The 144,179-nt window shown below is 39.0% G+C and overlaps 2 protein-coding genes across 3 annotated transcripts in view; one reads left to right on the top strand and one right to left on the bottom strand.

Moving 5' to 3' along the window:
• LOC114654703 (interleukin-6 receptor subunit beta-like) overlaps positions 1–45,895 on the top strand; it is a 54,385-nt gene extending 8,490 nt beyond the window's left edge. The window contains exons 2-16 of the mRNA XM_028805416.2: positions 11,916–11,996; positions 12,286–12,585; positions 15,646–15,781; positions 21,485–21,642; positions 21,841–21,995; positions 26,748–26,907; positions 27,006–27,088; positions 27,498–27,717; positions 31,391–31,573; positions 38,517–38,618; positions 40,664–40,810; positions 41,026–41,166; positions 42,034–42,130; positions 44,200–44,281; positions 44,473–45,895. Of these exons, the coding sequence (XP_028661249.1) occupies positions 11,930–11,996; positions 12,286–12,585; positions 15,646–15,781; positions 21,485–21,642; positions 21,841–21,995; positions 26,748–26,907; positions 27,006–27,088; positions 27,498–27,717; positions 31,391–31,573; positions 38,517–38,618; positions 40,664–40,810; positions 41,026–41,166; positions 42,034–42,130; positions 44,200–44,281; positions 44,473–45,171 (2,730 nt within the window). The 5' untranslated portion in view covers positions 11,916–11,929 and the 3' untranslated portion in view covers positions 45,172–45,895. The remainder of the gene's footprint in view (positions 1–11,915; positions 11,997–12,285; positions 12,586–15,645; positions 15,782–21,484; positions 21,643–21,840; positions 21,996–26,747; positions 26,908–27,005; positions 27,089–27,497; positions 27,718–31,390; positions 31,574–38,516; positions 38,619–40,663; positions 40,811–41,025; positions 41,167–42,033; positions 42,131–44,199; positions 44,282–44,472) is intronic.
• A 12,931-nt stretch (positions 45,896–58,826) lies between these two features.
• Positions 58,827–142,425, bottom strand: LOC114654702 (interleukin-6 receptor subunit beta-like). 2 transcript variants are annotated; one of them, XM_028805415.2, is made up of 14 exons: positions 142,333–142,425; positions 134,583–134,721; positions 121,889–122,034; positions 112,375–112,517; positions 105,063–105,216; positions 102,501–102,583; positions 101,709–101,919; positions 98,163–98,339; positions 92,469–92,570; positions 77,715–77,858; positions 74,903–75,040; positions 68,585–68,669; positions 68,058–68,139; positions 58,827–59,989 (listed from the first exon to the last, which is right to left on the bottom strand). In XM_028805415.2, the coding sequence occupies exons 1-14, from the start codon at positions 142,352–142,354 to the stop codon at positions 59,456–59,458; spliced, it is 2,160 nt and encodes a 719-aa protein (XP_028661248.2). In that variant the 5' UTR covers positions 142,355–142,425; the 3' UTR covers positions 58,827–59,455. The 2 variants fall into 2 exon arrangements, with proteins under 2 accessions (XP_028661248.2, XP_051785538.1); XM_051929578.1 differs by lacking the exons at positions 58,827–59,989; positions 68,585–68,669.
• Between the last annotated feature and the right edge of the window lie 1,754 nt (positions 142,426–144,179).

Genomic DNA, 144,179 nt, shown 5'->3' with positions numbered 1-144,179 from the left:
GCAGGCTCCTATCAATTATGGAGAATCCACTGCATCCACTTAATAGTATCATCTCCAGACAGAAGAGCAGCTTCAGCGACAGACTGCTGTCACTGTCCTGCTCCACTGACAGATTGAGGAGATCGTTCCTCCCCCAAACTATGTGACTCTTTAATTCCATCCGGGGGGTAAACGTTAACATTTAACATTATACATAGTTATTGTCTGTTTTTCACCTGCATTATTATCATTCTTTAATTTAATATTATTTATTGTATCAGTATGCTGCTGCTGAAGAATGTGAATTTCCCATTGGGATTAATAAAGTATCTATCTATCTAAAAAGATCAGAGAGAGGTAAAACTCCATCATTCATTGGCAGAGCACTTGGTTACAGTCTGTCAACAATAGCATTTATTAAAATAACGTACCTGTTACGACTTACATAAAAATTCAACTTAAGTACAAACCTTGTACTTAAGTACAAACCTTGTTTCTTGCTTGTATTTCTGAATGGATGAGCAGCAACTTTCTCAAACTAAATAAGTAGAAAACAGAAGTCTTAGCGATTAGCACGAAATAGATATAGTGGGGGTATTAGAAATGAACTTGATCCCTTAGGTTTAAAAGTCAAATCAGAGGTAAAGAATTTAGTGGTAACTGTTGACTGATCTAAATTTTAAATCACATGTTAATCAGATTACTAGGACTGCATTTTTTCACTTAAGGAAAATAGCTAAAGTTAGACTTCTTATAACTTTACAAGACACTGAAAAATTTGTTCACAATTTTGTTTTCAGTTGAATAGATTACTGTAATGCAATCTTTATAGGACTACCTAAGAAAGGCATCAGTTGGTTACAATTAGTGCAGAATGCAGCAATAAGAATCTTAACTGGAAAAAGAAAACCTGAACACATTTCACCACTTTTAGCAACATTACATTGATTACGTGTGTCAGTTAGAATTGACTGTAAAATACTACTAATGGTTTACAAAGCCTTAAACAATCTCGGCCTGTCCTATATGTTGGCATGTTTGTCCCCTTACACTCCAAATCATAAACCTCACATTTTGTTATTCCAAGAGCCAACCTGAAAAGAAGTGGTGAGGTGGCTTTTTGCTGTTATGCACCTAAAATTTGGAATACTTTTACCAATAGAAATTCTCTAGGCAAATACTATACAGTAGGACAATTTTTAAAATCTGCTAAAAAAACGTTTATTTTAAAATATCTTTTTCGTAGCTACACAACTTAATTGTATCCCTTTTAGTCTATATGGGCATTGAATTATCATTTTCCTGCGGTGGGTTGGCACCCTACCCGGGATTGTTTCCTGCCTTGTGCCCTGTGTTGGCTGGTATTGGCTCCAGCAGACCCCCCGTGACCCTGTGTTCGGATTCAGTGGTTTGGAAAATGGATGGATGGATTATCATTTTCCTCTAGGTTCTGCAGTTCCCTAATAATCTATACTACTCTCTGCCGTCTTTTCTGGTTCTTCTGTGGTGGCAATATGCGCCGCCACCACGTGATCAAGAGTACCATGCTGCTCCCTGTATTTGTGGATTAAATGGCAGGTGTCATCCTCAGTTTCTTCTATGTGAAGCCTGAAAACCTGATTTAGAACATCTACAAGGGGGCGGACCTGCTCGCTTCGCTCGCCTACCCCCGGCGTTTTGAACCCGTGCCCGCTGGGCAGCCACGTGTGAGGATGACGCACGTTTAATACGGAGCGTTCGCCCGTGTCACTCTGGGGCCCCCCACTGTTAATACGGAGCTCCGTCCGTACTATTATGCGGTGCATTGTGGAGCACTGCGGACTCTGTAGTGTTTCCCGTTTCACTTCGTATCTCGTTTAGTCGAGCTCTTTCTTTTTGGAGCAGTGCCTGCCTGGTCTGCGGCATTTCAGACGCACGTTGTAGGCGCCTGCGTTCATTAATTATATCCAGGCAGGCGCGTGTTTGTATCTCGGTCACTCGAGCTGTGTCGTGTTGAATCCGTGCCTGCTTTGCCTACGCAGTTTGAGACGCGCGTTGTAGACGTCCACGTTCATTAGATCTGTCCACGCGGGCTCGGTGTCGAAGCTGTGTTAGTTGTTGAGCTGTTTGGTTTTGGAGCCGAAGACAGTTTTGCTTCTGCGGTTTCAGACGCGTGTCCGTACCATCTCGGGTTTGATGTATGAACCTTTGTGGACTCCGTAGTGTGTCCCGTTTCACTCTGGGGCAGGGCGTTGACTCCTCTTGTTTTACTATGTCTCCTCCTGCGCCTTCACCATGCATTAGTGCCACTCACAATATGGCAGCGACGCCTGCGCCTTCCGTATTGTGTCGGTTTTTACCATGCTGTGTAGGCGCCTTTGCCTTTTGTACTTTACCGTGCCTTCCGACGCACGATGTAGGCGCCTGCACCTTCCGGGTCCGCCTCCGCTGTGTGGTGTGGACGTTTAACTGTCGTTGTTTCTGCCTTTATATTCTGTATCTCGGTGTGCATGTGTTTCGTGCCTAGGTTTTTTTGAAGCTGTTGCATTCCAGTTTTCATCATCTGTAACCCGCTCTCCATGTGTTCGTCCCTGTTCTTTAATCCCTTTATAATGTTTTATTTTGTTTCCTACTCTGTGTTTTATTTCTGATCTCGCTTTATCCTGCTTGCGGCATGTCAGACGGTTCGTAGTCTCTCTTGTTTTACTCTGGGCAGGGGGGCTTTGTTCTGTAACCTGCTCTGCATGTGTTTGCCCCTGTTCTTTAACCTCTTTATGACGTTTTACTTTGTTTCCTACTCTGACGGTTCGTAGTCTCTCCCGTTTTGCTCTGGTGGGGGGGGCTTTGTGTGGCGCCAGCGAACGTGTGTAATCTCTCCCGTTTCACTCGGGGGTTGGGGCACTATGTCTTTTGCGTCCACGGGCAGGTCCCTGCGTCCATATCCGGTTTACCATTCTCGTTTAGTAATATGGATGTTAGGTAGAATGCCCAGTGGAGGCTGGGCAGTCTTTTACCTTGGAATCCTTGCAGATTATGTTTTTTTTTTTCTCTAGCATAACTGGAGTTTTTTTTGTTTTTTTTTGTCCTCCTGGCCAGTCAACCTTACCTTTTTCTTTGTTTCATGTTGTATAATATTATTACATTATCTTGTTTGTTTATGTTTTATATTAATTTCTTTTATTTCATTTTGTAAAACACTTTGAGCTGCATTGTTTGTATGAAAAACGTGCTATATAAATAAATGTTGCTGATGTTGGTGATGAGCGAACATTGTGAAGTTCTTTTCAGCGTGAGTTTGGTGTAATCACAGAAATGTTCGCTGTATTAGCCAAACTTGGCGAAATGCTTTAAAGTCAACTGAACTAGTGTTTAGTGGATTGTAATAGTGTAGTGGTCTTTCGAGTGTCCCTAGTGGCTCGGGAAAAGTCTGTCAACTATGCTGCACCAATTATTGTGGCCAAATATGTGATATGAGCAGTGAGATGCAGAGTAAAGGAATACCACAAGCAAAAGATAACAGGTGGCCACAAACTAGCAATCAGTAAATAAAATATCTATCATTACGCTCAAACAGTTCTACTCTTGGTGTACACATTGGTCATGCCACAAAGCAGCAATGTGGGACTAGCTCATTCCATTGTTTGAAGATAGCAGTGGGTACTTCTTTTTTTGTTTCATATGTATCTGTGCAGATGCTTCACACTTTTTTCTTCCATCAGGAAGAAATGCCTTGTAAATTAATCTTTTGTTTTTATATTTTTTACAGCTTGTCCTGTGTTTTCAGTTGAGGGGAGGGGGTTAGGAAGGGCTCCTTTAGGGCTTGTTTTGTGTTGAGGCTACAACACATGGCTAATTAAATATGCAAAATAGCCACATGGAGCTGAGCTACCAGTGGGCACAGAAATCAGGGTTATCTATCTGGTTGTAGTATAGGTATCTATCGACATATGTCTTACCTAGTAACTTCTAATTGAACTTTTGCCAGTGGTCGGTAGCTGGTGTCTTATCTTATTTCTGTCCTAACGCATGACCTGTAAAAGGGTACAGTACAGTGTCTAACATATAATACATATGTGTATTATACAGTTATGATAAACAGATATGTTACAGATATATATGTGCACACTCTTTATTATTATGTTAATGTAGACTTTTTATATTTACTAAGAAAAAAGAATACTGTAGTGTATAACATTTTGCTGCTAGTCTCAGCGTACCAGATCCTTACATCCAATCTTGTTCACGTGCATCTCCTACATCCATTTTGTAGCTACTGCATATATGTAAAGGCAAGTGCATCATGGCTTTTAAACAACTCGGCAAAGGAAAGAATGCGGTGTGAAGATTTGTGAGGACACTGATACGGTATGAAAACAAAGAGGATGAGTAGTGTTTCTCGAGGTTAACAGCTTGTCAGGGTTCTTTCTTAATGAGACAATAAATGGTACTTTTAAGGATCATTACACAGCTGCTTATGTTGGTGTGTCAGTCCACCAGTCGTCCTCTCTGTCTTCAAGGGGAGTCGATGTCGTCACAAGTTTTCAGCACCACATGCGTTCCCCTGCAGAGACTCACATCTGCCACATGTCAAGTCGCTACAAAAACTTCAAACAGTATGAAAGTGGCAAAGCAGTGAATGTTATCACATACTACTTTGGCTAGTCCCACTCTACAATAATGACAGTTTTGAAAAACAAGGAGGTTTGTATCTCATGCTGTACAGCATATTTGACCTTTCTACCCTGTATTGACTCAGATATGTCCATATTGACTTGTTTCCCCGGTACTAGAATGTAACCAGTACCCAGGTCTATGGATACTTCTTGTTATGGTCGGCTAATGTACCCGTCAAATGAAAATACTACAAGGCTTTTTTTTTATTTTTTAATTTAAACACATGCTGTGTGCATGGCTGGAGTACTGATACTGAGCAAGTTGTGATATTACGCATGATCGAGTCAGAGAGCCAATGATCTTACAAGTGTGCACATGTGAAAGTTCTGTACATGGCTCATACAGCTCTGTGATGTTACACTGGCCTCGCAAAACATAATGAGGTGTTCTGAAAACACTGTTAGCCTAAGCTGGCCACACAACCGATTTCTAGGAAAATGTTCAGTAAACAAGGTTAACACCGAATTTTGCAGATCAACACTATTTATTACTTGGTAGACATGCATGTCAATGCATTGAATATGTAAAACTTATTTTGTACTTTTTATATCATACAAAGAAACATTGTATGATGTAAAGTGTAAGTAAGCGTGTAGAAGTCAAGTAAGTAGGAATATTTAAAAAATTAATCCTTCAATATGATGTCCACACCATAATTTAGAAAATGTCAGTCAGTCAGTCATTCTCTAACCCGCTATATCCTAACACAGGGTCACGGAGGTCTGCAGGAGCCAATCCCAGCCAACACAGGGCACAAGGCAGGAACCAATCCCGGGCAGGGCGCCAACCCACCGCATGACACACACACATGCCCACACACCAACAACACATACTAGGGACAATTGAGGATCGCCAATACACCTAACCAGCATGTCTTTGGACCATGGGAGGAAACCGGAGCACCCCAGAGGAAACCTATGCAGACATGGGGCGAACATGCAAACTCCCCCCAGGGAGGACCCAGGAAGTGAACCTGGTTCAGCAGCGCTACCACTACACCACCGTGCCGCCATTCAGAAAATGTAACCGTACTTATTTTTTCAGAATCGGTAGTATCGCGTGAAAGTCAATACCACAGCCATGTCTGACTGCAGTTAGAGAAAGTACTTGGGAACACCCACTAACATGTAAGGAAAAATGTCTCACATTACTGATGCTACAGCTAAAGCACTGCAGAACATTTGGGTTGATTGGTATTTGTTTTTGTAAGCTCTTCTGATGCTTACAAAGCCATACCCCACCCACATCTTGGTTTTTATGGTTGTGTTTTCAAGATGCTACTGCCTGCATGCAGAACACTGCTGAAACAGTCCAAAGCAACTTTCAAATAGATCAGGATGTGGTCAGATGGAGTTGTTTCAGCCATTCAAGATTGTTTTGATAACACATACTGGGCCTTGTTTAAAGCAGTTGTCATTTATGGCCAACAGATCAACTTAGAAGAGTATGCATCATCAGACACTGGCTACAATAACTAGTGTGTAGATAATGTGACTTTGTCAAAGACCATCAAAACATATGCAAATCAAAACCGTGGGAGGTATGCACACTCTCTTAAAAACTTGTAATGCTTCCTTTAAATCAAGTAACAAGGTATTCCTCAGGACAGCAAGGGCAAACCTATGCTGGGACATTAAAGCAGCTAAGAACACCAGAGACACACTGTGCATGTGGCACTGAGTTGAAGCCATCACAAACTATAAGACCACACCACCTGTCTGTAGTGATGATGCCTCCCTTTCAGATGTCCTAAACAACTACTATGCATGGTTTGATGTATTGAATGACATACCTGCTAGGAAGTCCATCCCTCCCCAAGAAGAATTGGTACTGTACTTGTCCACTGCTGACATGAGAAGAACTTACCTGGCTGACAGATATCAATAGCTGTCACCAGACACCAAAGAACATGGGTGCACAATGGTAACAGCAGCAGCAAACCGTATCTTTGCAAAGTATTCCAATACTTTTGCAAAATACCGCAATAATATATGTATAATATATATATATTTTTTTGAGTGGTAGGAATAAGCTTCAGTAATGTTCTCTTTAGACTTTTTAAGATTCTCATGTGCTCCATTCCAGTGCATTCAAATTAGTAAGCAAACACTGTGAGCCCGCTGCTTGTTCATGATAGTTATTGTGACTTTTCGTAAAATAATCGGCTAGCACTGGGGTATCGATACATTGCTACGCATTCTATGTGGGATGTAGTAAATTACTATATCATGCACATTGAGTACGAGTTGTCATGTAATTTTCTTTTTACTCTTTAAACCCAGCAGGCCAGTTTTTGGGCCAGCTACGTAGAGGCGTATAGATAGATAGACAGATAGATAGATAGATAGAGATAGATATATACTTTATTAATCCCAATGGGAAATTCACATTCTCCAGCAGCAGCATACTGATACAATAAATAATATTAAATTAAAGATTGATAATAATGCAGGTGAAAAACAGACAATAACTTTGTATAATGTTAAATGTTAACGTTTACCCCCCCGGGTGGAATTGAAGAGTCGCATAGTTTGGGGAAGGAACGATCTCCTCAATCTGTCAGTGGAGCAGGACAGTGACAGCAGTCTGTCGCTTAAACTGCTCTTCTGTCTGGAGATGATACTATTTAGTGGATGCAGTGGATTCTCCATAATTGATAGGAGCCTGCTGAGCGCCCTTCGCTCTGCCACAGATGTTCAACTGTCCAGCTCCATGCCAACAATAGAGCCTGCCTTCCTCACCAGTTTGTCCAGGCGTGAGGTGTCTTTCTTCTTAATGCTGCCTCCCCAGCACACCACCGCGTAGAAGAGGGCGCTCGCCACAACTGTCTGATAGAACATCTGCAGCATCTTATTGCAGATGTTGAAGGACGCCAGCCTTCTAAGGAAGTATAGTCGGCTCTGTCCTTTCTTGCACAGAGCATCAGTATTGGTAGTCCAGTCTAATTTATCATCCAGCTGCACTCCCAGATATTTATAGGTCTGCAATATATATCTGAAATATATTTCATACCTGAAAGGCCGATATCTCTATCGCAATAACACTGCTAGCCTGAATGACAGCCTGTGCATATCTGTTACACTGCGCTACGTTATTGTTATGCTACTCTCTAAATCTTGCAGTCTGCTACTGTAGAGGTGTATTTACAAAAGGTCGCTACACCTCTCTGATGTCATAACAACGCTGACTGGATTACTTGCCTTTGTTATATTAGCCTGCATACATAATATATTCTGTCAACGCTGTTAACACTATTTATGCAAGTTACAGTAATTTTTTTTTTTTTAGCTAAAGTTAACTTTGATTTTTCATTCAAGAAGAAAATGGAAAGGATTTCAGTTGTACTTTAGCATGCGATCAACACAAAACAGCAGAGGTTTCATGTGCACATACTGTAGAAGTTCAAGCATGCAAAGAGAGCATTTGCCCTCCTGCTCCATGGGAGGTTTCTTTCCTCTTTGAGCTCACCTTAGGACATCTGCGTCATGGTGTGACAGTTGTACTGCCTCAGTGAGACTCCTCACATGTCACTGTACCCAGTATGATTTGCACCATGCCTTAGGGAGTTCTGGCACTTGACGCCAGATGCGAGAGCCCTGTGTGGAAGGGGAGACGCGAAGCAATTGATCGGAAGGGGGTGAAAATCATGTGAAATTTCCTTGTGCATTTATTCTGGCCTAAAAACTGTGTTGAAGCATATCACTCAAAAGTGCAGTTTTGATGTTGGGTCCTTACAAGGAACGATAGAAAATGATGAAAACTATGAGACTGAAAGTAATGCAGCTTGTTCTATAGTATCAATCTGTTATAACTTTATGGCTTATCATCATATTACAATTAATGTAATGTGATGTGACTTTTATTGTTCTGCACAGTGGTTTGTCACAGTGAAATGACCTGTTGTCACAAACATTATACACAAAAAGTACACTTTAAGTTATGTTGTTTTGAAATTTTCTTGTTGTGTGCAGTTACCAGGTTTGAATAAAAACTATTTTGTGAAATTTAACATTGTTGCCATATTGCCTAACCCTAGTTATCATTTCCATCAGTTTACAAACATTCATTGTGAAAATTTGGTTACTTTTGAGTTATTATAGGTACATTTTCACTGTTATCTAAAGACATCTAAAATAATGTGAATGCTAATGAGTGACTTTGCATGTATATGGATCTCACTATTATCTCATACATGCTTTGGCAAAATATACAGCATTTAAATTGCTAAACTACTATTTAGTACATTTTTATCAAGTAAGAGTCCGGATGCCTTTACTTGGGCTATATGCCAGTACTGGACTTGGAAGTCAGTGTTCTTATTTTGATCTTTATGTTGCTTTATTTTTTTCTTGGCAATTCTAGAGGTTTGCCTGGAAGGTTTTGCAATAGAAAGTTTATTGTATTTTGACATTGATGAATGCTGTTACTAGTTTACTTAAATGATAGTTGGTTGGCTACTTGAAGAATATACCAACATTTTAAAATTGATGTTCCTGTTACTATTTGTGTATGTTGTAATACAGAATGAAAGCACAATATTGTTTACATGAATAATGGAGGTCCATTTAATACAAAACTACTGATAAGCTACATGACGGCTGCATGCCATTGTCTTATGTTTTGTTTGTTTATATTCTAACCCATTAGACCTACAGTATATTAAGGTAATGAAGCATGCTTGATCTTTTTTTTTTTTTAAACAATTTTTTATGTTACTTTCCCTGCATAGTTTGTAGTGGTGGCTGAGAAAAAAAATAATCTTATATTTTCATGGGGAACAGACATAGCAAATATTCGAATTGAATTTGACCTAACGATGACTAACTCTGGACAACAGCAAATAATGCGAAAAAGTCAATGGAAAAAAATTCTCAGGTAACTGGTATTGCATAATCCACATGTCCTTATCCATTTGTAGTCTCAGAATGTGCAAAATATATGTGTTTATTGTTAAAATACTAATACTACTTCTGGAAAATGCAACGTACATGATCAGTAGGTCCGAGCAGCTCAATCTGTGGCTGAGTATTTGATTTCCTGACAAATAGACCCCGGTCAGTGAGGATTGGCAAAAATAACTCCTCCTCGCTGTTCACCAACATTTCCATTACACAAGGCTGCTGCCTCAGGCACTGCTATACAGTCTGTTCACCTGTGACTGTGTAGCAAAGCGAAAACAGTATCATCAAGTTCACAGGCAACACCACTGTAATTGGCCTCATCAGTCACAATGATGAGGCTGCCTGCAGGAAGGAAGGTAAAGACCTGACTGTATAGTGCCATAACAACAACCTCTCCCTGAATTCAACAAAACTAAGGAGATCATTGTTGACCTCTGAAAGAACAAAGGCAGTCATTCTCCATTTCACATCAATGTCTTAATTGGTACTGACCTTCCACAGCTTCATACCATCTACTCAACCAGATGTCTAAGGAGCGCTGAATCCATCATTTTTAAGGGCAACCACCCAGCTGATGCTGTTTTCACTTCTACCTTCTGGAATGCTCTGTCATTGCCTCCCCACTCTCTCTTCCCCTGAAGACTAGGTTCTAGACCAGTGAATGAGGAAGAGAGGAGGATCTTCAACTCAAACGCACAATATTGAGGGAATATGAATAAGGAATCCTCATGCAGTTACTACTGTATCTAAAAAAGAAATTGACTTTTTATTCACCTTTTTGTCTAAGGGACTGTCTGTAGACATGTTAAATCATCTTCCTTTAAACCTCATTTTATTAAATGAAGTTCAGAAATCTAGCTGACCAACACTTAAAGGCATAAATAAGTAAAGCAATGATGATGAGAAGGTAACTTGCAATATGGCACTTTACAGCAACCCATGTTGGAACTACAAGTTAAAATGTTTGTGTCAGTATATAATTTTATAATAAACTATGCACGTATGTACAGTATATGTGTATAGTATACAATGTGTATATACAGTACGTACAGTACTGTGCAAAAGGCATAGGCACTTGTGTAAAGTGCTGTAAGGTGGGAATGTTTTCAAAATAATGCTATTGTAAATTTCCCCTTGGGATTAATAAAGTTTCTATCTGTTAAGAGCTTTTATATTTTTGTAATATATATAATATATTAGGGCTGGGCAGTATGACCAAAATTCTATATCCCGGTATTTTTCAAACTTATACCAGTTTCATGGTATTTAACGGTATTTTTTTCCCCATGCATGAGTGGATGTTAACCACATTTTCCACTGCAATTACTGCTGTAGACTGGCCAAGAATAACCTATTCCACTGTTATGAGATTTGTACATTGTACAAAAAAAATTTTAATGTGCACATAAGTATTTATACAGGTTTGCATGTCCCCATAAAGTGATATTTTTCAAGGGGGTGGCACTAATGAAGAGAAGGAATCACATTGCATGACAGTTGCAGTCAAAATATAGAACTTTTTATTGAACAAATTATGCAGACAACTTAAACTAAAATTTTGACAACATATTTTCAACCATCCAAAGAGGCATTTATACTTAGTAAAATATTCAGAGCTGTTTGTCAAAAGTTGTATTGCACTGATCATGTCTTAGAAAAGGAATAAATAGTAAATATTTTTTGTAAACCAACTACACTTTCTGTTAATGTTAACAATCTCTGTCCACTGACATGTTAGCTATATGGATTGTAATGGCGTTGGTTATCTTGATCCACCGCTTGCTTTTTTTGTCATAGGCAATCCTCTAGCAAATGCATCTACAAGTAACGTCTGACTTGAATGTCCTATAGCTTTTTCAGTTTTACCTGAGGACGTGGAGGGTGCCAATCTTAGTTCCATACATTCATGGTACTCCAAAGCATGTTTGCGGCTAAGGTGGTGCAGCAAATTGCTCATGTTACCACATCCAGCGACAACTTTAGCTCGACGGCATTTGCAGTAAATAGTTGTTTGATCCACATCCGACCTTTTAAAACCAAAATCTCCAGACAACAGACGCGGCTTCTTTTGTTTCATCATATTCAACTTTATCGTCTGCTACAGCTTCAGTTTTGGAATGTTCTCTGTCCATTTTCACCGCTCAATACCTCCACTAACGCATGTACTCCGTTGCATGCGTGTTTAGTGGTGTAGCAGTGAAAAAAAGTCCCCCCTTAAACAGTTTCCCACTGTGCCACATTCCAAACGTTGTTTGGGCTATTTAAACCGGTATTGCGGTATAAGAAAAATCCATATCATAACAAAAATAAAAAACGGTTTTTGGTATGAACCAGTATACCTCCCAGCACTAATTTATATATTTTTTAACTTTGTATTTTCAGGGTTCTGGAACAAGATGGACATGAGTTTGAAACAGCTGGTCCCAGTTATTCTCTTTTTATACCTGAAGAATTTATCCTCAGGTATGTTATTAATCTCTTTAAAAACTACTGTTCATTGAATGAATTGCAAAGCAGGAGTTCCAGAAAGAGATCAAGGTGGCAATGTAAATAAACTGTAGTTTTTGAAATGTAGATGCAAGCTGTGCCACACTGAAGAGTTTCATGCAAAATTTGGTGTAGATGAACACTTGCAGGCAGAAATTAAAAAGAAAGAAACAGAAGTGCTTAAAAATAACAAATAATTGTACTGGAGTATTTATATATTGCTAATTTGTCTTTTTTTTCCCTCCTAACCCCCCCACCCTTTTAGGACATAGCTGTGGTATAATTATTCCCGAATCCCCATCTGTGGAGCTGAACACAGAGTTCACAGCAACCTGCATTTTATTTGACCATTGCAAGTTGCAATTCAAAACAAGTTTTGCAAAAGATATATTCTGGAAATTCAAACAGCATCGTGTTCCAAGGGAGCAGTATAGAAGAATAAATGACTCCGCAGTCAGCGTTACAGTTAACTATACAAGTGAACTGGAAAATCCATTGACATGTAATGTTTTGTTGTATTCTCAATTAGAGCAAAACATCTATGGTATTTTCATTAAAAGTGGCTGTAAGTATCAATATACTACTGCGAGATGTGTTTCTTACTCCTTATCTAAAAAATGCCTGCATTCCAGATGAATTTTACATTGCTTAGTTTGTGCTTTTTGAGTAATAGCCTGGAACTGAGAAATAATTAAATACTTTAATTGTCCATCTATCCATTATCCAACCCGCTATATCCTAACTACAGGGTCACGGGGGTCTGCTGGAGCCAAACCCAGCCAACACAGGGCGCAAGGCAGGAAACAAACCCCGGGCAGGGCGCCAGCCCACCGCAGTACTTTAATTGTTAATGTTTTAAATTTCACAAAAAAGAAATATGCAGTCACTTATAAGTCCCACTTAACATACTTTATATATAGTTCATTAGGATAACCCTATCCTGGGTTCCATTACCATGCTGAAAGCACTCACAAAACAATAAGTAAATATTTGCACATACAGATTAACAATTTAATTGTGTAAAATGTAAGAAATGCTTGTCAAACTGTAAAAAGTTCTGTTTAGCTCCGACATAGAACTCCACTTAGATGGTCTAACAATATCAGCAATCAAGTAGCAGTGTAGATAAACCTCTAATTATAAAAGTTAAATAACTTAATATATTGTAAATGTAAAATTTATTAATCACTGAAAGATACTGAAGAACAAGTACAGTCCGGCATACCCATAAATTTAGAACTTAGAAATTACATACGATGCTTACCAAGGTTTAGTGTTTTTATCGTAAAAGGAAAAAATATTGGAACATTTTCCAAAATTCTGTATTATTTGTTACACACATTTGTTAAATGACTTTCTTTCAGTTGACTAATTTTCCTTTAAAGAAGTGTTGTAATTAAAACGTTAACTTTTAAAACTTAATAACTCCTTTTACACTTAGCATTTCAGTGATCCAATCCTCGTTTTACAGTATTTGTACACATTAAAAGCCAGGTATAAATATACATTTGATCCAGTTGTGGTCAATTCATGGTCAATTCAATCAGATCATATTCAGAGCGGGGCAAAAATGCATAGTGGACACATTTAATACAAATGTAAATGCAAATTTTGTTTCTGCGTGCAAAAAACGGCATACAGTGCATCCGGAAAGTATTCACAGCGCATCACTTTTTCCACATTTTGTTATGTTACAGCCTTATTCCAAAATGGATTAAATTCATTTTTTTCCTCAGAATTCTACACACAACACCCCATAATGACAACGTGAAAAAAGTTTACATGAGATTTTTGCAAATTTATTAAAAATTAAAAAATTGAGAAAGCACATGTACATAAGGATTCACAGCCTTTGCCATGAAGCTCAAAATTGAGCTCAGATGCATCCTGTTTCCCCTGATCATCCTTGAGATGTTTCTGCAGCTTAATTGGAGTCCACCTGTGGTAAATTCAGTTGATTGGACATGATTTGGAAAGGCACACACCTGTCTATATAAGGTCCCACAGTTGACAGTTCATGTCAGAGCACAAACCAAGCATGAAGTCAAAGGAATTGTGTGTAGACCTCTGAGACAGGATTGTCTCGAGGCACAAATCTGGGGAAGGTTACAGAAAAGTTTCTGCTGCTTTGAAGGTCCCAATGAGCACAGTTGCCTCCATCATCCGTAAGTGGAAGAAGTTTGAAAACACCAGGACTCTTCCTAGAGTTGGCCAGCCATCTAAACTGAGCGATCGGGGGAGAAGGGCCTTAGTCAGGGAGGTGACCAAGAACCCGATGGTCACTCTGTCAGAGCTCCAGAGGTCCTCTGTGGAGAGAGGAGAACCTTCCAGAAGAGCAACCATCTCTGCAGCAATCCACCAATCAGGCCTGTATGGTAGAGTGGCGAGACGGAAGCCACTCCTTAGTAAAAGGCACATGGCAGCCCGCCTGGAGTTTGCCAAAAGGCACCTGAAGGACTCTCAGACCATGAGGAAGAAAATTCTCTGGTCTGATGAGACAAAGATTGAAGTCTTTGGTGTGAATGCCAGGCGTCACGTTTGGAGGAAACCAGGCACCGCTCATCACCAGGCCAATACCATCCCTACAGTGAAGCATGGTGGTGACAGCATCATGCTGTGGGGATGTTTTTCAGTGGCAGGAACTGGGAGACTAGTCAGGATAAAGGGAAAGATGACTGCAGCAATGTACAGAGACATCCTGGATGAAAGCCTGCTCCAGAGCGCTCTTGACCTCAGACTGGGGCGACGGTTCATCTTTCAGCAGGACAACGACCCTAAGCACACAGCCAAGATATCAAAGGAGTGGCTTCAGGATAACTCTGTGAATGTCCTTGAGTGGCCCAGCCAGAGCCCAGACTTGAATCCGATTGAACATCTCTGGAAAGATCTTAAAATGGCTGTGCACCGACGCTTCCCATCCAACCTGATGGAGCCTGAGAGGTGCTGCAAAGAGGAATGGGTGAAACTGGCCAAGGATAGGTGTGCCAAGCTTGTGGCATCATATTCAAAAAGACTTGCGGCTCTAATTGCTGCCAAAGGTGCATCGACAAAGTATTGAGCAAAGGCTGTGAATACTTATATACATGTGCTTTCTCAGTTTTTTTTATTTTTAATAAATTTGCAAAAACCTCAAGTAAACTTTTTTCATGTTGTCATTATGGGGTGTTGTGTGTAGAATTCTGAGGAAAAAAATTAATTTAATCCATTTTGGAATAAGACTGTAACATAACAAAATGTGGAAAAAGTAATGCGCTGTGAATACTTTCCAGATGCATTGTAAGTGAAAGCTGATTTGAGGTTTGCTTGGGGAAGGTGACATTGGATTTTGTATCCAGATATGATACAAATATGGGAAAGGCATTTGAATGCCAGGTGTAAATATAATCCAGATAAATTATATCCATATATGTTCAAAACACATGTTAATGCCAGATGTACAGCAGGGAAGCAGTGTCAGAAAAGCAAACTATTGAATACTGAAACTAATCACATTAAAATTTGAAGAGACAAAAAGAAATTTCTTTTCCTTTTTTTTAATGTTTCATTGACATATTAAGGCCTGCTTTTTTTAAATAGCAGAAGAAAGTATATTGCAAGGTAACTATTTCATTCTTTTTATTTGTAGTTTCTCCAGAGAAACCAAGCAATTTGACATGCATTTTATATCAGGATAACATGGAACTCTCTGACAGTATTTCATGCTCTTGGACTTCAGGAAGACCTACACTCATGCCAACAGTGTATACACTTAAAGCAGAAACGTATGTATTTCCCTAAAGTTTAAACCGTATGTTAGGTCTGAGCATGAATTATCATTTACTTAGCTAAAAATAGACATTTTAAATTATGCATTTTTTTTAATTTTCATTTACTCATTTCACTCTTGCTTAATTGTGCTCTCATTTTTTTACATAGCTAATTTTGGATATTTTGGATTAGTGTACAATTTTTTTTTTTTTTTGCGCTTTCAAAATATAATACAATATATGCAATTTTAAGTCAGTAAGCTATGTGAACATGAATTTGATGGTAATGGAAAAGAAAGTCCAAAAAAAACCTAAAATAGAGTAATTGAGAAATTATTAAGATAAATGCTTGTTTTACAACAGTTACTAATGATGGATTGCTATATACTGAAAATATTTGAATTGCTCCATGTATTCTAAACTTTATCTAATTTTAAGTAATGCAAGACAAAATTTTCTCAATTTGCACTGTAGTAGGGTGGTCAGCATCCTTACAGTTGAGCATAATGAGATGAAGTTCAAGTGCTATAGTGTAATTTAGCACGATAGAGTTCTAAATACACAGTAGTTTTTATTAAAGTAGTTATTATCAGACAAGGGTTTTTGGTGGTCCTGATGTCTCTCCAATAAGAAGGTTAAAATTGTAATGGCCAAAAAGTGACTAATGGAGGAGAGTGTCTGAAAACATCTCTGGCAGACAGGGTTCTAGACAAAGATATATTTTTGACAGTTATGAGAAATGTATGCAATGTATAAATTTGAGGTTAAACTGATTTTCTGACAGCACACTTGTAACATATTTTGTGAAATGTTTGGTAGTTTCTCTGCCAGCTCCTCAACTGCAAAGGCAAATTTCCATGTTAAACAGTGGTTTTGCTGTTGCACATGAAATGTACACAGCCTGAGAGCAATTCCAGATTCAAAAACAGTAACTGTTGTAATTCATTTTTGACAGGTGAGGAAGTCACTCTAGTTGACACACAAGCATTCTAGTTTATATTTACATATTTGGCTGACACCTTTATCCAAGGTGACTTACAACATGTATGATACAATTGCTTACATTTCTTTTGGTTTTCCAGTTGATGCACAGGCAGATTTGAACCCACAATCTCACGGTTTGAAGTCCAAAGCCTTAACCACTACATCACACTGCCTTGTGTAGGGTTGGTTAAAAAAACTTAAATGAATGTTAGTATGCTTCAAATGAAGAAATGGAAAAAAACAATCAAAAACTACTTGCCAAAACAAAGTGAGGATTTTTTCTGTGAAGCCTTAACAATACATGTTCTCCTTGGAGTGTGGAGCTCTGTGATAATTATACAGTGTAGTAGAATATAAACGGAATCAAATAGCATATTCGTATTATAAGCATTATGTTAGTGTTTCTTAAATTAAAATATTCCTATTCAGTCACAAGAAGTACCCTAAGTTCTTGTCTATAAGCCGGACTCATGTATTAGCCGGAGACCAAAAATCATACGAATTTTTAAAATAAAATCGTATCATAGATAAGCCGGACTCATGGATAAGCCGAACGTACTATAACCTATAACTAATAGAAGGGAGGGAGGTCAGTGGTCTCACTCGCGCCCATTTAATTTCTTTAAGGGGGGAGAGAGTGTGAGATATTGCCGTCTCTCTCACTCCCCGCATGGCGCGGTTGGAGCGGCCGGAGCGTGTTCTTTCTGCTCTGGGCGTCGCCGAGTCAACACGAGCGCGTAGCGGTCATTTAAATTGTGATTTTATATGTAAGCATATTTAAATATATATCGCGGATTTCTGCGGACAATGGGTCTTTTAATTTCTGGTACATGCTTCCTCAGTTGGTTTGCCCAGTTGATTTCATACAAGGGACGCTATTGGCAGATGGCTGAGAAGCTAGATTGCTTACTTTTCTGTCAATCTTGCGCTGACTATCTGTGATCCTGACGTATGGGGATTGAGCAGGGGGGCTGTTTGCACACCTAGACGATACAGACGCTCGTCTAAAAATGCTGAAAGATTATCTTCACGTTGCTATCTTTTGTAAAGCTGATTCCTGAAAAGACATGCTGCACAGTGCTTCGCATACTTAAAAGCTCGAAGGGCACGTATTGATTTTTGACTGAAAAACAAACTCTCCCTCTCTCTATCTTTGTCTGCTCCTGACGGAGGGGGTGTGAGCTGCCGCCTTCAACAGCTTTGTGCCGCGGTGCTTCGCATACTTAAAAGCCAAACAGACATATTGATTTGTTTGCTTCACTCCTTTGAAGAGGAAGATATGTTTGCATTCTTTTAATTGTGAGACGGAACTGTCATCTCTGTCTTGTCATGGAGCACAGTTTAAACTTTTGAAAAAGAGACAAATGTTTGTTTGCAGTGTTTGAATAACGTTCCTGTCTCTCTACAACCTCCTGTGTTTCTGGGCAAATTTGTGACCCAAGCATGACAATATAAAAATAACCATATAAACATATGGTTTCTACTTCGCGGATATTCTTATTTCGCGGGTGGCTCTGGAACGCAACCCCCGCGATGGATGTATAAGCCGGACTTATGTATAAGCCGATATTCTATTTTTTCATTTTCACAACTTTTTTCCTTAGATAAGCCGCGGCTTATTGACAAGAACTTAGGGTAATAGAATTGTGACATATACAGTGTACAGAGAAGGCCTTACTTACATGTCCGACCAACATGCAACACATTGTCACTCTCTGAAGGCAGGATAAACAAGAATATATGAAAATAAATAGCTTCATTTTAATTAATGGAAAACACAAATCTGGTTACCTGCTATACGTCTTACTCCTGTTTTTATGCTAGAATTTCCTGAAATCCTGTGTAACAAACCCTGATAAACACTCCAGTATGTTTAGCTTATACAGGTAATTGTAATGGAAACATTAGCATTGTTTCTATGAAAGTTTAACACTAGAATTACAAGAGCCTACGAAAAAACTCATAAATCCGGCCCACCTTAAATCCCTTCACACCTCTCCGTCAGCGTCTTTTGTCTTGTAAATGAGTCAATAAGCCCAAGCAGCCTGCTACACCAACACCCCAAATCCCAACCCCATTCCCCAATGCCCCCACCGCCGCAGAACGGGCAAGAAGTTCCCAGTTCCTGCCTTGATTATCTGGAAGTGAGCTGCCTAGAGTTGTAAGGGGAAATAATTTCATGTGTGTTCTGTGTCTACAACAATCTATGTAAACACGTCGTCAAAACAGAAACTTTTTCATGTTTTAGTAATAAATGACAAATTGTAGACGTGAACTATATAATGTGTGAAGGCTGATGGCCACATATCAAATAAACACTTTCACAAAAGGTGCAAGTACAATACAACAGCTTCCGTGGTACATTGCCACAGGTACACATGTCCTAAATGTAGGAAAGACGGTCCTTGGGTGTATGGGAACTGTTAACCTTTGAATCTGATGATTGCATATAGCGTGGAACTGACCTCTCTGTGCTATCTACATTTTGTCATTTATTACTAAAACATGAAAAATGGTTCTGTTTTTAACAATGTTTTTACACATTACACAGCTCCCGTTCAAAAGGCCGTTTTTAAATAAATAATCACCGCACTCGTGGCTTAGCGAGGGGGCATAGTGGTTATGGCTGTAGCGTCTCAGGGCGATCTGCGGTGTGGGCGTTTCTCACCTAAGTGCACAAGTGAGAGACTGCCCATATCTGTGATTGTTCCTGGGGATGCTAATGGGCTGCAGCTGCTATGTCCTCTCGGCATATATAGAAGCGCTAGCCGGCTAGAAGGGGAGAACAAGAACAAAAGAAAAAGAAAGGAATGGACAGAGAAAAGATGGAGGTTGCTGGAGAGCGAGGAGCAGGAGAGAGAGAGAGAGATGGTGCGAGCGAGTGAATGTTCGCAGGCAGCTGAAGGGACGCCTGGGAGTTTTAGTAGTGGTCGCTCCCATTGAGTGAGCTTGTAGCGGGAGTGGCCAGTGAATAGAAGAAAGACTGTCCGCGTAAGGCCGTGATGGCAGCGGGAGTTGGGAGGCTTGGAGGAGAAGTTCTTGTCGTGAGCGTCCTGGTTGGCAAGGACTCCCAGTCTCAGGCCTGGGATGAGAGCATTACCGAAGCCAGGATCGGGAGGCCTCCAGACCTGTGAAAGAGCTAGACGGACAGCTGCAGACAGAGAGAGTGTCTCGCCTGCTGCAGGGCCCTAACGGGAGAAGCAGGTGAGACGCTAATGTAAAAGAAGCACCGGGTTTACTTGTTTGAAGGGACTGCCTCCAGCAACGTTTTAACCTCAGCTTTTAAAGGATTGTTTTTTTTCTATTTATTGTTTTACCTCCACTTTTGTTTTTATGGATTATTTATTTATACTTTGGAAGCACTGCACTATTGCATTTTGTGGACTTTGTTTTGTTGTTTTGATTTATTTAAATAAAAGCACTGTGCACATTTATACACCAACCCGTTGCTATTGTTGCCTCACTGTCTAGTTCATCTCGGTTATAACTATCGACTGTGTTGGGTTCAAGGGCTCCCGAACAGAAGATGGGAGCGTGGAGCAGAACGCGCATCGTCACAAGAACACACATGAAATTATTTACTCTATACAATTCTAGGTAGCTCACTCCCAGATCGTCAGCGCAGGAACTGGAAGAACTTCATGCCTGTTCTGCGGGTGGGGGTGGGGGGTTATAGCAGGTTGCTTGCTGCTTGGGCTTATCGACACATTTAAAAGACAAAAGATGCTGACTGAGAAGTGCGAGCGGATTTAAGGTGGGCTGGATTTACGAGTTTTTGCATAGGCTCTGGTAGTTCTAGTGTTAATGAAATGTGAAGTCTTAAGATATGTTTTATTAGTATAAATACTATATATTAAAGCCATTATGGTGAACATAAACCCTGAAAACTAAGAAAGTACTTCAAGTTTGTGATTTTGAGCACAATATGCAAAAAGTTTATCAATGCCGTTAAGTGTTCCCTATATTAAATATTGTGAATTCTGGAAGTGGAAAAAAATGGTTAGCATATAACAGTGCATTTCATAGTAACATTTTTACCTTCAGATATTTCCTGCATAAGCTGATACCAGCTTCTCGATGAGGTTTAGGTTTTTCACATTTATACTGTGTTTGCAACAGTATATAGTGTTTACACACAAATCCAAGTGTGCAATGGAGAAGGAAAGTAGAATCTTTCATTGATACCTAGTCATTCAGACTTGCCTTCAATGCTATCTAACAGTTGCTAGATGGCAGTTAAACTGAAAATAGGTATAATTAACTCTTTGTAAATAATTCATCTGCACACTAGCTGTGAGCTTTTTCTGTTATATTAAAAGGTATCACCAAATCCAGCATGTTCATTAATCAAACAAATTACAGTAATATATGTTTTAAATATGTTAAATCTCATAGCTATTGTAAAATGAAGATGAGAAGAACAGGTAAGATCATGTTAAATGCACTTCACATAAATATGTGAAGTGAGTTAAAAAAGATATTTTAATTAAAGTTGTCATTGTGACTTGTGGATATTTAACAGTTAAAGGGAAATTTTCAAAGTTTAAATTGGTGTGCTGAGACATTATTTGGGATTATTATATTCCTGCTAAGATTAATCTTGAATATTATGGAACTCAAACATCATGTTTAACACATACATGTCTTCAAAGATTAAGAAGAAGCAAATATTTGTTTGCTGTAGTGGTATAATTAGCAACATAATGAAATAGTTGTTTTTCTTTCTTAAACCAGGTCTTTTAATGCCTTTCGAAACCAAACAAACAGTAATAGTTGTGAATTGAAGATGGTAACTGTTCCTATTTTTGTTAACATGGTATTTTCGGTGGAAGCAAGCAATGTCCTTGGGATAGCTGTGTCGGATGTACTGGTGTCTGATCCTGTTTATTTAGGTAACAATTGTTAATTTGTTTTTAATTTGTAAATTGTTTTACAGTGTGTTTTTAAAATAATTGAACAATTTCACAGAAAAGATACTAGAAGTATATTACATTTTAGTAGTGTTGCAAGTGTCTGGTTATAATTTCTGGAAATGTAAGTACATTCTATCTAATTATGTTTTTTTTTTTGTTTTTTTTTGTATTTTGTAGTGAAACCAAGTCCACCAGTAATTAAAAAATTTATTGCAGAAAATGACTTTCCTAACTATTTGATGGTCCAGTGGGAGCACCCTTTACCTTCTTATATTATGCTTTTTAAATATAACATTCGTTATAGGCCAAAGGATACTGATGTTTGGACTGAGGTACTTTTAAAAATTACTTTATTATTTGTAGTTATAGTTACAATTAAACATCCAGGAACTCTTATTTGGACAGATTTGATCTGTGCACACAATAATTGAGGGTTCTTTAAACACATCACCATGCAGCTTGATTGGTATTCTCCAGAGAATACCACAATTGGTATACAGTCATTGGCGCCCTGTTCAGCAGGTTCACACTGAGTACATGTGACAGACATGAAAGAGTCTGGAGATGCTGTGGTGAACGTTATACAGCCTGCAACATCATCCATCATTAGCGGTTTGGCAGTGGGCAGTCATGGTCTGCAGAGGCGTATCCTTGGAGACCTCTATGTGCTAGGCAATGGTACTCTGGCTGCTGTTAGCTACTGAGATGAAATCCTCAGAGCCATTGTTAGACTTTCCGCTGGTGCACTGGGCCTTGGGTTCCTCCTGGTGCAGGACAATGTCTGGCCTCATGTGGCCAGAATGTTTAGGCAGTTCCTGGATAGTAAAGTCATTGGTGTCATTGACTGGTCTGCCCATTCCCTAGATCTGAATCCAATTGAGAACCTCTTGGATGTTATTTATTTATCTGTGTATCAGATGCTGCCAAGTAGTTCCACAGACTATCCAAGAGCTCACTGATATCCTGATCCAGGTCTGGAAGGAGATCCCCCAGGACAAAAAAATTAAAGGAACACTTTAAAAATACATCAGATCTCAATGGGGAAAAAAATCCTGCTGGATATCTATACTTATATGGACTGGGTAATGTGTTAGGAATGAAAGGATGTCACATTATTTGATGGAAATAAAAATTATCAACCTACAGAGGGCTGAATTAAAAGACACCCCGAAAATCAAAGTGAAAAAATGATGCCGCAGGCTAGTCCATTTTGCAGAAATTTCACTGCAGCAATTCAGAATCGTACTCAGTAGTTTGTATGGTCCCCACGTGCTTGTATGCCTGAAAATGTCCGGGCATGCTCCTAATGAGACAACAGAATCCTCCCAAATCTGGACCAGGGCATCACTGAGCTCCTGGACAGTCTGAGGTGCAACCTGGCGCCGTTGGATGGACCAAAACATAATGTCCCAGAGTTGTTCTATTGGATTTAGGTCAGGCGAGTATGGGGGCCAGTCAATAGTATCAAGTCTTTCATCCTCCAGGAGCTGCCTGCATATTTTCGTCAAGTGAGGTCGGGCATTGTCGTGCTCCAGGAGGAACCCAGTACCCACCGCACCAGCATAGGGTCTGGCAATGGGTTCAAGGATTTCATCCCGATACCTAATGGCAGTCAAGGTGCTGTTATCTAGCCTGTAGAGGTCTGTGCGTCCCTCCATGGATATGCCTCCCCAGACCATCACTGACCCACCACCAAACCGGTCATGCTGATCAATGTTACAGGCTTCTCCAGACCCTTTTATATCTGTCACATGTGCGCAGGGTGAACCTGCTCTCATCTGTGAAAAGCACAGGGCACCAATGGTGAACCTGCCAATTCTAGTATTCTACGGCAAATGCCAATCGAGCTCCATGGTGCCGGGCAGTGAGCACAGGGCCCGAGGACATTGGGCCCTCAGGGCACCTTCATGAAGTCTTGTTCTGATTGTTTGGTCAGAGACATTCTCACCAGTGGGCTGCCGGAGGTCATTTTGTAGGGCTCTGGCAGTGCTCATCCTGTTCCTTCTTGCCCAAGCGAGCTGATACCGGTCCTGCTGATGGGTTAAGGACCTTCTACATCCCTGTCCAGCTCTCCTAGAGTAATTGCCTGTCTCCTGGAATCTCCTCCATACCCTTGAGACTGTGCTGGGAGACACAGCAAACCTTCTGGCAATGACACGTATTGATGTGCCATTCTGGAGAAGTTGGACTACTTGTGCAACCTCTGTAGGGTCCAGGTATCGCCTCATGCTACCAGTAGTGACACTGACCTTAGCCAAATGCAAAACTAGTGAAAAAACAGTCAGAAAAGATGAGGAGGGAAAAATGTCAGTGGCCTCCACCTGTTAAACCATTCCTGTTTTAGGGGCCGTCTCATTGTTGTCCCTCTAGTGCACCTGTTGTTTATTTCACTAATATCAAAGCAGCTGAAACTGATTAACAATCCTCTCTGCTATTTAACTGACCAGATAAATATCCCAGAAGTTCCATTGACTTGATGCTAGGCTCTGATTAAAAAGTGTTCCTTTCAGTTTTTTGAGCAGTACAGTGGAACCTCGGTTCACGACCATAATTCGTTCCAAAACTCTGGTTGTAAACCAATTTGGTCGTGAACCGAATCAATTTCCCCCATAGGATTGTATGTAAATACAATTAATCCGTTCCAGACCATACAAACTGTATGTAAATATATATTTTTTATTTTATTTTTTAGTTTTTAAGCACAAATATAGTTAATTAAACCATAGAATGCACAGCGTAATAGTAAACTAAATGTAAAAACATTGAATAACACTGAGAAAATCTTGAACAACAGAGAAAACTCTATCTAAACACTTTTTTTTTTTTTTCGTTTTGAGTTTTAAGCACAGGGAAAAAAAGGAAGATTTAAACAAATCCGAATTTTATTTAAAAACCAACCACAAACCACCAAGAAAGTAACATTGCAGGAGTTCACGCTATAGCCTTACAACCCGATCGCTGTAAACACTTTTTTAAATGAGTTTTAAGCACAGGGAAAAAAATGAACATTTGAAAAATGAGAAAAGTAACATTGCAACAATTCACGCTATGAACCGAAAAATGAACATTTGAAAAATCCGTAATACAAAAACTAACCATAAACCACCAAGAAAACTAACCTTTCATGAGTCGAGTTCTGGCAAGAAGTGAGGAGGAACTGGGTGGAGAACAATCCGGTCTCGTCGCAGTTGAAGACTTGTTGCGGGATGTAGCCTTCGTCCTCCACTAATTTTGTGAAATTATTCACAAATTCTTTCGCAGCTTCAGTGTCGGAACTAGCAGCCTGTCCATGCCTTACCACACTATGAATGCCACTTCTCTTGCAAAACTTTTCAAACCATCCTTTACTGGCTTTAAATTCCTCACTTTCGCCACTCGTAGAAGGATAGTTTTGCAGCAAATCGCCATGAATCTTCCTGGCTTTCTCGCATAACATCGCCTCGCTTACGCTATCCCCTGCAAGTTTCTTCTTGTTCAGTCACACTAGCAACAGTTTTTCCACCTCTTCCAGCACTTGAGGCCTTTGCCTGGTTAACGCTGTAACTCCTTTTGCAACATCAGCTGCTTTAATAGATTCTTTCTGCTTTAGAATAGTCGAAAATCATAGATTTTGACTTCTTGTACTCGGCGGCAAGATCAGTAACACGAACGCCACGCTCATACTTTTCAATAATTTCTTTCTTTACTTCGATTTCAATTTTCTGCAAAACTTTCTTCTCAGCACTCTTCAGTTGCTTAGAAGCCATGGTTAACTGCAAAAGCACACAAAATACTGTAGAGCACAAAGAGTTCACAGGTAAAGCACACACGTCTGACTGAGAACAATGAACAGGGAGAGGCTGAATACGTGCTTAAATACAGTAATCGGCACGTACAACCAGAAGGGAAATGAAATAGAGCACAAAGAGTTCACAGCGAAAGCATGCATGCACGTGCAAGTACGCACATCTGACCGAGAACAATGCAACACGTGCGGAAATCATTGGCGCGCACAAACCGAAAGGGAAACTGGCTTGTTCGTATACTGAGTGTGTGGTCGTGAACCGAGGCAAAAGTTTGGCAGACTTTTTGGTTGTAAACCGATTTGTATGTGTACCGAGACGTTCATGAACCGAGGTTCCACTGTATATAATTAGTCGAAGGAAGCTACTAGCAAAGCATGATACAGTAGTGGATTTCCTGGCAGTTGGCTGTGTCCACTTTGAGAGTGTGGGAGGCATGGTTGGAGACATGGGCAGGAGCAATGTCTTCCTTCAGTCTTTTGGTGAGATTAAATATTTAGTGCAACTGCTAGAGCTTTTATACAGTACTTTTCTCACAGTCTGGTTCCAGACTAAGAACATGCCGTTGCTAAACATGGGATTCATTCTTCGCTAACACAGTTTGGTTTTAAATAGCATACAGTAACTGCTGGCTGTAAACTGACCATCATCAAACAAGGGGCACGAGAATAATCTTTTAATAGCCTTCCAGACCTTTGTATATATCTACATATACTATTTCATTATGTGTTAAAGTTAATGAGATTTAGAATTAAACCCAGTCCTGTTTACAAGAAAGTTCAGTTTTTGTGATATATGCAGTTTACTTTAACATTCGTTCATCTTTTGCCAGTCTGGAAGAAAATATTCCAGTATAAGTAGGCATTCTCCTTAGGATGCAGTTTTGTAGGTTTGCCATTTATGCACCCAATTTTGGACTTGTCAGTAATTTTTGAGTTTACTCCTGAATCTAGCAACCCACAGCACATTTCTATTATCACTATTATTAGACATTATTAAATGAAAAGACAAAAAAAAACCCAATGAAAACAGTGAATACATGACACTCAGGATTACAGCTAAAAGATCATGTCAAACATTTATATTCTTTATTAGAAAAAAATACCAAGTTTTATTTTATCTTTGTCCTTATTAATTTATTTTGTTTGTTGTAGTTGATTATACATATCAACATTTCCTCAAGTAATACACACGAAAAGTTGAATTTTTTTATATTTCTGCTGTTTCTGTATAATCAGTTGATGATATTTCACAGTTTCTTCAAATGTTTTTGTAATATAGATCATTAAATCTTAATTATAGATTCCAGAGAATGACACAAGCAGCTACATTCAGACATTCAGCCTTCAGGATCTTTCTGCTGATACAAAATATGGTGTTTCAGTACGTTGCATGAATTCAGAAGGCAAAGGATACTGGAGTGACTGGAGTAAAGAAGCCTTTCAAATTACACCTGAAGCAAGTATGTAATACTTATTTACCGGTTAAATTATGCTTTTGTAACATTTGTTTAACTTTATCAAGTGTGTGTAAACTGTAATGTTTTTTGTGCTTCTTAAGAACCATCTAAGAAACTGGATATTTGGAGAGTGATTGGGCCTGCTGATGCTTCAGGAAAAAGAATAATAGAGGCAGTATGGAAGGTAATCTAGACATATAACCATCCTTTCTGCAGTATATTTAGTCAAAGATAATATATTGACTATTATATTGTGCTCATGTTAGTAAAACACAGGTTTTTAGCAGTCATTTTAGATGATCAAAATTAGTTTAATATTTTTTATTATGGAAAAAATGTTTTTTCAAATTTATTTATACTGCAATTCTGACTACTCATTATTAAAAGCCTAAAATGGCTTGTTATGGAAGGCTTCTGAATTGCAATTTCACATCCTATTGATCTCACTAAGAAAACGTTCCACTGTGTGCATATGAATTATACAGTAGTATGTTGTAATAGCAGTGAATGATATCCCATGTTTGAAAACAAAGTAATTAATTTAGAAGAATTGTGATTATTTATTTGCCTCTTATTCTTTTTCAATTACACAGACTCTACCTCACTTTTCAGCAAATGGTGTAATCAAAGTATATAATGTTCAGGTTGAATCTCTGAAGACCAAGGACTTTTTCAGTTATAATGTTACAAACACAACTGAAAGATTGCATTTGTCAGAGAAAGAACCCTATCGTATAACTATTGTTGCCTATAATTCTAAAGGAAAATCTCCTGATGCAAGAATTGTTATTCCAGAGAGTAATAATAACACAGGTAAGATAAAGTACCATTTTCTTTATTTCAGTGATTGTGTTTTAATATTTATTTAATAATCTGACTATTATGCAAACACTCTTTTATGAGCTAATACATATCATGTTAAATGTATTCCTTGCAATTGTTCCAAAATATTTTTATATTCTCAATGGTATCATGAGCCTTCGTCTTTTATTATGGCAGTTTTTAACTGCATTGCCAAAACCTTTAATGTACAGAGCTGTTTGAAAGTATTTGTCCTATTCCTAATATCCTCTGTTTTGAATGTTTACATAATGAATAGTTAGTTATCCAGCACCCCATCACTTGTATGAAAAAGTAATTGCCACCATAGTCTTAATACTTGGTTGCAGCACCTTTTAGCAGCAATAATCTAAACTAAATGCTTCCTGTAGTTTGATATCAGTCTTTTACATCAGGAATTTTAGCCCACTCTTCTTTGGAGGATTATTTAATCCAGAGACATTGATAGGTTTTCAGACGTGAACTGCTTGTTTCAGGTCTTGCTGTAGTATCTATTGGATTCAAGTCAGCAATTTTACTAGGCACTTTCAAAAGTTTAATTTTTTTTTTTCTTTGAGCTATTCACTTGAAAACCAACTTTGTGTTTTGAGCTATTGTCCTGATACATAACCCAGTTACCCATATTTCTAAAGGATAATGATCTAGCATTATCCTTTAGAAATATTTTGGAAAAGTGCAGGAATTTTTTTTTTTTTTTTCTTTCAAAAATGGCAAGTCTTCCAAGTCCTGAGGCAGCAAAGCATCCCCACACTATCACACTACTGTCCCCACTGTAGTTATGATACTTTTACTGTCAAATGCTGTATTAGCTTTCTGCCAGACATAATGCAACCAGTGTTGTCCAAACGGTTATAAAGTCTTCTGACTTCTGTTTCCATAGAACGTTATTCCAAAAGACTTGGGGATCATCCAGGTGTTTTCTTTGCAAATGTGAGACGATGGCTCTGATTTTAATCTTGGATAGCAGAGGTTTCTGCCTTGCTACTCGACACAATGTTCGCAGCTGTAGAATATTTGAAAGTTGGAAACATTTTAAATATTTTCTAGTCATGTCATCAAAGAATTTATCGCAATTTGGTTTATTACATACTTTTGTATCAGGAGTCCTATTCAAAAATAGCACTAATAATAGTATGTAATTACATGTAGTAGTAAGTGTATGTATGTTTTTAATACCATTTTACAGTATCATGTAGCAGAAATTGCTTTCTTAGATAGTAAATTCCAACTCAATTGATGAAAAGTTCCACATTGCTATTGTTAGATGTTGTATGTGAAAGCTTTAATGGCTGATTTGTAGTTCAAATTCCCTAAATGTATAATTTTTCAAAGAGGTTCCCAAGTCTCAAGATGTAATTGTTGGCTGCATCCTAACATGATAGAGGATTATTATGGCACTTTGTTGACAAATTGTGGTGTCAGCTATTTTGAGTCATTATAATTTGATAATATAGCCATTACATTGTTTTTAGTGTAATGGAAGTACCGAGTATGCATTTACTGACTGCAGCATAAAGTATCAACAAGCGATCTTTCATATATTTCTACATAAATTAAGTTGCTATTTTTTACTTTTACGGACATGAATATCAAGTCGCTTACTCACTTCAGTTTCGAGGATCAGTAGAAGTGAGCTGCCGTGAATGATGTTGGAGCAAGATCCCGTGCAGCCACAGAGATGAGCATGGGATCGGTCAAGGCAGAAGCCATACTGTTAGCATATAACTATATTTAAATCTGCATTCAGGAACATTAACGGGATGGTACTTACCTTATACATCAATAAATAAATCCACAATATCATTACTACTGTAACCCTGACTCTCGCTATGAAAAGAGGATGGGAACGTGAGATGAAATTACTACAGTATTGAAAAATAAAGTATGACATTATTAGTGAATTAAATAAAGAAATGCACGTCTAACATGTCTAATGTGCATCATCCAACCCCACCCCATCCTGTTTCCCGCACAATAGAGAACGTATGACAGCAGGTGTCTTACTGTTTCACTGTCTGGGCTTTAAGATGAGTAAAAATATATATAATATATCTGCGTGCCCTGCGGTGGGCTGGCGCCCTGCCTGGGGTTTATTTCCTGCCTTGTGCCCTGTGTTGGCTGGGATTGGCTCCAGCAGACCCCCGTGACCCTGTAGTTAGGATATAGCGGGTTGGATGATGGATGGATGTATGGATATATCTGTGTGTTTGTACAAGTAGAAGTAACTGCTGTCATGGTAAAATTAAAACAGTAACCTAATTCATAGTTAGTCACATAAAATGTTTCTTTCTTTTAAGATAGACAAGCTAACAAATTTGCCAATGTCTGTCAATGAAAGATTCTGAAATTTCAAAAATGGGTACAGCGTAATTTATTTGAGATATCTCAATAAAAATTAAACTGCACAACCCATTTCTTGACAGAATAGTGTACCAAGTTTCAGCAAAGTCAGTCAATGGGGAGCCAAATCGTTTAATAATAACATATGGACAGACACACTGAGACAGACATGACCTTCTCAGTAGGTGCTTTTCACCTTATATGCAAACACTCATAAAAATGATAAGCAATATTTGATTACCTAATAAATTTTGTAAACTTGATTGTCCATACATTTTTTTTCTGGGGTCTATTAAAGGTACGTAAATTCTGTCACTTTAATTCTGGTTAGAAATATACAAATTCTATTAAAAGATCTTCATATTACTCTACTGCTCTACTTGATTTTTTTTTAATGATTTGCGCAGTTATCCCACTTTAAACATAGTAGTACCTTTTAAAGCGGGTCAAATTAATATAAAAAGTGTTTTGATACTTTGTTACCTGCTGAATATTTTTCAATAGTGATGTTTTTTCCTTTCTTTTTCAAATAAAATCTAGTAGGCATATACAGTGCTGCCTGGGGTGGAATAGCGTGCAGGTGTGGTCACTAAATAAATTCCCCCCGGCAAAAAAAACTTAACTGACAAAACCCACTGTGGGAAGCAACTTTGCATATCTGTATTAAGTTCCAGAAATACTTTCTGGGGGCACTTCCCTAATATGTGTTGTCACTACACAAAGTTCCCCAAGGGGACAAATTTCAGAATGAACCATAGCTTATGGTCTTCCCTTCACAAATGGGGAGTCTGTGCCAAGTAAGGCAGATATAGGTTCAATAGTGTGGATTTGTATATCAGACAAACACAAAGCCACACAAGCTACTTTATATATTACATAGTAAAAATAGTGGATGCATGGTACCACCTTTTGTCATTGATAAAATGTAAAATTATGTTAAAGCAGTAGCTCTGAATTAGTAGTCCTTAATCTGAATCTCTTTTTATATGTGTACTGTACATAGTAATTAAATGAGAGTCTCGATTTGTCTCCTTTTGATTTAGCCATAAATTAGAAACTATTAGAAAATGGCTAGATAAATGAATATTAAAAACTCTTGAAACACACTAGTAAAATATGAGTTGTTTATTCAGTTTTTAAGGGTGTGTATATTTGAAATCATCATTTACTTAGGTTTAAATTGATAACCAATTTATAATCTGGAATACCTCTTGAGATTTTTATTTTTTTATTACCTTTTTGGAAAATGTGTACATGATAGTTACTTAAATTTTCTCTTTGATTATATTTCTCACTGTTTCAATAGAATCTTCTCCTGTGGAAAGCATAGTACCCAATTCTCTTGATGGACAGATGCATGTCAAATGGAAGGCCAATACTGCTCGAGTAACTTACTTTGTTGTGGATTGGTGTGTTGTCTCTGAAAAGGGATGTTCCTTGGTATCTTGGCAGTATGAAAATAAATCTTCACTACAAACTATCCTGAAAGGTAAATGAGCACATTGCACATTTTAATGTATACTTTTGCTGCACACTAATGTATACTTTTGCTGCACACCTCATGAATAAGTCAGTAGCTTGCATAATATATCAGTGTTGTGTTCTGTCTTGTTTAAAAAGGAAATATTTTTAATGTTAATAAGTGTTTTTTTATGTCCTGGGTATGATGTTAAACTGCATCCAGCGCTGCAAGCAGTCCACCAACTTGCGGGGAAATCATGGAGTTTGGTGGCAGGATTGTCACTCCAGCCACCGTAAAAATAACATCACGCAGATCATAGACAACAGACAGGATCCATGATCACTTGCTCACCTCCTTTCTGCTCCCCATGAGAGTAACTCTACTGCAGCAGCCCATAGGGAGGCTGCTTGCATTATGAAGGGAATGAGGGAAAGCCCTGCGGAGGCCTATCCCCGAAAGAGTCAAAACTGTCAGAGAATAAATGAAGTCAGGACTGTTGGGGATCAGAACGGTTGTGGTGCTGAGGCGTCGCCCACTGCATAGCAGCACTCAGGTCTCAGTTTGAGGCGGCCTATCTGGGTAGGCGCTTGGAATGTCTTGTCTCTCTGGCATGATGATCATCTTCCTCTGTTGTCAGAGGAGCTTTGTAAACTTCAGTGGCGGCCCTCTCTGAGATGTGCAGACCTAGGACCGGCCAGATCTCCGTAGGTGGGTACACCTTTTATTGGTCTGGTCGCTCTGATAGCTGTCATACTCAAGGAATAGCTGTTGCTGTGGCGGATTTATTTTTTTACATTTTATTTTTATACATTTTATTCGCAACTTCATTCAGTGATTGATGGGTGCCTTTGAGGTGACACTCCTCTGGTCATGGGTGACTTCAGTGTGACCACTGACAGGGCTGGCTATGAGTTTGCAAAAGGTCAGGGGATGCAGATTGCTGAATCCTAGTTCCAGCGCCCTGAGCCACATCATTGGACTTGGTACTCCAATACTGGAGTGTGTTGAAGGAAATCGATCACATCCTTGTGGGCAGACATTGGAGGCTCTTACAAAACTGCAGGGTCTACAGAAGTGCCTTGTTTGTGAATTCTGACTACAGACTTTTAGTTGCTACTCTGAAGATCCAGCACAGGTCCAGTAGGCTACCACCTACTACGAAAATGAGGCTGGACCCAGCCAGACTACAAGATCAGGCTGTTTGTAACAAGTTTGCACGTAGTTGTGTGAGCAACTAGCAGACTTGGGTGCGACTGCTGATCCTAATGTGATGTGGGAGACCTTCTCTTGACAAGACACTGAAGGTTGCTGCGGGCTGTATTGGTGTTACCAGTGTTCACAGAAGGGAGGTGTTTCATCTTGCAGGACACTCTGGATATCATCGAGAGGAGTCGCAGTGCACGGCTTGATGGCAACTCCAGTCTGTACCGGGAACTGAGAAGGACAGTTGGAAGGGATCTGAGGGCAGATAAGGCGGCTTTTTGTTAGAGAAATCTGTGAGCAAGTGACACACCTTCTGTGGTCTAGTGACCCATGTCCTGCTTACAGAGGAATCAAAGCATTATGCGCATCCAGATCTGTTCCTTGGAGAGTCGCAGTCAGGGCGGCTGAAGGAGCGATCCTTGTGGATGACACTGCAGTTGTGACCCACTGGGCTGGCTACTTTGAGTAGCAGTTTAAAGCTGATCCTCCGACTATGATGATGGATATCTCTGAGTCTACGGTTCTTGAGGCTGATACTCAAATTAGCTATCCAATCACATTGATATTGCACAAGTAGTGAACCAACTAAGGGTAGGGAAGGCTGTCTGTGGTGGCCGTGTTGAACTTCTCCAGGCTGGTGGTAAGGCTGTGCTCCTGGTATTGCAAACAATCTTTGCTTCCATTTGGGAGACAGGCATCATCCCAACTGACTGGAAAACGGGACTTGTCGCCCTTATCTATAAAGGGAAGGGTGATTGCGGCAACTACAGGGGGATAACACTGCTCTTGGTACCAGGTAAGGTCCTTGCTTACGCCATCCTTAACACTAGAATTACCAGCGTCTATGAGAAATCCAGCTCACCTTAAATCGTTCGCACTTCTCCATCAGCGTCTTTTGTCCTGTAAATGTGCCGATTAAGACAAGCAGCAAGCAGCCTGCTATTCCATCCTCCCCATCGTCGCAGAACTTTCACAAAGTTCTCCTAGCTCATGCCTTGATTGATTATCTGGGAGTAAAGTGCTGGAGTTTTAGAGTGGAAATAATAGATTGTTATTTGGAACACATGCATTTTATGTGTGTTCCATTTCTACAATAATCTGTATACACATTGTTAAAACAGAAATTTTTTCATATTTTAGTAATAAATGTTACAAAATGTAGGCACAAACTATAGAATGTGTGAAGCCTGAAGTCCAAACATCAAATAAAAACTTTCACAAAAGGTTCAAGGACGATGCAACAGCTTCTGTGGCGTAGCGGTAAGATTTGCTGACTTGTAATCGAGAGTCCCCGGTTTGATCCCGACTGCCTCCTGTATTTGCCATTTTCAGTAGTGAGCTGCTCTTATTGTTAATATTATACAGTACACATATACATTTGGTTTGTGTCTGTAACAGCCGCTGTACTTTCATAGGACTTGTAAAAGTTACACTTTTTTTTTCCACTTTTATTCTCTCAGTCACGACCACGATGCATACTGCTGCCCAGCCCTCCCCCATACCCCCCAAAATCACACACACTCTGGGGATCTGACGCTGTTACTTTTTATTTGATACTGGGAATAACTGTAGATGTGAGTAGTGTATTGAGGCAGTGGAACTGGACATTCTCTGATCTGGATGGATAAAAGGCATAGATATATATTATATTTGGAATAACTCATTTTATGACCTGTATAGTACATTTCGGAAAACATCGTGGCATGGATGCAAAATTATTCATATTATTCATATTCATTCGCATATCATCTTGCAGTAGTAATCACTAACCGAGTGGTTTTTTTTTTCCCCCAATCTTGCCAGTCCCCACATGTTGCTGTATGGTGATGTTTCTTTTGTACTCCAGGACATGCAGAGGAAAGAATAGTACAGAGGTCAGTTTAGCGCTATATGCAATCATCAGATTCAAATGTTAACAGTTTACACACACGCAAGAACCGTCCTTCCTGCATTTACGACATGTGTACCTGTTGCAATGCGCACACTTCTCTCTGTGCTGTGGTTTCTATTACACACCTGAAAGAAAGAGACAATATATGTGACATTTTGAAGAAATCATTTTATGACCTGAATAGTACCAATCAGAAGACATCATTGCACTAATGCAATATTATTTGAAAATGAACAGCGTCAGATCGGGTGTGAATTTATGATGCGGTTGGGGTGGGGGGAAGGGGAGGTAGTATGCATCGTGGTCGTGACTGAGAGAATAAAAGTTAAAAAAAAAAAAAAAGGGTAACTTTTTTACAAGTCCTATAAATGTACAGCGGCTGTTACAGACGCAAACCAAATGTATGTGTTTTTTGTATAATATTAACAATAAGAGCAGCTCACTACTGAAAACGGCAAATATACTGTAGGAGGCAGTTGGGATTGAACCGGGGACTCTTGATTACAAGTCAGCAAATCTTACCGCTACGCCACGGAAGCTGTTGTATCGTCCTTGAACCTTTTGTGAAAGTGTTTATTTGATCTTTGGACTTCAGGCTTCACACATTCTATAGTTTATGCCTACATTTTGTAACATTTATTACTAAAATATGAAAAAATTTCTGTTTTAACAATGTGTTTACACAAATTACTGTAGAAACAGAACACACATGAAATACATGTGTTCCAAATAACAATCTATTATCCATCCATCCATCCATTTTCCAACCCGCTGAATCCGAACACAGCGTCACGGGGGTCTGCTGGAGCCAATCCCAGCCAACACAGGGCACAAGGCAGGAAACAATCCTGGGCAGGGTGCCAACCCACCGCAGGACACACACAAACACACCCACACACCATACACACACTAGGGCCAATTTAGAATCGCCAATCCACCTAACCGGCATGTCTTTGGACTGTGGGAGGAAACCGGAGTGCCCGGAGGAAACCCACGCAGACACGGGGAGAACATGCAAACTCCACGCAGGGAGGACCCGGGAAGCGAACCCAGGTCCCCAGATCTCCCAACTGCGAGGCAGCAGCGCTACCCACTGCGCCACCGTGCCGCCCACAATCTATTATTTCCACTCTAAAACTCCAGCACTTCACTCCCAGATAATCAATCAAGGAATGAGCTAGGAGAACTTTGTGAACATTCTGTGACAGTGGGGGGATGGAATAGCAGGCTGCTTTCTGCTTGTCTTAATCGTCACATTTACAGGACAAAAGACGCTGACGGAGAGGCGCGAACGGATTTAAGGTGAGCCGGATTTACGAGTTTTCTCGTAGGCTTTGGTAATTCTAGTGTTAATAGGATCCGTAATCACTTTCTTACCTACAAAGCAACCGGAGCTGTCTGGTTTTACGCCTTATAAGTCTACCATTGACCATATCCTGGCACTGAGGGTTCTCATGGAGCGAAAACACAAATACCAACAGAGTTTCTTTACAGCCTTTGTTGGTATTCGTAAAGCTTTCGACTTAGTTGATCGAGCTGCCCTGTGGCATCCCCTAAAAGTTGCTGGATATCATGGCTGGCCTGTACACAGGTACTGTGTGTGTTGTGCAAAGTGGAAGCAGAACCTCTTTGTTTTTCCCAGTTGATTCTGGGGTTCGTCAGGGGTGTGTTCTTGCTCCTACTCAGTTTAATGCATGCATGGACTGGGTGTTGGACAAGGTCGTGGGGTCCAGTGGCTGTGGGGCATCTGTTGATGAAGAAAGATTCAATGATCTTGACTTTGCTGATGATGCTGTGATGTTTATGGAGTCAATGGAGGTTCTGATCGGGGCTCTTGAGAGACTGAGTGAGGAGTCTTGAGTGTATGGGCTTGGGAGTGTCCTGGATAAAAACCAAGATCCAGGCATTTAATTACCTCTTGGGCACAGCCATCAGCAAGTGCATCTGTTTGCAAAAAGAGTTTCGACCTTGTTGAGAGGTTTACTTACCTCATCAGTGATAGTCATGTTTCTGGTTTTCTTCCTATGAAATCAGTAAATGGATTGGAAGTGGGGGGGGACGGGGGTCATGAGGTTGCTGGAAATGGTGTTTGTCACTCCTGATAGCTATGCAAAAGGACAAAGGTACAAGTCTTTAGAGTCCTGGTGCTTCCTTTTTTGCAATTTGGTTGCGAGGCATGGACAATATCCAGTGACCTGAGACTAAGACTGGACTCCTTCGGTACTGTGTTTCTTCGAAGAATCCTTGGGTACCACTGGTTTGACTTTGTGTTGAATAAACAGTTGCTCACAGAGTCCCATTACCTGCATGGTGAGGGAGTGTCAGTTATGGCACTAAAGCCATGTGGCGTGATTCTCCGAGGGTGATCCGGCTCGCAGGATTCTCATTATTCAGGACCCGAACGGCTGGACCATGCCAAGGGGACGGCCATGTAACACCTGGCTGCGACAGATAGACGGTCATTTCCAGAGGGTGGGACTGGACAGCGTGTCTGCCTGGGGGTTGCCAGTCAGGATCCCAAGCTGTTTTGCCGTTTGGTGGGTGTGGCAACGTGCAGTACCAGTGCATGCACCCCAACCTAAGTGTTTTACTTTAATTTAAACATAGGTTTTAATAAATCTCACGCTCATAGGGTTATTGGAAGATTTCTTCTGTATTTAAAAGTATTGCATCTTCAAATTTGTAATTAAACATTTTGATTCTTTTTCTTTTAATATTAGTTCAGGCCTTTTAATATCGTGTAATACTAAAGTACGTCTCTGTGAGCACCTAATTATAACTTCAGTAGCAGTCCTTCTTGGAATGATCTCTGTTTCCTAACTTTTTATGGAGGTTTGCATCTTCAAGAAATTCTGGTTAACACAGCATTTCAAAAGAAGAGATACAGAACTTGACAAAGATGTTCCTGTTCTGTACTGAAATAGAGAATTGAAAGTACTTGACCAGAAATTATTTAGAAAATTGTTTGCACATACAAAGTTAAAGTTGTGCTGGAGGAGACTTCAATTCTGAGGTTAGAGACATTTACTATAAGAGATGAGACATCCAAACTTCCAAAAGGAATCAGTTTAAAATTGTTGATGCTGTCTGCTTTTAAGCATCTTGTGGAGCTCAAAAGTGCTTCTTCAGCACTTATGGAGCACCTGATGTCACTGCTGTTTGTTTTTCCAGAAATAAGGGTTTGTGATGGAAGTAGACTTCATTATTACGGGGACAGATTTTTGCATCTGCAATAGACAGTCTTACACTATTCCCTTCCTGGTGTACTCTGGTTAGGGTTACCTGGAGCTAGGTTGAATCCACTTGTCATTGTTCACATCTGAGCAGCTATTACTAAGTAAAAAGATTAGGAGCCGAAGTGGCAAGGTGTATTTCTCAGAGGTTCTGCACACGTGGTGCACTAGTGTTGGTAAGAATAAGAAGGATACAAAGTTTTAACATGTCCCTCAAAACTTGGAGTAAGACAGTTGCACAGACTAATGGGACATTGCATTACATGTTGGTATGTGAAGCCTAGACTCTGTAACTGTGAAACAGGAAGATGACTGCGCAACCATGAACTTAATGAAAATTAAAAGCAATAAGAATTATGACATTTCACCTTAGTGAGTTTGATAGATGAGAAACTAATTACTGGGGAAAAGTAACAGTGCAGTGCAATAACTAATATACAATGTACTGGAAATTGTGCATTTTATTAATACATTCATGCAACAGTTAAAGTAGTTAGGACTGTGTATTTTGTGTTTATGCATAGTTTTATCTTCTAAATTATTTGACTTAATGTTCTTTAAATCAGTCTTTGTAATGAGCACTTTCTGCTTAACAGTTTGCAGCCTTTTAATCACCTTTTTACCAAGATATTTTTCCTTGCAGGAGATTTCAAACCAGGAATTCGTTACAGAATTTCAGTGTGCCCAGTTTATAAGGACATTTCCAAACCATGCTTCGCAGAGGAACAGTATTTTCAAGAAAATTGTAAGCAGTTTTATTTTAAGTTTACAATTTAAAACTAGTGCCTCAAAATACAAGTCACACACACATTTCCAAAATAATGCATTTTCTATCGTTTTATCCAGAGACACATAAAATGGACACTGTTGCCGGTTGCCTTTATCAATAGAAAAAATCTTTGTTGAAGCCATTTATTCAATTATTAAATTCACTAGTAGCAGCAGTCTTTCCCATCAAAAACAATCCATACAGAGTGCCAGACCATTTCAAGACACAATAATGCAAACATCCACTTTCGTTCATACCAGTCAATTTAGAGTCATCAAATAACCTAAAATGAATGTACATGAGATATGCAAACTCTTCTGGAGCTGCACAACACTAAATCACTGCAATTCACTCTAAATTATGCAAGCTGAGGGAATGACTGGCTTCCAGCAAATAAGGAATATGTGGAATATGGCAAAGTATAAGAGTGAAGCACAGTTTTGTTTCCCCTGGACTGGAGGAGGATATGGCAGGCAATATTGATGTCAGTTATCTCCCACAGCTTAAGGCTCCATCCCTTCCACCAGAACCCTATAATGTATAAAACATAGATAAAGCAGATGTCAGCATTTATTGTGCACCCTATTCCCATTGAGGACAATTCTTGCTTGGGAAAAAAAGTCTGATGTCAAGGGCTGGCTGTTCTATACTTTTTTTTTTGTGCATTTAACAAAAATGTCTTTGCTGCATTAAACAGAGCTTACACATTGCCACCTTAAAACCCTGATGCTTTCTAAGGTCTTTCAGTTACAGCACATAATATAAAAATATGTAATAGATTAAAATGTCATAATACTAAAATTACAGTTTTTTAGTAAATTCCAACCATATTACAATTGTAAAATTACAAGCATGGTTTTAGTAGTAATATTGCTAAGAATTAATGGCACTATTCCTTTGAAGTGAAAGGTGTTTGCAAAAATCCCTTTCTTTTGTGATTAAAAAGTTGTCGTATTCCATCAATCTTCTGTGCATTTTCTTAAATCAGTTTTTCTTTTTCTAATAATCTGTTTATACATTGAGTAATTGAATATGTTGCTTTTTGGCAACTAGGATATAACAGTACCAAAAAAATAAATCCATATTAAGAAACAACCTTTTAGTTTCCTTAGCACCAAATAGTTTTTTGTTTATGTATGTTATACCCAAACTTACAATAAAACAAAACCTTTGTTCAAGTGGGAAAATATACTAATTAAAGCCAAACAAAGAATAAAAAATATATGTGATCAGTATTGACATCCTAAAAAAATTACCAATATTTTTTATATACCTTTCAGATTTTATGTCCTTTGTTTGCCCTGTTTTGGTCTCATCTTTCATATTCTTTTCAGATTTGCTATTCACAAAGAATGACCTGTACAGTCTTAATATAAACAAGTGGCTAGATAAGAGCTAGTCAGCTTTATTATAAAGTATTGATTGTAGGTTTTGATGGTTTATTACTAACAGTTTCATCTAGCAACCGACCAAATCCATATAAACTTTTTCTTCAGAAGATGTAAAGAGATTTGATTCAGAAGATGTAACACCGACATGCATAATGTGTTAAATACAAGTTAAGATACAGGAGTGCTTTAGACCAAAGCTGAATATTTGATCCATTCATAAAACCCAAATTCCACTCTTAAGGAAACATGAAAGAATTTTTTTTTGTAAAAATAAATAAAGAGTATTTGTTAAAAGAAAAGGACAAATTTGTGATTCAGAATGACAACAAATGTGTTCTCTCCATTAGAAGGACAGTTTAATTACACAATTTAAGCATTTAATGCAAGCATAGGCTGATTTTAATTTTTGATGAAACAGACTAAAATGTTTTTTCACTGTGCTGTCTAGACATGTCTGACAACCAAACTACATCAGTCATAAAGTAAAGAGTGTATTTCATCCATAAATTTAACAGTAACTTTGACTTTGCAAGCAGTAGTAATGTATTCTCTACAAACATTTTCTGGTATACTTTCCACAGAATGCACTTGTATGTTTCACTCATTAATTTTTTTTTATCTTTGCTCTAGGTCCTAAAGTTGGTCCTTCAATTATTAAAAGTAAAAGGGAAAAGAACAGTGTGGAACTGGAATGGGAATTGATTTCTGTGGATAAATTGAATGGATTCATAAAAAACTATACTGTTTTTTACAAAGCTGCTGAAGAAAATGAAAACTGTAAGAGAATCATCTAGAATGTCTAATTCATTTGTGGAGATATAATTTCATACTAGAATGCAACACATAGCAGCTTTGTGGTAGAAGATATTTATATTTTCCAAATAAAGCCATAAATGTTATTTTCATAATCTGATTTCTATAATTACAGTCAATGAACATCTTGTTAGTGATTTTACTAGAGTATTTCTTTTTATTTCTTTTTTTATGTATAGCAATTACTGTTGAACCTCAAGACCGGAAAGTCACTTTAAATTCGTTGTCAAGTAATACTATGTATATTGTCCATGTAATGGCATCAACTTCTGCGGGGGGAACAAACGGCTCACAATTTACATTTACAACACTGAAATATGGTGAGTGTTATATGTATGTGTTTATCATGTGAAGTATTGGTTTTTAATCTGTATCAATATCCTTTGTTTGCTTATTTAATAATGTTTAGGTGACATCAGCATTTTTTAAACTTTTAAGTAACAATGTACACCAACTTTTCTCAGAAGTTTGTATTCCTTATCACTGAAGAATATTATCTAAACAGCTAAAGATGTGATGTATGCAAGCTTTACTTATAATATTTTATCCAAACTGACCTATTAGGTAAAAATCATAGTCAAGGTCTTATCACAGTCAAAACCACACTTAACCATTTTTTGTCCCTAATATTCATTTACCAAAACCAAACTTTTTTCTGAAGTTGTTGCCCAGATGCATATAAAATTAGTTGTCCAGCAGTTTTTTTGTGCCCCCTTGTTCAGAACAGCCTTTTCAATCATGTCTTACCTTTTAATTTCTATTTGCTTAAAATAAAAAGATTCAATCTTTCCTTGTAGTTCACTTTCAGCTGCTCTCTAATTTGTTGAGTAGTTCTCTGGACTTTTTTAAGCATTGACAGTGTTATTTTTTTGTAATCTTGTGACCAAACATCTACCCAGTATTTCAGATAAAGGCATCACAAGTGCATATATAAAGTGTAAGGTAGTTGATGAAGCATTTATACTTGGTATGCTTTTAGAGATTAAACAAATACCACGTTTTTATTACTATTTGCCTCTTTAAAAATCTTAATTGTTTTAATTGTAATGTAAACTAATACTCATGTTTTATTTTGAAATGTATTGAAATAATTTATTAAAAAAAATCATTTTTAAAGTAATGTGTTCAAAATATAGTACCAGAATATTCAAATTTTTAGTTACACGATTTATGTTTAATTCTTTCAGCTCCAGGGGAAATTGAAGCAATAGTTGTGCCTGTGTGCTTATGCTTTATTTTCATTGTTGTCATTGGAATGCTCTTCTGTTTTAACAAGCGTGAAATGTAAGTATTCTCTTTATTTAAATAACAATTGTACCTTCGTAATAAATACATTATTTTAAATGAATAAGGTATTTGTTTAGATGTTTCGGTACTCAGTGGATAAGCAGATCAGCTGAGTAATATTTGTAATTCAAATATGCTTTTCTGAATTAATACAGAAATTAAAATTATGAATGTGATACATATTACAAAATTCCCTTGAGTCTGTATGAAGAGAAAAACAAATGAAAGAAAATGTCTTACATGGCTGCCATCTGTGATAATTAAGGATACATGGCCCTTTCTTTAAGCACTTATTTTAATATTTTAATTTTAGCTAATGCTGGATTGGCTGACCGTATTACTGTAATCCCTCAAAATTAACAAGAAAGGTCTCTTACTAAATATTAAAATGAATGTTCAAGCATTCACTTTATTTTGTTAGCTTATTTACTTGTTGAAAGATGTCAGCTTTTTGAACATTACAGAAAAAGAAGGAAAATGTTTTTCAAAAGTGTATTACTTGAGTGTGACAGTGTGGGTCAGCTCCGCGCTACCGGTTTCCTTCAAGAGCCTCTTAAACCCGACACAGTCAATAACGTAACCAGAAGAGTTGGCAGAAGCAAGGGGTAGGTGCATAATAGTGCCAAGTGCTTTTATCATAAATAAACCAAAATGTTCAAAAGTGCAGTGCAAAATCTTCAAATAAATAAGTAATCCATAAAAACAGGTGAGGTGTGGGAGTTAAAAGCCAAATGACTAAATAGAAAATCCTTAAAACCGAGGTCAAAACCAATAGTACAGAAAAATGCCCCTTAAGACACATGCCCTAGTGCAGTCTATTAAAAACTGCTGTCTCCTCAGTTTATCCTTCCAGACCTTCCATCTGAGGAGCCGCCTACCCAACAGACTCAGCTTTCCTTCTTATACAGTCACCAGGTCCAGGTCCCTGTAACTTCCATGGCCCTGTAGTAGTGCTCCCAATCCGGACCTAGGCTCAGGGCCTTCCCTCCCATGGACAAAGGAAAGACGCAATGTCCAAGCCTCTGTCATTGACTCCCACTGCCTTCCAGGACTTAAGCAAAGCCACACTCCTCCTGGTTGCTCTAGCTCTTTTTAGTTCGCTCCCATCACGATCAACCCCAAGCGACAGCCACACACTGTCTTCCTGGTGCCCTCCTCCTCCTGGCTATGTGCCTTGTCACTTCTGCACCAGCTCTTTCTCATTTCCTGCCTGCTGCACTCGCTACTTCAACCTCTTTTCCTTCATTTTTGTTTTGTCTCCCTTTTTGACGTCCTGGCTCTTTCTTATATGCCTCCATAGGCGCAGTGTCTCAATCTCACACCTCATGAAGCTAATGAAGCAATTGAGACAGACTGCACCCTCACGTGCAGGTGCGTCTTGCCCCAATCACTCCACCAACTCCCTGGAGCTGCCTGAGCACGCACACCCATGGAGAACAAGCCGGCCAATTAAATACTTATTTTTTTTAAAACAGCCACCTTTTTCTGAGCTGAGGACCAGCTGTACCATATTGGGTTATTTCCTTTGTTGGGATTTTGGCTTCCTGCAGATTTTGCTTATTGGGATTTTATTTTTGTACTGAATGTATCACTTCTTGAGTGCCATCACATTAATACCGTGTAAGATATAATTACCATTTTATGATTTTCACAAACTATGTAGAAATATTAAGCAGCATTGTATTATAAAAAATTACACTGCTTTCTTTGTTTTGCATGAATACAATTGCTTGCTTGCAGTTTATTACTAGTATCTTTGTCACAAATTATTTAACTTCAAGATTAAGTTTTCAATTTGATACAAGCATATGCATCACCATATGAGTTTTGTTTAATTGTTTTTTTTTTCTGTTATTTAATAATACTGTGTAATAATCTTAAGCATTTGTATTCAGATGAATTCCAGTATTGTATATTTAGAGGAGTATAATTTATTTCTGTTTAATAATGTATTGATTTACTTTTAACATTACTATAAAGTTATTTTTCAGGGGTCATACAGGGGTTTAAACTGCAAGGAAACTATTGTCTAAAAATACTTTTTTTAATTTAAATTTTGTTTAAAGGATTAAGAAACACGTTTGGCCACAAGTACCTGATCCCTGGAATAGCACAATTGCAAACTGGCTACCAAACAGTCCATCTCAGGTAAAATATTTTTCTGCCCATTGATAATTTTTAAAGAAGTTGATTGTAATTTCAAATTAAATATGTATGATTGATGTTTTAATTAAAATCCACTATTTACTGTATATTGGTTAAAAGGTAGCAGAATGCCTGTCTTCTAAACGTTGATAAATGGACTTACAAAATATGGCCTTTATTTTCATTCTTTTCAGAGTAATGTCAGTCCTAAGGAACCAGTCTGTCCAGAGGGTAGCATTACAAACTTCAGTGTAATTGAAATAGGATTATGTGACAGTAAGTCATTTACTGATGAGTATAACAAAGATTCATTGAAGAAAGGCAAATATACATCTGATGAGCACAGCAGTGGAATTGGAGGATCATCTTGCATGTCATCACCTCGACAGAGTGTTTCTGACAGTGACGAAGGGGATTCAGCACAAACAACATCAAGTACAGTGCAGTATTCCACTGTTGTACCAAGCAATTATAGGGGCCAGGGACATTTACCCTCTTCTACAGTTTTCTCAAGATCAGAGTCTACACAACCCTTGCTTGACTCAGAGGAAAGGCCAGAAGACCAACATTCCTATGGAAATATCAATACAGAGAATGGAGAGCATCTGCCACAAAGTATTGATCAAGATACCAGAAAACAGAAGGGATCTTATTTTAAAAGACCTAAACCAATCAACGAAGACAGTCTACTTAAGCTGCATCAAATAGAGATTGCAGGTCAAAGTTCTGATTCATTTAAGTTTTGTTCCACTGAGGACGGAGGTCTACCAAGCTCAAATGATAGTGACGCTTTGCATGTAGACAGTAGTACAAGCCCTGGCATGCACATGGACTTAGAGAGCAGTGAAAAGATGAGTTACATGCCACAGCTCAGTGGATACAGACCACAGTGACAGTCTGTGTCAGTCTCCTAGTCTGTTTCTCATGTCATACATGACATAATCTGGTTTTAGATCTGTGTTTAATGTTTGCTTTTGCTTATGCAGTAGCAAAACATCGTTACTGTGAAGTGTTGGTCAGGTTAGTTTTGCTCATTCATATATTTATTTTAGTTGAAACTGAAGAAAAGACATACCAGTCATTTATAAATATACTAAATAATATATACCGTAATCATGTTGCATTATTTTAACATGACAAAGCCTATATTAGTTGTTGTCATTAATATAACAAACTAAGCATTTTTTTTTTGATTATGAGAAAACATTGCTACATTTCAAGTTTGATAACATTAGTGTTGAAGTAAAAAAAAAATAACCAGACATAAAAAATGTCACTTTCTCAGTTCTAACAAATGCTTTTATTAGTTTCTTTTTAAGCTCTGAAAATGTAATGTAATTTTTTGCTTGGTCAAACATTACAGTTTTTAAAAGGAAAATATTTTTCATGTGTTTTGTATTACTGTGATAAGATTGTTTCCAAATTATTTTCTTAATGTTAATCAGAAATGAAATATAATCAGGAACACAATTTGTCTGAACCAGTGTCAAGTGAACTGTGAAAATATAAATAATTATTTTGTTTTTATAATACTTCACCACAAAATAAAAAAGCATTCTATTGGTGTACTATACTAGACAAGTTAATATACCATATGAACTATTAAACACATGTTCATTTTGTATTGATGCTTATCTCACATTTTGCATTTCATCTATGTTAGTTCTTATCTGCCTGTCTAATCTGTATTGTTTTACATTGTTTGTCCATTTGCCTCCAGTATTATCCTTAAATTCCCTAAAGAAAAGGTGTTGTTTGTGGAACAATCATAAATATTTATGACTGGTTAGTGCTCTTTATAACTGTATTTGTTTTTCAATCAAAATGTTATCCATTATACTATGCATATTCTTATGTCCTTTCTTCCATTTCATCATTGTCAAAACTCTGTTATTATTGTAGCATTCACTATTACCAAATGGGACAGTGAGTATATTTATTTATGACTGCTTTATGTCTTGATACAGGTTGTGCTTTTAGAACTGTCTAATTTCATCCAACATCTTCAGTTATTCATTTTTTAGTGTAAATGAGAGTTTGCTTGTATGTGTATAAAATATTCTGTGAAATCGATACTTCCCTAATTTATTTTAGAAAATTAATTAGATATTTGCTTGCAATTCTCCCCTATTACTTTATATTTTAGTCACATTATTTTAAAAAGAGATTCTCATACTTTGTGCCTGTTACCCAAAAACAAATTATTTACTACATTTTCCAGTAGTTTCTTTCACACGTAGGAATCACATATTGTAGTGGCCAGACAGAACATTAGAATAATTGTGACAAGAACGGGACATTCAGCCCAACAAGTTTGTCCATCCTATTCACCTCAGTCCTAGGTTGTCCAAAGTAGATTTTCCAAAAGTCGAGATTTAAGGGTCTCTGAAGTCACTATGGTTCTTTGTGTGAAGAAAAAGTGGTACTTTTCTATTATTGTGACACAAATCATATTATTGTGACGCAAATTGGTGGGGCCTCCCTCCTCACTCGGCATGTCGGATTTTGCAGGCACGCCTTCCTCACTTCCAAACTCAATATTTGAAACGGGGAAAAGAAAAACAATGAAATAGTGAGGGGAATAGACTTTTATTTCAACAAAAAAACTAAAGACGGAAAACTTACTCCTTTTGATTTTCTGGTGGCCAGAACTCCTTTATACATTTTAACATGTCTGTGAACATATCCCATTGGAGTGAATGTTTTGCCACATGAATTCTGCGAGGTAAGACTCCAAATGGTGGCGAGCAATTCCTCTGTGTCTCTTGTTTCTCCACTTTGCCAATCCCCACAGTCTTTCGACAGCTTGTGTGTGGGAGCCGGTTTTGGGGTCCACAAAGTTGTACTTGTGGTTCACTCTGAAGTGTATGAAGCCATCCTCGGTGAGCTGGGTGGTGTTCTATCCCCTCCAGCTGTTGGAATAAATTATTGATCCGGGCATTACGTACTCGCAAATATTTTGGCTTAACGTGTCGGAGGAGCAGTCAGGAACTTCGACAAGAAAGCATGCTTTTGTCTGCTGAAAAATACCTCCAAGTAGCCACTGCTGTGGCAAAACCCTCCCAGAGTTATTTTTCCTCCGCTTGAACAATCTTTCGTTGATTTCAACGTATAGTCCCTCACCTCCAATTTGTGTCATCTCGCGACATCTGATGTCCCACGCGCAAACTTCCCGCATATAGTTGTTCCATTCAACTATTGTTCCTTTCGCCATGTCTAATTGGTTTTCGCACCATTTCACTGACACCACACACCACAAATAAATGAACCAAACCACAGTTGTGAATAGTAATTGGGAATTCTTCAGCCAGTTCCCTTGTCGGATGGTGACACTTGTGCGGCAAGTTTTCCTGGAGCACCTCCACTTTACCTGGTCGGAGAAATATAATTTCATAGGGTGGTTTTGGGAACACTGCCTTTCTATAGGAAAAACACCTGTGTCCTGAAGAAAGGACACGGATGTCTCCTCGCTTGTTGGTAGTTCCCAAACTTTCATTGCGCCCGGGGTACACTGCACTATCAAAGAGAGAACGCGAAAAGATTAGTGGCAAGGAATTAACTGTCAACATGGCGTGCTGTGCATTTGTGACTCACAGTGGAATTTGTGTCACGATAATAGAAAAGTACCAAAACAGTTTCTAACATTTGCACAAAATCTTCCTTTGACATGTTTTCAACTTTGCCCCTGCTTTTTTTGTAGCAGAATTTATTTTAAAGCAACAGCTGGGATCCGCTATACTATTTACATTCATAATTTTAAACAATTCAAGCATGTGACCTGCTAGTCTCCATTTGCATAAACTGAAAATGTTTATCTCCTTCAGTCTCTCCTCATAGCTCATACTTCTTAATTCTGGATCAGCCTAGTTGCTCCCCACTGGAATGTCTCTAGTGCTGCCATGTCTTCTTTGCAATATGTAGACCAAAACTGTACACAGTAGTGCAGGTGAGGCCTCCTAGTGACTTGTATAACTTAAGCATTGTCTCTCCTGACTTGTACTCCACACATCACTATATATAACCTAACATCCTATTAGTCTTGATATGGATAGTGATGAATCCACCACAACTCCTAAATCATTCTCATAAAGGGGGCTTTCAAGTTACAGACCTCCCATTGCATATTTGGATCTAACATTTCTACTTCCTATGTATATGTAATACCTCATGTTTACTTATTTAAACTTTGTTTACCACAAATCTGCCCAAGCCTGTATGCTGTCCAGTTCCCTCTGCAACAATTTAGCTGTCCTTCTGCCTAGTTTGGTATCATCTGCAAACTTAACCAGTTTAATTATATATCTTGTTCAGATCATTTTTATATGTTAAAAAGAGCAGCAGTCTCAGCACCGATCTCTGAAGGACACCACATTTTGCATCACCTATTTCTGAAAATGTTCTCCTCACCATAATCCTTTGCATTCTGCACTTGAATCAGTTTAATACCCACCTGCATGCTGCACCCTGAATTCCCACTATTTTTAGTTTGATCACAAGTTTTCAAAACATTTTCTTTTTTCGTTACAGGTAGTGCAGCTGTTATATTTCAGAAACTATCCAGTTTCCTGTCACTTCTTTAGAAAACAAACACACAAAAATCTATTAAATGACTTAGCTAGTTGTAGAGTTTCATTCATAATTACCCTTATCGATCTAGATTTACACATATCAAGGTTTGTAAATCTTATGTGTGGTTTTGCATTTGAACCAGCCATTTTCCATATCAAAAACTTGAATAGCCATAAAGTTACGGGTTTGGGTTGAGTCTCCTGGGATTCTTGACTCAGGTTTGTTTGCAAATGCATTTTAGCTAGTAGTTTGCTGGTAAATACTTGTGCTGGCTTGCATACGTAAAAGCAGCTATTGACCCATACACTTAAAGAAATTTAATGTTAATATGAAAGCAAAAACGTTCTGATGAAGATTTTTCTTTTCCTCTTTTAGGTAATGGTCAGCATACTCTAGGCTGAATATGCAGTGCAGAACATAGGATTATTAATGTGTTAAATGAGGTTTAACAATTAGGTTTGGAATATTTATGACTTCAGAGTGATTTACTATAAAATACACATTTCTAGAATGTACCAGTGAGCTGATTTACTTAATACAATTGTTTTTTACGTCTACAGGCTAAAAAGAATTATAAGATGTCTTGTTACAGGTGTCGAAATAACAAATAACCTAAGGATTTAATAGTCAGCTTTGTTGAGCACTGTTTTCGACAGCCATATATTTAAGTGAATATTTATAGTAATATAGTTGAGGTCAAAGAGTGCATAGTGCTGAGTAAAGTTTATTTTACAGAAAAACGTGATGCATTTCCCCCTTTTGTTTTTTATGTCTTTTTTTTCCCTTAGCGACAGATTTGATGTTATAGCACTATCTGGAATCTGTATTAGATACTGAATTAAATGGTGATCTCTATTACAGCACACTTTACACAAAGAAATTTGCTTGATTATCCTTAGTAGGCATTCCTTCTCTAATTGTAAGCTCATACTGTATATGCTTGCAATATAATCAAATGATCCAAGTCTTACAGAGTATAAACCTAAACATGATTTATTATGTATCAGTGCATCATTAATGAAAGTTCAGTACTAAATTAACTGACTCTGACCAGTTGAAGTGAATAGTTTAATTCAAAATGAGTATTGCCTTTCGTGTTTAAGAAGGATTCAGTGCTGCTATTATGTTAAAAATGACTTTGAAAAAATATACTGTTTTAAAAATATTAATAAATAGTAATTCATATTTGTGAATGCACTCATCAGAAGAAAACAGTTGCTTTCTTTTGCATAACTTGTATTGCCGTTGTTTGCACAGATGATGGAAACTGAAATTGTAAAGAGCTAAGAAAGGCTTTAGCATTCTGCTGTACTGGTACTTGTGCATTGAGTACTTCTGAAAATAAACCTCTAGCATTTGATTACAGTGTGTGTATGTTTGTGTTATAAAGACCGACACAACATACGCATCTATCCAGGAATATATTTTCAGATTCAGGTTTACAGGGAGCCAAAGCCTCTCCTAACAAGACAGAAACAAACCTTGAGTGAGACTCAGATCCTCATTATTACATATACTTGTACCCATACACATAATATGAATATAGTATATATAATGAATCTACTACTTTGTACATTGTTTAATCATGCATATATTTTTAAATATTGCCATTTTATTTTTATGGAATTTATTATATGTGTATGACAGTTCTTTTTTATGATCTACTTCCTAACGTATTAACTTTTCAATAAGAATCACTGGGACAGCTGTACAGTTCTCAAAGAACTTTTTACTGTATGTCTAAAGAAACAATTCTTTTCCAAGGCAACACTAATTTGTCAATAATATGTTTTTCATGCATTCTTTCTCTGTTATACTTTTTATTTGTAAAGTCAAAATAGGACAATTAAACAGTTAAAAAATGGGCATGTTTAAAAACAAAATGCATATTTTTCTATAATTATTAACCTTAAAGAAGTGTATTTAAAAAATGGGTTTAAACCTTTGTAAAATACTGTACATAATAAAACTGAAAAAATGGTATACTGTATACTGTTGTCTTTTTTCCAGTTATACTTGCATCATTGTATTTAAATAACATGAACTGTAATCTTTGAATAGAACAACAGCTATATGCCTGCCACTGGTAACCATAAATTTAGATCACAACTGAGTTCAATACACATGCTGTTATTTTGTACTTACAAAAGTTTAAAGGATGGAAATACATTGTCAATATACACATCTCTAAATTGTCAAGACTTTGTAGCCCTTTGTGAGTTTTTCTATGTTTAGATCATTGCTCTTGTTTACAGTACCCCTTAGCTTTTTCTGGGGTTTTAAATGATATAAATTTTGATTTCAATTTTGTTTTTCTCTCTCATTTTGTTATTTGACCTGTTGTTTTAATTTACACTTTGAAGTTACCACAGTGCCATTTTGGCTTCTAGTGGCTATCACCACTTTGGGTATTGGTTGCTTTGTCAGGGGGCACAGGTCATGCAGCTTTATGCACCTGGCGCAATGGTATTTGAGCCAGTGCTCTGTCACATTTTGGAACTTATTAAATAATCCTGTGCTTCCATTTGCACCATTTTCTGTTTTGGAGAGGATCATGTGTTATTGATACTTTCATTTTTGATTTCATCAGCATTTTTGATAGTGGAATTTGAGGACATTATACAGCATATCCATTGCATGTATTCCTAAATTGCTGTTTTACACATCTTTGATTGTAACGTTTTTTATGTACTTCCTATATACTGTCCCCATTTGAGGCATTCATTCTGCATTGTCTGTTTTTTTCCAGCCCCTGTTCTTTTGTTTTTTTTCACCCCCTGTTCTTTTGCTTTCAGTATTTTTTCTTTAATGTGACACATTGGGCTTCCCAACGGTGGGTCATATGTTAATATACCTTCTGGTAGTAAAATGTGATGAAGCGTGGGTGTTACAAAATTCTACTCTGGGTTTTGAGATTTCCGGTTTCCTCCCACAGTCCAAAGACATGCAGGTTAGGTGGATTGGCAATCCTAAATTGGCCCTAGTGCGTGCTTGGTGTGTGGGTGTGTTTGTGTGTGTCCTGCGGTGGGTTGGCACCCTGCCCAGGATTGGTTCCCTGCCTTGTGCCCTGTGTTGGCTGGGATTGGCTCCAGCAGACCCCCGTGACCCTGTGTTCGGATTCAGTGGGTTGGAAAATAGATGGATGGATGGATAATTATGATTTTCCAATTTGCTGTTATCTTCATCATGATTGTTGGTACATTTGTACACAGAAAATAAAGTATCTGTTATACTAAGTTTTAAAGATGTCTGCAGCAGAAATATGCGTTGAACAAAAAGTCCATTTGCATCATTTTTTCCATTGTGACATGACTTTTCTGCTAGTTTATCTGTTCTCAATTTAATTATAAAATCTCAACAATATGTAATATTTTGAGTATTGCATTTTATATGTACAGCTTCCAGTTTACTTCTTGAAAATCTTGCATAAATTGTTGTTTAATTTTAGTTGCATTTTGTTAGTCAACCTTTGTGCCATTCGTGTTATTACAATTCTGACATTTAAATAATGACTTGTTTGGTTATATTTCTGCTCCAGCTTATGGCTTTATTTGGGACCAGCCGTTTGAATGTATTTCCGTCACAAAGTGTACAGGTCTTTGCAATTAAGGCTGTGATAGTGTGGTGCGGGTCACCAGTACGCATACTTTTAACTGCTAGTACAGAAGCACAAATCGATCTTCAAGTCATGGTGACTGCATGGTGTGTCCTTCTAATATGGTGGTGCGGGCGGAATGTGCAAGAATTAGCAACCTTGAGCAGTGCTGATGAAAACAAACCTTAAATGGCCCTCCAGTAGTTAGAAAACATTTGAGACCTGGTGAAATAATAACAACAAAATATTTATTACTGTTTACAGTGTGTTTCTGTCTTCTTGATGGAAGAAAAAAAGTGTGAACAATCTGAAACAAAAAAGACAAATAAATGCTGCAAAGCTTGACCTTTAAGCATACAGGAAGGCAGACAGCCAAAAGATTGCTACCTCTGCAGCTCCACCACCTCTTCTCTTACTGCTTCTGTGCAGAGTGTATCACTTGATGGCCGGCAGCTTATTGTCCAGTACTTCTGAACTGCCATGCAGTTGTTCTCATGCCGTTCACTTTCCCTCCTGTGCAGTAGATTGGAAGTGCTGCACAGCTGTGCTCCCAAAACTTCATAAAGACAATTTGTGGCTCTTGTGTGGCTGCTTTATAGAGATCATTATATCACCGCTTCCACAACGACATCCATATGTCTGTGCCTCTCAGTGATCAATTGATTCTTCATGGGGGACAGCCATCATCAGTTAAAAAAAAAATTGTCGACAGCGCTGCCTAAAGCATGTGGTACATAAAAGACGTACTGGCTTTATGGCTTGTAGCGGCTGGTTTCATTATTCCCATATTGTTTCTTTATGGCCCTCAGCCAGTTGTAAATCGGCACATGACTGTATTTTAATAATAACATGTCTCTTTCTTGTATTTTTAAATCAAACTATCTGCTTCTGATTTAAACAATTTTCCAGTTTATGAAAATGTACTCATTTTGGTTTACAATCAATGTGATGTGGAAAATCAGACCGCTAAGTTGGAGGGCTCCTCATGTTCATGTAATTTAAATTGGGTTGGACCATACATGTCATAACAAATACACATTTTTGGATTTTAAATAAAATAGCATTAAAAATGTAGTCGAGTATGAACAGAAAAATTTGACAAGCAAATCTGTCAGTCTTTCCATACTTAAAAGATAAGATATTTTAATCAAAGTTCACAAATATTTTCAAAATATCTTTTAAAAGTATTAACACCAAATATATATTTCCACCTGTTTATTTTTCATTTTGAAATTTTGAAAAAATGGAATGACACTGGCACTGTGAGCATGAGACACATTAGTTTGTCTTGGCTTATGGCCCTTGCTATTTGTTTTGATGTAACGTTTTTATCTCCTGATCCCTATCATTCTCATAGGGGTGTCATTAATTCATTCCATGGCAGTACATAAATGTTGTGATATCTGGGGCCTTGTGTATAAATAGTGTGTATGCACAAAACTGTTGCGTACCCCCATTTCCATGCTCACTTTGAGATGTATAAAAACTAAACTTCATGTAAATCCACACACATCAGCAGCCTCACACCATACATACACACGTTTCTGCTCGGTTTTGCTTGACATAAGCCTTTATTTTTTTCACATGGTGAGCTGTGACTCACCTTTTCACATCGACATTGATATCTGACTATCCATCCATCCATCCATTTTCCAACCCGCTGAATCCGAACACAGGGTCACGGGGGTCTGCTGGAGCCAATCCCAGCCAACACAGGGCACAAGGCAGGGAACCAATCCTGAGCAGGGTGCCAACCCACCGCAGGACACACACAAACACACCCACACACCAAGCACACACTAGGGCCAATTTAGAATCACCAATCCACCTAACCTGCATGTCTTTGGACTGTGGGAGGAAACCGGAGCGCCCGGAGGAAACCCACGCAGATACGGGGAGAACATGCAAACTCCACGTAGGGTGGACCCGGGAAGCGAACCCGGGTCTCCTAACTGCGAGGCAGCAGCGCTACCACTGCGCCACCGTGTGATATCTGACTACATCTCTTTTATTTTGGGTACTGTGCGACTTTCTGAACTTGAACTTTTGAGTGCTTCTGCCATGCTGTACCACTCTACCAATTTCCTTTTTTTGTATATACCCGTGCTTAAGCCACCAAATAGTGTTTTTCCTTGCTTCCACTTCACTGAGCAGGACCTTCATTTCACACATGCTGAAATTCTTCTTTTTGACATGTGCTTTTGCCGTTGTCTTTTAACAAAACTCTGAACGGAAGGGGCTATTTATATTGATTTGCATATTCAAATATGCAACATTCTTTGAGGAGCTGGGGTGGGACTGTAGACTTGTGCACATACGTTAAAATTCACCTTGCTTGGTATTTATAAAGGTGAAGTGTGTGGAACTTTGCTTATGCTGTTTTATACATCTGAATTTTTGTGTGTGTATGCACGTTTCCAGTTATGTACGTACACCATGTTTTAGTGTGAATTCTACGCACAGCGTTATATTTGAGGCCACTGGTGACTTCCACAGATGGCTGGTACAGAAGGCTGAAATTAAGGATTCTGTTATGTGGGCATCCAAAAGGTTAGGTGAAACGTTAATGGGTTTGTGTTTCAGCCTGAAAATGTAAATCCACAAGGAGAGGCATGCAGTGATTTTCGAAGCAGTGAGCAGCACTCTTTCTAGCTGTTTCCCTTCTCTCCAAAAAGTGACCAAGAAGATCAAAACACTTTGTACTGTAATGAACCTGTACAAATGTGTCATTGGTTCCTGTCGTCTGTATCTTGCTTTATTACACCCACCATCTTCATGTCACCACATGCATAAACCTTCTCTTAGGTCATCCTCTTTTCCTGTTGCCTAGCAGCTCTATCTTTAACAACCTTTTCCCAATATACCCAGCATCTCTCCTCTGCACATGTCCAAACCAACACAATCTTGCCTCTCTGAATTTGTCTCCCAACCGCCCAACTTGAGCTGACCCTCTAATGTACTCCTTTGTAATCCTGTCCAACCTCGTCACACCCAATGCAAATCTTAGCATCTTTAACTCTGCTACCTCCAGCTCTGTCTCCTGGTTTCTGGTCAGTGCCACCATCTCCAACCCATATAACATAGCTGGTCTCACTACCGTCCTGTAGACCTTCCCTTTCACTCTTGCTGATATCCGTCTGTCACAAATTACTCCTGACACTCTTCTCCACCCATTCCACCCTGCCTGCACTCTCTTTTTTACCTCTCTTCCACAATCCCCATTACTTTGTACTGTTGTAAACTTGCCTTTTTAATATTACTAAAAAGATGTGTGTTGAAATTACTGTCTGCATTTGGCGGTCTATAACACACTACTAATATAAGACCTCTTTCCCTAATGCTTTCCAGGTGAAGCCACATGTCCTCACTAAGATGGGGCTTATCTTCCAACTGAAAAGGACTTGCATTTAAATTCTGTTTGCCATAAGCAGCAACCCCACATCTTTTTTGTTTTGTCTACCCTTCCTAAAAAATGTGTATCCCTGTATGTTACACTCATCCCCATCAGTTATTTAGCCAGGTTTCTGTTATTGCTTGTAGCATTAAGGTAAGCCATTTTTAATGTGTTACTCCTTCTACATTTAGATGTTTGGATAGAACTTACATTACTCTGCATTTTTATTTCTTCATTATTGTTTGTTCCTCTATGTATAGTTCTAAATCTGGCCTGTCCTAAACTCCCTGCCACCCCCCTAGTTTAAACAATCCTCAATTATCCTACTCGTATGCCTCCCCAACACATTGGTGCCCTTCTGGTTCAGATGTAAGCCTTTCACGACTGAACAGGTCCTATCTGTTTCAAAAGGAGCCACAATGCCCCATAAATCTCTACCTTTCTACCCTGCACCAAGATTTGATTCTTCAGGATTCCGCAATCTGTACTAACCCCCAGTATTCTCTACTGTCTTTTTTGGTTCTTCTGTCATGACTGTCGTCATTACCACCACCTAATCAAGGCAGCATGCAGTCCCCAGAGATGGATGGAATGAAGGTGGGTTTCTCAGATCTCCACAAGACTACCTTTATCTTGTGAAGCAAGAAAATGAAGAGGTTTGATTTAAGAACGTTTGTTAGGTAGGCTGCGGTGGGTTGACACCCTGCCCGGGATTGGTTCCTGCCTTGTGCCCTGTGTTGGCTGGGTTTGGCTCCAGCAGACCCCCGTGACCCTGTGTTCGGATTCAGCGGGTTGGAGAATGGATGGATGTTAGGTAGGTTGGGGTGTGGGTAGGCGTCTTTTGGCTTTGGAACCCCTGCAGATTTTGCTTTTTTCTCCTAACTGGAGTTATTTGTTTTGTTTGTTTTTTCTGTTCTCCTGACCATCTGACCTTACCTTGTTTTGTTGATACTTATTCTTTAATATTATTGCCTAATCTTAGCTGTTTTTCTTTTCTTCTAACACTGTCTTTGATTTATTTTAAAGCACTTTGAGCTACATTGTTGTATGAAAATGTGCTATAGAAATAAATGTTGTTTTTAAAAGTATGATCAACTCTCTTTTAAGGAGTTAAATTTCACAGGGGCTTTTCAGGGTCCTAATTCTGCCTTAGTTAGGACAATGGAATTTGAGGGGTTGAATCTTTATGCGGTGACATTATAGAAATGTTTAAAAAATCATGAAGAAGTGAAGATCCTAGGTGTTATTTTAAAATACATACTTTAATAAGATAATCTGGAATAAATATCCAAAACTTTTTCTTCACACAGTCATCAATACATGGAGCAAAACGTCAAGCAGCGTAGTAGACAGGAGTACTTTGAAGACATTCATGTTTTGACTTCATGATATTTTACAAATGTGAGGATATAGGAATTATCAAGATGGACCATTCTTGGCAAAATGTTTATTTTTTTCCTACCCAATCAGTGAGCAGGTTTGGCCAGTTTTTTTATTGTATTTTATAAGTGGTCCTGGGTGGAAAAAGCCATTTCAAAAAAAGAGATAAATTTATCTTTGTAAAATCAAAATTATTTTTCAGACAAAGGAAATTTGAAAACATAAAAAAAATTCTTCAAGAATAAAGCATTTCAGAATTCTTTCAGAATAAAGCATCATTTTATTCATTTTTCTTAACAGTCTTCATATTATAAAAATATGTGTGCAATCAGTTATTTCATTTAGTCAACTTGTGTTTTCCATAAATAATTTTGCTGGTGCCAGTCACAATATGAAGTAAAACTTCTTTTTTTTTTTTACCAGTGCTATTGACGTTGTTTACTTGAAATTTGCACTTTGCACCATTTTCTCTGAAAATTGGTTGAGGTTGGCATCTGTATCCAGCAGGGGGCGTTAGCTCCCTTGTTGGAATGAGTTCTTTTGTAATTGTGGCGCGTTACATAACCTGAAACTATACAGATAATAATATTAAATGGCGATACCCCTCCCTTAGTGATACGGCGGGAAGAAATCACCTAGGAGAAATAACTTAGCTTTATTTAATGACGGCTTACGCAGCATAACAGATGAAGGAAGCCATGACAAAAACCCAGTTTGGGAGTGGGGGCCCAATGTATAGAGTCTGCCATTTTCGTCGCTGCCTTGGAGGATTTTCAGGATTGGATGATGGTATCTCCCATCCGTCCGTTGGCTTCAAAGGTATTCCGGGCAATGTTCCAAGGGTCTTTCTTCATACGCAGGCCCCCACTTCGGTGAATCATGCCATTCCAAACAAGGCAAAGAGGATACAGTTTCATGCTGACTTTGACACACAAAAATACTATACAATGCCCATTTTGCAGTTGTTCCTGTCTTGTCTTCTAATGCTTGCCTAGCAGTTCTAAATGATGAGACCCTGTGCTAAATCTGGCTTTGTATTAGCTGTGCATGTGAGTAGAAAGAAAAGTAGATTTATAAAATACTAGTCATTTAGCCCGTTACAATAACGGGCGCTAGAACAGTAGTGCACAAACATTAGTAGGAACAGTCTATATTAAATGGCAAGGGACCTTGATCTCATTTTGTTTGTTGGTCGTATTTTTCTTTCTTTCAGCCTTTCTTTTGTTGATGTTTACTTGCTGAGCTGACCGTTCTTCATGGGCTGCCACCGTGTATTGTGTGTCTTTAATTTTCTGTGACAGTAATACTGTCTTGTACGTCCGCTGGCTTGTACGTCCGTAATATACCTTTAATTTTCTCTGGCGGTAATACAGGCGTGCACGTTAGTAATATGCCTTTAATCTCCTCTGACAGTAATACTGGCTTGTATGTGGTTGTAATATGCATCACTGTATTGTGTACCTTTAATTTCCTCTCACAGTAATACTGGTTTGTATTTCTGTAAAACGCCTGTAACTTTCTCTGACAGTAATATCGCGCATCGCACCGTGCCCCGCACATGCGCACTTCACCAGAAGACACACACACACACAGACACCTGGACGCACACAGGGATTTTATTAAAGAGGATTTGTACAGAGCACAGTGACATATTAAACATATACACTTATTACAGCATCACGTCTTTTCCTACACTTTTTCATTCATTTATATGGACAGTCATGGCATGTGCCTGCGACCAAAAATCATGCAGTTTGATATCTCCAGCGAGTCAGTTATAGCAATCTGCAGTGAGCCAAGATTTTGTCTTAAAGTCATCTGTTTGTGCAAGAACTGACATCTAATGAGCCAGAAGTACAATGCATACGCATCACAGCTGGAAGGAAAGACAGACAGCAGGTGTTTGGACCACACAAACAGAAGAGAGGCTTGTCTGTCTGATGTCTCACATTTATTGTACCACAAAAAAATGGCTGCTGCTGAACTCGCCATACAGGAAAAACATCCATTCAGTCACCGGCACTGTCAGGCAACAAATGAATTGGCCATCAAAATGTGGAGAGTCCATAATACTTTGGAAGTTTGTGCAGCCATGAGAGTGTCATGTCATTTTCATTCCCTTGTGATCCAATTGTGTAACCTGACATCCTCAAGTTAACAAGATCCAGTAACCGCATTCATTAAGTGTGACATGTTCATCAACTTGAATTTCTGTAGTCACATGCAAGTCATTTAGTGATTAGTTTGCCAAATCAAAGTGAAAGCCTTGTTGGGGCTCCTCTACTGGCAACTGAACATACAAAATTTCTGCTTCTCTCGGCATGGTCTTTGTTGTTCTTTCTGGAGTAGCATCAATTGAGATTTGATTTAGGGTTAAATAAGTCTGCAGGACTTCTGTGTCTTGGAAAGATTTTGCAAAGTCAATTAACCCATTTTCATCTTTATTTTGTGCAGCATGGATTCCATGTCTTGAGTCCACCAAGACACGAGAGCTCACATCAGTGCAGTCGTGAAGCACTGAAATGTTGCTCTCAACTAAATAATCACTGGTTAATAAAATCTGCTGAGCGAAAGAAGTATTAGGAGAAAGGTGCTTTGTGTGACTTGTCGTATTCGGCAATAATAACATGGGATGGTCACATTGAGAGTCCAGAGACAAATCTGTGAAACTTGGTTGGCTTGGTGACATCGTGTATTTCTGAGTGTCAAGATTCAACTCACAATTTTGAAGGCAGTGATGATGAGGAGGCAACACATTCCAATGTTCTTCTTTCTGTAAAATATTATTTTTTAGTTAATAAAGATCTAGTTAGTTACAAATAAGGGAAAGACATAATATAAAATAATATTCTCCAACTTAACTCAATTCAGGATCACAGAGGCCAGAGCCAATCCTGACCCCACTGGGCTCCTGGAAGTACTGTGCACCAGTATCTCACAGAGAGAGCCTACTCACAACAACACCCTTACAGGGACAATTTCAAATTGCCAATCAACTTATCACACACGTGTTATGTTAGGGAAACCAAAGCAGCCATGGAAAGAACTTGTATATTCCACAGAGACAATGACCTGGCCTGGGATTCAAACCCAGAATGCTGTATTTGTGAGACAGTTTTTCATTTTCTCTTGTTTTTCACTGTTCACATGGCTATGTACATACTGAAGACACAGTGGCTTAGACCTCTGGTACTCAACGTGTTTTGTACACAGGACCGCTTTGCTAAAGTCAAATCTAACAGCAGACCACTTGAGTCTGACAGTCACGTTTTAGCACAATTCTAATGTATAAAATATCAGTGATGAGTAAATACTGAATCACTGAAATGTTCAGGAACTTCACCGAATTCCATGAAATGCACTGCACTCAATGAATAAGGAGGAGATGAACTAGTTTTGAATGGATTATAATGGTGCAAAGGTCTTTTAAGTGTCCCAGAGGGCTAGGGAAGCATCTGCCAACTTATTGTAACCAAAACTTTTACCTGAGTTGTGAGGGAGCAGTGCCCATTGTACGAACAAACAACATAAGATGCAGACAGAACAATAACCACAAACAAAATACAACAAATCACTGCAAAATAGCAATAAGTAGAAAAAGTATATATATATAAATTGTAGTGTACCTCCACGCTGAGAGTCCAGGGGAGCAAGCGTGGCCAGAGCGTAACCTCCCCCGGGACACTAGATGGGTTGCAGCAGTGCCTCGGACTCTCGCAAGGCTTCATGGGAGTTGGAGTTTGATGCAGCCCTGTTGGGACCCGCAGGCTCCACCAGGGGGTGCCACAGCAGGAGCTGCTGGACCCTTCTGGGCTCCCGGAAGTGCTGCCAGAAATAAGTAATCAAGCACCTGGAGCACTTCCGGGTGCCTTATAAATGGAGCCAGCAGCCACTACTTGAGGAGCCAGAGTCGGGAGGAGGAAGGCAAAGCTTCACCAGAGGAGTGGAGGAGAAGGAAAAGAGTGAAGGAAGAGAATATTGCGTTTGTGCTGTGCTTGCGCTGGGACTGTGTTGAGCTTGTGGTAACAGGGAAGGCGTTGCTCACAAGGGAAAAAAGAAAATAAAAGAAAAATCAAAATATATATATATATATATATATATATATATATATAAGTAGTTTTTATTCCTGAGCTTTCAACCCCTGCCAGGGTTCTTCATCAGAGGATAATGCTTAGACTTACAAGAATCAAAGGCAATATACAGTATAGCAAAACATTACATGGAGGGGGTGGGAGGATGGCTAAGTCAGTGTGATGGGGGGGTGTACACTTTATTTATTATGAACATGTTCTTCTTAAGTTTGCATATGCTGGATTTATGTCCAAGTGTCTGTTGATGGCGTTCTCATTTGATAGCCAAGATTCAGCCAGCTCTCTGCCACTTTTAGTACTGGCCTTAAATTTTACTTGTACATTGTCCCAGTTAAATGTATGTCCTGTTGATTTAGTATGCGTGTAGATCAATGAAAGTGAGTCCTTTCTTCTGACGGCGTTGTGATGTTCCTGTATACGTGTTGCAATTCTTTTTGATGTTTGTCCTATGTATACCGCTGAGCAAGAACTGCATGGAATGCTATAAACTGCGTTTCGTGTTTCTGCTATCGATTTCTTGTTTTTAGCATTAAAGATGACCGTGCGCAGATTGTTTGTGGGTTTGTGTGCTATTCTGACGCCTGACTTGGCCAGGATGCGCGCTGTATCTTCAGACAACTTGAGGTGATAAGGGAGTGAGTGCCAGGTGGGGTGGGGGTTCTGATTCAAGTCGATTGTTTGCCGAGTTTTTTGGCGTCTTCTGTGTAAGCTCCGATTAATGAATGTTTTTGAGTATCCGTTTGAAGTGAAAAGATGGAAGAGATAGCGTCTCTCATTCATTTTTGTTTCATTTTCATTTTCATTGATCTACATGCATACTAAATCAACAGGACATACATTTAATTGGGACAATGTACAAGTAATATTTAAGGCCAGTACTAAAAGTGGCAGAGAGCTGGCCGAATCTTAGGCTATCAAATGAGAACGCCATCAACAAACACTTAAACTTAAGAAGAACATGTTCATAATAAATAAACTGTACACCCCCCCCAATCACACTGACTTAGCCACACCCCCCCACACCCTCCACGTAATGTTTTGCTATATATTGCCTTTGATTCTTGTAAGTCTAAGCATTATCCTCTGATGAAGACTTCTGGCAGGGGTTGAAAGCTCAGGAATAAAAACTACTTTATGATACTTTATTTGTGGATCTCCAGCTTCAAATATGCAAACCATATCACAGACCTTCTCTTCCATATATATATATATATATATATATATATATATATATATATATATATATATATATATATATATATATATACATATATATATATATATATATATATATATATATATATATACAGTGATCCCTCGCTATATCACGCTTCGCCTTTCGCGGCTTCACTCCATCGCGGATTTTATATGTAAGCATATTTAAATATATATCGCGGATTTTTCGCTGCTTCGCGGGTTTCTGCGAACAATGGGTCTTTTAATTTCTGGTACATGCTTCCTCAGTTGGTTTGCCCAGTTGATTTCATACAAGGGACGCTATTGGCAGATGGCTGAGAAGCTACCCAACTTACTTTCTCTCTCTCTCTCTCTCTCTTGCGCTGACGTAGGGGGGTGTGAGCAGGGGGGCTGTGTGCAGCTGCTTCCTGAAGGACATGCTGCACGGTGCTTCGCATACTTAAAAGCTCAAAGGGCACGTATTGATTTTTGATTTTGTTTTTTCTCTGGCTCTCTCTCTCTCTCTTCCTGCTCCTGACGGAGGGGGTGTGAGCTGCCGCCTTCAACAGCTTTGTACCGGCGGTGCTTCGCATACTTAAAAGCCAAAAAGCCCTATTGATTTTTTTTTTGACTGCTTGCTTTGTTCTCTCTCTCCTGACGCGCACTCCTTTGAAAAGGAAGATATGTTTGCATTCTTTTAATTGTGAGACAGAACTGTCATCTCTGTCTTGTCATGGAGCACAGTTTAAACTTTTGAAAAAGAGACAAATGTTTGTTTGCAGTGTTTGAATAACGTTCCTGTCTCTCTACAACCTCCTGTGTTTCTGCGCAAATCTGTGACCCAAGCATGACATTCTAAAAATAACCATATAAACATATGGATTCTACTTCGCGGATTTTCCTATTTCGCGGGTGGCTCTGGAACGCAACCCCCGCGATGGAGGAGGGATTACTGTATATACACACACACTGGTGATCACATTTTGAGAACCCCTGGTTTAGACATTTGAATGTAAGCAACAAGGTTTACATTTCATTCCACAGTACTTACTCACTGTGTAACTCTGAATTGGTAATTTGCACCAATAAAAAAAAAAAAAACATGGAAATATTTGCATTATATGTCAGTACTGTAGTAAAATGTAGTGACAACATAAAGGTGCTATATAAAATTTTATTTAGTTTTTGTTTACTTATGAATTGCTTTTGTTGTATTATTTACACAGGTAGTACTGTATTAGTATTATCGTGTTCACAGAATGCAGTGAATTCTTGTACATCACGCCATTACGTTAACCAATCATTGCCTAACCAAATGTAATGAATGGCATGAAATTAATGAGTCCAGAATGAAATCTAACACTCCCACTCTAAAATCTCTAGATAAACATAAATGACAAAAAGTGAAACTAAAACGAAATTCAGCTCTGTAATCCTCCACTTTGGAGATTACTTATGTCAGGCACTGCGTGGATCGCAAAGTACCACTAAAGGGCAAAGCTGTCCCCATTTTTGAACACAGGGCCCGAGACTGAGAGAGAGAGAAACCCAAATTAGAAATCAAAGTACACTTGTTTATGAGGGCATGGATAGATTGTTATATGGGGATGAAATTTCCAGAACTTGCAAATAATCATAATTTGGAACTGTTCCATTCTGATGATGCCCATGTGCCTGCAGGAGGACTTTGTTGCAAACTGAAATTCTAAACTGAAATTACTGAAAGTGTTTGACTTGGTTAAGGTTTAACAATTGGTCTTGGATTTAGAACCCTTGTTTGATTTGGTTAATGTTTAACAGCTGGTTTTTTGAACCTTTTGTCAAACATAAAAGCATTTATTTGAATTGTGTATTTGGATAGTAATTATTTACCGAGTGCTTTTAAAGTTTCGTTTTCAATAAGGAGAACAAGGAGACATGACTCAGCAGTAGAGTCAGTACATCAGTAAAATTAATGCCTCTTGGGGGGATCCTTCCTTGTGTCCTGGTGAGGACAGATGTCAAGGTGAGTTAAGATAAATGTGGTGGGTATCCCCAGGATTGGTGCTGGGTTCTCTTCTCTCCATGCCCTACCTCTCTAGGAGATAACATCCAGTCCCATGGTTTCACATATCAGTGCTTTCAAAGACAGACTTTGTTGTTATCCCAGCCAACACATCTGGAATACTTAACTATGTACTGGTTAAGTACCTACTTGTGCTACCAAGCCACTGCAAATGATTCAAAATGCAGCAGCACATCTTGTGCTCAGCCAGCCAAGAGGGGTGCATGTCAGTCCTCTTTTCAAGTTACTACACTGGCTCCCTGTGGCAGCGGGCAGCATTCCTGATGTTTGTCTACAGAATAATGAGTGGTCAGCACCTATGAGACAATCGTGAGGTTATCTGCTCCTTCTAGTCCATGCAGGTCTGCTAGTGAACAGTGTCTGGTGATGCCATCTCTGCCTGGCATCAGATCTCAATATACATTCTTTTCAGGTATAGCTCTGTGCTACCCACCTCCATTCAAACTGCTGACTGTCTCAATGTGTTTAAGAAGCTTTTGAAGACTCTTGTTCTGTGAATATCTATCTAATCAATAATGACTATGATTGGTTCTTGTAACTAAGAGAAGATCAACTGATTTTGCACTCTGTTTGGTTTAAAGCTCTTCACTTGTAATGATTAATTTTGTAGCCTTGTCTTGCAAAACCATCCCCCAGACTACTATGTTGACCTCTTTGGTATGTCACAAAAGCATCTGCTAAGCAGACAAATGTAAATGCAGTAATGATAATGGGTGATATCTTCAATAAAGTCTGTGTATAGTGTATTTTTTAGTGAAACAGTAATATATGAGCAAGCCGCTGAAGCCCCAACTGCCTAGTAGGCACACTACGGCTAATGATCTGCAAGTCAGGTAACCAGAAATGCGAACATACAGAATTAAGAAATAGACTGTGTATTGTGTATAAGCATCTGCTAAGTCAATAAACATTCAGTAAATGTAAATATAAAAATGCAGTAGAGATGAGAGGAGACATCCATCAATATGGTTTGTGGGCAGTGTAATCTTGGATGAAACAGCACTATACGAGCAAGCCCCCACTGCCTAGTGGACTTCCAATGGCTGACAATCCTTGTTTCTGGTATGCAGAAATATGAGCACACAGGTTTAATCAATAGTTTGTGAGTGATGTAGCCATGGATGAAACAGCACTATAGGTAAAGATTTACTTTAGTGGCTAAATCTCCAACTGCCTAGTTGGCAAACTATGGCTGACAATCCTGTCCAGATGAAAATGTTTATATGTTAACTCAGTTTGGAGTATATGAAAAAGAAAAGAAAAGCATTTTCCACAATATTATAGATAGGAACACAGCTGCCACAGAGCCTGTGACAGTCCCAAGAGAGACAGTGACAGAGAGCGAGTAAGGCCTAGGAGGACTGGAAGGAGGTCACTAGAAAATATTCCAGTCTGGCAGGTGGCAGCAGTGATGTCCCAGCAGAAATAACTGAGAGTATAAAGTCAAAGAGAGACGGGTAGTAGGTTGCCTGGAAGCTGCCTTGAAAGTATGACTCGTTAAATGCCACTCAGAGAACCGGAACACCAGGATCCACCAGAGGGTAGTTTTGCCTTCTGGTCCTGCAGCTTCTTTCTAAACCCTGATGTCACTGAGATAGATTTTAAACATCATGCTCCATCAATATACAAAGGCAAACACAGATGTAGACTCACATCTAGGCGAGACATTAGAATGAAACTGATGAGACGTCCGATGTAAAGCATTTGGTGATTTTGAGAAGCAGGACCGCGGAGAAACCATTGCACCTGGCACAGAGCAACAACATCCTGTGAGTTCAAGTCCAATCAAGGCTTTTTATTTATTTTGTTCTAGTTCTCATAATGTATGCTCTCTTTGTTATTATCTCTTCTGTCCTTTTTTAATAGCATGAAGCCTTTTTTGCATTACACCAGAGGGCATGGTCTCATATAACATTGACGAAAGCCTGGAAGTAAAATACCAGTAAAGGAGCTTTCTGTCTAATAGTATGTAAAGTTGCCAGTTTAAAGAATCTGGTAACTTCAGCATCATGCACATTTTAATATCCTTGCTGTGCAACATGTGTGTTGTTTCATTAGCATACCTAATTGAAACCTAATTGTTAGATGCCGTTATATGTATAATGGGTGAGATCGAGGAACTGTCTACCACTGGAAGCTTCAATAATCCTGAGGCTTCCCAAGCCCCTGATGAGCTCAATGGCTTCTATTTGAATAGCCATGGAACTGACAAGATACTCGCCACGTTCCCCGCATTAACACATCTACAATTTTTGTGCCCAGTTAATTCTCGTTTCCCATTGCAGCCTATTTCATACAAAATTGGGACAACACAGTAACCAGTCCTGGATATAGTGATTTTGATTCAATATACTCACTCGATTCTTTGAAACAACCCATTTAAGTGTAGCGTTAAGTTCTTTTCATTCATTTCTTTATTTTTAGGAATAGCTTATGCTATAGTTTTCTTAAGGGTGTTGTTTTCCCTCTGATCGCATTACAGATATACAGTATGTTTAATAATTTGTTCATCAGTTTCATATATATGTTTATATAAATATATAATTAATATTATTTTTAGTTAATTTAAATGTAATTCATTATATATAAATACTTCATATAATTAATTGTATATGAATATATAATTCATTATATATTTTACATTAATTCACGTCATTGCCCTGTTTTAGTACTCAATACATGATAACACAATTAAAATGTGTAATTAAAATAAGACGTTACAGAATCACAAATTACCCCTCCTTTTTAATTAATGAAAATTGTGCAACCAGCAATAACTCGTTCACAAATCAAATGTAGGAGAATCATTAGACTGATTTTCGGGTAGAGACTCGTTCATGAATCAAATAAGTCGAGACTCATGAGTCTGGCGGTTCTTGCACATGCTCTTTACATGTCCACCAATAGACAACTTTAGCGCTTTGTGAAGCGATTCATATGATTCATTGAAATGAGCTGTTCAAAAAGAATGAATCACTTACAAACCATTGTCACACACGTGCGCATGGGAGGGAGCTAAAGGGCTTGAGTAAAGGCAATTCTGAGGCTGGGATGTGACAGAGTGCACTGACTCTTTTTCTCCCTTTCCTGTAGACCATTCACAGGAGATTCCACCTGGCTCTCTTGACGTCACTTCCGGGACAGAGCCTATGGAAGGAAACCTTGCCGGCTCCGGCCCCTGTGATGTCACGTCGGGGCTCGAACCAATGGCTGAAGAACATGAGCCCGATCCCTATGACCTCACTTCCTGTCTTCCCCTTTAAAAGCGTCCGTCTTGGACTCGGTTGTATGTACATCAGTGCAGTATTCATTTGAAAACGACTTTTGCAGCCAGGAAAACAATTGCACAGGTGGCTGCCCCAAACCTTTATATGACTCTGTATCGAGTTTGTGACACCGTCCATCACTACCTGGATACACTTATGGTTTCATGTCAACCTCCAAGTGACTACTGAGTTTTAGGAAAAGAAAAATTAGACTGAAGTTTTTGAATAAACCAAGTAATTTACCTTTGGTCGGTACTCTACTAACCACTTTCCCAGGATACTTTTGGATGGATTTGGAACTGATGACCACAGGTACTTCTGTAACCTGTAGAAAATTTTCAGAAGATGGTTTTAAACATATCCTTATCTTAAATCCTCTCTGTTTAATACATTGTGGTAGCAAATATCTGAAATGTTATATTTGTAATATGAGTTTGGAAAATGCAGTCTGACTTGAAAAGATGTTTGTCATGCGTGAACAATAATAGCGTTGCGAAACAAGAATGTTTAGCAAGGGATACACAGATTGATTTTTCGGTGAAGTAAAGCCAAATAGAACAAGCAAATCTGCCAGCTTTGTTAGAATTTGTTATCTGAACCATGCTTTTTCACAGAAATGGTTGAAACATTGCATTGTTTTACAGTAGTCAGATATCTGAATTTTCTGTGTTCTTAATATAAAAAGCATATAACATTGCTGTCTTTGTGTACATTACATCATACCCAATTCACACAATCTTGTCTTAAAGTTGCTGTAAAGGTCAACTTACTTGGATGGTCTTGCAATGCAGAATGTTCCCATACACAAAAAAATCAATGTTGTACAAATGGCAATGACTATTATGTCAGTAAAAGCTGTAAATAAAATAAAAAATGTTAAGTGGAATGTTGTAAATAACTTTAAATAGGGAATTAAAAATATTTTTTTTAAATTTAAGCAGAGTCACAAGATTACATGCAGAAACAAATGTGTGTCTTGCAATGACGTTAATGGTGCTACTTAGTGATGAGCAAAACAGCCAAGTTTCAATTCATATACATTTCACAAAAATTTATTTTATTGCCGATTTTCATGCAAGACACAAAACTCTTTAAAAAACAGATTTTGAGTGGATTTAAAGGTTTTTGTGGGATAGAAAGTAAGCAATTTGCGTCCTAAACTCTTGTTCACACTTTTGTGATTATCTCCTGCACACCATTCAAATCAATTCTAGTTATACCTCTTGTTCACTTTAGAGGAGCCATACTTTGCTGCATATTTTTCACACAAAGATATACCAAAATGCACCATCATGTGCATTACTGTGTTTCCTCCACAGCAAAACTCCCTACATAGAAATCTGCACACCTGCCATTACCTATCAACTGTCCTGCCCTGATTGTTGATTCTTGAAGAGGAGGGCTTACATGCTCCATGCACAGTGGAATTTTGAATTTCTATCTCCAATGTATCTTTGCCAAGATTATCATCATAACTGATACAGTGTACATCCTGTAACCAGTACAACACAACACATTGCTGGCAGCTCAACAAAATGTCTCCAGGTAACAGGAAATGAGACTGGGGATTTTGTTTTTCATAGAGTTCTTTAGTTAAACAATAAATAACTAGGGAATCCATTCCCGAATTCCCGGACATTTTCATTCCCACATTCCCAGGAATGAAACTCCTGTAATTCCTGGGAAAACGGGAACGGCCAAGCTCGCATATATAGCGTGTAAAAGTGTAAAAATCGATCAAGAAATAACAGAGTTATAGCTGAAAATAATTAAGGTGGCGCCATTGCTGCAGCTTGCACTTCATCAGACAACAGCTTTGAACAGCAACTTGAAATTTCAATGTGTCAGTCTGTTGCAGCCGCATTATCTGTGCCAAGAAACTTGCCATCACAGAATGATGACAAGAAACTGGATGCATCAGTAAAAGCTGAAATGGCGGTGTTTCAGAGCAACGGCAAGCGCAGGCGTTGTTTAGAACAAGTGTATCAGTATCTGATGATTGTGCCGCCTACTTCAGTGGAGGCAGAGCGTGCTTTCTCAGCGGCAGGCATACTCTGCAAGAAGGTGCGCTCTTGCCTGGACGACTACACACTAGACACATTGTGCTTTCTACGCTCTTATTACCACAACTAAAGATACATGTACTTATATGACAGCATGAACTGCTTGCAGATAAGGTTAGTCTTTTATTTGTGTCAACATATTGCAGTAGTTTTATTAAAAATAAGTGTCAGTCGTTCTAAAACCGTTCACATGTGAGATGCCCGTGCACTGTGTCATCCCCGGGAGCCCGGGATTCCCGAATTCCCGGGAATGGATTCCCTATAAATAAGATATGCACTTGGAAATAATGCATGAAAACATTTTCAAACAGTACATAAACACTTTTCTTTTTGTGTTGATATCAGAAATTTCACAAGGGTTAAAATACTATTTGTTTCTCAAATTTGTTTTGTGAAGTGAAATTACTGTGAATTCAGTTTTGCATTTCACTCATCACTAGTGCTACTAAATAAAATAAAGAGTGATTGATTAAAGAGCTAGAGGTCAGACTAAGTTGTTAAATACTATCCAAGGGTGCAATTGCTCAAATAAGTCCTTTGGGATTAAGCCAAAAGGATCACAAGTCTGTCTGCTTTCTTTACAAGTTTGAAGTTGCTGACCTGAAAGGATCTGTGAGCTGCCTTAGCGCTGCTCTCACCTACAGTCACTCTCACCAATGATCTCCATAGTGGGCCTTACTTAATGGCAAACAAAAAGAAAGGTACAGCTTTTACTGTAAGTAGTTATTGAGCAAAGAGAACACCAGTGGTGTCCTTGCCCACTTTATTAATCTTCAAAAGGAATTCAGTATTAAAAGATATCAAGCATTAAGGACACTAACCTTTTCAGTTCTTATTCCTTCACTGATACTATAGTATGTAAAAATGGTATGTACAAATCATTTCTTACCCATTGTGTTACACTTTATTGTCACAAAACTACAATACCAAATTTTCATTCCCTGCTTTTTCTGGGCATGGGGTGTGGCCTGCTGTGGCAAGAACCAATCATGAACAGGGCTACGGTTCTATAAAGAGGCAAACCCACTGGGCCACTTTAGAGCAACCAGTTAACTTAATCTGTTTATCCTTGAGAGGAGTGGCAAACCTCAGATTGCCAGGAGAAAACCCCACACAGAGAGTGGTAGAGCAGACTCTGGGGCAATAATGCAGCAGCAAAAACCACTGCAGTATTGTTAATGATGATAAATACAGAAAATATGAACTAATGAATAGTGTAAGAGTAGGTTAGCAGAGAACATAATGTATATATGAATGGATGTTTTGGAACGGTTCTTTAAAAATCTACCAGATTGTATTTGGTAGCATGACTTGCATCAGAACTCTAAAAAGAAATGTATAATGACAGCCATCCTTGTACATTAACTTAGAGTTTGCTTTTTATTTTTACAAAAAGAGCATAATTAACTCTTTTGAGGCTGACTTTTGTTTCTTTATCATGGCCATAAGCATTTTTTGAGACACCTTTTGTGAAAAATGTATGACCTTTTTGAAGCATATAATAGTGATCAAGGCAACCAATTACATGTGGCGCTACGTCATACTGTTTACACGATGTCTTGTACTGCTAATGTTTTTCAGCAGCACTTTCATTGTCCCTTTCTTCTGACAGCTCAGAATCCGAGTCATCAACAATATTCAAAGCATCCCCTGCAGACGATTCTTTTGATGAGAGCCCCTGCTGGCATTTGATGTTGTACTCTAAGGACAAGACATTCCAAATCAGCTTTAACTCCTGATCTTTCTTTGCTGCCCTCTACTGGATAGAACTAAATAACAGAGTCAACTTTTCTTGACAGTTAACCTTCTACTTGATGTAGACTTTTGTTGACATTCACCTTCTTCCCCTTGTTTCAACTTTTCTTGACAAAGACCTTGAAAGTGTTTATAGATTAGCTCAGCCTATATATAAGGGTGGATTGAACAGATGAGGATGAGATTGTTGTGAAGCATGGCATGCATTCTTCTGTCATGATATCTGGAGTGAGTAAGTTGTCCCACACAGAAACTTTAATATACAGCCTGTGTCATAGCACACATATGGCATCACTTGTTTAATGATTTCATGAATGAAAGACTTGGTGGCTTACAAGAAATTCCAAACAGACATCCATTCATCCATCCATTATCCAACCCACTATATCCTAACTACAGGGTCATCGGGGGGTCTGTTGGAGCCAATCCCAGCCAACACAGGGCGCAAGGCAGGAAACAAACCCAGGCAGGGTGCCAGCCCACTGCAGGGCGCGCATACACACCCACACCAAGCACACACTAGGGACAATTTAGAATCGCCAATGCACCTAACCTGCATGTCTTTGGACTGTGGGAGGAAACTGGAGTACCACACAGACACGGGGAGAACATGCAAACTCCACACAGGGAGGACCAGGGAAGCTATCCACTGAGCCACCGTGCCACCCCCAAAACAGACACATCTATGTAAAAAAAACAAATTTAAATTTGTACACTACAGAAAATTTCATACAGCTCTGGCTTGTAGAGATTCATAATGAATTAACTAATTAACCAAACTGCTAGTGGCTGAAATGAAAGCTACAATGAAACACAGCCTAGAACATTAAGGCACATGCTATATTTCTTTTATACAGCACCATTTAGAAAATATGACTGCATGGTGACAAACACGATGGCCTTAGAATTTTAGGCAGAAGTTATAACCTGCAGAGTGAACTATATGAGCAAGTTGTGATGATGGTAGTGGGCAGAGTGAACCTGCCTTGGATAAGTTTGCAGACAATACCAAGACAGGTTGATTGGCAGATAATTTGGGATACGTTATATCATTACAGAAGGACTTGGACAGCACACTGGCTTGGACAGATTTGTGGCAGATAAAATTTAATGTCAGTAAATGTAAAGTATTACACATAGGAAGTAAAAATGTTTGGTTTGAATATACAGAGGTAGGTCTGAAAATCAAGAGTACATCTTATGAGAAGGATTTAGAAATCGTAGTGGACTCTTTACTATCAACTTCCAGACAGTGTTCAGAAGCCAATAAAAAGGCAAAGAAAATGTTAGGTTATATAGCACGGTGTGTGGAGTACAAGTCCAAGGAGGTTCTGCTCAAGCTTCATAACACACTGGTGAGGCCTCATCTTGAGTACTGTGTGCAGTTTTGGTCTCTAGCCTACAAAAAGGACATAGCAGCACTAGAAAAGGTCCAGAGAAGAGCGACTAGGCTGATACCAGGGCTACAGGGGTTGAATTATGAAGAAAGATTAAAAGAGTTGAGCTTTTTCAGTTTAAGCAAAAGAAGAGGTGACTTGACAGAAGCGTTTAAAATTATGAAGGGAATTAGTACAGTGGATTGAGACTGCTGTTTTTAAATGAGTTCATCAAGAACACAACAACAGAGTTGGAAACTTGTTAAGGGTAAATTTTGCACAAACATTAGGAAGTTTTTCTTTACACAAGGAACCAAAGACACTTAGAATAAGCTACCAAGTAGCATAGTAGAAAGTAAGACTTTAGGGACTTTCAAAACTAGACTTTTTTAAGAAGAATTAAGTGGATAGGACTGGTGAGCTTTGTTGGGATGAATGGCCTGTTTTTATCTAGATTGTTCTAATGTTCCAATGTTCTAACAAAGTGGTCTTTCTGTGTAAATGCCAGTAGTGCTTCATAACTGGTGGGCATTGCTCATGAATAACACATAAACATTCTAGTAGTGTATTTTAATAGACCTGAATGTTATTAATTACACTGTAAGCTCTTTTACAATCTATTATGAAAGTAACCATGCAGTACAGGGTCATATGTTGGAGCCTTCCCCAGCAGCACTGGACATAAGGCAACCCTGGGGGTCATATGAAATGCAAGATGAAACAAAAATATATCAGCTGGGGTCCAGCATCTTCTGCAAATGACTTTCTCCCAAATGCTGTATTTAATAAGGAGACGACACAACAGAGAAACATCAGTGGAGACTTAATAAATAAGTTATTGACAGAAATTTTATAATGCAGGTATGCTTAAATTTGTCTTTGATGACCACAGTGGGTGTTTTAGTTCCAACCAGATTTCTTACTTGGAAGCCAATCTTAGCTGAAAACATTTTATAATTTCTTAGTAGCTTCATTCTGTCACATTAGGCCATTCTTATATTGCCTATATTTTACTTTCTAAGAATGCCTTCCAAATAATTTGTGGCTCAGAGCACTTTAGTATTTTTTTCTCTTCCCTTTTTTGCAAAATATTTGATTAAAACATATACTGTACATCATGGTGAACACACAGCGGTGTAAATGGGACCATGTTAGATGCTGCGTTGCCAGCTCTTTTGTCATTTACATCTCATTGTTAATTGGCAGTTGGTTAAGAAAACAAGTAGCAATCAAAAACAGTGAGTACGCCTAAAATTAAAAGAAGCAAATAAGTGTTGGGTATCTTAACAGGTGAATAACATGAAGCTTAAGCAATCATTGTTTCTCCCACAGTAATTAGCTTGTAATAAAAAAAATGGGTTGGAACAAAAACCTCCAACTACTGAGACCCTCCAGGACCAAACTTGAGCTTTCCTGCTGTAAGGAAATGAGGGTGAAATTCAGGACTGTTACTGCTGTGTTTCTCACAAATGGAAAACTAAATGTAATTGTATCAAGGTTTTGGTTTTGATCATAACAAATTCTTTACAAATTAAATATATATTCATTTGCTTTAAATAAAAGGAAAAATAAGAAACATGATGGTTTCTGGTTGTTCTGCACTGCTATGCAGGTACTTTACACCATTATGCAATTTATATTCATAAAATGTGGTTTCATTTTGGTGGGAAAGTGCAGGTCAATAGGTCCTGAGTTCAGTGAGAAGTTGGACATTTATATTTCTGTTTGCCTGATTTTAACTGGCTTGAAACAGAACATTTATGAGGATCTGATAAAACAAGACTGTTCTTAGTGACATCTTGTGGCAAAAACAAATACTACGTAATTGAATGTACCAATCAGAGCAGTTCGAATTCAGTATACTGTACAGAGGGAACAGAAAAAGCTTTCTTACATAAATATAAAGTGGTCAGGACCACCACATTTCCAGATTCTCCAGCGCTGTTAACAGCTTTTACGTTAATGATGTACTCTGTGCCTGGCGTCAACGAATGCAGTTTGTATTCCAGCGTTGTGACATTCAGAATTTTAACTAGAAAAGTAAGAACATCTAATTCATAATAAGTTATGAAAATGTATATATTTTCTACAGAATATTAAGAAATTCAAATAAATTCACGAAAATGTTTCTTTTCTATCATTTCAGATCTACTTAAATTTTCTATCAAATTCTTCCCAGAAGGTTTTACTCATGTGATTCAGTCACCATAGTTTACATTTTCAGGTTCATTATAAACTGTTTGTTAGTTACATTTTTATTTAACATCTCATTCCTAACAATTACGATTTAGTATAGTCTAGTAAAGAAAAGTGTGAATTCTGCAGTCTGCCAGCTTGTATTCCTACATTCTTGCTATCGGCATTAATATTATTAAGCATATTAAAAGCACAAGAAAGTTAACATATGAAGTACAAACTTGTACACACCTAATAACCTTCTATTGCACGTATTTTGCAATAAGCTTAAAAAGCACTTTTGAAAAAGTTTCTTTTTTTTATTTAAAAAACCTGCTCCCCATTCATTTTACAATCACTTTTTCATTCATCTATTTCAAAGTCTGTAAAGTTTTACTTCTTGAAAAATTTTTGATTATTATGATAGCTTCAAGCTGAATACAGATATCATTTCAGTTTGACTATATCATGTAGGAATTTGGAGAAACATGATACTAACTTTTATTAAATTTAGTGTGTTTATTCACTTAATGATGCTGACACAATGCATTAATTCAACTGAGCTAAGCATGTTTTGCTGCGGGCGGCACGGTGGTGCAGTGGGTAGTGCTGCTGCCTCGCAGTTAGGAGACCTGGGTTCGTTTCCCGGGTCCTCCCTGCGTGGAGTTTGCATGTTCTCCCCGTGTCTGCGTGGGTTTCCTCCGGGCGCTCCGGTTTCCTCCCACAGTCCAAAGACATGCAGGTTAGGTGGATTGGCGATTCTAAATTGGCTCTAGTGTGTGCTTGGTGTGTGGGTGTGTTTGTGTGTGTCCTGCGGTGGGTTGGCACCCTGCCTGGGATTGGTTCCTGCCTTGTGCCCTGTGTTGACTGGGATTGGCTCCGGCAGACCCCCGTGACCCTGTGTTCGGATTCAGCGGGTTGGAAAATGGATGGATGGATGGATGGATTCCATTTGCCCTGATACAGCTTTTTCATAATTCCTGGTGGCACCTTTCACCATGTTCATCGCTGACTGCACATGGATTAGCTCGGAAGAAGTCCAAACATGAATGCATAAAATTAATCTTTAGTGGCATGCTGGGCTTCAGGGTTTTGTATACTTGAAGCTCTATAGTTGCCAAGAAAATTCTTAAGTGTTTACCATACCATTTCCTTTGGCCTCACTAGCAGATATTCTGACTCATTGTCGTTGATGATGTGTCTGATTTATAAATCAGCATAAATAGTGTGGCGGGCGGCCGGGTCCCATGCCCGGCCAGGACGCCCCTTCTACATATGTTCCGGGGGAGCAACCATGGGCATCTCAGTACATCCCCCGGGACGCTTGGTGGCAGCCTCCCTGGCTGACGATGGTGCCTAATTTTCCCGCCGGGCTTCATGGGAGATGGAGTTCTCCACAGCCCTGTTGGGATCTGGGGTGGCCACCAGGGGGTGCTGCATGGATCCTGGAGCCAGCCTGGACAACTCTACAGCCCCGCCTGGAAGTGCAATCAGAGGCAGGTGATCAAGCACCTGGAGCACTTCCGGGTGAGCTATGAAAAGGGCCAGCAACCACCACTCAGGAACCAGAATCGGGAGGAAGAGGACGAGGTTGACAGGGAGGAGTGGTGGTTTGAGAAGGGAGTGTTGTGTGTGATTTATTTGAAGTGCTTCTGGGACTGTGTTGTGGCTGGGGGGTTCACGGGGAGACGTGCCCTCCAGCTGAAGAAAAATAAAGTCTTTGTGTTTTTACTCGTGCCTCTGTGCGAGTCTGTGCCGAGTTGGGCACAATATAGCGCCTTAATTCACAATAGTTTCTTTAATATTTTCATCTATCTATCTATCTATCTATCTATCTATCTATCTATCTATCTATCTATCTATCTATCTATCTATCTATCTATCTATCTATCTATCTATCTATCTATCTATCTATCAGCTACTCGTGGAAACATTTGTCTCAATCACTGAAATCATTCTCCTACCATGTTCATTACATTCATGAAATTTTACATCAGTCGAAGTTTAATATGAAGAAGATACAAAAGTATCTTTGTTGGGTTAACAAGTGGCTTTACGTACTACACTTTTCTGACCAGGAACCAAATGCTTATGGGGCAGTCAGTTCTCTTTAATGTAATGAGACTCTTTAATATGGCTGTCCCAGTCACAAATGAAATAACAGTACTTGGTAAATATTAGAGCTGCATTACTTGTAACAGTACCACTACTTTTAGATCACCACAGACAGTCCAGTTGCACTTGTTGTACTGTATACTTATAATTTGAGAGGAAACCACACAAAAAGGCTATTGTAATAAAATGGTATATGAGAGGAAAATTTAAAGGTGATTTTTGTGATCAGTGGTCCAGAATCATAAGATACATCAAAAACTATTCAGGAAGCAAAATCTTCACTGTCCAGTGTGATTCGAATTCTTACAAAATCAGATGCAAGGCAAGAACAAAGTCCATTTTAACAAAGTCATCTGAATGAAGAAAGATAAACTGTAATAAAGTAATATGGAACTTTCAGCTAGTTTTGTACTTACAGAATCGCTGTTCACTAACGTTGTAGGATATGGCATAGTATAAGATGAAGCCATGCTGCTTCTCTTTCTTGATTGGCTCCCATTTAATAATAGCTTCTGTTTTTGTCACACCAGTTTCTTTTATGCTTGGACCTTCTTTAGGAGCTTAAAAAATTAAACATAAAATAGTGTTAGGAAGTTTTACCTATCTCATGACAACAGATGTATAGTACTTGCATATGTGTTATATATTTATTAAATTATATTTATTAAAAATGCACAATTTGCATTGCTAAGAATAAGCTGTGTATCTCATGGCTGGAATAATTGCGTTCTTCAGCTATTACCAGACTGACTCTGAATGTTTGTTTAATGATCACAGTAAATTGATTCATTTTATCTATCCTTTCATCAATCTTCTATGTCAACATTGTCTGGTTCTGGGGCATGCTGATGCTAACAGAAACTCTTGGACAGAAGGTGAGTACATTACAAACCTCCTTCTAAATTTGTGGAATCATTGGAAACACAGAATTTAATATAAACTAATATATGTAAATAAAGGGTAGAAAGTCAGAGCAGAGGAAGAACGTATTGCTTGGTCCTAAACCAGTGTCCATAATCCAGCAATGGGTTACATCCCAAAATAACAAAAAGGCTTTATAAAAGGCTTACATTACATCAGGCCTCACACTGAACATATCATGCCACATTTTTTCACTCTCATTGACACATGAACGACATGAGAACCCTCTGATCTAATCTAATAATCATCCAATAACCGAGGTAGCCTTCTTGAGGATTATAACATCTGAACAAAGTGATAAATCTACCCTCGACACAACTCTTCAAGGTTAAGGTTATATACACAATCAGAGCAAACTGGGATAGAATTTAATTTTACACAACCAGTCAGTTTCCAGCTTTATTTTATTTGTCATGGCACACATCATCGACAGAGTAGTGGCCAATGATCTCTGCATGCGAGTGTTGAATGAGCGGAACCACCATAGGGCAGCAAGCAAATTACAGTAATTTACAATTTACAGTAATGAAATTCACAGATTTACATTTAGAGAAAAGTCAAATGATATGAATTACCCCCTAAAAAGTAATGAATTACACAAGATGATTAATCTCATAAATCTGTGATGGATGCTTCAAATTTGGACCTTTTTTTTTTTTTTTTTGCTCAGAATGGTATTGCTCCAGGGCGGCACGGTGGCGCAGTGGGTAGCGCTGCTGCCTCGCAGTTGGGAGACCTGGGGACCCGGGTTCGCTTCCCGGGTCCTCCCTGCGTGGAGTTTGCATGTTCTCCCCGTGTCTGCGTGGGTTTCCTCCGGGCGCTCCGGTTTCCTCCCACAGTCCAAAGACATGCAGGTTAGGTGGATTGGCGATTCTGAATTGGCCCTAGTGTGTGCTTGGTGTGTGGGTGTGTTTGTGTGTGTCCTGCGGTGGGTTGGCACCCTGCCCGGGATTGGTTCCCTGCCTTGTGCCCTGTGTTAGCTGGGATTGGCTCCAGCAGACCCCCGTGACCCTGTGTTCGGATTCAGCGGGTTGGAAAATGGATGGATATATATATATATATTGCATTTGTAGTCTGTGTCACAATCTGATTGTACCTAACGCTTGTGGTTGGTCAGCAAGTCAGCTAACATCCGCCACGGTGCCCTCATTTCAGTTGCGAGAAGCAGATCATAGAATGGCTGAAATAGTTTACTGTCAAATAATTATTTGACAGTAAACTATTTCAACCATATATATATATATATATATATATATATATATATATATATATTTATTGCATATTTATTAACCACCACTTACACTTTGTTTTTCTTTTTACAAAAATCAGGTAATCTAGCATGATTATAGACCCATATGACCTGAGTGAAGAAGTTGTTATACAGCATTGAATCACAGTGGATTAAATTTGGCTTTTTTCATACTGATTGACAAAAACAGACTCTTTAATGTTGGCAGCACAGTGGCATAGTGGTAGCACTGCTGCCTCGCAGTAAGGAGACCTGGGTTCGCTTCCCTGCGTGGAGTTTGCATGTTCTCCCCGTGTCTGCATGGGTTTCCTCCGGGAAATGTGTGGTGGCAAAAATTGTGTCAAACTAAAACATTTTGAAAACATTCATAAATATAAAAGTGCATTCTTGGCAAACATCTTAGTCTGAAAGTGTTTCTCCATTCGTTTCTTCTAATGTTAATTGATATGTCTGAAGGAGCACTAATTATTTCAAAAGGCATGGAGAACATTTTAGAAAGTCTTAAATTAAATTCTCTTACACGGAGTATACATTTCAGTTTTTAGCATTCTGATTATATAAGAAAAATAAAGATGCAATTTTACATTGTAGCAGTGCTGCAATTTAATAGACTCTAATTCCAAGCTGCTCCAAGGGTATTGCCCTGATTGGACGGCTGCCACAGGATCAGGGGCTGCTGGGGCCAAGAAGGAACTTTATAAGAGAACCAGCTAAACAGGGAAAGGAGCCCCGTTGTTTGTTTGTCAGCACTGTCGCCATTTGCCCTTGTGGATATTACGTAGTTGTCCTGCATTACTGTTGTATTGGATTCAAGTGTTGTCTCATGCCCATCTGCATCATCTTCGCTCATTCATTTCCTACGCATCTCAACACAAAAAGCTTTGGAAACTGAAGGACAAACTGGGGTTGCGTGCTTGCAGTAAAGCAATTCTAAAAGAAATCTTGGAGATTTGTATTACGGTGGCAGAGGGCTGTCATTTTCAAAAACATACAAGAGTATTTGTTCACATGATTCAAATGGAAAGCAGTGAGAGATAGTGGCTAGAATGATTAAGGATTAAGGAAGCATTAAGGGTGGTTGCTCTATCCTGGGCAAATCTTTTTGAACAGATCTCTGCTTCAGCTGTAATTAATGTACATAAACAGTTTGAATGTATCTTCATTTCATAAAGAGTGTTTTCCTGGCTAGTACACAGTACTAATGAGACAGAAATTATAAGTAAAAAAGAACATTGACTAAATAATCATTGTTTAGAAGATATGACAGCATATGTTTTTGAAGAGAATTGTTATGTCAGGTTGGTAAGCCATTGTTTAGAATTTCCATAGAACGTTATAATGTTCTCCCCGTGTCTGCGTGGGTTTCCTCCAGGTACTCCGGTTTCTTCCCACAATCCAAAGAAATACAGGTTAGGTGCATTGGCGATTTTAAATTGTCCGTAGTGTGTGCTTGTTGTGTGGGTGTGTGTGAGTGTGTGTATGCCCTGCGGTGGGCTGGCGCCCTGCCCGGGGTTTGTTTCCTGCCTTGCGTCCTGTGTTGGCTGGGATTGGCTCCAGCAGACCCCCGTGACCCTGTAGTTAGGATATAGCGGGTTGGATAATGGATAGATGGATAGAACGCTATAGTTAGGCTATTTGATGTTAGCCGCAATTCTACTTGACCTGTCTGATATTTAACTATTTTTGTAAGGGAGATGGACAGTTAGGGCTTATTTAAAGATATAATGTGCTTAACGGGATAAACTGTTTTTTTATAAACAACTGCCATGTTATACAGTGACTTTCTATGGTGAACACACCCCAAAGTACCTCATAAGTACAGTAATAGGAAGCAATACAGTGGCCTAGCATAGCTACCTCATGGATCTTGTGTCCTGTATTCAATTCTCACAAATTAACCTTTTCTGTGTGGGGTTTGCACATTATCCCTCTGTCTATGGGAGTGTTACTTATGGTAGTCCAGTTTTCCTTCTACATTCCCAAAGACATGTAAGTTTAGTTAACTGGCAACTCCATATTGGCCATGTTTGGTTGTGACTAGGCCCCTTAAAGGACCGACTCCCTCCATGGCTGTTTACTGCCTGGCACCTAGTGCTGCCAGGATAGGTTCTGACACTCCACGACCCTGTCAGCTTGACAATTAAATAATACAGTCATTTTCATATATTTTTTAATGACTGAAACATGGGCAGGTTCATAAATTTTCTCAGGTTCACACAGAGCATCAGAAGGAAATATTGAACTAACAGCCCATTTAGTTTAAGTTCCAACATTTTAGCTTCTAAAGCACTGTAGGTGAAAGTAGCATGCTAAACAGAAAGGCAAAGGGCCTGACAAGAGTTGTGAACCACAAGCCCACTAGGTGGACCATGCTCCCCAAGCTACATAGAGGCATACCAAGAAGAAAAAAAGCAAAGAATATCCCATCAGATTTGTGATGGCGTATGGGCTAAATAGTTTACAGAAGACGTTGGGATGGAGTTTGCCACCTTTTCCTGGATTTTTTGCATTATAATGGAATGAATTTGTGTCCATTGATCCATTTTTGGATAATGGGGAGTCAGAGCCTCTGCTAGCAGCATCAATACATGTCAAAAAACATCCCACAATCCATTGAAGGGCACAAGTTGTACTGCATCAGACATAATTGAAATATTCTCATTTCCTTCTACTGCAGCATAGCCAAAATTAGTCTGTTAACTAATTTGTTAATAATCTATTAAAATAAATGAAGTCGTGCCTATCTGTGGGACCTGAATACTGGTTGCTGAGTTATGCTTAACCTCTTAATACAGTTTCATAAGACTTTTTTTTTATTTAATTCAGCACATCATAGTGACACAGTAGACACTACTGCCCACCTTACTGTACCTGATTACTATGATTAACTCAAAGACATATGAATGGTGGGTGCTTGTCCTTCCTCTTTTCATTGGGAATCCTAATTTCCTCTCATAATTCACAAGCATTTTGTCATTTGAATTACATGGCTTTCTCATAGCCTCATTTTAGTTAAATCCTGATACTCTGTATATGCATTTAATTATCAATATCATTCCTGGTGGCTCCATAATCCGTACTAACCCCTACTTCCTCTTCTGTTCTTTTTCCGGTTTTCTGTGGTGGCGATCTGTGCCACCACCACCTGATCAAAGCACCGTTATGTTCCTACATTGGTGGATTAAAGGCCAGAAGTCCACATGACCGTCATCATCAAGTCCTTCCATGTGAACTCTGAATATAATGAGGACTGATTGAGGTCATTGATGTTAGGTAGAATGCCTAGAGGGGCTGGGTGGTCTTGTGGCCTTGGAACCCCTACAGATTTTATTTTTTTCTCCAGCTGTCTGGAGTTTTTTTGTTTTTTCTGTCCTCCCTGGCCATCAGACCTTACTTTTATTCTATGTTAATTGATGTTCCCTAATTCCATTTTCTTATTTATTTTGTCTTTTTTCTCTTTCTTCATTATGTAAAGCACTTTGAGTTACATCATTTGTATGAAAATGTGCTATATAAATAAATGCTATTGTTGTTGCTCAAAATAAATGTATCACACCTCTGTATTTCCATTTTCTAATCCTGCATTTTCTGTTACTGGCAGCATCAGGTTTAAGGTGAGAATCAGCTCTGGGCAGGATGTAAATCCATCATTTAACACATTCATTCATACATACATAGAAGGTCCATTTATAGTGACCAGTTAACAAACTACGTATGACTTTGCCATGTTCTATCTACCAGTGTCCCTTATGAGCTCAGTGAGAATATAACATCTCCACCTAGTCTGGGACTTGTCATCGGAGCTCAGCTTGTCGGCCTGGAGTCATGAGGTTCTAATCAATGAGCCACAGTGCTCACCTGCACTTACAATTTTGAAACCAGGTTTCATTGATGAGGGTTGGTGTCAGGAAAGGCATCTGGTGCTAAAAAACACTTTTAGAGAAGTTTAGTGAAAAAAAGCAGCGACCCTATATAAAAATGGGACTAGCTGCAGAAGAAGAAGAAGAATCAGGTTTGCTTAATAAAGCTTGTTTGAGATAAGGCATGTTGTTAATGCTGTTTTGTAAAATAAAGACTAATTGTAACATGTACAATTGTTCTTCTGGCCATATACAGTGCATCCAGAAAGTATTCACCGCACATCACTTTTTCCACATTTTCTTATGTTACAGCCTTATTCCAAAATGGATCAAATTTATTTTTTTCCTCAGAATTCTACACACAACACCCCATAATGACAATGTGAAAAAAGTTTACTTGAGGTTTTTGCAAATTTATTAAAAATAAAAAACTGAGAAATCACATGTACATAAGTATTCACAGCCTTTGCTCAATACTTTGCTGATGCACCTTTGGCAGCAATTACAGCTTCAAGTCTTTTTGAATATGATGCCACAAGCTTGGCACACCTATCCTTGGCCAGTTTTGCCCATTCCTCTTTGCAGCACCTCTCAACCTCCATCAGGTTGGATGGGAAGCGTCGGTGCACAGCCATTTTAAGATCTCTCCAGAGATGTTCAATCAGATTCAAGTCTGGGCTCTGGCTGGGCCACTCAAGGACATTCACAGAGTTGTCCTGAAGCCACTCCTTTGATATCTTGGCTGTGTGCTTAGGGTCGTTGTCCTGCTGAAAGATGAACCGTCGCCCCAGTCTGAGGTCAAGAGCGTTCTGGAGCAGGTTTTCATCCAGGATGTCTCTGTACATTGCTGCAGTCATCTTTCCCTTTATCCTGACTAGTCTCCCAGTCCCTGCCACTGAAAAACATCCTCACAGCATGATGCTGCCACCACCATGCTTCACTGTAAAGATGGTATTGGCCTGGTGATGAGCGGTGCCTGGTTTACTCCAAACGTGACGCCTAGCATTCACACCAAAGAGTTCAATCTTTGTCTCATCAGAACAGAGAATTTTCTTTCTCATGGTCTGAGAGTCCTTCAGGTGCCTTTTGGCAAACTCCAGGCGGGCTGCCATGTGCCTTTTACTGAGGAGTGGCTTCCGTCTGGCCACTCTACCATACAGACCTGATTGGTGGATTGCTGCAGAGATGGTTGTCCTTCTGGAAGGTTCTCCTCTCTGCACAGAGGACCTCTGTAGCTCTGACAGAGTGACCATCGGGTTCTTGGTCACCTCCCTGACTAAGGCCCTTCTCCCCCGATTGCTCAGTTTAGATGGCCGGCCAGCTCTAGGAAGAGTCCTGGAGGTTTCGAACTTCTTCCACTTACGGATGATGGAGGCCACTGTGCTCATTGGGACCTTCAAAGCAGCAGACATTTTTCTGTAACCTTCCCCAGATTTGTGCCTCGAGACAATCCTGTCTCGGAGGTCTACAGACAATTCCTTTGACTTCATGCTTGGTTTGTGCTCTGACATGAAGTGTCAACTGTGGGACCTTATATAGACAGGTGTGTGCCTTTCCAAATCATGTCCAATCAACTGAATTTACCACAGGTGGACTCCAATTAAGCTGCAGAAACATCTCAAGGATGAGCTCAATTTTGAGCTTCATGGCAAAGGCTGTGAATACTTATGAACATGTATTTTCTCAATTTTTTTATTTTTAATAAATTTGCAAAAATCTCATGTAAACTTTTTTCACGTTGTCATTATGGGGTGTTGTGTGTAGAATTCTGAGGAAAAAAAATGAATTTAATCCATTTTGGAATAAGGCGGTAACATAACAAAATGTGGAAAAAGTGATGCGCTGTGAATACTTTCCGGATGCACTGTATTTGTCTATATCCCCATAACAGAAGACAGGACTGCTGAACAAGAGTTGCATTAGATGTAATTTTGGAAAACACCCTGAAGCATGTCTCACTTCAAACCAAAAATGTTCAGTGGGATTCTTGGAATTATTAAACCATACCCAAAGGGTGGAGATTACAACAAGACATTGTACAAGACTACACATTTTGGATTAACAGACTCATCACCTTAAAAGATAAGTCCATGATCACAACTGCTTTCTTTAAATTACATCAAAGGTCTTTAAAAATCCATCTTGTCCATCTTAAAACCTAAACATTACTCAGTTCACTTTGCTCTTAAGGCCATCTGTCTTTATTAATTTAAGTTATGCACTTTTTTGTGTCATAAATTTCTTTGCTGTATACTGGGAGCACTTTACCTAGCTTCTTTACTTTTATTTTTAGCTTTTATCAGCATTCTAGAAAATCCTTGTCCTATCCTCATTACATAGACTGAGATAAGACAGGCTTTTGTGCTCTTCTAAAAGATGTGTATGTCACCATTTATTTTCAGTTTGTTATTATTTTGCGTTTGTTTCTAGTAGACGAACCACAGAAAAGCAGTCTTACCAAGATTTGTAAGATTGATTATGAAAAACACATGCATTTTCTTGTTTTGTTTAAGTTTCGCATTTACATTGTGCAAATGGATTATTGTAGTATGTATTCTTTATGTAACCAGCTTTGCTTGAATCATGTTGGCTTGAAGAAGTCATCTATCATATAATAAAATGCACTATGTTCACTTGCCGTGGTTTGGTTGGTGTTGCACACAAACTCTTCTGACTGCAGCTTTGGCATCTGGGATTGTCCTGATGACTCGACCCATTACCCAAGAGTCGTGGGGTGCAGCATCATCTACTATTAAAACAATGACTCCTGGTTTAGACTTGACGATGATGTACAACATCATTTTTTTTTTATTGTTCTCTCGAGATAACAGAATCATTTTCTCAAGATCTTGAGAAAATTAAACTTAACCTTTGCTCTTCGCAAGCTTACTAACACATGAGAACAACTGATAACTGCTTTGTGTTGCTTTGTCTCAAACTGCAATGGCTAACGTAGGCAATATTTCAGAACCAGGGTCCAATGTGATTATTTTTGGGCAAACCAACCATCCATCACACTTTTATGAGTTTATCATAACTGTCCATGTGCCAAATGTAATTTGGTCCACTTCTTTGGAGTCTTTTGTGTCTTCTTTGCAGAATGCCCTTTTGGTCCAAACATGATTGTACTTCATACACAAGATCTCCAGTAACCCATTATCCAGTCATAATACAGTATTGAATAAACTAAATGATAAGCTTTATGCTTTGGGAAATATTTCATTTACTCAAAATCTCGAGAAAATCATTCAATTATCTCTAGAGAATAAAGTTTCATTTTCAAAAGATTATCTCAGAGAAAATTATTCTGTTATCTCAAGAAATTGATAAAAGAAAAACAGTGATATTCCATCGACTCTAGATTCTGTAGTGAAGACCCTTTAGGAAGGAATATTACCTGCACATGGATGTTTTAATTAACCCAATGAACTGCAGTTACTGTATGTCAGATGTCTATAATGTAACAGCAGGGTTCTCAAACTCTGGTCCTGGAGGGTTGCAGTGGCTGCAGGATTAGTGATCTTGTTTTTGCTGCTAATGAACTTCTTTTGAATTAAGTTTATTCTTTTGAATTCATTTTAATTGACTTGTTTTTTAAGATTTGTTCCTCAGAATTTCTTCATCGTTCCTCTGAATTGCTTCATTACTTTCCTTAAATGGCACCCAAACAGAAATGAAATGTGAAGTAAGGGAGCCCATAGAAGACCACCTCAGTCAGGGCGTCAAACTCTAACTAATTTCACTCTAACCAGTTACTTAATTATGGGCCGATTCTTGTTGTTGATTAAACCCATTCCTTAATTCCATGGCTTGTTGCTGCTCTCATTGTGCAATAGCAGACATTTCTGAAATTATTGATTTTCTCTTTTCTAAGAGCACACTGTTAAAATGTTTTATGGGCCTGAGCAGATCAACATTCCTGAGACCTTCATCTTTCTTTATTTTCAGAAGTGGTATGATGGTCACAGTTTGCTGGTCATGTTTTGACTCATTTTATATCTTTTTATTGTTTGGATGCTAATTAATCAGAATCAGAAAACTTTATTAATTCCGAAGGAAATTACTTATGTTACAACTTAACAACAGACAAGGGACATGTTACACTAAGAGCAAGTATAAAGTAACCATGTAAATATAAAGTATAATAAATGTAAGTATCAAACTAGAGTGCAGAGTGTTGCACCTTAAGTTAATACTGCACATTCTGAGAACAAATAAGGTTATTCTCATGTGAAGAGAAGACAATTTATTGCACAAGAACAGACAGTATGTTGCACATTTCAAGTACTTGAAAAATGTACCTGGATATCCAATAAAGAAAAAGGGTAATAGCTTAAAGTATGGGTGAGTGACCGGAAGGAGTTATAGAGTCTGATGGCTGTGGGGAGGAAGGATTTTCTGTGACGTTCAGTGGAGTACTTGATGCTAGTCAGTCTTATGCTGAAAACGCTCCTCTGTCCAAAAGTAAAAAGAAACAATTAAGAGGTCTGAGTCTTCAAGAGCAAGTCAATTACAATTAATTCAAAAGAAATTAATTAGTATCAAAAAACAGGTCACTAATTAAGAAAAGGGTTAGAATGAAAACCTGCAGCCACTGTGGCCCTCCAGGACTGGAGTTTGAGAACCCTGATGTAAAGGCTTTGTGTTACAGTAACTCACTATTTTGTAATATAAATTTAACATTTCTTTCTTGTGGCATATTAGTTCATTTATTTTAGAAAGTGCAGAAATTAATTTTTTTTTAATCGTTTCTTTGATTTATTTTTGTGATCGGTTAGCATTGTAATGACATGCAGTTTTTCATTGAATGTTTAAGACAATACCTACATTACTGCCTGCCTACTATATCCACAGTCAGCCACTAGATGGCACCAGCACCACAAAGAACACTAAGTTGTGACTCCAGGGAAGTAGAAAGGAGCACTGAAGAAAAATGTAAAATTTACACAATGTGAAATAAATGATAACTAAAAAGTACAACAGTATTACAAGGCTATAACAAAGTCCAAATTTAAAGTAGAAGCATCAGCCAAATAGATTGGACTCTTCAAAAAATAAATATACACATTCTCAAGTGTCTTTAATCCAATTTAGAGTCATGGGGAGCTGGAGCCTAGCTGGGGGTACAACGTAAGAAACAGGACAAAAGTCTACCGTAGGGTCTGCTCACACTCTCACTCACAATAAAGCTAACTCTGAGCTGCCAATTAAGCTAACATGCAAGTCTTTAATCATATAGAAAGAACTGAAGTAGCCGGAGAAAAATCCACACTGAGAATGGCTAAGTTCAGTGCTCAAACCTACACTTTTAAAAATAAAGGTGCCAGAGTGGTTCTTCACAGTGATGCCACAGAGGAACCATATTTGGTTCCCAAAGGACCCATCCACATGAAGGTTCTAGAAAGAACCGTTATTTAATTAGATATTTAGATAACAGGCTCCATACAGTATATAACCCTTCTAATCTTCTATCACAGCTCCAGCTTATTCAAAACTCAGCTGCAAGAGTCCTTACTCGAACCAGCAACAGTGAGCACATCTCACCCATCTTTCTCCGCCTTCACTGGCTCCCTGTGTTTTACAGAATCGAATATAAAATCCTACTAATAACCTACAAAGCCTTAAACGACCTTACACCAAACTACATCAGTGACCTCCTCCATCACTATGTGCCTGTCCACCCACTAAGGTCCTCTGATTCTGGCAATCTTGTTGTGCCCCTCACTAATCTACACTCCATTGGTGAGAGGGCCTTCAGCTGTATAGCGCCCAGACTCTGGAATGATCTACCGAAATTAATCAGGTCAGCTGACTCCATGAATTCTTTTAAAAAACAACTCAAAACTCATCTGTTCAGGAAGGCTTTTAGGCTCTACCTGACTCTATTACCCTTCTTTCAGTTTACCTTTATGTCAAGTGGCTCATGTAACCTGTGTGTGTCTGCTAGACCACCAATTATGTTGTCTCTTAGGGTTTTTTCTCTGAATTTATTGTCTTAATCTTCTTTATTTATTTTTCTGGTTTGTACAATGCTATATACTGTATACCCTGCCATTCTATCTTAAACTCTATGAAGTGCCTTGAGCATGGGAAAGGCGCTATATAAATAAAATGTATTATAGATGGTAACATATCTGTGAAATGCCAATGGGTCATGATTTCTAAAAGGATTCCTGCGGCATACAATAACTCAGGTGAAGTCCAGGTTTTCTTAATCCATTGGTATCCTGCTAAGTACTCTATTATACATTAAAAATTTCAATCTGTTTTTCTGCAAATTAGGAACTTTTTTCAAATTACAAAAAAACAGCTTCAAATGCAAAGAACTTCTCCCAGAATGAAAAGTTGTTTTGTCAAGCAATAGCTCTATTAGGAACCACACAACTCAGTAAAGCATCATAAAATGCCATTAAAGAACCATTGTTTTTAAGAGTATAGGATGCTGGATCTACAAAGCAGCAGTACTAATTTCAGTGACAGGATGCTTCCTTTTCCAAAAATCATTTACCCAAGAGAAATTTTTTAAAAGTACACTTTTCAATACTTAAAAATCTAAATTGTTAAACAGTAAAGAATATAAAATGTGCAGGTATCAACAACATTGGGTTGTTGGGCTTGAAGCTGAAAAGCCCTATGTTTAAATTAGGTACTGCATGATTAATCGATTTCACACTGAAACCACAATTGTCAAATTGCAAGAGCTGCAATTTTAATTTGCCTACACATTATGAAGAATCGCAGCACCACATGCTCAGTCCAATCTTTATTTTTCTCTCAAATCTGCATGTTGGAATGCAAATGCATTATATGGGGAACTGCAACCCACTGATAATGAACATGTGACGGGCCTTACCTTGAGACGAGTTCAACCAGAAGTGGTCAAAAAAATCCCACATTACCATTCAAAAGTTTGGGATCATTCAGAAATGTTCAAGTTTTTGATAGAAATTGACACATTTTTTATCAAGATATCATTAAACTGATTTTAAAATATGGCCTTGGCGTTACTAGTGTATTATAATCACTATTACTCCTTGAAAAGACAGATTTTTATTTTATTATTCAGATATGGCTGCAAAGCCCCATTTTCAGAAGCAGGTCCTTCAGTGTCCTAATGGTAAACTCCATTAGCTTATCCTTAATTAGTGCTGGTTACATGCTAATTGGTTATTAGAGAAACCTTTCTGATTGCATTAGCACAGCTAAAATCTGTTATTTTGTTCATTTGGGTTGCAAGGTACTGGCATTCCCAAAATAGATAGATAGATAGATAGATAGATAGATAGATAGATAGATAGATAGATAGATAGATAGATAGATAGATAGATAGATAGATAGATAGATAGATAGATAGATAGATAGATAGATAGATAGATAGATAGATAGATAGATAGATAGATAGATAGATAGGGGATTTTGCTTTTTACAGAAATCCTTTAAATAAATACTGTAAAATAGCTTTCTCAAAAAACTCATGTCAGTCTCTTGTTGATCTGCAGAATGAAGGTTATTCCATGTGACAGACTGCCAAGAAACAGAAGATTTTATGCAAAGCTGTCTATTGCTGTCTTGAGAGAAAAGGGCAAAATGGAACTAAAACCAGGATAGAAAAAGAAGGGGAAGGCCCAGAAGAACAACTGAATAATAGGAAAAGAATATCGGAGTCCGTAGTTTGAGAAATAAAACTCTAATGGTATCTTGATAATAAAAGGTATGAATTTCAATCTAAACATGAAAATTTCTGGGTGACCCCAAACTTTTGAATGTTACTGTATCACTGCATAATAAGCATTATGATAGTTTCAGTAGGTACTGATATAATGTATTTATAGATACTTTGCAAACTGAAACATTTTTTCTTTAACAAATAACAAATGTTCACAATAAACATACTATTTAATGATTATACACAAACCCTTATCCCCCACATACATAACAATAAACAATTAACCACATAATTAACACACAACCTTTAACAATGAATAATGATAGTAAAGTAATGGTAAGACTGATCAGTTTTCAAGAAACTAATCTTTTCAGTCCCCTTTGGTGTCATGTCGTTTATTAAGATCTGCCTGGGATTGGTATCATTAACACCATACTGCATACTGTATATCATCTCAGGAAAGATAAAGTATTCCTGTATGAAATATTCTGACAGTTTGTGTAGTGATGTGAGATTTTACATATAACTTGATAAATATTTTGCATGTCTTTATTTGTAATTTACGCAAAGCAATGTAATTTAGTGTTTACCCAACCACCCCCCCCCCCCCCCCCCCCCCCTTTACGGCTGTGCCTTTTTGAATTTTATGACAAAGTTGGGAGAGGATGTGCTTTAAACCAGTTTGGCAAGTGTTTCTCTGTTAAAGTCTTTCAACCCCCGCAAGAAAGACTTAAAGACATATGGTCTTGAGGGTGGCAGGTGTTAAGATGTTCTATTCCCCCAGTGGTCCGAGGTATGGCTGTTTGGAATTGGCTTGGATCAGAAGCTTTTAAGTATCATGATGTCCTATTGGCTCTAGGGGTTGGATAGAACATCTATAAATGTATGTGTTTAACCTCACAATCTCTCTCTCTTGCTAACCTGTGATGATGAAGACAAGACAATGAAGAGCACAGTTTAGCTGCCATTTTGAACAGACATGTGGCTGAAAGCTGAGCACCAATGATGCCTTAACTAGAGACATTTTAAGTAACTACAAGTCTGTGTGCCGCCTGAACTACATATCACCATTTAATCAGGTTGTATGGTTGCCAATATTCAAATGTACTTTGTATTTTGTTATTATTTATGAATATTATCAGTAAGACATTATTTTATGTGTAACTTAACTTCTGCTTGTCTTTTTTACTACATCTAATTACCTGAGGTTATAGATATAGAAGGGAAGGTGGGGATAAGTTATATATTGTACAATAATACCTTATAAAGAGTGGTAAGTCTGTGAGATTAGGCATTCTAAGACTACATATTAATAATACAATAGGGATAAGTAGAGCAATATATATTACTCTAACTAGAGACAAAACAGTGTGAAAGTGCACTGTCCCTGCAATATGTAGGTATGGCTTGAACCCAGTGATTTTTTAATTTCATATACAAGGTTTACATTTTTTGTAAGAGTTTTAATGGTTACCTGCTTCCTTAAGATACACCTGAGTTGTCTTTGGTTTCCCAGATCTGGACTCATAAATTGGATATACTGATATGTTGTAACATTTAAATGGAAGAAATTTTGCTGTAAAAAAGAAATGAAAATATTTTAAATATCATAAACATCTCAGGAATGCATGCCTATGATTTCTATCCCAATACAAACCCAAGTACCCTGTTAAGATATCATAAATCCCTTTTTCTCATAATTTGATGAGGACACACTCTGAATGTCACTCTCACTCTCAATTGCTGTTGGTAGCACACCTTTGATTTCTGCATTCAGTTCTAAACCATAAAATGCTGCAATGTAAAGCTTCTTTTTTTCTGCTCCATTTTAGTGCTTTTTCAAGTAATCTTTTGTGTTGCACCCACAACCATGTGATGGACAAATATTTGGAAAGCATTCAAACATACACAGATTTTTCAAATGCTTCCTAATATGTATAACATATTCTGTAAAAAGTCAAATTTCCCCATTGGGACAAAGTAGTGAGACGTCAAGCAAAATGACACCTTTTATTGGCTAACTAAAAAGATTACAATATGCAAGCTTTTGAGGCAACTCAGGCCCCTTCTTCAGGCAAGATGTACTAAAGTTCTATCTATCTAAATAATATTGAATAATGAATATGATACTGACATAAAATATAATAATTCACTAACAAATATGAACTAAGATTTATAAAAGGCAGATGTTGAATCAGGCACTGGAATACAAACCACAAGATGGCCACTTTAGTCCCTGTCCACAGCTTAACCTGACTGAGATCTGATTTTAAAAACATAATTGTAAATAAGTGCAATGCTTAAGTGAAATAAACGTACCTTGTATCGTCAGTAAATGAAATCTAAACAGGTCTAAGGTGTGACAGTGTGTTTCTCTTTGTGTCAGCAAGTCTTCACATAGCTGCTAGTAGATCTTATACAAATACAAAGCGCAATTCACCTTTGACCAGTCTATGATAGTTCATTTTATTTTTAAGGAAAGGATTAAAATATCTTGAGCAAAATGGATTAGTTTTCTTAAATTATTCTTAAATGACCAATTAATGGTTTGCAGTATTTTTATCCAAATAATAGTTTATGTAGAGCTGTGTTTTATTTTTCAAATATGTTGTCATTTATTATTAATCATAAAAAATTGTCTTTGTTGTTATTGTCAATCTCATACTCAGTCACACTCTATGGGGACTTTACATGTTCTCCCTGAGTTCATTCAGTTTTTGTTTTCCCTCAAATACTCCAGCTTTCAGTCCCACAACACAAGAACACTAGCATATTTGCCAATTCCAAGCTGACCGTCTGTGAGTGTGTCCTGCAACAGATAGGTGGCCTTTCCATGTCTGGTTCTTACCTTATCCCTAACGCAGTCAGGATAAGCACCAGCTACCCATGACCCGAGAATGGATTGAATTTTAGTATTTAGTTGCTACCACATCATATACTACAACAGAACATTTTCTTACTTTCATTCAGATTTGTTTGTCAAAATGTGTACACTGTGAAGGACAGCAGGTTGTTGTGGAGCACAACAAGAGCTGGTCTGATCCCCTTCCTGGAAGGAAGATAACTGGTTTATCCAAGAGTTGATATGAACCACTGCCTGGATGGGAGGCCAAGGAGCTGTCCAGGAGTTGAACTGGACCACCACCTGGAAGGGTGGCCACTGGGTCTCGTGGGAATTGGTTTAGAACACTGCCCTGATGGGAAGGCAAAGACATGTGCAGGAGTTATACTGGACCACTGCCCAGATATGCAGCCAAAGAGCAATCTGGCGTATTGGAGGTGGTTATAGGATCATCCATTAGTCATCCAGGCTACATAGAAGCAGCTAGATACTGCAGCTGTGGTCCAGCCAAATGTATGCTTGCTTGGAAGATGGTGCATGCCTTCTAAGGGGTCAGGAATGACTTAAAACCTTTGCATGACCATTTGGCCATGGCCTTGGAAGTGGTCTTGTACAACACTTTAAAAGATACCCCCACTGGCCTCAGTCAGGTGAGCTTGGAGTTGGAAGTGAGGTGGAGGCAAGGGCTTACCTGATAAAGAGATGTATGAGTAGTAGGAAGAGAAGGAAATATCAGTGCGATGGGTGAGAGAAGGGAAAGGGAGAAGGAAGGTAGGCAAATGATGACATATTGTATATTATGGAGTCAGGCCCCTGAGTGGCTTAGTGCTTGTTGTATTCCTTTTTGAATAAACGTCAGTCCCTGTATATCCCTGAAAACATTTATCCTTCAATAAATCCATTTTTACTGGACTTTTGCTGGGGTCTCTGGATCATTCTATGTTTGGGGCCAGCTAAAGAGCATTTCCGAGTGATCACAATACACACCAACCAATCCCCGACCCAGTTTAAACTTTTCATAAATGTGTTGTAATATGTTCAGAAGGGGTCCTGATGGTTGAAAAATGTGTCCCCATGGTCTATTTGTTAAGCATAAATTAAAATGTTTCATAATGCATTCTGGAAACAGGAAACTGGTCAGACAGACTAATGCAGGTGAAACTGTTATAATACTCAGCATCTTGCTAGCCTTTTTAAAAGAATGTGATTCAAACTATGTGCATGCAGAGTTCTTAATCTTTATAGTTAAATTGTTGTGTCTAAGTATATTCTTTCAAAACTTACATAAGTTCTTGTAAAAGTAACCTGACCCTCAGATCCCGCTGGGTTATAATGGGTCCTTCTGCATCTTTCGCCAGCCTATAGGTTTACTGTTTATTCTGAGGTATTTGTTGACAAAGCCCCAATTTAGCAAGAACAGCCCATCAACATCTTTTGGTTAACTAACAGCTACAGTACATTGTCCTGGTATCTCATCCAGATGTTTTTAAAAGCTTCTGCTTCAAATTAATGACTTGGTAGTTTGTTCGTGATTCCCATGACCCTTTGTTTAAATATGTGCTTCCAGGCTTCTGTCTTAAATTCATTTTTCCACTGGGTGTCATCAAGTATGTGATTAACTCTTTGAAGGGATGTTGTTGGATCAGCTTTATTGAGGTTACTCAGAATTCTAAGGACATGACTTAGGTCTCCACACACCCTACTCTACTCAGAACTAAATAGGTTTTATTCCCTTAGTCCATCAGAGTTTTAAAATGTTAATTCTTTAGCATGGGAGCCTGCAGATATTGTAGTGAAGTTGGAGATTTAAGAAAGATTTAAAACCATTACTTGAAAACAAGAAGAGTGTGAACACTTTTACTAGGCACTGCATTCCCATAGCTTTGTACACAGAGCACAATTTTTACAAGAGTATTCTACAATATTGAATGTCCAACACAGAGCAAAAATCGCATATATGAGGGTGCTGTTCTGCACTGGAAAATCACACACAATTTTTTTTTTTCTTTTTAGCTTGTACTTACAGTATATAACCTACAATAAAATAATATAATATTCCTAAATACATTTAGTCCAATTCATGATTGCCAGGAATCAAAGTCTACCCAGGCAACAATGGACAGAAGGGAGGAAGTAGCACTGGACAAGGCAGCATCCATTGCAGGGCCTACTCAGTCCTATACCCCAATCCACACACAGAAACTACTTCAGGGCTGCAGATTACCCCTGCACTGACATTAGGGGTGTGGGAAGAAAATCAGAGAATGATCACATAAACATAGCAATATCTGAAGCTCTGCTATTAATAACAAATGTTCATTTATGTTTTCTTAAACTACTTTTGAAGTTAATTAGCAGCAAAAACAGGTCACTAATTAAGAAAAGGGTTAGAATGAAAACCTGCAGCCACTGGGGCCCTCCAGGACCAGAGTTGGAGACCCCTGGTCTAAATCCTTCTCTATATGAGAAATATTGAAAAGCCTCTTCAGAAACAAATAAACTGTATTACCATTAAAATGATTATAACAACTCTCAACTTTGCCTTCTTAAGCAGTGGGAAAGCGAAAACACTGCAGGGCCAATGAGTCCAGCCCCTGATCTGGAAACACTAATGCAGCACCCAGCATAAAGACAATTTCACATAATAAAAGCAATATTTTTCTAGATAAGAACAACCATAATTCCAAAAAAGTTAGGACACTGTAAAATGTAAATAAAAACAGAATGCAATGATTTGCAAATCTCATAAACCCATATTTTATTCACTATACAACATAGAAAACATACCAAATATTGAAAATAACACATTTTACTATGTTGTGAAATATATAAGCTCATTTTGAATTTGATAGCAGCAACACATCTCAAAAAGGGTAGGAAAGGGCCATGTTTACCACTGTGTAGCATCCCCTCTTCTTTTAACAACAGTCCATAAACATCTAGGAACTGAGGAGGCCTTGTTGGACTTTTGAGGAATGTTCTCCCATTCTTGTCTGATATAGGATTCTAGTTGCTCAACAGGCCTGGGTCTTCTTTGTCATATTTTTCATTTCATATGGCACCAAATGTTTTCAATTGGTGAAAGGTCTGGACTGCAGGCAGGACAGTTCAACACCCAGACTCTTCACTTATAAAGCCATGCTGTTTTAATAGATGCAATATGCAGTTTAACATTGTCTTGCTGAAATATGCAACAGATTCCCTGAAAAAGACATTGTCTGAATGGGAGCATATGTTGCTCTAAAACCTGCATATACCTTTAAGCATTCATGGTGTCTTTCTAGATGTGCAAGCTGCCAATTACAAAAGCACTAATGCACCCACATACCATCAGAGATGCATTCTTTTGAACTGAGTGCTGATAACAAGCTTCCTCTTTAGTCCGGCGGATGTGGCGCCCATGTTTTCCAAAAAAAGAGTTTCAGATTTTGATTCATCTGACCACAGAACAGTGTTCCACTTTGACCCAGAGAAGACAGCTGCATTTCTGGATCATGTTCACATATGGCTTCTTCTTTGCAAGGTAGAGATTTAACCTGCATTTGTGGATGGCATGGTGAACTGCGTTAACAGACAATAATTTCTGGAAGTGTTCCTGAACCCATGCAGTGATTTCTATGATTGAATCAGGCTTGTTTTTAATGCAGTGCCACCTGAGGGTCCGAAGATCACGGGCATCCAATATTAATTTTCAGCCTTGTCCCTTCCACACAGAGATATTACCAGATTCTCAGAATCTTTTGATGATATTATGTACTGTATAGTAAAATGTCTCACTTTCCATATCTGATATGTTTTCTATGTTCTATTTTGAATAAAATATAGGTTTATGAGATTTGCAAATTATTGCATTCTGTTTTTATTTACATTTTACACTGTGTCTGAACTTTTTTGGAATTGGGGTTGTTCTTATCTAGAAAAATATTGTTTTTGGTATGTGAAATTGTCTTTATGCTGGGTACTGCATTAGTGTTTCCAGATCAGGGGCTAGACTCATTGGCCCTGCAGTGTTCTCACTTTTCCACTGTGTGTATGTGTTCATGTGCATTTTCAACTCAACCTTTCCAGTTTAGCACTTGGTCCTGAAGGTGAGAGCTCCTTACTCTCAACACTAAAAGGTGGACAGCCTTCTCTTTTTTAATACAATCGACTATTAGAGAGACTGTCCTCTCAACAGTGTGGCATACTGCACACATCAAAAAGTGGCCAGGGCAGGATAAAGACCTCCCTCTTGTTTTTAAGTTTACTTTGTGCTCCCTTAAAGAACTCAGCTTCTTCTCACATAGGATTCAATCTAATCAAAGACAAAGATTTACAAAGTACCACCTTGAAGAAATGATGCTGTCGAGTTCTTCACATGTTGCCAGTCTCTGGTGCAGGGCTCAGTATCAACACACCATTCTACCACATATTCAGATACTGCAGACTCATCAGGTGCTGTCCAATTAACCCAGAAAGACTGGTTTTCTGGAAAAGCCCATACTTCTTTTAGAGTGGTAATGTCTAGAGCAAAATAAGGAAAGTGATAAAAATGCTTAGAGAATGTAAAATGATATGAACACTTTATAAATTAAATTTAATACCAGCAACTTATTATCTTCCCTTTTCTCAACCTGCTTTGAGCCATAAAGCTCAGAAAATGATTAGTAGTGAAAAACTATCAAAAACAAGGACAGAGTAGAGATTTAAACATTAAAGGTTAGTGCAGTGGCAAATGATGAAACAAATTGTTTCCATTGAACTAAATGGTGACATCTCATTAGTAAATTGTAATCCTGCAAGACTATAAAATAGTCTAAGTAAATTTTTGCTAGAGAACTGTTAGATCCCACCTCAGCAAAGGCAAAGGGTGAGGGCTAACTGTGATATTAGATTTGTGATAGGCATGGGTGGTACAGATGTTGATGTACTAGATTTTGAAATGGTTGATAGCTCTTTGGATGTGGTACATAATGTCTGTAATGGGTAAGGAGCCAAAGCTTGGAAGCTAGGTAGTCTATGCATACCACTGGCTTTGGAACCAAACGTCTATTTTATATAGTCTCTCAGCGACACTGGAGTTTCCCAGAAGAAAGGCTCCAGATGGCTATGGGGACACTCACAAACCTTCAGCTGGATGCCATACAGTGGGAATTTGTTCCATTGGACAAGAGGAATGCCTCAATAAGTCTTGTTGTAGTATACAGGAAACTACAACTGTTTGCTCTGTGCATCTAATTCAGGAGTTTTTGTCTTTTATGAGTGGCTTTAGATTCCATGCAAAAGGGTATCACCTACTGATTTTGAACATCTTCAGAGGATTGACTGAGATATCTGAAAGCTGTCTAAACTGTCTGAATTTCTATATTTGATTGTTGTGTTGGTTATCAATTGTCCATAATAAACACAATATTCAACCAAAAGGCTTCTTAATAGTGTACTTGATACCAGAACATCCTTGACAAAAGGCCAATGATTGACTTTGCAGTCATGGACATCTGATAGTTTTGGATCCTTGAGTTAAGAGAGGTGCATAGCTGACAGAAGGCCGGAACTCCTGCTCCACAGACATAGAAAATCCAAAAGAGTCTTGAGGATATGCCGGGAACAACTAGATAGTGTCTCTGTTCAGAGGCAACCTGACTCCCACACCAGAAAGAGATGTTTTGACATTTGGAGGAAGGCTGTGGACCTGGAATTTGAAAAGGATTCTTCCAGACTTCAGTAATTGAAAGCAGCTGCAAGGGGATGGTGAAGGCTGCTGTCAAGTTACACAATGAAGCAATATTAGAAGGAAACTCGCTGTACTAGTAGACAAGAAAAGCAGCAGCTGTAGCAATTGTTGAAATGAAGACCTGTGTGTGGAAGGAGTTTGGTGAAGCCATGGACACTGACTTTTAGACAGCCTCACTGACTCAGGATAAGCAGGGCATCACCAAAGTTGTTCTCAAGAATAGTGGGGAAAAAGTGACCTCACATAGAAATATCTTTGAGAGGTGGAAGGTGCACTTTGGGAAAACATGGATATGAGGAGAAGACACTGTCAGGAACACTTGGTGGTGTTTCATCCATTTCTGTGACCAAGGACGCTGCATATTTTCAAGATGTTGGAGGACACTGCCATACTTGTAAAACAGGATGTGTGGAGAACCACTGCACTACCAAACTACCCAGTTAACATATTATAGCCTTCATCATTACCTCAGATTTTAAGAGTAATGATTGTGCCTGTGAGGGCTTTCATACCAAGTTATGTTTTCTGCATTTTGCCCCATCAACTCTGCTAAACTCTTGGTGATGCAGTGGCACCTATTCAATTTATTCTTTTTTCCCTTTGAAATCTAATTGTTTATTACTTATTTTTCATTACTGAGTACACATTACTGATTAATAATACATCCACTAATATATATAATTTTAATAATAATAATTGATTTTAACTGTACTGTATAGCACCATGCTCAAAGTGCTTCAATTTTCTTTTTTAATTCTCAAGGGTAGTGCACTTATCCATTTTAAATAGCCATAGTCCACTGCTTCATGTATTGCTTTATAAAAGGTGTGTAACCAAATGTGTCGCACAAAATAAAAGACATGAAAATTAATTACAGAAAATAATAAATGTGCATGATTGGCAACTGATATGATGATATGCTGACTAAACATTTAAAATAGTTTATCATTCCATAATCTTGTGGGGGACAAATAGGCTTCAGAAAATGGAGGATTGGATGTTCATCAGCAATCAGCACAAAGCAAATAAATGATCTGCATAGAAAATGCTTAATTAATAAGAACTCTAAAAAAAGATTCCACGATCAATACAAACATACCCAGACATAACATTCTCCAACTCATTTTGATTTAGTTCAAGGTTGTTGTGGGTGAAAGTCTATCAGATGGCTAACTTGGATTCAGCAATTAACTTGACATGTTTACACTGGGAACATAGAAAAAAGCACCTTATGTGGACATACAGTAAGGAGAACATGCAAAGTCCTTACAGAGAACTACTAGACATGAGTTTCTCTCATTGCTGGATCTGTGAGGCAGCAGTACTAACTACTCTACTACACCCCATAAATATGAGGACATTAGAAAATTACAAAATCTTTGATGAGAACAGGCCATTTATTTCAACAAAGCTTGCTAATCCTATCCACCTAATTTCTCCAAAATAACATTACGTCAGATTTTGAATATCCCTTAAGTCCTACTCTCTACTTACTAATTATATGGTTCTTTGTGTGAAGAAAAACTTTCTCATTTTTGTGTGAAATTTACCCTTAACAAGTTTCCAACCGTGTCCCCATGTTCTTGTTGAACTCATTTTAAAATAACAGTCTCGATCCACTGTACTAACTCCCTTCATAATTTTAAACACTTCAGTCATGTCACCTCTTAATCTCCATTTGCTTAAACTGACAAGGTTCAAACCCTTGAGTCTTTTTTCATTGCCCATATCTTTCTTTGCTGGAAACAGCCTAGTCACACTTCTCTAGACTTTCTCTAGTACTGCTATGTCTTTTTAGCTCACTGACACTACACACAGTACTCCAGATGAGGCCTTACCAGTGTGTTATAAATCTTAAGAACTACCTCCTTAATTACTCTTCCCACTGTTATATATATCCTAACACCCTATTAGCCTTCTTGATTGCTACTGTGTTCTGCCTTGATATGGATAGTGATGAGTCCTGAGACTCCTAGGTCCTTTTCATAAGATGTGCAGTACTTTTAAATATTAGACCTACCATTGTGTATATAGATTTAACATTTTTACTTCTGATATGTAATATTTTATTTTTACTCACAATTAATTTCATCTGCCACAAATCTGCTTAAATCTACTCCTTGCAGCAACCTTTTCCTAAATGTATTCCATTTAAATACCTTGCCAGTTTTCTTCAGGGATTTGCAGAGTTGCACCAGGTGAATTTCCAACTGAGTTGTAAGCAAATACTTCAAAAATGTAAGATTCCGCTGTTATGCTGACTGATGTGTTACAGCAATTGGCTTGAATCTCTTCACAGAAGTGCTCTTTGGATTTACACCTCACAATGTATCCCAGAATGTTACCTTGAGCACTGCAGCTGTCCAGTTCCTGTAGACATACATATTAAAGCACACATTATTTCACAGATTCCAATAGGGCTAATACATACAATATACAAAATTAATTGAATCTGTATTTGAAAAATCCATGAGTGGCACCATATCAAAAACTCTTTGTTACATTTGCATGGATCAAAGTTTTAATTTCAGGTCCTCTTTCTGTTTATGCAGTCTTCTGCATTCTTGTCTTGCTCATATGCAGTTTATCCACTGTAGTGGTTTTATCCATTAGTCCAACTACAGTTTGTGTATATTATTGGTAGTTCTACATTTTCCTGGTATGATTGTGTACAGGTGTATGGATGAACTTGACCTAAGACAGACTAGTGTCTTATCTATTGTTGGTGGATGCCTTCCACCTGATACTATTGGAGTAGGCTCCCCATTATATTGTAGTGGAAAACTGATAGATATTAAATAGTATTTCTATCTGAAATAGGTCGTACTTAAGGCTTCTTTCTTTAGTGGATGACAATTCATATTGTTTCTACACCACCATCACCTTACAGTCTGTTAAGTAAAAGCTTTCATTGTTATCTGTATATACACTGTCCTTGAACCACGTTTCACCTTCCATACAAGATGCACCCTTCTTCTTCCTGCCGCATCTGAGGATTCAGTAAACTGCCAGACATCCACTGCTTTCCTTGGAGCTGAAAAATATCAAGTTTGAACACAATTTTGAAATTGAATTCTGATTTTCAATTCTTAAATAAATAGCCTATAACACATACCTGGAAAATAAAATTCCTCACAAAAGCTATGACTTCAAATTTCCTTATATAAATATAATACTAATGAATGTAAGTAGTAATGTTCCATCCATCCATCCATTATCCAACCCGCTATACCCTAACTACAGGGTCACAGGGGTCTGCTGGAGCCAATCCCAGCCAACACAGGGCGCAAGGCAGGAAACAAACCCTGGGCAGGGCACCAGCCCACCGCAGAGTAATAATGTTCTAATGAAAAATTCAACGATTCTAGCCTTTGTCAAATGCTTTCTCAGTCTAATAACAAGAGATTAATTTCTGATCCGATTAAACATATAAACATGTAATAATGTCCTACAGGAACTGATTTCAATTTGAACCATATAACGTATTATAGGCTGAGGGCATGAAAATATTTGAATAACATCTAAAAGTTTTGGGGTTCAGTTTTCAATAGTCTTTGCACAGAAAATGGCGTCATTCAATTGCTGCTTTACCAGCTCCAGTGTAAGAAATTCAGCTCACTGCAAGTCAAAGAACTATGAAGTAGAAGAGTCATCCTATTGGTTACACTGTCCCCAGCACTATGCTCAGTACAATTACTTGCGCACAGCAGAGCTTTTAAAGGCCTTTTTACAAAGTCAGAGGAGAACAGTCAAATGGGACCAGTATGTACTACACTAGCACACTAACTGAACAAAATTAAATTCAAAGTTGAAACTAAAAACTGCAACGGTTGTCATGGATATGTTTGGGTATCACTGGCAGGTTGCACCTTTCCCTAGTCCTTGTGGTGCCCGGCGGGCGTCCATGCCCGGCCGGGACGCCCAGGAGGAGTGAAGGAGGGCTTGTGCCTCCTTCAGGACACGAGAGGGCGTCCTCCCTGGTGGCTTTGGGGACCACGGGTACAGAGTTTGGAAGCTCAACCCTGCAGGGGCCTGTGGTCACCGCCAGGGGGCGCCCCAATGCTTTGGGAGTGTTGGCCCTCAGTACTTCCGCCACACCGGGATGTACTGGGGGGAAGAGACTTGAAGACACCCAGTGGACTTCTGGCTTCACCATGGGAGCTTCCGCCACACAGGGGTGTGGCTATGAGCCCTCAGGATCCACCTGGAGTCCTTCTGGGGGGAATAAAAGGGGCCGCCTCCCTCCAGTCAGGAGCGAGAGTCGGGTGGAAGAGGACGAAGCTTGGTGGAGAGGAGTGGAGGCGGACCAAAGACTAAAAGGCATTGTGAGTGTGGCCAAGGACTTAAAGGGGTGATTGGTGCTGCGGCACTGGGTTGTGTGCACTATTCTATTGTAAATAAACGTGTGTTGGGTGAAACTATGAAGTCTACCTGTCTGTGTCCGGGCTGTTCCCCACATCCTGTTAATGGTGGAATGGTTGAATGTGGAAGGCCAGCCAATGGTTCAGGAGGAAGGAAGCACCTGGCTCAGAGGGTCAAACACACTGTAAGGAGAGGAGCCAACCATATGTAAATCTGTAGTGGAAGAAAGGTGAAGGAGGAGACGAGAGCGCCAGACCAGACAGAGAAGCAGACACCACCAAAACGACAAGATGGAAAGCTATTCGACTCGCTGGAAAAAGTCAGATGAACCTGGGCTCATTTCTGTAAGAATCATTTTCCTTTTCTTATGAATGAGGTAAAGTAATTCGGGAGAGGACCTGATAGGCCAGCATAAGGGACTGTGTAGTAATACGTTCCCCTGAACAAAAGGTACGGCTTGGTGCATCCTTCGCCATAACAGACTGTAGATGATCATGTCTAAAGGTGAATATTTAAAGGACTCTGGTTTTATTAATTTTTTTTTCTCACATTTGTGTATTAGTATTGTATGTTGTTAAATATTTTGTTTTGTGATTCATGGGGGGGGGTGGAAGTTACCAAGCAGTGCGGTAGACAGGAGAACTTTAGGGATCTTCAAAAGCTGACTTGATGTTATTTTGGAGGAATTAAGTGGATAGGACTGGTGAGTTTTGTTGGGATGAATGACCTCTTCTCTTCTAAATCATTGTAATGTTCTAAGTCTTTTCCTATTATATTATTTGTTTGGTGCCTCCAGCTTTGTTGGCTTTGGTTTTACAGAGGGATGAAACCATTATTGATGTTGTTCAGGTACATTTTGAGTCTCAAGAATTTAAAAAATGCGTTTTGTTTTTTTTTACATATTTTGCAAGTCAAATATTCTTCAAAAGCTTTGATAAAAAATTAAATAAAAACAAAGAAACAATTAAAATTGATTTTGACCTAAAATCAAACTGAAGATGAAATGCTGCTTACAATATGATTCTGTACTTAAACCCATAGAACAGAAGCATACACTAATTCACTAAAAGATGCCTTGTTTATTATGATCTCCTCTTTCATTCTGCATTAGTTTAATATCTTTTAAAATTTGTGTAAATAAACAAACCAACCATCTTCTAATGTCTTTGCAGTTTTCTCTTCTGCCCATTCACTCCAGTAGATCTGTGAGATTCCTACGCAGGAAACTGAAACAGAATAATTGTTGAAAGGCTCCAGTTCTCTAATTGTGTAATTCGATTCTCTTTGGGATTCCATAGGAGGTACCTGAAGTTAGAAGACAATATTACTTAAAACAACATTATCCCGCCATTTAAAACAAAAAAAAAACACTTTAGTCTAAGACAGAGCTATAGACAACATCAGATAAAACCCACATAAATAATTATGAATTTCAGCCCCATCACCATTCTGTTTCCCTAAAACATCAAAATAATTTGAACTGTAATGTTCAACTACTGCTACTACTATATGTGAAGCTTCTAGTTTACATTTATCTGCCAGTATTGGCAAGTTTTTGGCAATAAGTGACTATAAAGAGTACTGTTGCATTTTTTCAGGAGACCTACACTCTTCCTCATTTCTTGAAACATGACCTGAAGTTTAAATGTTAACTTTCTCCCTGTAATTTTGCAGGGTATCTCAGGGTGCTTCAATTTCTGGCCACATTCAAACATATACAAGTATGGTTGATTTGTGACTCTTAGGTAGGGTTTCTTAAATTTAAGTGTCATGAGTTTGGGTTGCAAGTCACTGTTGTATTGAATGTGAGTGTATCACAAGTGATTTGCAAAGTGGTTCTTGGTGGGTCACCACAGGTTGAATAAGTATTGCTCTTGTTTGATCCAACAATTGCATTGCATGATTGCTCTGGCAGTCTTCCTTGATTCCCCTCGATCGGCAGCAATTCTTCAAGGGGACCCCCCGACTGCTCTGCCATTCATTTGTGAATCGCCAAGGGGGATGCCCCCCAATGCAATGATGGTCCGATCAGCTGGGAATCTCCAAGGGGGACTCAGCCCCTGTTCTATGGACCATAAAACAATGGGTCTTGAAAACACTAACAAAGGCAAGACTGGATCGCAACCTTGCATCACTGTTTGAAATTGTGATTGACATGAGTTGCCCTGAAATACACCGATGTCCCTTGCTTGAGCTGGATGCTGCTCTATGTGACCATATAATATCCATCCATCCATCCATTTTCCAACCCACTGAATCCAAACACGGGGTCACAGGGGTCTGCTGGAGCCAATCCCAGCCAACACAGGGCACAAGGCAGGAACCAATCCCGGGCAGGGTGCCAACCCACCGCAGGACACACACAAACACACCCACACACCAAGCACACACTAGGGCCAATTTAGAATCGCCAATCCACCTAACCAGCATGTCTTTGGACTGTGGGAGGAAACTGGAGCGCCCGAAGGAAACCCACGCAGACACGGGGAGAACATGCAAACTCCACGCAGGGAGGACCCGGGAAGCGAACCCAGGTCCCCAGGTCTCCCAACTGCGAGGCAGCAGCGCTACCCACTGCGCCACCGTGCCGCCCACCATATAATAGGAAAAAGGAATTCCAAAAATTTATTATTTATACTTTATTCAAATGACAAAAAATAAAATGGATTCTAATATAATAATCCACCTCATTCATTCATAAACTACATGAAAGTTACTAGCTGATGAGGAGCTTCTTCTTTCCTCTCTTGTGTGCAGTTCCTTAAACAATTGAAGAGGTGCCCAAAGGTACAGCCTGACACAAAGGAGAAGAAAGAAAGAACAAAATCTACTTAAAGTTGAAGAAGGTCTTGATGAAACATACATCTTCAGTACACAAGTATGTCTATGTCCCCAACTTTATAGGTTTATAGGGCCTTTAATGCACAGAGTACAGTGAGATTCTTAATTAAAATGCACTAATCAAAATGAAATGTGCTGCTTCCTCTGTGATTAGCTTGCCTCTAAATTTCTGTCTTCCTTACCTGGCAAATCTCAGAAATATATATCTATTTGTAGTTTATATGATTACAGTGCCTATAAAAAGTATTCACCCATTAGACATTTTCACATTTTATTGTTGTATTAATTAAAGTAGAATTGTTGATGCTGCTCAACAGAAAAAGACTCTTCAATGTCAATGTGAAAAAAGATCTCTGCAAAGTGGTCCAAATTATTATAAATATGTAACACAAAATAGCTAATCACATAAGACAGACAGACAGACAGCCAGACAGCCAGATAGATAGATAGATAGATAGATAGATAGATAGATAGATAGATAGATAGATAGATAGATAGATAGATAGATAGATAGATAGATAGATCTTAATCTTCATTCCTCCACTCGGGGAAATTCAGGTGTCCAGTAGCTCAAGCACATCGGTAAAAAGTGTTACAAATTATTTAAAAAAGCAAGAAGAACAAAACATAAATAAATAAATAAATAGTAAAAAGAACAAATAGTCAATTGTTACAGTGTCAGAAGAAGTATAAACTCTCACAGCAGTTTGAACAAATGATCTTCTAAAGAGTTCTGTTCTACAGCAGATTGAGAGAAGATAACTGCTACGTTTATTTATCTGACCTGCCAAAATGTTGTGGAGAGGTTGACTGCTATTGTCAAGGATGGCCTGTACTTTCCTCTCCATGCACCTTTCCACCACAATTCCCAGTGAGTCCACAGTCCTATCCAGCTCCAAGACAGCCTTCTTCACCAACTTGTCCAGCCTCTTTGTGTTCTTATCGGTCATAATCTTCCCCAAAACACGTCAGCAAAGAGGACACTGGCAACAACTATCTAATAGAACACAGACAACATTTCGCAAAATACATTGAATGATCTGAGTCTTCTAAGGAAAAACAGCCTGCTCTGCACTTTCCTGTAGAGGACATCTGTGTTCACAGACCAGTCCAGTCTGTCATCAAGGTGGATATCCAGATATTTATAAGTTTGCACCACCTCAATGTCCTCCCCTCGCATGTTAATAGGCTGAAGGGGGAGCTTAAACATGCAGAAATCCACAATCATCTCCTGGGTCTTTGTTGTGTTCAGAACCAGGCAGTTCTTACTTCTCCAGTCAATGAAAGCTCCAATCAGAACCCTATATTCCCCTTTCTCCCCATTTCTTACACATGCCACAACTGCTGTATCATTATAGTAATTCTGAATGAGTCAAAAGCCCGACTAATATTTAAAGTTTGCTGAGTATTATGTGAACAGGAAAGGGGTCAGTACAGTTACTTGTGGGTCCCCAATGCACTATTCCCTGTACTAATGCATGCATTCTGATGTGCAAACAGTCACCCTGCCAATGTTCATGTCTGTACCATTCTCCTGTGACTCCAGCAGTATATTCTAATCTGTACACTCAAAACACTCTGGCCTCAGGTGTCCACTTTGTGAATGATCAGATAGTTACAGGCTGCCTAATTACATTATGTTTGTATACTGGCCACAGACAAATCAGATTGTAGTCTGATTGTCCAAGTGAGTGCAATGCAGAAGCACTATAAACTTCCTTAATATTGGTATAACACAAGTCCAGTGTTTTATTTTTCCTCGTGGGACAGTCAACATACTGTGTAAAACCAGTCAAGTGGGAGGAAATGCTGACATGATTAAAATCCCCAGATATATAATCAAAAGCGTCAGGGTGTTGAGTCTGCAATCTCATAACAGTCTTGTGTGTGATGACACATGCCACTCCAGGCCCTGCCCACAGAGGAATGTAAACAACAATGGTAAAATGTGAGAAAATACCCTTGGTACATAATAAGGTCTAAGACCGATCGCCTAGAGTTCAATACCCCGACAGCAAATCTTCTCCTTCACAATTATGTGTCCAGGGTTGCACCATCTATTGTTCATAAACACTGCTAGTCCCACAGCTCTTTCTTTTCCATTCGCTCTCACATCTCTGTCCACTCGTACTGTGGTGAAGCTGGGCTGATCCACACAGGAGTCTGGAATGTTATTTGTCAGCCAAGTCTCTGTAAAACACATTAGACTGTACTCACGAAACACCTGCCTCCTGATCCTCACACATATTAAGCAAAGAGTAAACATTCCCTATGAGAATCAATGGAAGAAAAGGCTTGTACCTCCATCTCCTAGCCTTTATCTTCACCTGGGCTCAACGACCACGGTATAGCTTCTTCAGCTCCAGAGAAACATGGTGATTAACACCATGTGTTGTCCGTCATAACGAAAGAAGGTACTCCCTCGTATAACCTATTTTACTAGTTGTACTAGGAGCTAGGTGATCCTTCCTACAAGACATTTAACTTACAGTAGGTATTTTTCAAGCTGTACTGGGAGCTACAAGGACTTGCTACATCTCAGTGTGGCACATGCAAAAAAAGAAAAGTATTCAACCCTATTAATAAGACACAAGTAAATCTGCCATTGGTTATTAAAGTCACATCACTGGCTCAATGAAGATCACCTGTCTACAGTCCAAGGGTCTCGACTTGTTGTAATCTTAATTCCTCTTACATGGAAGTTCCAACATGTGGTGAGTCAGTATATCACGGCCTAATGTAAACAATGAGACAAGAGCACACTTCAAGCATCTCTGTGAAACAGTGATTGAAAAATGCAAGTCATGGTCTGGAGACAAGAAAATTTCCAAATCAAGTCACTGACTATCCTTTGGAGTCCAGTTAAATCAATCAATAAGAAATGGAAAGAGAATGGAAAGACTGTTAATATGCCTAGAGCAGGTCATCCACCACAAACAAGTGATTGTTCAAGAAAAAGACTAGTACGTGAGGCCACCAAGAGGACTATGATAACTCTGAAGGAGTTACAAGGTAGAGTGGATAAAAAAACACACATGACATCTCAGCTAGAGTTTGCCAGAAGGTACATGGGAGCCTCTGGAGTAAGCTGGAACAAGGTTTTATGGTCTAATGAGACCAAAATTGAGATTATGGTTCTAGGCTAAACACCATTTTTGAACACTGCACATTTTCAGAAACACACCATCCCCATCATGAAGCATAAAGATGGTAGCATCATGCTGTGGGGATGCTTCTCTGCAGCAGGCCCTGAAAGACATGTGAGGTTAAAATGAATGCCACCAAATACAGGAAAATACAGGAGGAAAACCTGATGCAGTCTAAAAGAAATCTATGCCTTGGGAGAAGATTTGTTTTCCAGCAAGATGACGACCTGTGGCATAAAGCCAAAGCTACACCGGAATGGCTTATAAACAACAATGTTAATGTTCTGGAGTGGCCAAGACAGAGTCCAGATTTCCATTATAATGAGAATGTGTGGCTGGATTTGAAAAAGGCTCTTCCCTCATGCAACATGACAGAGCTTTAGGAGTTTTGCACGAAAGAAAGGGGGAAAAATGTCAGAGTCCAGATGTGCGAAACTCATAGAGACCTGTGCAGGCTGTCGTGGCTGCCAAAGGTGTATATACTAAACACTGACTTGAAGGAGCTGAATTTTTATATGATCAATTATTTTGTGTTTTATATTATTAATTAATTTAGACCACTTTGCAGAAATCAGTTTTCACTTTGATGATCTGTGTCAAAAAATCCAAATTAAAACCACTATGATACAATGTTGTATAATAATAAAACATGGAAAGCACACCAAACTAATAATGCACAATGTTTTTTTTTTAATAATTATTACTTGTATTTCTCAATTTTGTGACTAACTTTGTTAATTTCAGGGTCAATAACAGCTGCTGACCACCCCAGCAGCAATGAGCACAATCAAGGATAAACCTTGGAAAAACCTTTGTAATATGCTTTGACAAGCACTCAAATATAGTGTATACTATAAAAAATGATGCATAAAATTAAAAAAAAATCATGCAGATGTATTTTTTGTTTGTTTTGAATTATGGAATCAGTTCATAACAATACTTCCGTTTCTTTTCAGTAGTGGGACATTATATTGTAGAATGTCATTCTCAGTCTCTTTGATAAGAGACATCCCACATGCCTTTGTCTTTAACATTGTCAGAATCTTTTTTTTTGCACAGTATTATATTATACCCATATTTACAATTTTATTAGCGGCACATTTCCAAGGAAACTTAGTGCTTTCTCTGTTTATCCACAGACATTCCATTTTCTATTCTAATGCCACATCAACAGTGACTGGACCAGAATTTGAACACCTGAATCTAGTATTGTTGCCACTGTGACTGTCCTGCTATATCTTATTTCGGTACAGCTCCATGTAGTGTTATATAGTGCCTTTCATAAAACTTTCAAGGTTGTTGAATGCAAAGAAGCACAAAGATTACCAGTAAAGAGTAAAAACATTTAAGACTTGCAAATGTGCAATGTGTATATTTTTCATATAATAATTATTTGCAATACAATTACAATAGTAAATGCACTGTAATAAGGCATCATGAGTTTTTCAATTACAGACATAACCGAACACAAAAGAACCCACATTCAGCAGCCAAGACTCACCATGTCTCATGAGTGAGAAGTTTCTACGCTTAATTTTTACAGAAAACATAGCTCTTCTGCAGCAAATTTGTGAAATATACTGTAGTCTATCTAGCAGGGCTCATCCTGGCACCATTCAGCAGAAAGCATACAAACCTAAATACATGAGCATACACGAGCACAGGCTGCCATGTTCCATATCTCTACACAGTACTTACGCTTGTTATTAATCATCAGCCAATATGTCTTCTGATTTTGATTAGCTACTTAATGCAATAAGCCCATCTGTGATCATCTCCACAGGGGACTTGCAAAAGTGCCAAAAAACAGCATCAAAGCTTGGTCTAATCTTGACTCACAAAAGATGCCTGCACTGGAATGGCAATGTGGAAAAATTTGACACAATACAAATACTGTGAAAAAGATGCAGCATCTGCAAACTATTATAACATTGACCTCTAGAAACTTCTGAAGGAGACAGGATTCAACATAGCTGACTAGTATGATATTCAGATCTACTAGACCTGATTTCAAGTCTATAATACACAACTTGTTTGGTTCCCTGGTAGGCCCCTTGAAATATTTTCATGTAACATTTAAGTTTGTGGTTTCAACCTCTGGTTTTCCTGGTCCCAAATTCTTGTTTTCCCTTTTATTTGAATACATTCTTGGTAATCATGGTGCCACAGGATGGCGACACATTGCATGTTGGTTGGACATGCAAGTAAGAATTTCACTATATTCTGTACGCTTGACAATAGTAATACTACTGCTGATGAAGGTTTGGATTATTGGAAAGTATTTTGGCCCAATTGTTAAAGAAAAGCAAATGTACACCCAAATAATTGAATTATTTTCTGCCCTGCCTCAATTATCTGCACCTTTTATGAGCTATGGGCGACACCATGAGTATGTGGAAAGAGCTAGGGGGAGATATTGCCAACAAAGATACATCAGGTTTTCTAATCTGCAGATTATAATTTTTTTCTTGTGTACCTGTGTCCACTGCTGCACGTTGGTTTTTCTGTATTTCAGTTGGCACCTTAAATCAAAATGGATTCCTTCTTGTACTTGCCAGGCGACTGTCAAAGAACTGGAAGTTACACGGACACTAGTAATCTTAGGAGCATCAATCTTGACTGAAAAAAACATAAGTGTATATAAAAGTTTTTTGGGAAAAGAATTACACTGTGTTTTGTCACAGCAAAAAGAAAACAGTAGTATCTGCAGATTATATTGCAAATATACAGTATATAAAATACTTAATGACCTACAAATCTTTCATAAGATACAGTATATAACAATAAACTTCATTTTTTAAAAATATTTTCATCAACATGAATCAGTAAATTGCATAGTGTTGTTTTTTTTCTGGCTTTTTTCTATGACTTATATGTCTGTACACACAAAATGATTTATAATAGGGCATTGTACTTTATAAAAATCTGTGACTTTTATGTCAGTATGACTGGCAAGGGGAGAGAGTTAGCAGATATGATGGAGAGAAGGAAGGTTGATATATTGTGCGTGCAAGAGACTAAATGGAAGGGGAGTAAGGCCAGGTGGATTGGAGGTGGATTCAAATTGTTCTATCATGGTGTGGATGGGAGGAGAAATGGAGTAGGAGTTATTCTGAAGGAACAGTATGTCAAGAGTGTTCTGGAGGTGAAAAGAGTGTCAGGCAGAGTAATGATCATGAAGCTGGAAATTGGAGGTGTGATGATGACTGTTGTTAGTGCACATGCACTGCAAGTTGGGTGTGCAATGGGTGAGAAAGAAGATTTTTGGAGTGAGTTGGATGAAGTGATGAACAGTGTACCCAAGGGAGAGAAAGTGGTGATTGGAGCGGATTTCAGTTGGCATGTTGATAAAGGGAACAGTGGAGACGAGGAGGTGATGGGTAGGTATGGTGTCAAGGAGAGGAATGAAGGTCAGAGGATATTGGATTTTGCCAAAAGGATGGACATGGGTGTATGCATCTTTAACATTTGCATACAGTAAGTCAATAGTCTTATTTCCCTGGGTGTTACAGTCCACATACTGGGAGAAGGCAGGTAATGTTTTGTCCAGCGTCACATGGTTAAAGTCTCCAGCGATTAGCACAAGCGCCTCAGGGTGCTGCGTTTGTAACTTAGCAACAGCAGAATGGATGATGTCACTCGCTGTCTCCACGTCCGCCCGAGGAGGGATGTACACGATGACAACAATGACGTGTCCAAACTCTCTGGGCAAGTAATAGGGATGCAAACTTACGGCCAACAGTTCGATGTCCCTGCAGCAAGTGGAGACTTTGACGTTAACATGTCCAGAGTTACACCACCGTGTATTAACATAGAGAGCGAGTCCTCCTCCTATGTGCTTACCACAGGTACTTGCATCTCTGTCCGCTCTAACTGTGCTAAACCCGGTAGCTCCACGTTAGCATCTGGGATGGTGGTAGTTAGCCACGTTTCGCAAAAGCATAACAAACTGCATTCTCTGTAGGTTCTGACATTTTTCACCAGCGCAGCCAGTTCGTCGATCTTATTTGAGATTGCGTTCACATTACCCAGAATCACAGAAGGCACCGAAGGCTTAAAACGCCACTTTCTCGCAAGCCGCTTCATTTTTAGCTTAGTGCCGGCTCTGCTGCCACGATACCGCCTTCTTACCTCGTCGGGTAAATATGGAACCACACCAATACTGGCATTTGTTCTCAGCGCTCGAAGTTGAGTACTTGAATAGACAAGTCTCGGTGTGTAAAAATCCATGCCCACGTTGTAAAAGTAAGTGTGTCCAAGGAACAAATCCACATAAAATAAAGTGATAGGAGTGATCAATAAATAAAAATAGAAAAATAAAAGTAGAAAAGTACACATACACATACAGTCATACACGGAGCTGCTGAAAAGGCTGCCACTCTTGGCGGCGCCGGAACTGAGAAGATAGTGAGCAGCAGTGGGGTTTCATGCCAAGAAAGAGCATCACAGATGCAATGTTTGCTCTGAGGATGTTGATGGAGAAGTTTAGAGAAGGCCAGAAGCAGTTGAATTGTGTCTTTGTGGACCTGGAAAAAGCATACGACAGGGTGCCTCGAGAGGAGTTGTGGTATTGTATGAGGAAGTCGGGAGTGGCAGAGAAGTATGTAAGAGTTGTGCAGGATATGTACGAGGGAGGTGTGACTGTGGTGAGGTCTGCGGTAGGAGTGACGGATGCATTCCAGTTGGAGGTGGGATTACATCAGGGATTGGCTCTTAGCCATTTCTTATTTGCAATGGTGATGGACAGGTTGACAGACAAGATTAGACAGGAGTCCCCGTGGACTATGATGTTTTCTGATGACATTGTGATCTGTAGCGATAGTAGGGAGCAGGTTGAGGAGAACCTGGAGAGGTGGAGATATGCTCTTGAGAGGAGAGGAATGAAGGTCAGTAGGAACAAGACAGAATACATGTGTGTAAATGAGAGGGAGGTTAGTGGAATAGTGAGGATGCAGGGAGTAGAGTTGGGGAAGGTGGATGAGTTTAAATACTTGGGATCAATAGTACAGAGTAATGGGGATTGTGGAAGAGAGGTGAAAAAGAGAGTGCAGGCAGGGTGGAATGGGTGGAATGGGTGGAGAAGAGTGTCAGGAATAATTTGTGACAGACAGGTATCAGCAAGAGTGAAAGGGAAGGTCTGCAGGACGGTAGTGAGACCAGCTATGTTACATGGGTTGGAGACGGTGGCACTGACCAGAAAGCAGGAGACAGAGCTGGAGGTAGCAGAGTTAAAGCTGATAAGATTTGCAGTGGGTGTGACGAGGATGGATAGGATTAGAAAATGAGAACAATAGAGGGTCAGCTCAAGTTGGACGGTTGGGAGATAAAGTCAGAGAGGTGAGATTGCGTTGGTTTGGACATGTGCAGAGGAAAGATGCTAGGTATATTGGGAGAAGGATGCTAAGGATAGAGCTGCCAGGGAAGAGGAAAAGAGGAAGGCCTAAGCGAAGGTTTATGGATGTGGTGAGAGAGGACATGCAGGTGATGGGTGTAACAGAACAAGATGCAGAGGACAGAAAGATATGGAAGAAGATGATCCACTGTGGCAGCCCCTAATGGGAACAGCCAATAGAAGAAGAAGTACTTTATAAAAGTCCGTTATGGCAATTACAAAGCTTAATAAATATTGATGCTTACTTTTAATTTTTTAAAATGTAATGAAAAGACTTGTATTCTGTCTTTTACTTACTCACCGAAAAGGTGGTGGCTCGTGAGGGCTTTTATGCCAAAATAATGAGCAGCAGACCTTTTAGGTAACAACAAACAACAACTTTTTATTTCAAACCCGCCATCAGCACCCAGCATGCTTTGTTCACAAAACAAAGTTCCCATCCCACTTTTTCAAACCAATCACAAATAGAACATTTGCATTCTGGGGTTCTGTGCTCAGACACCACAACCTGCCTCTTCCACACTCTTTGACTGTGAATGTTTTAAAAATTAATATTACAGGGCACTTAAGTGAGCACATCCTTTAGCATTTTTAATTTATCTAATAAGTAAAGTTGCTCACCTGACACTTAGTGAAATATTAATTGTCTCCAAGTCAAATCAACCCAATTGAAGGAATAATCTGAATGAGGTCGTTGAACACACTTAGACTTAATTACAGCAGGTCCTACTTAGTTTAAACCTCGCTTATTTTGATCATTGCCATCAGAAGAAAGTTGCCAGTTCAAAGACTGAGAAACACATACTGCTACAATCAAAGGACTTTTCTAAAGAGTTCTGAGGAAAAAGCTGTTGAGTTGATATCAACCAGTGTGCAAAGGGCAGCAAAGCTATTTCTAAAACTCTGGGGTTCCACCAAAAAACAACAGCCATAATGTCTAAATGGAAAACACTTGGAATATTAGTCAATCTTTACAGGATTATTTGGCCTGCCAAAAAATTATTTACAGGAGCAGCAAAAGACCATCCAAGAAGTCATAGAAGATCCATTAAAAGCATGCAAAGAACTACCGGCTCCTCATTCCTCAGTAAAGATACCACACACAATGTTTATTTCACCATTTACAAGGAAGTACCTAGAAGATCCCCTAGACCTTTAGGACAATCTTCTATGGACAAGTGAGACAAAGCTGGAACTGCTTAGATGACAGGGGTTCCATCATATATGGCATTAAACAAATGGCACTCCACAGTAAGAAACATGGAGGTGTTAAATGTGTTGGTGAGGAGTTAGTTTGCTGCCTCAGGACCTGGATAACTTTGTGATATTTGAAGTGACCAAGGATTTTGCTCTGTCTCTGAAAATTAAAAAATAGTGTCCACTCCTTCATCCATGAGCTGGAGCTATAGCATCGCTGGGTCATATAACAAGACAATGATCCAAAACATAAAAGCAAACCTTCAGCACAATGGCTAAAATGTTTTGAACTGGCCTTTTCAAAGACCAGACCTAAACCCAGTAGTGATGTTGTGATAGTAACTAAAACAAACCATTCATGCTTAAAAATATATAATATTTCTAAATTAAAACAGCTTTGCAAGGAAAAGTGTGCTAAAATATCTCCATAACAATAGGAAATACCAAAATTGAGTTATAGCAAGTGTCTGGTTACAGTCACTGCTGCTGAAGGTGGCATCATCAAATATTAAGAGCAAAGGTTGCAATTTGGTGTTGGAAGACTTTGTTCATTTAATACATAATGTAAGTAAAAAAATGTGCTCTTCCTTGACTGTTTACCTAACCATAGATTTTGGTTGAAGACCTTAAAACTATCATTGTCATAAAGTTGCTGAAACAGAGGAAATCAGGAAGAGGGGAAATACTTTTTGATGGCATTGTGTGTGAAATAGGTGTAAATTCTGAAATGTCGTTTATGCACTGATGGTTCTTTTCGTTATTTTGAATCCTGTCTAATTCTTATTCAAGAGTATGACAGCACATCCAATACTGTTACTTTTATCCACATATCATAGGGTTACTTAACAGTTATTCATAATAATAAATCATAGGCATAGCCTATGGAATTTCGGGTTTGAACCCCCCAAAGCATATTTTATCACAGTTCCAGCTGACTGATCATAAATATGTAAACTTCAGAAAGTTTCGGACTGCTTTACTTTTTAAACATTTTTTATATTGTAGCCTCGTGCTTAAATTGTTTAAATTCATTTTTGCCAAAATCAAACAACACGCAATAGCACAGAATGCCAAATGAAAACAGGATTTTAGAAATTTTTCCAGATTATGAAAACTTTAAAAAAAATAATAATATTGATGTATATTTTGAACAAAATTAATTAAAAACATAAATACGAGATTAAATGAAAGTACCCTAGGTTCTTGTCTATAAGCCGGACTCATGTATAAGCCGGAGACCAAAAATCATACGAATTTTTAAAATAAAATCGTATCATAGATAAGCCGGACTCATGGATAAGCCGAACGTACTATAACCTATAACTAATAGAAGGGAGGGAGGTCAGTGGTCTCACTCGCACCCATTTAATTTCTTTAAGGGGGGAGAGAGTGTGAGATATTGGCGTCTGTCTCACTCCCCGCATGGCGCGGTTGGAGCGGCCGGAGCGCGTTCTTTCTGCTCTGGGCGTCGCCGAGTCAACACGCGCGCGTAGCGGTCATTTAAATTGTGATTTTATATGTAAGCATATTTAAATATATATCGCGGATTTTTTGCTGGTTTGCGGATTTCTGTGGACAATGGGTCTTTTAATTTCTGGTACATGCTTCCTCAGTTGGTTTGCCCAGTTGATTTCATACAAGGGACGCTATTGGCAGATGGCTGAGAAGCTAGATTGCTTACTTTTCTCTCACTCTTGCGCTGACTATCTGTGATCCTGACGTATGGGGATTGAGCAGGGGGGCTGTTCGCACACCTAGACGATACGGACGCTCGTCTAAAAATGCTGAAAGATTATCTTCACGTTGCTATCTTTTGTGCAGCTGCTTCCTGAAAAGACATGCTGCACAGTGCTTCGCATACTTAAAAGCTCGAAGGGCACGTATTGATTTTTGACTGAAAAACAAACTCTCTCTCTCTCTCTCTCGCTCACTCTCTCTCTCTCTCTCTCCCCCTGCTCCTGACGGAGGGGGTGTGAGCTGCCGCCTTCAACAGCTTTGTGCCGCGGTGCTTCGCATACTTAAAAGCCAAACAGCCCTATTGATTTGTTTGCTAGAGATTGTTTTCTCTATCTATGTGACATTATGTGCTCCTGACACACACTCCTTTGAAGAGGAAGATATGTTTGCACTCTTTTAATTGTGAGACAGAACTGTAATCTCTGTCTTGTCATGGAGCACAGTTTAAACTTTTGAAAAAGAAACAAATGTTTGTTTGCAGTGTTTGAATAACATTCCTGTCTCTCTACAACCTCCTGTGTTTCTGCGCAAATCTGTGACCCAAGCATGACAATATAAAAATAACCATATAAACATATGGTTTCTACTTCGCGGATTTTCTTATTTCGCGGGTGGCTCTGGAACGCAACCCCCGCGATGGAGGAGGGATTACTGTATAAACCGGATTTATGTATAAACCGATATTCTATTTTTTCATTTTTCAACTTTTTTCCTTAGATAAGCCGCGGCTTATAGACAAGAACTTAGGGTACCATGAAATGTAACAATAACTAAAGAAAAAGAGCAAATAAATAAATATTTCACAGAATATGTATTTGTTGCTTATTTATTTGGTGAGGAGCGGCACGTTGGCGCAGTGGTAGCGCTTTCTGCCTTGCAATAAGGAGACCTGGGTTTGCTTCCCGGGTCCTCCCTGTATGGAGTTTGCATGTTCTCCCCGTGTCTGTGTGGGTTTCCTCCGGGTGCTCCGGTTTCCTCCCACAGTCCAAAGACATGCAGGTTAGGTGCATTGGCGATCCTAAATTGTCCCTAGTGTGTGCTTGGTGTGTGTGTGCGTGTGTGTGTGTGTGTGTGTGTGTGTGCCCTGTGGTGGGCTGGTGTCCTGCCTGGGATTTGTTCCTGCCTCGTGCACTGTGTTGGCTGGGATTGGCTCCAGCAGACCCCCGTGACCCTGCGTTAGGATATAGCGGGTTGGAAAATGACTGACTGACTTATTTGGTGAGTGTTGTGTTTTAATTGGCAAATCTTAAACCTTCCGCCATCAAATGTCACCACATTTACAACAGACACTTGAGATGCAGGCTAGTAATGATGAGTTCGGAGTTTATAGAATTGAAGTAGCTTCTCTACAAAGTAATTCTGCACAACTTTTTCTATCCCTCGCATGCACAACTTTTTTTGCAGGCGCGTGAGCCACAGGACTTCCCAAATCAAGCAAATCACTTACAACCACTCTGTGGATGATTCACCAATTAAAACACAGCACTCACTAGAGCCCAGCTTGGAAGAGTGAAAGTGACAGATTTAAATTCAAGGCATATTTCGTGTTGCGTTTGGAGAAATATTATGGTCAAAAAATCAATAAATAAATAAGCAACAAAAAATATATTCAGTGACACATTTGTATATTCACATTTCATGCTTTTTCCTTTATGTATTGTCACATTTCACAGTGATTTTATTTATTTGCATATTTATTTATTTAATTTTTCTGAAATATTCTTCCATAAAAATCTAATTGACACAGATATTCAGACCATTTACTCAGTACTTATTGGAAGCTCCTTTGACAGCAATTACGGCCTGTAGACTTCTTGGGCATGACGTAACAAGTTTCACACACCTGTATTTTGGGGATTTTCTACTATTCTCCTTTGCAGATCCTCTCAAGCTCTATTAGGTGGACAGCTATTTTCAGGTCTCTACAAAGTCCAGGCTCAGGATAAGCCACTCAAGAACATCCCTAAAGTTGTCCCTAAAGCACTTCTGTGTTGTTTTTGCTTTGTGCATTGGCTCTTTGTCCTATTAGCACAGAGGTCCAGAGCACTATGGGGCAAGTTTTCATTAAGTATATCTCTGTACTTTGCTCCTATAATCTTTTCCTCAACCCTGTCTAAGTTCCCAGTGCCTGCCACTGAAAAACAACCCCAGAGCATGATGCTGCCACTACCATACTTTTCCACTGGAATGGAATTGCACAGGCCTGGCAACCTCAAGATATGAAGCTAATCTTGGTTTCATCAGACCAGAGATATTTTTTCTTACAGTCTGAGAGTCCTTTAGGATGATTTTTGCAAGCTCTAAGCAGGCTTTCATGTGTCTTTTACTGAGGAAGGCATCTGTCTGACCACTCTGTCATAAAGCCTAGATTGGTGGAGTGATGCAGTAATGGTTGTCTTCCTGAAAGTTTCTCCCATCTCCACACAGGTTCACTGGAGCTCTTGCCTGAGTGACCATCGGGTTTTTCGTCATCTGTCTTACCAGGGCCCTTCTACCCCTGATTGCTGAGCTTAGTTGGGTGTCCAGCTCTAGGAAGAGTCATGGTTGTTTCAAACTTCTTTCATTTAAGAATTATGGAGGCAACTTTTCTTTTGGTAACCTTCAGTGCTATGTAACCTTCCCCTGGTCTGTGCCTCACCATAATCCATCCATCCATTTTCCAACCTGCTGAATCCGAACACAGGGTCACGGGGGTCTGCTGGAGCCAATCCCAGCCAACACAGGGCACAAGGCAGGAACCAATCCCGGGCAGGGTGCCAACCCACCGCAGGACACACACAAACACACCCACACACCAAGCACACACTAGGGCCAATTTAGAATCGCCAATCCACCTAACCAGCATGTCTTTGGACTGTGGGAGGAAACCGGAGCGCCCGGAGGAAACCCATGCAGACACGGGGAGAACATGCAAACTCCACGCAGAGAGGACCCGGGAATCGAACCCAGGTCCCCAGGTGTCCCAACTGCGAGGCAGCAGCGCTACCCACTGTGCCACCGTGCCGCCCCCTCACCATAATGCTGTTTCTAATCTTTGCAGTGAATTCCTTCAACCTCATAGCTTGGTTTTGGCTCTGATGCACATTGGCAACTGTGGGACTTTATATAGACAGGCATGTGAGTTTCCTAATCACATTGAGTCAGTTGAATTGCGCACAGGTGGACTCCAAACATGGTGCAGAAACATCTCAATGATTGTCCAAAGAATGGGATGCAAGTGTCATAGTAAAAGGTCTGAATACTTGTGTCAAAAATTGTATTCTTTTTATTTTTAATACCTTTGAAAAAAATTGTAGAATCCTATTTCACTTTGTCATTCTGGAGTATAGAGTGCTGCTTGGTTTGGGGGAAAAAATTATTATTTTTTAATTAAATGATTTTAGCACAAGCTGCCACATAGCAAAATATGAAAAATATATATGAATACTTTCTGAATCCACTGTGTAAATATTTCATATACTTTCCCCTCCATGATTTCATTCAATGTGTGATATTGTATGAATTTTTGTTTTGTTTTTAATTTTTGTCTTTGTTGGTCTTGCACTATTGTTACTACTTGGTGAGATACATGCAAAAAAAAAAAGAATTGTACCTATGTATTACATGCCAAAAAGTCTCAACTTATGTTTTAATAATTCAAACTGAAGGACAATGAAGTGATTACCTGATGGAAATGAATGAAATGTTAGAACATCAGAGGTTGTTTTTCCCACATTGTTCCTAGCTGTTATTGTAATGTTTAGAATTTCCATGATTCCAGTTTTTACACCAAATATTTGTCCATTTTTAACTTCAAAATCTTTCTTCATTCTGCAAATGAAAATGAGGAAGAATCATCATTTATCAAAAAGAAAACAAATCATCCTGGTTCACATTAGAAAGCAAAAAAAGAAAAAAATCTCACTGTTAACGTTTTGAAGGAGTATAATGAGAATAAGCTAAATAACTTAAATATTAGTTCTATGTATGCAAGTGTGAAATTATACAGTTACTCTACTGTGACACTTCTGCACTTACGTAATGCAATTGGTATATATTTCAATTGAGATCCACGACATGTCTAATGTTTAATGTGATGTGCAAATGGACAGGCTGGGAATCAGAAATGAGTAACCCAAAATGCACTGAGAAAATCTTACTGTAATCTTACTTGATGCTTACAGTGAATAATGTTTATTTCTGATCTTCAGCTTTATTCTCATGTAAGCATCTGCAGTGTCAATTTCTATGGAAAACATAAAAACTTTAGGCAATATTAGTTAAGTACGCTGTGGCCTATCAGTAGCAGATGTACTTCCCAGGCACCACTCAGCATACAAACCTAAATACATGAGCATGCTCCAGCCCTGGCTGCCATGTTCCATATCTCCATACAGTACGGATGCTTGTCATTGATCATCAGCCAACATGTCAACTGCTTTTGATTTGCTACTCAATGCAATAAGCCCATCTGTGATCAATTCCACAAGAGACTTGCAGAAATGCCAAATAACGGCACCAAAGCTTGGTCTAATATCACCTCACAACAGAAAGCAGCACTGAAAAGGCAATATGCAGCAATCTGACAAAATCTAAACATTGTCAAAAACATGCAGCAGCTGTACCTACCATATCACTGATGCTTACATATTTTTACCGTAAATGAGACGAGACTCAACAAGACAATTTTTCCTCCCTTTCCATGGATGACTGCTGTAATATTCCATTTCAGTTCTTCAAGACACTGTTTTGGACTACTGGAAAAGACTGACCAAACTGTGCTCCTTAAAGAACAGGAATATTATACATGGATAACCATGGATTATGCTTCCTGAACACTTTTGGATATATTTTGTAGATTTTGGCCTGCTAATCAGAACAATCAACTTTACATTTTTGTATCACATGCCATTTTATTTCAAAGGCCTATTTTTATGATTTCCTCTCATATTATAAGTACAGTGGAACCTCGGTTTGCGAGCATAATTCGTTCTGGAAATGTGCTCGCAGTGCAAAGCACTCGTATATCAAAGTGAATTTCCCCATAAGAAATAATGGAAACTCAGATGATTTGTTCCACAACCCAAAACTATTCATATAAAAATGATTAATACAAAACATAAAGTAAAAATACATAAAACAAATTAACCTGCACTTTACCTTTGAAAAGAATCATGGCTGGTGTGAGTGAGTTTCTAAACTCTTGTGGGATTGCACCCAACGGGACGACACGCGGAAGAGCGTCCCAAAGCAATCTCAGTCTCCCAGCGCTGTTGCAGTTCGCCGTAAAAGCGAATCCGAAAAGATCGCGGACATGCTATATGCGCCTGCCATCGATGGGTGATACAAGGAACAAGGAACATTACACGAGGGGGGACCCAAAAATAACCGGAAATATTTTTAAAACGTGTTTTATTTAATTTTCTGTACAAACTACAATTAGTCTCCTTCAAAGTACTCTCCATTGGCGGAAATACACTTATCTAACCGTTTGTTCCATTGTTCGAAACATTTTTTAAATTCGTCTGAAGTAATGCCCATTAATGCTCTGGTCATTTCTTGTTTTACCTCTTCGACGTCAGCAAAACGCCTTCCTTTCAAGTCTTTTTTCATCCGAGGGAACAAAAAGAAATCACACGGAGCTAAATCCGGTGAGTAGGGTGGGTGGTTCAGGGTTGTCATACCGTTTCTTGCCAAAAATTGGCGAAAGCTGAGAGCAGTGTGAGATGGAGTGTTGTCATGATGAAAGAACCAATCGCCCGACTCCCACAAATCAGGGCGTTTCCTTCTCACACTGTTGCGCAACCTACTTTTACAAAAAAATTCACTGAACACAAGCACAACCTTCCAGACTGATGGCACTTGGCAGACTGACTTGTGAGGAGTGTAACTAGATCGCCCTAGCGGCCCAACCACGTACTACAAGTACCAACCTAACAACAACAAAATTCCGGTTATTTTTGGGTCCCCCCTCGTAAATGAGCAGGGCCCTACCTGACTGCTGTGTCTGTGTATAAATAACCGCACTGTTGCTGTTTCAAGCTGAATAAAGCTGGTGTTGCTAAAGTACTGAGACTCAGCTTCGCGTTTTAGGGTGCAAGACGGGGACTCGCACGTCACAGCACACACGCGCGCGCGCGTGCACACACACACACATACACACACGCGAGTGAGCGAGTACACACACATATACACACACACACACGCGCGCGCACACACAGTCACAATGCTAATGCTGTAGTAAACAGTATACGCTCGTACGGACTATATGAGTGAGGCATGCCGACTCAGACGGAGAATAGGAGACGATTGCCCACAATCCCGCAGCGAGAGAGAGAGAAGAACCATCAGCTCAGTTGTGATCACATGATGCTCAGCAGACAAAGCGTATACATACTGCTCGTACTGCAAGACCTCGCTCGTTTATCAAGTCAAAATTTATTAAAAATTTTTGCTCATCTTGCAAAACACTCGTAAACCAAGATATTCGCAAACCGAGGTTCCACCGTATATATAAAACAATACAAAATTACAAACTGGAACATCTGTGGTGGTCTTATAGCAGTGACACCACAACTAGGAATGCTGCTCAGATATACTGGGTATTGTTGTTTCATGTGCTAAAAAGTCTCATTACATTAAAGAGAACTCACCACTCCATAAGCATTTGCTTCAATGACAGAAAACTATAGCACATAAATGACTTGTCAGCCCAACAAAGATATTTTGGCCTCTTTTTCATTTAAGACTTGGAATCATGAAACATTTTGTGAAAGCGATGAACAAGAAAGTTGAAGGGACAGCTCTTTCTGTGAATAAGTGCTGCCAAGATTACAGAAGGCATTTTTGTTGGTCTTACAAATCAGACTCACCATCAATGACAAAGAGTTTGAAAATCTTCTAGTGCGGCCAGAGAAAAGGCTTTCAAAGATGTAGTTGAGAATTTTCTTGGCAACTACAGAGCCACAACCCTTGTCCAGTTGGTTAACAACATGCTTCAAGCATAGAATAGTGCATAGAAGTGCAATGGGTTGCCAAAGTTTTGGTTTCTGCATTTCCAGTTGGACTTCCATGCTAATCTTGGTGCAGTCAGTGCAAAGATAGAAAGGCGGTATCAGAGCAAGTGGAATCCATCAATGCTGGCCGACTAAGGTTGAGCACTGAAACATGAAGACAAGCTACAAAGGAGAAAACAGCTGTATAAGGTATATAAGACCAATAATCCAATGTGAATCGTAGGGCGTATAAGGGCAACCGTTAAGAAGGATATTAGGGAGGCTAAAAAGCAGTTAGAGAGAAATGTTGCAGATAAGATGAAAAATGACCCAAAGAAATTCTTTCAGTAATTTAGCAGTAAAAGAACAGTCAAGGAGAAGGTGAAGTGCATCAAGAATAGTAAAGGAGAATTAAAAAATACAAATAGTGAAATAGCAGATGCTCTAAACTTGCATTTTTCTGAGGTATTTACATGTTAGGAACTGGATAACCTTCCAGTAGTAACAGGGACAGCTAAGGAGGCAATGAGTGATTTAGAAATTGGAAGAATTACCACTCAGAATAAATAGGATGAAATCAAACAAATCGCCATATATATATATATATATATATATATATATATATATATATATATATATATATATATATATATATATATATATATATACTAGCAAAATACCCGCGCTTCGCAGCGGAGAAGTAGTGTGTTAAAGAGGTTATGTAAACATATATATACATATACATATATACATATACACATATATACATATATATATATACATATACACATCCACACACACACACATATATATATATATATATATATATATATATATATATATATATATATATATATATATATATATATATATATATATATATATACACAAATATCAACATATAAATACACATACATATACACACATACATACACACACACACACATATATACACATACATACATAGTGCGTTGTAACACGGGCTGTGATTGTTACATGGGAGGGAGACGACAAATCACAGCTTCCCGCTTTCTAATCGGGCCTGTGATTGGTGCTTTGACGGATGCCCAGATCCCACAGTATTTCCCCTTAGGAGAGGCGTTAGGCACGTTTAGCTTTACACCTGTTTTTAAGGCTTATTGACTGAAAGGGGCTTTTATGAAAAAAGTTAGGGCTTTGCTACAGGATATACCCTCCACAAGTTAAGGAAGTAAAAATAAAGGTATAAAATAAAGGTTTTTATGTGTAATGTGTTTGTATAAATAAAAACGCGAGAAGCGCAGTGGACGCTGTAGGGGCAGAGGGGAGAAGACGTTAATGTGACGCTCTGTCTATTTCTTTACTTTTCTTTTGAAAAGATTTTTGGGAACAGGAAAAATAAAAGCAAAGGGGAAAGAACGGAAGGGGGTAAGCAGGAATTCTGAGAGGGGAAGGACTGGGGCTTTTCTACGGGGCGGCTATACAGCCAAAAGGAACCCGGACCCGGACACGGACACCGTGCTGGGCTTTTATTGTATATATATATATATATATATATATATATATATATATATATATATATATATATATTCACGGCATTCGTAGTCTGTGTCACAATCTGATTGTATGGGTGGTTACCTACCAGGTAACGCTTGTGGTTGGCCAGCAATCTGCCAACATCCGCCACGGTGCCCTCAGTTTGTGAGGAGCAGATCATAGAACGGTTGAAATAGTTTACTGTCAAATAAATGCAAAGAGTACACGACACGTGTTTCGCCCTCATTCTGGGCTCATCAGGTGTACACACTCCACTGCACTCCCTCTCGGGAATCGAACCTCGGACGTCAGCGCCAGAGGCGATACCCCTAACGTTGCGCCACGGCGTGTGGTTCGTTTATTTGACAGCATGTAGATCGGGGTAATTACATTCATGGCATTCGTAGTCTGTGTCACAATCTGATCTACATGCTGTCAAATAAACGAACCACACGCCGTGGCGCAATGTTAGGGGCATCGCCTCTGGCGCTGACGTCCGAGGTTTGATTCCCGAGAGGGAGTGCAGTGGAGTGTGTACACCTGATGAGCCCAGAATGAGGGCGAAACACGTGTCGTGTACTCTTTGCATTTATTTGACAGTAAACTATTTCAACCATTCTATGATCTGCTCCTCACAAACTGAGGGCACCGTGGCGGATGTTAGCAGATTGCTGGCCAACCACAAGCGTTACCTGGTAGGTAACCACCCATACAATCAGATTGTGACACAGACTACGAATGCCGTGAATGTAATGTAATAACAATGGCCGCAGGGCCATTGTTAATGTCAATGGTTCACCATGAAGACTAAATGGAAGTCTGGTGAATTCAAACAACCCTTCCGCGGTGGTGAACGCAGCTAAATTCCTCCAGCAGCACCTGCCAGCATCCCGTCGTGAGATCCAGGGTGGAAAGGAGGCTTGCTTGAGTTTCTCCACTAAGTTATTGATACATGGCATCAGGTACGCATCAAATTTGGAAATCTTATTTAAGTGTCAAAAATCTATACAAAACCAAACAGAACAGTCCAGTTTTGGTACCAGAACAATTGGACTTCACCATTCATGTTTACTCTTGTGAATCACACCCAAATCGAGTACCTGATTTACCTACTTGTGTGTCAAAGTCTTTGTTGCTTCTGGAATACGATACAGGCACATCAGCACCTTAACCCCAGACTCAGTCACAATTTTGTGTTGAGCAATTTCGGTCAGGCCAGCACAGCCACAAAGAAATCAGAGTTCCTCACCATTCAGGGACAGCAACTCAGCCTTCTGAGTGTCCATCAAATCATCGCCAATAGCAACAACAGTCTGTAAGACTGCAGTGATGGTGGTCAATACCTCATTAGGAACATGCCACTCCTTCAAAAGATTAACATGGAGTATTTACACAGGCTTGTGCCAGCCAGGAATCCTAACCTTATAGTTCACAGGACTCATATATCACTCCACTACCTTAGGGACCAGCCATTTCACCAGAAACTTAAGTGGGTCAAATTGGATTAAAACAAGAACCCAATCGCCTTTTTTGAATTCTAAACATTTGCTTTTTCTATCATAATTATGTTTCTGGGCCTCAGAGTATTGCACCCTCCACACATCCTTCTGCTGATACCAGCATAGGAAAGACATCCCCACCCATAATTACAACAGCGCAAGTGAGCAGAGAGCTGAGGAGACTTCGTGCCAGCAAAGCAGCGGGTCCAGATGGAGTATCGCCACGACTGCTGAAGGTCTGTGCATCGGAGCTGGGGGGTCCTCTACAGCGCATCTTCAACCTGAGCCTGGAACAGGGGAGAGTCCCAAGGCTTTGGAAAACATCTTGTATCACCCCAGTCCCAAAGGTATCACGCCCTAGTGAGCTGAATGACTTTTGGCCTGTTGCTCTGACATCACATGTGATGAAGACCATGGAGAGGCTGCTGCTTCACCACCTTAGGCCACAGGTTCAACACGCCCTTGACCCTCTGCAGTTTGCATATCAGGAGAAGGTGGGAGCGGAAGATGCCATCATCTATATGCTACACCGATCCCTCTCTCACTTGGACAGAGGCAGTGGTGCTGTAAGAATTATGTTTCTAGACTTCTCTAGCGCCTTCAACACACTCCAACCTCTGCTCCTTAGGGACAAGCTGACAGAGATGGGATTAGATTCATACCTAGTAGCATGGATCGTGGCCTATCTTAAAGACAGACCTCAGTATGTGCGTCTTGGGAACTGCACGTCTGACATTGTGGTCAGCAACACAGGAGCGCCACAAGGGACTGTACTGTCTCCGGTCCTGTTCAGCCTATATACATCGGACTTCCAATACAACTCGGAGTCCTGCCATGTGCAAAAGTTCGCTGATGACACTGCTATCGTGGGCTGTATCAGGAATGGGCTGGAGAAGGAGTATAGGGACCTAATCAATGACTTTGTTAAATGGTGTGACTCAAACCACCTACACCTGAACACCAGCAAAACCAAGGAGCTGGTGGTGGATTTTAGGAGGCCCAGACCCCTCATAGACCCAGTGATCATCAAAGGTGACTGTGTGCAGATGGTGCAGACCTATAAATATCTGGGAGTGCAGCTGGATGATAAATTAGACTGGACTGCCAATACTGATGCTCTGTGTAAGAAAGGACAGAGCCGGTTATACTTCCTTAGAAGGCTGGCTTCCTTCAACATCTGCAATAAGATGCTGCAGATGTTCTATCAGACAGTTGTGGCGAGTGCCCTCTTCTACGCAGTGGTGTGCTGGGGAGGCAGCATTAAGAAGAAAGACGCCTCACGCCTGGACAAACTGGTGAGGAAGGCAGGCTCTATTGTTGGCATGGAGCTGGACAGTTTAACATCTGTGGCAGAGCGAAGGGCACTCAGCAGGCTCCTATCAATTATGGAGAATCCACTGCATCCACTAAATAGTATCATCTCCAGACAGAAGAGCAGCTTCAGCGACAGACTGCTGTCACTGTCCTGCTCCACAGACAGATTGAGGAGATCGTTCCTCCCCCAAACTATGCGACTCTTTAATTCCACCCGGGGGGGCAAACGTTAATATTTAACATTATACATAGTTATTGTCTGTTTTTTCACCTGTATTATTATCATTCTTTAATTTAATATTATTTATTGTATCAGTATGCTGCTGCTGAAGAATGTGAATTTCCCATTGGGATTAATAAAGTATCTATCTATCTATCTATCTATCTATCTATCTATCTATCTATCTATCTATCTATCTATCTATCTATCTATCTATCTATCTATCTATCTATCTATCTATCTATCTATCTATCTATCTATCTATCTATCTATCTATCTATCTATCTATCTATCTGTTTGTGTTGCTGATGCTCCACAACAATGGAGAACAATTCAGAAATATATTCTTGGAGCTAAGCAACCTGATCAACAGATATCACCCCGCGAGTATCAATGTGAACCCCTATCCATTCTTCCTGAAAAAGATCCAACATGCATCATGACTACCTCTCAAATAATAGTTCAAATGGATTAAACCAGTAGATGCTTAAGGAGATTCCTGAACAGAAAACAGGAGAAAGGGCAACATGGTGTCCCAGGTTGGATTGTCATGACTTCCCCACCAAATCATGTTTTAAAGTCTTGTTAAATCATTCAGTCAGGCCATTTGTCTGAGGATGATAAACAGTATTACTCAATTGTTTAAATTCAAGGTTCTCACATAGCGTTTTATGGTGCAGGAAGTAAAGGAAATACCCTGTTCAGTTAAAATCTTGCATGGAATACCAATATGAGTGAACACCTCTGTCAGGGTCTTAGCAGCAGTCTGGGTGTTAGCCTTCCGCAGAGCAGCCACCTCGGAATAACTTGCTACATAATCAATCAACAAGAGTGTATACTGATAACCATTCTTACTCTTGGGAAGTGGACCAACAAAGTCTAGCCTAACTCTCTCGAAAGAGATGCCCAAATAGGCATCGGTGAGAGGGGAGTCCTAGCAGGTCCTCCTCCATCCTAGAGCATCAATGTGGCTGTGTATTCTAAATAGAATGTGACTGTGCAGGTCGGCTCCACACTTCCAGTTCCCTCCAGGAGCCTTTTGAACCCGCCACTGCAGATAAGGTTTCTTGAGATGAACCAAGCAAATGAGGACACCACACAAGGCAAAGGGAATGTGTAAGAAGTTCTCTAGTGCTTTTATTAAAATAAACAAATGGTGTTTAAAAAGTGCAGTGCTCTGTCCATAATAAAGAAATAATCCATTAAAACAGTGATAGTGCAAGAAGTAAAAAAAAAAATCAGAATCAAAACAAACTTAAAATCCAACAGCTATCGGGTCTTTAAATTTCACAGCACCTAGATGAGCCCAGCACAACTCCATCTTCATCTCCCCAGCTCACCCTTTGCTCACTCAGCTGGTGGAAACTTCAGCAGCCATGGTCCACAACCACCCAACCCCTGTCTTGGCTGCCTCAGACGGTGCCAGCCAGACTGCTTGGGGTCAATTGTCCTCCCGCCATCCTTCTTGCTTACTCCAGCATTCCTCAGATCCCTAGGGAGGAATCCACCGCGATCATCCCCACTTCTTAACACATAGTCAGTGAGGATGAACCTGCCCCTAGAGTTTCAATCCTTCACTCCTCCATTTGGCTAACATCTGCACTGTCATCCCTATACTGCTGGCTGGCTCGCTCTTCCTCTCCACCCGCACCTGCTTTTATGTCAGCTAATTCTTAAAGACCTCCATGGGCGCAGTATCTCAATCGAGCCACATAGGAAGCTGATGAAGCAATTGAGACCCCTCACATGCAGGTGTGTCTCACCCCAATTACTCCACCAACTCCCCGCAGCTGCATGAGCCACAGAGCCGTCTTAACAATATTACAGTTATTGGGTAAAGCAGTGCACTGGGGACCCTACCTACACAACCACTCAGCAAGTCACAACATATATAGATTTGCATGGGGCCTCTATGCTTGTGGGGCCTCCAGGCAACTGCCCAGCATGCCCATGCATTAAGATGGCCCTAATGAGCCAGCCAATTAATTATTAATTTATTAAAAACTTACTCCCGATTAACAAGCTGCAGACCTGCCATACCACACAGAATAGGAAACGCGGGTCATGCAAAGGTGCCATCTTCTGAAGCACATCTCTGGGATGGGCAAGGGCAGCAGTGCACACAGGGGCCTCATCTACCTCTGGTGTCTGTCAGGGATCTATCTGTGCAAGACCTCACTTCTGGTGCCACTTGTGATGTGTGGATCATAGGCTGGCACTAGTGTTATGGTGCATAATGTGGCCTCTTGCTGGGTTAGTTTGGTCATAGGTTAGTTGCTATCCTTGTCAAATTGTGTGAAGAAGTGATTGAGGTCATCACAAAGAAATGAGTTTCCAATGTTGGTTGAGCAGGTGTTAGTAGCTATTAGCAGTTGTTTGTGGCAGATGAAATTAAGTAAATGTAAAGTATTACACATCCATCCATCCATCCATTCTCTTCCGCTTATCCGAGGTCGGGTCGCGGGGGCAGCAGCTTGAGCAGAGATGCCCAGACTTCCCAATTCCCGGCCACTTCTTCTAGCTCTTCCGGGGGAATCCCAAGGCGTTCCCAGGCCAGCCGAGAGACATAGTCCCTCCAGCGTGTCCTGGGTCTTCCCCTGGGCCTCCTCCCGGTTAGACGTGCCCAGAACACCTCACCAGGGAGGCATCCAGGAGGCATCCTGATCAGATGCCCGAGCCACCTCATCTGACTCCTCTCGATGCGGAGGAGTATTACACATACAAAGTAAAAATGTTGTTTGAATACACAATGGGAGGTCTGAAAATCAAAAGTACACTTTAAATGATGGAAGTGATGCCAGTAACTTTCTCAAGTGAGAGAATTTAGGTTTCACTTATTTTTGTTTTTTCGTTATGCAAGGCTACATAGTTCCATTGAGGCATTTGTTCCACGAATCAAGACTGTAGCTGCAAAAATATAAGGTGTCATCAGGCACGGGTAAGACGCATGTCAAAAGAATTCACAGAGTCCAAGAGTTCGTTTTAAAGGCTTTTAGTGAAAATTAAAAGCGAATAATCCAAACAAGAATAAAAGAAAAAATAGTTACATACGTAGAATAAAAGGCAAAAAAAAAAAAGGGAAAAATGAATCTTCTATAAACTTAGCTTTTCTTGAAAGACTTTAGTATTTTTATACTTAAAGGTTCTTAATTTCTTCTTTCCTACTTAAAGGTTCTCAATTTCTTCTTCTGTACTTAAAGGTTCTTAATTTCTTCTTTCCTACTTAAAGGTTCTTAATTTGTTCTTTTCTACTTAAAGGCTTGTAAGCCGGTTGGCACATAGGCAAGTGCCCAGGCACGATAACGTGCGGTCACGATTAAAAACCGTATGCCTCTACACCTTATACAAGGCAAGGCTGACACTAACTAACTGAGGAATAATGTTTACTCCAAGCTATTAGAAATGGCAAGAACATACCAAAACGATTCTATTCACGGGGGTTATAGGAACCTTCCATAGTTTATGCATTGTCATCTAATAAACATTCATGAATCTTATAGAACAAGGAAAATGGCTCTTACAAAGACAATAAGAGACAACCACAAAGCAGACCACAAGATTTGGAAGGTATAACAGGTTTGAGAGAGGAAGAATGAAAGCTCAGCAATCAAGGAGATAAATAAGTTAACAGGCAGGAATAGGATGATGCAGTCAATGAAGCCATGTTCACATGTACATTGTGTCTGGTTTCATTCTATGCATACTAGTTTTCTGTTCTTTTACTTTCTATTGTTTTCCTTTGCCTTCTTCCCTATTAAACAGAAATAGGGATGGGGATTGGTAAAACTGCTCTAAAGTCTTAAATGATTTGCAGTGGATTCTTGAACGGCAGTGAATTAAAAATTGTATCATTATCCCTTCTAGAGCACTCTATGCCACATGGTAGTCGGAAGGATAATGTGAAAAAGGTAAACAGGAACTGATATGATATAAATCTGAGAGATCTCTCATACAGAGTTGCAAAATGCACAGACTACTGGTGTGGAAAAATGAGTGATGTTACACTGAATTTCTTCAGTTCCTGTTAGCAAAGCACTCAGGTATTATTAGAAAGAAAATTGGTGGACTGAAATACAGGAACAACTGCTGTATTTGAGCAGTATGAAAATTTGTAGAAAGAATTATGTGAGAAAATTAAACATCCATGTTCAAATTGTGCTGAAAATGCTAGTTATCTCTGCAGTATGTCAATTCCATCCGTATGGTGAATATCCAGGGAAATATTCAGCACACAAGGTCTGGTAAACACAGCATATTTGCTCTGAAAAAAGTTCAGTAGATTTTACCTATGTATGTATGTATTATGGAAGTGGTGTGGCGGAAGTGCTGGGGTCCAGGGTTCTCCAGGCATGGGGGTGCCTCCTGGTGGGGGCAGGGGGGTTGAGCTTCCCAGCTCTGTACCCGTGGCTCCCAAAGGAACCAGGGCGGTCACCCCTTTGTGGTCTGGAGGAGGCATGAGCCCTCCTCCTGTCTTCCTGGGCATCCCGGCTGGGTGCCATCCCCAGCCGTGTGCCACTGTATGTATGTATGTATGTATGTATGTATGTATGTATGTATGTATGTATGTATGTATGTATGTAGATAGATAGATAGATAGATAGATAGATAGATAGATAGATAGATAGATAGATAGATAGATAGATAGATAGATAGATAGATAGATAGATAGATAGATAGATAGATAGATAGATAGATAGATAGATAGATAGATAGATAGATAGATAGATAGATAGGGCTTCATTTGTCCCCAGGAGGAAATTTGGCTTTCTATAGAAGTTCAATAAATAAACAATACACATCACACATACATATTCTTTTTCTACTATGTATGCTTACCTGTGGTCCTGCAGAACAGCAAAATATTTGGTGTCAAGTTTTACAGGAGTCACTAGGTACCATGTGCAGAGGATTGAATGTTCACTCAGTATAAAAGCACAGGAAACATTTTTAACTTTTTCAGGAAGCTCCGCAATAACTGGATGAAACATGAAAAATAACAATGAAAGCAGTTTCTAAATAGTCACTCAAATCATCAATGAAGGCACAATTTCCAATTTTGAAGTGTTTTTGATCCTTTGTTCTAGATTACAACCTTCTTATTGGGCACTACATCCCTTAAAAAGTTCACATAACTAATAAAACTTAAAGCTTTAAATTCACTCTTGTCTACTGAGCAGAAGCTAAGTCACCCAAATATGGAGGACAATGCAAACACCAAGATATGTCTTAAAGACAAAGAACTGGATCAATATGAAAAAAACACTGCAAAGTTATAATAGTAAAGATTTCATATGTGCACTTAACTATTGGAATATGAAAAAAAAATCATTCAAAAACTCCCAAACCTTCAAGCTCATGTAACATGTCAGTAACTGTAGTAATATCTTTGAATTGCATATCTGTATATTCTGCCTAAACCATTTCTGATTACATAATAAGCCTGCTATCACATGTCTACACATCTGAAGAAATTGATGTTACCAAAAACAGAATCTCTGCAGTACAGACAATATGAAAAGAATGTAATAACAGTTGTGGCAGATGGCTGGGGATCATCTTCCAATATCTATTTAAAATATTTATGTCTTTACTACTAATGGCATAACATCATTGTGGTAAAATCATGTCTCTGTTTCTCATAGTTGCTGCTCATTTGAGCAGTGCTTTTCTTAAGGGAGCCACCATTTTTTTCTGTTTTTTTTTTTTTTTTGGTTATGGTCATTTTGGAGGTTGCTGGAATACCATATGTTGCCAGGCCTTTTAGAGGAAATTTATTAGAATGATACAAAAATAGCAAACGTGGCAAAAAAGGGTCAAATGAAGCATAAAAAGTGTTTATAAAAAACAAATCACATTATGAAATCCAAGAAATGAAAACCAAGAACAGAAAAATAATGTCCACAAAGGCAAAAAAAATGAAAAAAGACAAATCTAAATCTTAGTGACCTTAGATGAAAGTTGTGTCCTTTGCCAGAGGATAAAGGTGAAGGGAGGTTCTTCAAATGTTCTGTCAATCATGACAGGACTATTAAAAAAGGAGAGAGGTGCAAAACAGAAAATACTGAAATAACTAAGTGAATGAGCAAAAAAATAACGTTAAGGTACGAACGACATAATGAGCATCAGAACATCAGAAACCTAATAGATACGCACAATAGGTTTAGTAAACATTTTCTTTCTGCAGCTCAGCTAAAGACACGTCACAGTGGGCAGTCATTTAAATCCACCTTTGCAATTACCAGTGGGTGATGAACCCCGACACCACGCCCCCTAACAACAAGAAAAGTATCCTTGGCAACTGGAACAAGCTGTGGTGCATTCAAGGCACGTGAGACAGTCGGCAGAATAAATAAAATTCAAAAATGTAATCAGTGTGGACTGGGGAATTTTTTAGTACAAACTGCAGCTACCAGTTACTTTCTGGTAGCTGCATTTTGAACCTTTGGAAACCTTTGACAAATGCAGCTACAATAACCTTTCTTAGATTGTTTTGACATGTCCTCAGTTTCTGGTTCACTCTTTTACTTGCTTTTATGACTTTTTTCATGTCTGCTTTGCTACACCTCCTGCTCATCTTAATCTGTAATACTTCATTGACTTTGAGACTCTGTTTCCATATTGGGGTAGATTCTAGTAGAGGAGCGACTCTATAGATGCATTCTAATATCTGAATCAGACAATCAGAACTTGACTTATGCTTGACATTTACACTTTTTGAGTCACAAGTGAGTCATGGTTAATAAAATTAATTAATTTCACATTCAGTGATAGGCTTTATCAATTGAAAATGTTCAACTTTTTGCCAGAGTTCTTAATACATGAGAAATATTTTTGGTGGTTCACTGAAAATAAAGACAATGTTTTCCTTCTTTTGCTTGTATACGAGTTTGAAGGTTCTAATAATATTCAAGTAATTTTGTTCGCACTTAGCAAAAGTGCCCTTACCACAGCACACTAAAGGAACGTTAACAAATTGTGAAACAAATGTTATCTCCGATAGCTTCTGTGTTTTTTTCCCATTGTGTTTATTAGAAAGAGCTGTGGTGGAATTGTAGAGAAATGAAAGTGCTAGCCTGTTATCTTGTGATTTGTAACTCAGATATCTCATTTTATAAATATCAAGTGGTGTGAACATGGTTTGATTGTTAAATTGCAAGTGATCTGTCCTTCTTTTGCTGTTTAAGCCATGCATCTATTGTTACTACATTAATCTGAACATTAGGTCATGCCAGATGAAACTGTTAAAATATTATGTCTCTAGCTATCTGTTTAAAATCTAGCATGAATGTAGCCCCATTCTTTCTTGTACTTTCAAGGGGGAAATGATCGAAAATGCATCAAGATTGTGCCTTGCTTCTTCACACCGTATGTGAGATGGAGAGAGACGGTGACAGGTGTGCATTTCACTATATTTGCACCACCATGCTGCACAATGAGTGTTAGAGAAAGTATGTGGGATATGTGTCTCCATCTTACTTTTTTTTCTTAGGGATTAAAGATATCATGTTAGAATACATACTTTAATATTGTAACAATTATCTGCATATTGAATTTAAAAATGAAGTTAAATACAATATCAACAAATTATCTCAAATATCTACTTAAATGATTAAGCAGTTCAGGACACAATTCAATTATTTTTCTCCAGTCTTGATAATTACAGGTAAATGTCCAGACCCCATCATAAAGTTCTTACTTAAATGACTGTCATTTTGCCCCCTACATAAGAAGCCTGAATTCTGGACCTAAATGTATATTGCTATGACAAACATGCTCTGAAACTCTTCAGGTATGAAAGGCAGACGTTTTGAGGTAAGGTAGTTAATATTTATTAATAATGTCACCAGAGGATTTCGCTGTGCACTGTACACATGACCCTCCTTTAAACGTATATACTGTCTAAACCTATAATCTTTACTTGTCTTTCCCCTACTCTATGCTATGCCTGTTTTTATACTTTTACTAAACTTTATATAAGTTCTGAAGGCAGAATCAGGGAGCTCCCTGCAACCTTGAAATTCACTTATGCTGACTCAGTAAATGAGTAGCATGTTGGTGCAGCGGTTAGTGCGGCTGCCTCACAGCTCCAGAGTCCTGGACCAGTCATCACTGTAAGGCAGTGTTTTTCAACCGGGGTTCCGTGAGTGCTAGCCAAGGGTTCCGCAGAAAAAGTCCTAAATCTCCGAAAAATGCTAGGCCAAAATCCAGCATCGTGGTTTTATGTGGTTATTAATCGTTCTTTAGTCAGTTGCTGTTTCACTGTTAGTCTATGTCACTGCCTCATTCTCATCTGCCTGACAGGCCGGTTAACTGCCTGCTCCTCCGTTCTTATCTCCGCCCCCCTCTCGCTCCCAAAGTTAAATGATGGCCAGAGTACAAGGACGGTGTGCTTTCACTAGCTATTGGTGGCGGTTGTGCGGGGACGGCAGTTTGCGTGGTGTAATACCAGTTAGGCTTGTCGTTTGCATTAATTTTTGTAAATTATTGTTTTGAGCGTAAAAGCGTAAATTAGAACACGCCGCAGCACACGACGATACTCAGGTTCCGGAGCAGTTGATTCCGTTAGCACTGCAACCACTCAGCTGCAGTTGCCGAAAAATGCCGCCGGCAATTCGCAACTCAAAGTTCGCCAGTACAGTGACAACTACTTAGCTCTGGGATTCACTTGGACGGGAGACCCTGACTGCCCTTCACCACTGTGTATTGTTTGTGGAGAAAAACTTGACAATAGTGCCATGGCGACAGCTAAACTTAAGCGGCATTTAACAACTAGAAATCCGGAGGTATCAGACAAAAACACACAGTACTTTCAGAGGACATTGGCCTTGAACAAGAAGCAAACGGCTGCGTTTGAGAAAAAGTTCAAGATAAGTAAGAAAGCTCAAGAAGCAAGTTATGCTGTGGCGGAGATTGTTGCTAAGAAAATGAAATCGCATAACGTCGCTGAAACGGTCATTTTACCTGCATGCCAAGAAATGGTGAGGATTATGTTTGGGGAGGATGCTGTATTAGAAATTAATAAGATTCCGCTTTCAGACAATACGATAAGTAGGTGTATTGCTGACATGTCGAGCGATATTGAGCGTAATGTTCTCTCAAAAATTAAAAGTTGTGGGTTCTTTGCAATTCAGGTCGACGAGAGCACAGACACCAGTGGTAAAGCACAGCTGCTTGCGTTTGTTCGCTTTATTGACAATGAAGCTATTATGGAAGACTTTTTTGCTGCAAAGAGTTGCCAGAAATAGCAAAAGAACAAGATGTTTATGACGTTTTAAATTCACATTTGCAGTCTTGCGAGTTGACTTGGGAAAACTTTGTTGGCATTTGTACGGACGGTGCACCTACAATGACAGGAAATGTCAAAGGCTTTGTCTCGCTGGCACAGCAACAAAATCCCAATATTATTGTCACTCATTTTTTTCTTCATAGGGAAGCACTGGTTGCTAAAACAATTGGACCTGAACTGAAGTCTGTACAGGACATGGTGGTGAAAATAGTTAATGACATGAAGATGAGACCACTAAAATATCGTCAGTTTGCAAAAGTTTGCGAAAGTGTGGAAGCAGACCACGTCACTCTCATCCAGCATACAGACGTACGATGGTTGTCTCGGGGAAAAGTTTTGCGTCGTTTTTACGAACTAAAAGAAGAGATGCTAGTCTTCTGTTCGCAAGGAAACCTGAAGGACTTTGCAGAAGTTCTGGGCGATGAATCTTGATGTTCTAAGCTCGTATATTTGGCTGACATATTTCACGAATTGAACTTCTTGAAAAGTGGCATGCAAGGCAAGAACGAAAACATCTTGACGTCAACGGACAAAATAAGTGCTTTTCAGAAAAAATTGACAATTTGGAAGAAACACGCAAGTGCAGGGAACGTGGAAATGTTTTCTAGTGTTGTTGACAGAAACTATCAGGACATTTTGCTATTGATTTTTGAATCACTTGGACACACTGTTGGCAGGTCTCAGCAAATATTTTCCGTCAATATCCATGGACCAGTACGACTGGGTTCGAAGCCCATTCGCAGAATTTGACAGTTCACCTTATCAGAAGAGGAACAGCTTGGTAGTGTTGCAAGTGACAGAACACTGAGGCTAAAGCACTCAGAGTTAAACCTGGATGCATTCTGGATGCTGGTTGAAAAGGAGTACCCATCAATTGCTCAGAAAGCTCTGCGACTGTTGGTGCAATTTTTAACTTCTTACTTTTTGGGTTTTCAGCCTTAACCACAATTAAACACAAGAAGCGAGAACGACTGTTGTCAGTCGAAGAAGAACTTTGTGTGTATCTGTCTAAAACACGACCAGTCAGGGAACCAAAAGAACCAAAAAAAAAACGACCCAGAATTCAACTTATCAGCAAAAATCATCAAGCACAAATTTCTCATTTAACTTTTGACTACTGCGATGTAATGGTAACTATAATAAAAGCATCATCTTAAATTTCTACTATAGATAAAATCCGCAATTAACTTTTATGTAACTTTTTAAAAAAATTGTTGTTAGTAATGCTTGGTGAACTGTGAATAGGCCGAACATAAATTTTGAAAATAGTATGATTAAACATAAAAGCTACGTTTCCGCTCATCTGGTTTATTACATGATATAGGACATACTGGTGGATAATTGCACAGGGTTCCGTGAGCAAGATAACCATTCGCACAGGGTTCCACTCCAGCGAAAAGGTTGAAAAACACTGCTGTAAGGAATTTGAAAGTTCAATATACGCAAAAAATATGAAAGCTTTTCTAGTGGCTCACTTTGTTCCAGGGCCTTAATAAAATAATTTACACAGATGTTACATTTTTCATTTACAGTTTTTCTCAGTTGTTTAAACACTAAATTTCAAAGCATAGGCTAGATACCCCTTGGTTTAAAATTTTGAACTATTTGCAGAATTATAAAGTCTTTTCCCAACATTACTGTCATATTGCTGATTGGTTGCACCATATGAGCAGATCTTCTTACATAGCTCTTACCATACAAGCAATCAAAAAACACGACCACTCTCTATTGAACACAAAGTGTCACAACTTGATCTCAGTATACATCTCTCCTGCTGAAAACATACTCAACACCAAACTAATGACTGCATAAAATGTAGCCATGTGTGCTTACTGTGGATGTTTTTAATTAACCTAAACATGGTAAATAGACAGGGATCCAGAAGAGGAAGAGCATGAGCACAGGCCAGGAGAACTATAATATCGGATAATATTCGTGCTACTATAGTCCGCCATGTCCTTGGATAGCTTAGCTATTAGTTAAAGAAACAGGCTTGATGGACTGAATGGTTTCCTCTTGTTTGTCAAATTTATATTGTTCTTATGTTGTCCATGGACTGACAATGAGAGAAGCTGGATAACAAAAGCATCTGCACCTTAGTCATTACACAGTTGCTTCCATAGTCCTATTGTTTTAGAGTCCAAGCCTGTTGAAGACACAGCCAGACATATTGCCCTTTCTGCCTTCTGGGTACAAACATCTTGTGTTTGATGTGGATGAGGCTTTGTGGCTTGGCCCAACCCAGAGACACGAAGCTGATGGATGATGTCTGTCCTTACATTTGTTTTTTTCAACTTTTGTTTTACTTTTCTATGATTTTGTAATTTTACAGTTTGTTTCTTTTTGCTTTGTCCAAATCCCTCCCACTATAACTTATCATCTATGGAGGAGGAGCGAAAGCTTTAGTTTGTCTCTGGTTTTCAATGGCTCTCGATGTTTTAGGGTCCACTGATGTCGAAAACATCAATATCTCGATTATGGGTGTGTGTGTGTCTGTGTGTCACAATTTCTCAAGGACAGTCTAGAGCTAAAACGGCTGGACAGAAAAATACCAAACTCTAAGCTTAAGTCTGTTATGAGATGACGATGTTATAATTAGTTTTCAAGCCAAATCGTGCAAGAGAAAGAAGCACTCTAGAGGAACCCTTAATTACTGTAATTCCTCAATTAATCATGAATTCTTCTTGTCAATTGCTATCGTAATGACCTCTTTTATGATCAGAAAGATCAGCATCAGAGCGGTAAATAATTAATGAAATATCATAGAATAGTTTGGGTAACTTGGTTCCTAAGGCACAAAGCCTTCCGACGCTCACGTTTGAATTGCATGTGAGAAAACTTGGTGTTGCATAAAGTGTAGCTGTACACTTTCTTAATTTGCATGTTGCATGTCAAAACCTTGATAAGCATGCAGTATATGGCTCAAGTTTTTGGACTAGTGTCCTGAATTGATCTGGGTGGTATCTTGTCATCATTGTGTGTGTGATTATTTTTGTTTGCTTGTGTGTGTCATCTGAGTGAAATGTTTCCTTTAAGTGGCAAGGTGAATGACTTTAAGTTGACTGTGTACTTTTAGGCTGGAAGTTTCCAATTTTAACAGATGAGTGAGATGTTATGATATTGTATTTAAATTTTTGAGGAAATGAGGGCACATTCAGTTAAATGTAAAAGTAACTGGTTTGTCTCCATATACCTGGAATTGAACAATGCAAGGAAAATAAATGACAGAATAATTTAATTAGTGTATTTTGAAAGTGTCCTCAGCCCCTCACATTAAGATATTTTATTTGTAATACTTACTTCTGCTGTAAGCTGCAAACATTAGCAGGAACAATCTGAAAATATGTGACAGATTCCACGTTTGTTTTGCATCTGGAAGAAAAAAAATCAGAGACAACAACTGGTCATTACAGACTGGGATACATGAATGATGTATACTCAAAAACTGGAAGCATGTCCAGTTGCAGTTTCTGCCTATTTAAGATGGTGGTGTGAAGTAGCATCTTATATAAGCATTGGATAAATTCTAAAAGAAACAAATAACTTTTGTGATAGGGGAAAGAATTCTAGTCAGAGTAAAGACCTTTTGCTACACTTCTTCAGTCTGATTTTTCTTTTTATGCTACAGGTCTGATATTTGGTTTTCAGTTAACAAACTCTTGTCTGTGTCTGCAATTTTTTGAAATTCTCCTTGACTCCATTCCCTGCTCATTTTTTTTTTCACTGGTTGCCTCTCATCATTTCTTGCAAAGAAGGGGAGAAATACTATCAGTGCACAAACAATTATGCAATTAAAAATGGCATAGGGATAGCACCTAGCTCTCTTAAGAAATAGTAAAACGTACAATTTAAAAACAGTGCAATGTCTTGAAAGTGCAACCAAGGATAAGAACAAAAAAATACTACAGGTCAAAAAATAGAAAGCAACTTACAGTAAATAAATTGTACTTAAAACAATAAGGAACACATTGAATCGGCTACACAAGATAACATTTTTGCTGTTATGGGCCTTCATTCACAATCCAATGACATGCTGCAAGTTTTATTTCAATGCTCGACTGACCTAATGACCTAGTGTATGAGTGTCATCCCATCCATGGGTGGATCCTACTTTTTTCCTCAAGATTCCAGGGTAGCCTCTGCTTCCTGAAACCTTTATATGGAAATGTATGTTAAGGAAATAACTCTTTAGTGTGGGTGTGGGCATTGCTGCCAAAGTGAGTTGGAGTCAGATGTAACATTAGAGTACTGCAGTCATCCTTAAGACCATTTAAGACACCCAGTAGAAAAGTAAAAAGTGAATCACACTGGCAATAGTTGTTCTGCACAAGACAGTGTGGCAATGGAGTGACCACTAGAAGTTGTTATTCTCAGAGCATGGGGTGAATGCCAAAAAAGGGTAATAGACACAAATACTGTTATAGGTGAGAGAAGGAATCGTCTGCAACATAAGTATGACGTGTTCTCTCCATTAGGGAGAAAACAACCCTGACCCTGTATGCAAATAGATTTTGGGCTAGAGAGAAGTGTTAAGAGGTCAGTAGTCAATGGAAGCTGTCAGGTGACACTGTGAGCTGAATTAATTTTGTTTTGATTTTTATTTAAATTCGCTTTCATTACTCTACTTGCTGACTAGTACTAGTCATGCATGCTGTTCAATACTGCAGTTCGCGAACCAGAATGCACTTAGTTGTGTTCAGCTTCCAAAATTGCCGTGTAGTCATTACAAATGGAAAAATTAGAAGGGATCTCGGTAGACGGTCAGCTTTTTTGGTTAGGCAGCATACTCCTGTTTTTGTGATGTTCTTCCTCAATAATTTACTAAGGTTTTGACTTATCTATTTAAGATATTAGCTCCTCTGTATTTGCTAGTGTTTGGTTGGTTTGTTGGTTGCTTCAGAAGCCTGTTCTTAGCCATATATTGGATTTGAGGCTTAGCAGGAGCAAATTACTTTGTCAGGCACTTGCATTGACTACAAGTTTCTGTTGTATCTCAGCTAGAGTTCCTCCCTGGGCTGGGGTTCAAATTCATGTTTTTATGTCATATTTGTTCACTTTTATTCTTTTGCATGTATTCTTTTTATGTTTTTTTTTATATTGATTGTGTTTATGTTTCAATGCTTTGGTGATGTGGGTGGTCCCCTAAG

This window comes from Erpetoichthys calabaricus, chromosome 7, assembly GCF_900747795.2.
Source record: "Erpetoichthys calabaricus chromosome 7, fErpCal1.3, whole genome shotgun sequence".
Classification (NCBI taxonomy): domain Eukaryota; kingdom Metazoa; phylum Chordata; class Cladistia; order Polypteriformes; family Polypteridae; genus Erpetoichthys; species Erpetoichthys calabaricus.
The sequence above is the reverse complement of the archived record's forward strand: the minus strand, read 5'-3'. Positions and strand labels throughout refer to the sequence as shown.

Excerpts from the sequence above, each read along its gene's own strand:
- LOC114654702 (XM_028805415.2), bottom strand. The coding sequence starts at position 142,354 with ATGTTTGCAGCTTACAGCAGAA. Across the intron at positions 134,722-142,332 it reads GTTTGCAGCTTACAGCAGAA|TTATTGCGGAGCTTCCTGAA; the intron begins GTAAGTATTACA and ends TGTTTCATCCAG. Across the intron at positions 75,041-77,714 it reads CGTTAGTGAACAGCGATTCT|TTAAAATTCTGAATGTCACA; the intron begins GTAAGTACAAAA and ends TTACTTTTCTAG.